We start from the raw sequence: 144,179 nt of genomic DNA, 5'->3' as shown, positions 1-144,179 counted from the left end.
CAGAGTGCCCCTTAAAGGAAAGACACTGGGTGAGGAGGGAAAACTTGCCAGTTAATGAAGCTTATCCAAGGCTCATTTATTTCCAGTTGACTTTGCATGGACTCTTTTGTTTTTCCTCTGACTGCTCTCTTGTGCCAAACTTGGATGAATCCCTTGGACCTACCCTGGCAGGGCTCTGCTAGAATCACTGCTCTGTGCTTCTCAGGAGAACCTCAGGCCCAATTTAGCTAGTGGGAAACAGAAATTAATAACCTCAAAGAAATCTCAGCCTATCTCTGCTGCTACCTTATTTCCAGGATTTTTCAGTCTTTAAGAGGCTATAGGAGAATTAGGTCCAAACCCAAGAGCTGGTAGTAGTTAACACTACTGAACAAAGGACACATAGATTCTGCCCAGCCCGTCAGACATTCCCATGGTCAGTGGAGAACACAAATGGCTTATAATTTTTTTTTCGATGGAAGGGTTTGCCGGGAAACTGATTGAATGTGACTTAGGTTTTATAGGACCACTCTGGCTGTAATTTTTTTAAATAGAGTGTAGAGGGGAAGTAGGGAGAGCAAGTAGGAGGCTATTGCACTAATCTTCCTGAGAGCTCAGATCACAGTAGAGAAGTAAGAAGTGGTTGGATTCTGGATATGTTTTGAAAGTAGAGTCCATAGGATTTCCTGACTGGTTGGATCTATGGTATGAGAGAAAGAGAGAGGTCACAAAGACAGCATGGTTTTGGGGCTGAGCCCCTGGAGAGATGGGGGCTGTCATAGCACCTCATGTGACCTACAGGACTCTCTTGGTATTGAGAAGGTGTATATGGCTGGGAGGCGGGCAGAGGAAGGGTTGCATTAAATTGTTTTATACACAGATATTGCAAATATGTCTTCTTTAAAGCAGACAGACAAATGTGCTTCAATTTTTCCTGGAAACAAGAGAGAAGGTTTTGTCCTCAGAATTCCTAATAATTAAATTCTCCTTTCCCTACTCTTTTTTTTTTTTTTTACTCTGTCCGGGAAAATTCATTTTCTGAATAATTTGCACAGAATAGAATAGCTCAAGTCTAACATATTGTTGAATAAAAATGCAACTTTAACAATGTCCACACACTCACACCCCTTCCTGAGTGAATTCAGACCCTCAACATGCAGGTCTTGTCTGAAAGCATCAGTGATGATTTAAAGCCCACCCAGTGAGAGGGGTGGGTATTCAAAGGACTGAGAGGGCTACTGGGGAGAGAGAGGGGCTGTACTCTACATTCCTTAGCATTTGGGGTGAGGATGAGCCCCATTTTCTCATCCAGAGTCCCCTGGGCTGTCAGACTTCTGCCACTACACAGTGTCAGCCTGTCCACTGACAGCATCTCGCCCAGCCGGAGCCTAACCCGGAGGAAAGGGCCTTGTTGGAGAAGAAAGGGGAAAAGAGTGGAAATGAGGGTCAAGGGTCTCCCAGCTCCCCATTATTAATATTAAACTTTTTTTTTTTATGTTGCGGGTAGGAGTTTATTAATTAATTAATTTATTTCTGCTGTGTTGGGTCTTCGTTTCTGTGCGAAGGCTTTCTCTAGTTGTGACAAGCGGGGGCCCCTCTTCATCGCGGTACGCAGGCCTCTCACTATCGCGGCCTCTCCTGTTGCGGAGCACAGGCTCCAGACGCGCAGGCTCAGCAGTTGTGGCTCACGGGCCCAGTTGCTCCGCGGCATGTGGGATCTTCCCGGACCGGGGCACGAACCCGTGTCCCCTGCATTAGCAGGCAGACTCTCAACCACCGCGCCACCAGGGAAGCCCCCTATTAAACTATTTTGTGTATGTAACATATGACTTGAAAATTCGGGATCACATGGAACAGTAAGATCAAACGGAAACTTTCAACTGGTTGTCTTAGGAATCAGTTTGCCTGGGAGGCTCAGGGCACTGTGGGGAAGAACACATACAGACAAGGGACATGAGACTGGGGGGTGTCCTGGGGTACTGCCCTTGCCAGCAGCGTCCCACCTACATTCTCCACACGATGGCGCTTGTCTGCCCAAAGCTCAGTGGAGGACTTTGGATTTTGTTTGAATAATGGAGGCTGCAGTCCCATCCACTTATCTTCCAGGAGAAAGACTACGAAAAAGGTCATGAAGAACCTAGGGGTAAGACAGGAATAAAGACACAGACCTACTAGACAATGGACTTGAGGATATGGGGAGGGGGAAGGGTAAGCTGGGACAAAGCGAGAGAGAGGCATGGACATATATACACTACCAAACGTAAAATAGATAGCTAGTGGGAAGCAGCCGCATAGCACAGGGAGATCAGCTCGGTGCTTTGTGACCACCTAGAGGGGTGGGATAGGGAGGGTGGGAGGGAGGGAGACGCAAGAGGGAAGAGGTATGGGGATATATGTATAGCTGATTCACTTTGTTATAAAGCAGAAAGTAACACACCATTGTAAAGCAATTATACTCCAATAAAGATGTAAAAAAAAAACCAAAGAAGGAATGTGGATGGGCAGGGCCAGCCTGGTTGCAATTTCCCACCGAGCAGGACTGAGGTCCATCAACTCTGCTTGAAGGTAACTTCCTCATATTTGTGATGTTTGGAACCCTGCGTCTGTGTCTCCTGCCACAATAGGCCGCAAAACCATTCTAACAAAAACAGAAGGAAGACTGTATGTCAGCAGAGCACTTTGTAGCGAACACAAGGTGTTCAGATATGTTTTATGATTTGATTTTCAAACTAGCCTGGACTGGAAATCCATGTCTGTCTCATTCATTGTATCCACAGTGTTTGGAGCAGGGAGTGGCACATAGGCTCTAATGCATATTTGACAAGTAAATGAACACTGTGAGGCCAGAAAAGGAATCATTATCCACATTATATATCTGAGGCCCAGAGACTCACAGTTAATAAATGGCAGAGCCAGGACCAGACCAAGTCTCCCACCCCAAGGTCATTGCTAGTTATTCTGTCCTCTGATGCTTCCAGGTCACTAGCCTCAGGAAGCAAAGAACCCCAAAGCCATGAGTGTGTGGAGCCGCTGTACAGTGGGCAGAAAAGCAGGCAGCAGGGGTTTTCTAGCAAAGAGAAAGATATTCAAAGAAAACTCAGGACCAAGATGTGGACATATAGCTGGCAAAAAGCTCCATCTCCTCCCTGTGCAGCCAAGGTGTGTTCCAGCAGGCAGGCACTGGCTGGAAACATCCGCAGCTCTTCAGCCTCCCCTGGAGCAGAGCTTGAGGATGCAGCCTTTTGCACGGCTGAAGTGCTCACAGGAAACCCAGATCCAAAAGCATTATAGTTATATCTAACGGATCCTTCATGGTCCGCTAGTTAGTTATCAGCCATGGTAAGACTTGGGCTTCATCACTCCTGCTACTTCTTCTCTAGGGGAAATAACAAAGAGTTTAGTCTTACCACAGATTAGAAAGCTAATGTGCATAGCTGACCACTTTGAGTGAATACATGACATTAGGTTCTTAAGGCTGAGAAGAACTCTGAGTGGTCCATAGTCTGGGTCCCTAGACACAAGGTCTGAGAAGCTGCTGAAATAACATATATATTACGAGTGTTCTGGAGGACAGGGTCTATGGCTTCCATCATATCCTCACAAGGGTCTCTGCTCCAAATCTAGCCACTGAGGATCAGAAATTACCTCCTTAGCCCCCCAGCTGCCCAGCTTTGGTCAAAGCCCCAGGGGTAGGGCATAGATACCTTGCAAGACAGCCCATCCATTTCCTGTGATCAATACCTACCCCCAGAGAGTGAGGGGTGGGCAGCTTGTCCCACTAGGACCTGAATAAAACACCTCCCTCCATGTGTCCAGCACTCGGGATCAGAACCAGAGCTGCAGCATAACAATGCTGGGACGGCCTCGGCAGTATATCAGTAGGCATCACAGGGGCTGCTTTTCAAATATGCATATTTAAAGACAACTAATGACTAGTTCCCCCAAAGTGAGGGAAAATTCTTTTTAATAAGAATTGCTGCTCATATGTCTCAGAAGAGCCTCTTATATAGAAGCCAGGTCTGGAGCTGGTGGCGTCCATCAGCCCCAATTCTAATGGACCACCCACGAGGTGAGGTTTCAGCAACGGAGGTAAAGCCCCAAGTTTGTGCAAAAATAGATCCTCTCCTGCCATCTGGTGTCTAACACTATTAATGCACCTTTCACAACATACATCGTATCACGTTCCCATCTCTCATCTTTTCAAGGGTTTCAGAACTGAACTTAGCTTAAGCTCCACCCTTTACTTACATGAAGTCTGGGCTCAGGAATTGTATAAGCATGTGTCACACAGTTTATCAGTGGCAGAGCCCAGATTGAGGCTTAAGCCTTTCCGCTGTCCTTCAGGAGCTCTTTCCCATCCTGTGCAATGTTCCATGTTTAACCTTCCCTATCACTTTGCCCTTTTCCTAGGACAGGAACTTTCCATCTGGAAACAAGGTCCGGGCTGACTGTTCTCCTCCATACTCCCACAGCTCCCCACTCTTCCCTCTGTAACAGCATTCTGCACCCAGATTATCCCCACCAACTTTTCTGTGTCCTTCACTCAACAAGAGGCCCTTGAGAGCAGAGACAGTTCACAGCCCTGGAGCCTAGCGCACGTGAACTGATGAGAGAAGTCGCCCCTCACCCAGGTAAGCAGCACCCTTGCTGCACCTGTCATCACGACCATTGTCTTCCTGTTCTGTGCTACGGAACCCCATGCTCCTGGGGTTCTGAAGAGAATGGACATGGGTCCCCTCGTGCAGAGCTCTGGTGGGTAGGAGGTCCTTCCAGGACAATACTGAGTGAGGAATCTTACAAACAGGTGCCCTAAGGGCAAGAAGAGAACATGGTGAGGCCGTCAAGCTCAGGGTAGTTTCGGAGAATAATGTTCAAGGCAGTTTCTGAGACTTGAAGGTGAATTCAGGAGAACCTTGGTGGAGAGCACTTGGGCAGCAGGAACAGCCAGGCCCAGAGGTGCAAGCAGGCAGGTGTGTTAAGGGTATACCTGGAGGGCAGAGAAATTTGAGAGTTGTGGGGAGAAAAAGCCTAACCCAAGAGCCTCACAAGGGCCAAGTGACAAAGCTCTTTTTATTTATTTATTTATTTATGGCTGTGTTAGGTCTTCGTTTCTGTGCGAGGGCTTTCTCCAGTTGTGGCAAGCAGGGGCCACTCTTCATCGCGTTGCGCGGGCCTCTCACTATTGCGGCCTCTCTTGTCGCGGAGCACAGGCTCCAGACGCGCAGGCTCAGTAGTTGTGGCTCACAGGCCCAGTTGCTCCGCGGCATGTGGGATCCTCCCAGACCAGGGCTCGAACCCGTGTCCCCTGCACTGGCAGGCAGATTCTCAACCACTGTGCCACCAGGGAAGCCCAACAAAGGTCTTTAATGCCAGGATCTGGGAACTTAGTCTAAGTTTCCAGGGACAAGATGCCTGTGTAAAAGATTTTAAGGAGTAGAACAATGAGATAGGGTCTGGGCAGCAGTGGGTTGGATGAATCAGGAAACATTAAAGAGTGTGGCCCAGGGGAAGTCTGTAGAGCTGCTGTTCTCGCACTTCAGTGTGCTTTAGAATTTCTAGGAGAGACAGCTTGATGCAGATTCCTAGGTGCCCTCCAGAGATTCTGATTCAGTAGATCTGGGCTAGGGCCCTGGACTTTGTACTTTCAGCAAGAAGCAAACTCTTTGGGTGCTTCTGATACAAATGGCTTAAGGGTACACTTGAGAAACCACTGGAGGAGAATGAGAGGAGGAGAGAGCAGAGGTCAGAGGTCAACACGTAAGGGATGGGAAGTGAAGGAGATGAGATGCCTCCCAGTGGTCCTTGAGGGAAAACAGTTGGGGGACGGGAAAGGGAAGGGAGAAGCAGCGCCTGAAAAACCAAAGGAAGAGTGCTTTCAGAAGCAGAGACCAGTTTCCCAAAACGAACTCAATGAGACAGTTAAATTAGGTATGAACAGAAAACAGGGTTGGTCAGATTTGGGCAACTTAATCTATGCTCTGCTTTATATATTTTTTTAAGTCATTCATTTGCAAACCTTGATATTTTAACTATAATTGGAGACCAATCTTCGTATTCTATCTCAAATCTGATTACACTGATTGCACCAAGTGAAACTCACAAACCTCCCGTACCACCTGGGAGATCTTTGCAAGACTAAAGAATCCTAAAATTTCACCCCCTCGGAGGTCTTGGGGGAGAGGTGGGGAGCTGTCCATGAATCATCCTCATGATCAGTTAGGTTTGGAAATCTTTGGATGTGTCTGATTCCCATCCTAAGCTACTAAGGAGAGACAGCACGTTTTTCCTTGCACTTCACGATCATTCAGAACTATCAGATTACGCCTTTGGTGAATATGACAAACTACATGCTTGAAAGTATGGCTAATTATGGTCTACTAATAGCATTTACTGGTGTTGCATAATGTTGGAAGACTTGCTTAGATTTATAAACTCCTTTTCTTAAAAAAATTTAGTTTTCAGTATAAATCTAATCACTATATATCCTTTCTAATCTTTTCAAATGACTGTAGTTATGAGTAGTATAACTATGTGCAATGATTCTGTGGATGTTACGAAGAGAGACAGATAAGACAGTAAGAGGTGGTTTGGAACTAAGTCATCACACCCAAAGAACACATCACAAATGAACAAATCATGCGCCATCTTTCTCTTTCAGGTTTAATTTGATCAGTTGTCATGTCTCTTTGAGTTATAATTTCATATTATGAAGTTCGCCCATTGTCAGTGTACAGTTTGATGATTTTTAGCTAATTTATAGGGCTGTGTAACCATCACCCCAGTTTCAGAACACGGCTGTCACTCCACAGAGTTCCCCCAGGCCTGTTAGCAGCCCTACAGCCCACATAAACCTCCGAGCTGCTTTCTGCCTCTAATGTTTTGCCTTTTCTAGAAATTTCATGTAAATGGAAACACAAAGCACTTAGTCTTTCATGTTCGTCTTCTTTCACTTAACATAATGTTCATGAGGGTCGTCCTTGTGGTTAACAAATACACATAGTTCACTCCTTACTTTTAGCTCTTACATTTCAATCTAAATCCGTTTTTAATTCATTTTTGTGTTTCACGTGAAGTAAGGGTGTAAGTGTATACATGTATGTATGTCTGGATGATGGATGGATTTTTGCATATGGATATCCAGTTGTGTCACCACCTAAAAAGGATATCTTTCCTCACTGAATTGCCTTGGCACCTTGGTTGGAAATCACTTGACCATAAATGCGTAGGTTTATTTCTGGACTCTTTCTGCTGTTCCATTAATCTACATGTCTATCCTTGTAGGAGAGGTAAACATTGATTTGTGAAAACTTTGTTTCAGTTTTATATATTTATATATATACATACATACATACATATATATACACACACACACTAGATTACTGTGTAAAATGTATTTCTTACTAAGGATTGTGGTAAAGATATTTTCTTGAAAAATATTTATCTAGGCATTGCCAGATAATATTCACAATAAGATATTTAAAAAAAAGGGGTCCTAGAATAGTCTATCGGGATGCATAAGGATGGTGGAGCATGAGTGCGGCCTCACACTTCACAGAAGGGGAAACTGAGGCCCAGGGGTGGTGGGAAGGAAGTAATTTACCCAAACTTACACCAGAAAGCAACCCAGGTGTCCTTCCTGGAAACCCCCATCTTCCCAATGCACCAGCTGTTCCTCCCTGTTCTTTGGCAACTCCTTAAGCCATTTCCACGCCCCCCTCCACTGAAGTCATGCTGGCAGCAGCTGGCAGAGCCCTCGTGGGCACTCAGCTTGGCAGGAGTCTCCGTCTTTCCTCAGCCTCCCCTAGGAGACTCACTGAAAACAGTCTCCCCAGACACTGCGTTGCCAGCAGGGCTGCCCCAGATGACTGTTCCCTGTGCTCCTGCCCCTCCCTTTCCAGGGACAGTGGAATTGGCTTTTTTTCAGGGACTCTTCTCAGAATGGAAAAAAGAAAGCCGTGCCATCGATGTCAAATGACTCTTACGCAATGGCGGCATCTTGATGAGAATCGTATAAATAACCCCAGAACATATGGATTGTATTTCCCTCGATTTACCCGGGAATGTAATATGGCCATGGCCATGGAGTAAGGCTGCTACCCGGCCCTGGCACTCGGAACACTGGAAAGAGTCGTCTCCCCACCCCAGGGACCTCTTAGCCGGGAACTCTCCTATCCACCTCAAGTTCCAAGGGCACCTGCCCTCAGCAAGGCACAGGCTGTGCTGAGTCACGCTGACAGCATCCCAGACAGACCCTGACGCCCTCCTTCAGAGGAAGATTGTGCTTCTAACCACACAAACTGGGCAGAAGATCTGCTCATTAGTTCATTCACTCATCCATCCATTCAACTAGTATTTATTGAGCACTGTTGTGGGGGACGGGTGGGGGGAGTAGGGAAATCACAGCGAACGGAAATCACAGTCCTGCTCTCATGTCCAGTGAAAAGACTTTCTAGCACTCCAAGTTATCAAAGCTTTTGAATAGGGGCGAGTTCCCAGCAGAGGTTGATAGAGACTCAAGCACCAAATGAAGAATTGGGTGGCTGATTTCCAAGATTCCTCCCAAGGGCAAGGTTTCGTGAGGTTTTAAGTTCTTGGAACACTGCCACTGCTCCCCTGCTGCCCGCGCAGGTATCTTTGGATGACACCTGCAGAAGCTTAGACCCAGAGGTTTTTGTTGGAAGGCCTGGGCAGTCCCTGGAGAAGAAATAGTGGATCCAGGAAAAGCAGATGCCCATCTTTCCTGCTGAGAAAACCCTTTCCATTCTTATTTTTATATCCTGTTTTTTCTGTCTCTTCAGAAGAGATCTGAGAACTTTCTCCTGAGTAAGGAGGATGAACCTGAAGAGTAAAACAAAAACACACAAGCATAAAAGTTCTGAACAAAATATTTCCATTGGGGGAAACTCCATAAAGGATGCACAGGATGCTCTGTATTATTTCTTTTCTTTTTTTTTTTTTAATGCGGTACGCGGGCCTCTCACTGTTGTGGCCTCTCCCGTTGCGCAGCACAGGCTCCGGATGCGCAGGCTCAGCGGCCATGGCTCACGGGCCCAGCCGCTCCGCAGCACGTGGGATCTTCCCAGACCGGGGCACGAACCCGTGTCCCCTGCATTGGCAGGCGGACTCTCAACCACTGCGCCACCAGGGAAGCCCTGTATTATTTCTTGTAACTGAATGTAAATCTACAATTACTTCAAAGTAAAAAGTGTAATTAACTCCCCCAAAACTTTTTGATTACTATACTACACATATGTAAGATGTTACCTTTAGGGGAAAAGCAGTGACAGACTTAAGGATATCTATACTTTTTTCCAACTTTTCTGTAAATCTGAAATTAATTCAAAATAAAAAGTTTGAAAACAAGTTTTAAAATGCAAGAAAATGCTTTTGATTTTCTTGCATTTTAAAGGGTTGGGGACAGAGCACGGGGTTAGGAATTAGTAGACACTGACTTTCTGTGTGACCCTGGGCAAGTCCTTTCTCCTCTCTAGCCCTCAGTTTCCCCATCTGTACAGTGCAAGTGTTCCACAAGACAATAATGTCCTATCCTGTCTATGGTCGTACATTTATGGTCCTGTATTGGTATCACTCTCACCCTATTCTCTTTACCCTTTCCCAGCCCAACCTCTCAGAGTCTCTATCCATAATGCAGGGATAAATAACATTTACTTTTTTAAAAAAATTTAAATTAAAAGTGAAAGGAAACAGTGGATGCCAGGTACCTGCTTAGTAGTAAGCACTCAGTAAGTGTGGGATTCCTACCCCTTGCCCCTTCCTTTCCCACAGAACAGAGCTCAGTCTCTGAGCTCCTCCCCCTTCCCCCATCCACCTCCACAAACCCCTCCCTCTCCATCTCCCACTCCCCCACTCCGTGTACATTCCTCTCTCCAGCTATCTCCCTGTACGCCCCCATCCTCCTCCCGACTCCTTCCTTCTCCCCCTCCCCCTCCCCATCCTCATTCCCCTCCCCCTCCCCACCATCTGTGCCTGGAACTAGCACATAGCCTTTAACCACAACTTGGGGGGCTCTCACTGTGCTTGTCAAGAAGCAGAGCTGAATACTCAGGTCCTCAGCTTCCTTTTGCGTTGTTTCCCTAGAACAGTGGTTTTCACACTTTGGGTGCATCAGAATTACCTGGAGAGCTTCTTAAAACGCAGATTGCTGGGGCCTGCCCCTGGAGTTCCTGTTCAGTAGGCGTGGTGCCAGACTTCAGAGAATGTGGGTCTCCAGCAAGTTCTCAGGTGATACTGCTGCTAGCAGGGGTTCCCTGCAAACCCAGAGGAGAGCTAGAGGCCCCATGTTCCTGAGGAAAAGCAGACTTGCCAGGGAGCTTGGCCCTAGGGCCTGAAGCCAAGGCGGAGAAGGAGATGCAGGCCTGACAGATGGGACGGGGTCTGATAGGAGATCAGGGCAGGGACCGCCCCCGCCCCCCACCCCAGGAGAGGGGTTTCTCCAGCTTTTCCTCTTTTTTCCTCCCTTCCCACCTGAAATGAAGCACTGCCCCCACCCCTGCACCCCTCACTCCCACCCCTGGGAAGTCTCCAGAGCCAGGTGAGGACGGGCCCAAGCTGAAGTGCTGACTGCCAGGGCAAAGGGAGGGAAAGGGAGCGGTGCGGGAACATCTCCAAAGCCCAGGACTCACAAGCTGGGAGGGGAGTGGAATGGAGTCCATTTCAGACAGGTTTGTTGGGGGTGTGTTCCTGGTGGTTGGGGGACTGCGTAAGTAGAAGCTTGCCTGTGGCTGTATTTGTCAAGACGCCTGTGTGCTCTAGTGGAAAGTGAGGTGGGAGATGAAGAAGGAGAAGAATAGTCAACTTTTATTAAGTATTTATGTAAGTGCCAGGGCCTGAGTAAGCACATTCTAGTCTCCAGGAAGTAGGTATTATCCCCATTCTCGCATAGTTACTGTTCCTCACTTATGCAGGTACCCACCCCAACCGACGCCTGTCATGTCACAATCAAACTGTGCTCTCTGCACTGTCATGACCTCTTCAGCTCTGCACCCACTACAAGCGGTGAGACTTTGACCAAGTCAATTTTTCTGAGAACCAGTATCTCTGCCAGTAAAAAAAAAAAGTCAATATTGAGTGCTCCCAAAAGAATTTTGAGGCACAGATAAAACATCGAGGTGAAATGCAGGTAGCTGTGCTGTGTGTATCTCAGCCCCCCACCTAAAGGTTAATAGCAATGACCCTGGCCTCTTGACATTCACAGGATAGCCACTTAGAGGTCTTACATTTGGTTCTGGGCACCACTGGGTTAACATTTCATCCTGTTTAAATAAAACCATTACTCACCAGTGTAACTAATGTTTTATTATTACTAATTCCAAAACCATTACACTGTGGAGCCAGAGTTTAAAAAGAATTTAATTGAAGACCAAAACATGCCCAGTAGCATTGCCTATTTCATAAACAATTTCTGTTCCAAATTCTAACTTGGTACAGCTTTTTTGGTATATTTCATTTTTCAGTGTGTGATATAAAATGTTTTCATTGTATCCCTGTGCAGAATCCTGAAACATTCATAAAAATAAGAACAAAAATAATAATCCTTCTCATTTTTATAGCACCAAATGGTAGGCTGAATGAACACTCATGTCCTCTTGTTACAGATGAGGAAACAGGCCTAGGCAAGTAACATAGGACGCTCAAGTTCTTAATGCTAAATCCATCCATCCAGGTAGCATGGTTGCAGACCCAGTGCTCTTTGTTTTGTCCATGCTACTTCCACAGAACATTTGAGAAAAGCGGATGCCACCCTACCCAGCACTATCAATGCAGCTCTCTTTTCATATGAGTGTGTATAGCCATCCACTGGGAAATGCTCCCTTAGAACCAACACCTATCCCAACCCCCAGCTGCTAATTTTATAGAGCCAATTCTCAGGCTCTGGGAATGACTTTGGGTGGCCTTGACCAACCAGCTGTGTTGTGGAGCTTTGTTGATTGTATTCTCTATAAGCATGTCTCTGAGGAGTTGTATGGTTTCACAGGGCTCCAGGAGTTTCCTGTTAAGACCATTGTCCCAGAAAGAGTCTGGAATCACTTTCAAGTGACTTAATTTTTTTTCTCAGATATATAAGTATGAGACATTTCCTGGAGTGTGTACTTATATGTCCTCTATTTTCTTGATAGACAGCAGAATGTTGTGGTTAACATTAGAGACTCTAGAGAACTGTGAATGTCACTTTGTCACTTGTTGGGTGTACAACATTGGAAAACTTAAATTTTTTTGATCCTCAGTCTCCAAGTCTGTATAATGCAAATAATAATAATGCTTAACTCAGAAGGTTGCTGGCATAAACTAAGTGCTTGATATATGTGAACTGTCATCTTAATTATGCCTTTCTTCACACTCAAAATAATATAGACCCTTCTGCTTCCATGAGAATATTTTTTAAAACAAAGGCAAGGTGAAGACTTTTCCAGATATGTAGGTTTAAAGAATTCATCATCAGCAGACCCACACTAAAAGAAATATTTAAGGAACTCCTTCAGGCAGAAGGAAAATAATACCAAATGGAAATATGAATATATACAAAGAAATGAGAGCACCAGAAATGACAACTACCTGGGTAAATACAGAAGATTTTTTAAATTATTTATATCTATTTTAAAGATAATTATCTGTTTAAATAAAATAATACCAATGTATCAAGGGGCTCAAGACACATGTATAAGGAAAATTAATGACAGCAATCATATAGTGACATGAAGGGGAAAGTGGAAGTACATTATTTAAGGTTCTTATAATACACATTAAGTTGTATAATGTCATTCAAAAGTAGACTGTAATAAGTTAAAACCCCAAGCAACAGTAAAATAACAAAACAAAGAATTATAGCTAATAAGCCAACAAAGTAGATAAAATGAAATAAAAACAAATATACTAATTCTAGTCTAAATTAATCTGAAAGGGGAAAAAAAAAAGAAAGAACAGATGAGACAAATAGGACACAAAGAGCTGTATGATAAACTCAAACAAATGATAATCACATTAAATGTAAATGGTCTAAATTGGACAAAATTGAAAGGCAGAGGTTTTCAGATTAAATAAAGAAGCAAGACCCAACTATACGCTTCATACAAGAAATGCATTTTAAATATAAATATAGAAATAGATTAAAAGGAAAAAGGTAGGAAAAGATATACCATGCTAACACTAATTAAAGGAAAGTTGGAGTGGCTATATTAATGTCAGACAAGTAGATTTCAGAACAAAGAATATTACCAGGGATAAAGAAGATCATAATGGTAAACAAAAGAATTAATTCACAAAGAGGATATAACAATCTTAAGTTTACACATCTAATTACAGAACTCCAAAATATATGAAACAAAACCTGACAGAACTGCAATGAGAAGTATAAAAATTGACAATATAGTTAGAGATTTTAACATTCCTCCCTAAATAGTTGATAGAACAGGCAGAAAGAAAAGCAGTAACTATACTGACCACTTAAATAACATGATCAGCCAACCTGTCATTTAAAGACGACTCCATCCAACCACAGCAGAATATACATGCCTTTCAAGTGCATGTGAAATATTTACCAAGACAGATCATATTTCAGGGCTAAAACCAATCTCAGTAAATTTAAAATGATTCAAGTCATACAGAGTAAGTTCTCTGACCAAAATGGAATTAAATTTGAAATCAATAACAGAATAATTTCTGGAAAATTACCAAAGATTTGGAAACCAAATAGCACATTTTTAAATAACCAGAAGTCAAAAAGTAAAAAGTAAATGTTAAATGAATAAAAACAAAAACACAGCATATAGATATGTGTGGGATGCTGCTGAAGCAGAACTTATGGGGAAATTATAGCACTAAAGATCAAACCAAAATTAAACTCAAAGTAAACAGAAGAAGGAAAATACTAAAGATTTGGGAATAAATCCACAAAATACCCAACACAGATATGTTGGAAAAAAATCAATGAAATCAAGAGCAGCCTCTTTGAGGAGGTAATAAAGTTGACAAACTTCTATATAAACTGGTCAGCACAAAAAGAGAGAAGGTACACATACCAAATTCTGGAATAAAAAAGTGACATTACTAAAGATTTTACAAATACTAGAAGTACAATAAAGGAATACTACAATGAACAATGTTATATCCATAAAGTTGACAACATAGATAAAATGGACAAATTCCTTGAAAAACACAAAAGTTTACTCAAGATGAAACAGATAACTTGTATAGCCTTTTATCTATTAAAGAAATTGAATTTGTAGTTAAAAATCTTCCCACAGAGGAGAGGGAGGGGAGAAACTCAGGCCTACATAACTTCACTGTGTTTTAAGATACACTTAAGAAAGAAATAATACCAATTCTACATAAACTCTTCTAAAAAATTGAAGAGAAGGGAATACTTCTCAGCTCATTCTATGAGGCCAGTGTTTTCCTGATACCAAAATCATATTAAAATGTTATAAGGGAGCTTCCCTGGTGGCGCAGTGGTTGAGAGTCCGCCTGCCGTTGCAGGGGACGCGGGTTCGTGCCCCGGTCCGGGAGGATTCCACATGCTGCGGAGCGGCTGGGCCCGTGAGCCATGGCTGCTGAGCCTGCGCGTCCGGAGCCTGTGCTCCGCAAGGGGAGAGACCGCAGCTGTGAGAGGCCTGCGTACTGCCAAAAAAAAAAAAAAAAAAAAAAAAATGTTATAAGAAAACTTCATACTAGTGTCCCTCAAAACCATATATAAAATAATTATTAACAAAATTTTATCAAATTAAATTCAACAATATACAAAAAGGATAATATATCATGACCAAGTGGAGTTAATGCAAGATTAACTTTCTGGAAAAGTCAAGAAAATAAAATAATGTAATTTACCATATTTTTAATATGGTAAATTTTTAACATTGATATTTTAAATATTAACAAATTAAAAATGAAAAATTATATGATCATGTCAATAAAGGCAGCAAAGGGAATACCCTGGACATCCAGTGGTTAGGACTCCATGCTTCCATTTCCCGGGCCTGGGGCTCTATCCCTGGTCAGCAACTAAGACCCCATGAGCCATGCAGCGTGGCCAAAAAAATTAATAAATAAAGGCAGAAAAAACAATTGATAAAATCCAACAGCTATTCCTGGTACAAATTCTCAGCAAACTAGGAATAGAGTGGAACTTCCTCAGTCTGATAAAGAACAACTACAGAAAACCTACAGTTAACAACTAAATGTTGAAAGACTGAATGCTTTCTCCATAAGATCAAGAATAAAACATTTATGTTCACACTCTCCACTTCTATGCCATATTGTACTTTTGGTTCTAGTCAGTGCAACAAAATAAGCAAAAGAAAAGAAAGGACGAAGTAAAACTGTCTTTATATTCTTTTGATGATATGATCATCTATGCAGAAAATCTGATGAGATCTTTAAAAAAGCTATTAGAACTAAAATATGAATTCAGCAAGGTTGCAGGAGACAAAACCAATTTACAAAATCAATTGTATTTCTATATATTAGCACTAAGCAATCAGAAATCATAATAAAAATGTCAGATACAATGAAATCAAAATTTATGAAAGACCTAGAGATAAATATGACAATAGGTAGACAAGAACTATTTGCTGAAAACAAAAATCATTATTGAGAGAAATTTTTAAAGACATATAAATGAAGAGATATACTGTGTTCATTTAATATGAACACTCAATATTCTTAAGGTGTCAGTTCTCCTCCAAAGTGATGTATAGATTCAACATAATCCCAATCAGAATCATAGCAGGCTTTCTGGTAGAAATTGACAAACTCTTACTAAAACAACTTTGAACAAGAACAATGTTGAAGAGGTAACACTACATATTTCAAATTTTTTCTAAAGCTACTGTAATTAAGACAATGTGGTATTGGCATAAAGATCGACAAATAGATGAATGGAACAGATTGAGAAGCCAGATATAAATCCACGCTTATAAGGACAACTGAGAAAGATGTAAAGGCAAATCAGTGAGGAAAGGATAGTCCTTTTAACAAGTGATGCTGGAACAACTGGATATCTATATGTAAAAAAAATGAACTTCAATTCATATCTTGTGCCATATGTGAAAATCAGCTCCATATGGATCATAGACCTAAATGTAAATCATAGGATCATAGACATAATGTAAATCTAAATCTAAAAATACTAGAAGAAAATACAGGAAAAAGTATTGTGACCTTGGTGTTATGGACTGAACGTTTGTATCTCCCAAAATTCATATGTTGAAGCCCTATCCCCCAATGTGATAGTATTTGGAGGTGGAGACTTTGGGAAGTAATTGAGCTTAGACGAGATCATGAGGGTAGGACCAGTGATTAGATTAGTGTCTTTATAAGAAGAGACACCCTCTCTTTCTCCCATGTGAGGACACAACATAAAGGCAGTCTACAAACCAGGAAAAGGGCTCTCACCAGAAACCAAATCTGCTGGCTCCTTGCTCTTGGACTTCCCAGCCTGCAGAACTGTGAAAAATAAATGTCTGTTGTTTAAACCCCCCAGTATATGGTATTTTATTATGGTGGAAACTTGGGTTAAGAAAAGATTTCTTTGATATAATACCAAAAGCATGATATATAGAAGAAAACATTGATAAATTGTACTTCATCAAAATTAAAAACTTTTCCTCTGCAAAAAACACTAAGATAATGAAAAGACAAGCCATGGACTAGGGGAAAATATTTGCAAATCATGCATCTGATAATGGACTTGTATATATAATGGTCTCATGTATAGATAACTCAATAATTAGAAAAAATTATTTCCCATTAATGGCTTCCCATTAAGCCATCCTGTGGTATAAAAATTGTAGGGAGTGGGAGACTTTTTAAATGTATTATTATGGAAATTTTCGAACATACACAAAATTAAAGAGAATTACATAAAGAAAAGAAATAGAGACTTTTAAGGTAAGATCCTGCCTCTACTCTTGCCTCCCTCTTGACTCCCCTAATTCTCAGTTTCCTTATCTCTAAAGTGGGGCTAACAATACCTCACTTGTGAAGATTGACTGAGATCATGCATGTAACGTCTGGCACATAGCTAGGGCTCAGCAAATGGTCAGTATTATTACTCATTAGGCATAATCCCTCCATCACTGATTCTCACTTCACTTTTTGCCATTACTGTAGCTCTTGTTCTTCCTTCAACCTATTGAAATCCTACTCATCTTTTTAGTCCCATCCTGAAGGCCACTTTCTACATATATGTTTCATGATCCTCCTACCATTACTGTCTAATTATATTAATAATAATTACTAGCAGTTGAGTCTCCACAAAGGGCCAGGAGCTTTGCAGGTGATTTATAACATTACCAAGGATTAATTACCAGTCCTATAAATACCCAGATACATGTATATTTTATACTTTACTCCAGAGAAGATCAACTTTCATTAGATCCTCAAAGGTGTTACTCATTCAAAAGGCTTTAAGAACAACTGTGTCCTTGAAACAATATGTAAAAAAAAGTGCTATCATTTCTCCCATCTTATAGGGAAAACAAAACAAAATAACTCAGGCCCAAAGAGTTGCCATAGCTTACCCAAATACCCTCACTGTCCTGATGGGTGTAAGCGTTGAGTATCGTGATCTCCTGCTCAACTATCAGGGTCTGCTGGCATGTCTCCAAAAGAGTCACCCTTATTCATCGTCAGATATGGGTAAAGGCAGATGGTCCTTAGAGCTCTGTTCCCCTTCCCTCTTCAGCCCCTTCATCGGGGGCCTGAAAATATTTTGAGGCCCACCTTTTAAAACAATTGTCCCAAAGATAGCCAGCTTTCCTGACGTGCTTTTTTGTGAAGTATTTCAGGTTTTAAAATCCTGCTTTTAAAAAGCAATTGTGGTCAGGTTTGTTGTCTTGTGACAACTGAACATTTAAATTAGCACTGTGGTTTGGCCAGACAGAATGTTGATGGCCCACGTGCTTCAAATGCCCCTGGCCTTCAGCCAAGCTGTGCTCTGTACTGGGTGTGGCTGGGAGGTCTTTTCAGCTTTCTTCCAAACTTCTTTAGTTCCATTAAATTTTTCTGAACCTGGGAGTGGCCTGAGAATCAGGGGGCCTGGGTTCATTGGGTATTGTAGCTACTGGTTATCCTCCAATCCCTTGCCAGCTCGTTTCCAGCTCCCATACTGCTTTCAAATATGAATTTGTTTAAAAACGCTATCTGATCATGTCATTCTGTTTAAAAATCTTTTCTGTCTCCCTGTGGCCTAAAAATTCAGCGCTCCTCAACCCTTTCAAGACTCTGGGTGGGATCTGGTCTGGGAGTTGTTGCAAAATTTTGAATTTTTCAAGCTCCCATGTGACTCTGTCATCCATCCAGGGTTGAGAATCCCTGGCCTGTCTAGTAGATTTTCCACATCTAGTCTGGCATGCAAGGCCCCTTACACCCTGACCCCTGCTCACCTTCCACCTCTCTTCCCCATGTCAGTAAATGGCACCAACACCATCTTGAGTCAGAATTCTGGGAGTTATCTTTGCTGTCTTTCTCTCCCTCAATTCCTCACTCTCAATTTATGGCCAGGTTCAGGCTTTTCTTCTTACAAAATATATTTTGTCTTTATCCTCTTGGCTCCATGTTCACTTGCTACCACTCTGATCCATCCAAGCATTCTCTCTCCTAATCTCGGCTTTATTCATAAAATAAATAAATAAATAGAAATTGTATTTTAGTGCTTCATTGCTATAAAAGTAAATGGATTCTTTATTATATATTCATTATTATCTTAGTTTTTAATTCTGATTTTAAAAGAATTAAAATTAAAACATTTTCATGGCCCCAGGCTGTGTGCCCACTGTGCCTAACTACTGCAACAGCCTCCAAACTGGTCTCCCTGCCTCCTATCCTCCAAATCCATTTTCCTCACAATACCCAGAGTCCTCCTTTTTTTTTTTTTAATTTCTCTTCCCAGTCTTATTTTTATTTATTTATTTATTTATTTTGTGTGTGTGTTAGTTTCTGCTTTATAACAAAGTGAATCAGCTATACATATACATATATCCCCATATCTCTTCCCTCTTGTGTCTCCCTCCCTCCCACCCTCCCTATCCTACCCCGCTAGGTGCTCACAAAGCACCGAGCTGATCTCCCTGTGCTATGCAGCTGCTTCCCACTAGCTATTGGTTTTACATTTGGTAGTGTATATATGTCCATGCCACTCTCTCACTTTGTCCCAGCTTACCCTTCCCCCTCCCCATGTCCTCAAGTCTATTCTCTAGTCGGTCTGCGTCTTTATTCCTGTCCTGCCCCTAGGTTCTTCATGACCTTTTTTTTTTCAGATTCCATATATATGTGTTAGCATATGGTATTTGTTTTCCTCTTTCTGACTTACTTCACTCTGCATGACAGACTCTAGGTCCATCCACCTCCCTACAAATAACTCAATTTCATTTCTTTTTATGGCTGAGTAATATTCCATTGTATATATGTGCCACATCTTCTTTATCCATTCATCTGTCGATGGACACTTAGGTTGCTTCCATGTCCTGGCTATTGTAAGTAGAGCTGCAATGAACATTGTGGTACATGACTCTTTTTGAATTATGGTTTTCTCAGGGTATATGCCCAGTAGTGGGATTGCTGGGTCGTATGGCAGTTCCATTTTTAGTTTTTTAAGGAACCTCCATACTGTTCTCCATAGTGGCTGTATCAATTTACATTCCGACCAACAGTGCAAGTGGGTTCCCTTTTCTCCACACCCTCTCCAGCATTTATTGTTTGTAGCTTGTTTGATGATGGCCATTCTGACAGGGGTGAGATGATATCTCATTGTAGTTTTGATTTGCATTCCCCAGAGTCCTCTTTTATCCTTAAAATCCCCTGCCTAAACAGCTCTGACCAGACACTAAAGGTTTTGCTTATTACAAATATGAATAAAGCCTCTCACCACATCCTGCATACAAGTAACTAGTTGTGTTTGGTATATTTCCTTCCATGCTTTTCTCAGTGATATATGGAAAATACATGCAAAATATCTATGGTATGTGCAAAATATGTATTGCTGGTTGAGCCTATTGCTTCTTCATTAAATAAATGGTATTCTAATGCATGTATCATTCTTCAGCCTGCTCTTTTCACTTAATAGTAAATCTTGGAGATAAATCCAGGTTGATGCATAAAGATCTTTCTCATCCCTTCTAACTGGTGCTCTGTGTTTCATAGTATGACCATATTATATTTAGCCATTACTTTACTGATGCCCATTTTTCACCTTGGCAACTTATGCTATGATAAACATGTTTGCAAATGAATGTTTCCCTAGGACAGATACCTTGAGGTAAGATTGTTGGTTTGTAGGATATGCAAATTTTTATTTTATTAATACTCCCAGATTGTACTTCAAGTAGCCAGGCCACTTTATATTCCCACATGCATGGTACAAGTGTGGTTATTTCTCCACAATTTCACCAACACTAACCAGCTCCAACATCATCCAGTAACTCTTTCTGAAAGGCCCTGCGAATGGTAGGCTTTTTAGAGTCTGAAAATGTCTTTTTTTCAGCTTCATTTACATAATCCTTCAGCTAGTATAGAATGATAGGTTTAAAAGTATTTTCCTTTTGTACATGTCGGTATTCTCTATTTCCCTTTTGTTTCCAGGTGGCTGGTGAGAATGTCTGAATGATAATCTAATTTCATTCTTTATCTTTGATAATTTTTAAGATTTTAATTTTTTAATTTTATCCTTAGTACACTGAAATTTTGCTGCAAGGAATCTAAGTCTAATTTTATGTAAGTATCTCACTTGGGCCTTGGTAGATCTTTTCAGTCTGAGAATTCTTGTCTTTTCTCAATTCTTAGAAAACTGAGGCCAATATTTCTTCAAAGATTACTTCCTGTTCCCCCTCTTTATTCCTTTTTTTTTTTTTTTTTTTGCGGTACGCATGCCTCTCACTGCTGTGGCCTCTCCCATTGCAGAGCACAGGCTCCGGACACGCAGGCCCAGCGGCCATGGCTCACGGGCCCAACCGCTCCGCGGCATGTGGGATCTTCCCGGACCGGGGCACGAACCCATGTCCCTTGCATCGGCAGGCGGACTTTCAACCACTGCACCACCAATGAAGCCCTCTTTATTCCATTTTTAATGAAAATTCTATTAGACATAGGTAGGACCTTCTGAATCCATACCCCCTTTATTTTTTTCATACTTCTGATCTCTTTATCTGGGGGAATTCCTCAGCTTGATTTTCCAAATCATTAATTAATTCTTCATTTGTGACCATTCAGCTGTTTATACTTACAATTGCATTTTATTTTTAATTTCAATAAATATATTTTAAAATTATATTTAATAAATGTAAAATTGTTATTTTAATTTCATTAATTATCCAGTTGCTTCTTTTTGCATTTCAACCTGTTCTTGTTTCAAATCTTTCTCCTCTTCTTGTATTATAGATGATATCCCCTCCTTTAGCTTTATGGAAACAGCTTATTTTAAAATCCTGTTCTTATGGTTCTATTAACTCTATTTCCTTCCATGAAATCCTTTTCTTATTGAGTTTATTACCCCTTTTCCATATGCAGGCTTTGAAAAATATTTGTTGATTTTTGTTTGGCAATTTTTCTGTGGTGGTGATTCTCACTTCTTCCCCAGTGACTTCACATACAGCCCTGTCAGCCCCCAGCTTTCCAGCGGGACTGTGAAGACTTCCCACATGGTCAGGATGGGTTCCCACTGTGGGAAACTCACTGCCATAGCTTCTCATCTACCACCTTCCTTTTGCAGACTTTCCTACTTCCTCATCCACAGGAAATACCTTTTCTTGATTCTGAGTGCAGCTGTTCATTTATTAATCTCATTTCTATAACTTTATTATTTCTGTGAACTGGGATATAAAAATGGGGAATTTCCACATGTGTGGAAGTCCAGGTAGTGTAGTCCATCACTGTGGAATCAGCAGCTCTTCACTAGCGAACTTGTACTCATCCTATTCAGCTTAGATACCACTTCACCATGACTTTGCTAACCACTCTGTGTAAATTAAGCCCTTCTATTAGCCTCTCTCATAGAGCTCTGCTCTCTTTCTACATGGCAATCATCACAATTTATAATTATAGACTTAGTTGTGTGTTTACCTGTCTTGATGCCTTTTTAAAAATTTATTTAGACATCTATGTATTCAATAAACATTTACTGAGCCAAAGGTACAAAGGATATTGTTCAGGCCCTCAAATTATTGTGATGAAAGGATGACACAAGTAGACAAAAATTTGCTCTATAATTTGACACATGCAATTTAAAGTATAATTTAAAGTTTAAGTGTAAGGAACAAAGATAGTTTTTACTTCCGTGTTGAGTGATTGGGGAAGATTTTCCAGAGAAGCTGACATTTAAGCAAGATTTCATATGATAGATAAGAGGAAATTGTACAGACAAATGAGGAAGAAAATAGCATTAAAGACCAAGAGAACCAAGTATATCAGTACATACAGACATGAGAGAGCATGATAAAATCTGGAATATGCAACTAGTTTGGTACCAGTTCCAGACATAAAAGTCTGTATGTGTAAGTGTGCTGGTTGTAGGAGAGAATATAGAGGTGAAAGAGCAATCCCATATAAGAGTATTGTGTCAGTCAGAATAGGCTAAATTATCTGTAGTAACAAATAATACTAAAAGCTCAGTGGCTTCACACAGCAGTTCTTTCTCACTTATGCAAAGTCTGCTGTGGGTCCAGGCTGTTCTCCAGGGCAGCTGTCCTCCACATGTTGGCTCAGCACTGCAGGCTACTTCAGTTTCACTGCACCTCATGTCAACATTAAACTTCAGAGTTCAAATGCTATTCTAAGGTATTTTTATTTTATTCTGTAAGCAAAGGAGTGATCTGAAAGGTTTGACAAAGGGAGATAATTAATGAGACTTGTATATTTATAAGATTGGTACTAAGGGCAATGAAACAAATGAGAAGTTGTTGAAATAATCCAGTGAGAACTAATGAATCCCTTCACTAATGCAGGGGCAATGGGGAATTGAAGTTATGCATAATGATGGATTTGAAAGATACTTATATGTAAACAATAGGAGTTATTGATTGATGGCATATGAGGAGAAAAGGAAAATATAAATCAGGGATGACACTCAAATATCTGGCTTGAATTTCTGAGTTGATGGTAGTTCATGGACATCGTTGGTATGAGAGAATGAGCAAGTCAGGAATAGAAAAATAATGACCTCTGCCCAGTGGAACTTTCAGATGGAGGTGAGAATAGACATTTGATTTGAGGGTGAGGAACTATGGGAAGACATTTAGACTAAAGAAATAGATTTGCTAGTGATCAGTATGTAATGGTATTTAAAACTGCAGTGGTGGGATGTATGAGAAATATTCAGGAAGAATGGTTAAAATTGAGCTTCTGGGGCTTCCCTGGTGCCGCAGTGGTTGAGAGTCCACCTGCCGATGCAGGGAACGCGGCTTCGTGCCCCGGTCTGGGAGGATCCCACATGCCGCGGAGCGGCTGGGCCCGTGAGCCATGGCCGCTGGGCCTGCGCGCCTGTAGCCTGTGCTCTGCAATGGGAGAGGCCACAGCAGTGAGAGGCCCGCGTACCGCAAAAAAAAAAAAAAAAAAATTGAGCTTCTGAGCTTCATGGCTCCAGAAGAGCCATCAAGTCCCTGAAATTATATGCCAAAATTCAAGAATATGTGCCTATTTAAATGTTTCTTGGAAGATGGCTCATTCCACAAATGTTTATTAAGGTCCTACTTTGTGCAAGTCAAAGGCATTATTGTTGGCACTGGGAATAGAGCAGTAAACAAAAAATATAAAAATACTTGTCCACTTGGAGATTGTGTTATTCTAATGGGGTAGGGAGCCAGCAACAAACCAAGAAAAACTTAAAATAAATAACATCTTAGCTGATGCTTACTGCCATTAAGACAAGTAAAACAGGATATGGGGAGAGCAAAGCTGGGTGGAAATAGAAGTAATAGAATAGATTGGCCAGGAAGGACCTCACTGAAAAGATGACATTTTTAGAAAGAATGGAAGAAGTGAGGGAGTAAATTACATGGCTTTATTGGGGGTATTCCAGACAGATAATCTACCTTTCATTAGATTCTCAGTGATTCACCAGAAAGATGAGGAATCATTCCTCTGAAGTAAGAAAAGAGTCAAGAAACTGGTGGAGAAAGAAGGATCCACACAGGAGTGCTGGTGATTGGTTGTGGGGTTCAAAAAAGATATAAAGCCAGGAGGATCTGATAGACTGGAAATGGAGTGGTGTCAGAGGACTGGATGTCTTGATGAGGTTGAAGTCTAGGGTTATTGAAGGAGTCAAAGACTTAGAAAGATAAGAGATGGTGGTCAGAGAATGGGGTGTTACAAGTTTAAGATTTCAGAGATGGATGTGGCCCTAAGTAGAGTAGATGGTTACAATGAAATGGAAGAAGTCATCGTTGAAGTGAGGAGAGCAAGCAACGAGGGTCCAGTGTCACTCAGGATGTCAGGAGGAACTGGGAAGGAGAGGTAAGCATGGTGCCACATGCCTAAGTTCCTAATGAAAGGAACAGAGGATGGGACCAAGAGATTGGAAGGTGACAGTAATAGAGCTGAGTAGTGTGTGCCAGAATGATAGAAGAGCAGGCTAGTTTGGAAGGAGGGTGGAAAAGTCATGGTCATTGAAATAACATTAGGGAGTTAGAGAAGTGATAACACTGACGCCCCTGATCTGAATCCTGCCTTTCACATGGTCTAACCTCAGCTGTCCATTTGCTTCTTAAGGCCTAAATAATCCTGTCCTCTGGCTGAATCTGCTTGGGCCATGTAGTCTTAGCATCTGAGGAACGTCTGTGGGAGGGGAGACCTAATATGAGTGAATAGCAACAATAATTGGTATCAAATGGATTTAGGTGAGCAAAGGTAAGGGAGATGTGGATGCTGTATTCACTTCCTAAGGCTGCCACAACAAAATACCACAGACTGGGTTACTCAAGTAGTAGAAATTTATTTTCTCACAGTTCTGGAGGCTAGAAGTCTAGGTGGTTTCTTTTGAGACCCCTCTCCTGGGCTTGCAGATGGCCACCTTCTTACTGCATCCCCACACGGTCTCCCTGCTTTCTGTGTTGTCTGTATCCTAATCTCCTCTTTTTATAATTAGATGAGGCCCATTCTAACAGCCCCATTTTAACTTAATCACCTTTTTAAAGCCTCTATCTTCAAATAGTCATATTTTGAGATAGTGGGAGTTAAGGGTTCAACATATGAATTTGGGGGGTGGGGTGGGTATAATTCAGCCCACAACAGATGGTCTATGTCTCAAGTACTTAAGAACCCCCGGATTCTTCCTTACACATAGCCTAGCTCCTAAGAATGGCAGAACAGAAAAAAAGAAAATGTCCCCAGGCCCACCTACGGCCTCACTTCTTGCTAAGTGAGGAAAATAAACTCTGTTTCAGCTTTAGTCAAGGTTTCTCTTATTACCTACCAAACAGAACCTTAACTGACCCAGTATTTGTTAATTCTCGGCCTGCGGTGCTTGAAATCAGCTTGACACTAAGGTGGTGTGCGCTCACGCTTTGGGAGAACTTCTGTTAGAGAGCCCGTATTAGTTTGCTAGGGCTGCCATAACAAAGTACCACAGACTAGATAGCTTAAACAGCAGAAGTGCATTTTCTGACAGTTTAGGAGACTAGAAGTTCAAGCCCAAGGTGTTGGCAGGTATCTTAAGGAAGTTCAAGATTGAGGTTGGTATTTTGAGGCCTCATCTCCTTGGGTCACAGGTGGCCACCTTCTTGCTGTCTCCTCACATGGTCGTTCCTCTGATTGTCTCTGTCTTAATCTCCTCCTCTTATAAAGATATCAGTCATATTGGACTAGGGCCCACCCTAATAACCTCCTCTTAACTTAATCACCTCTTTAAAGGGCCTGTCTCCAAATAGTCACATTCTGAGGTACCAGGTTTGATATGTGAATTTTGAAGCGGTGCAATTTAGTCCATAAGAGAGCTTAATAATTTATTTTTTGAATGTAAATTATATTTCCCTTCCCTGAAATCTTGCAGTCACATGACAACATGGCTCATGGATGCTCAAAGTCCACAGGCAGGATCAAGGGGCTGCAGATGAAAGAGCCCTGGATTTAGGGTCAGGAGTCCTGGGCTCTAGATGTCCATCATCCTCTTGCTGGCACACTTAGTCTCTCTGAACCTCAGTGTCCTCACCTGTAAACACATGTAAATATTACATGTAATGATGTATATGAAGGTATCTGGCAGATACTAAGACTATATCATCAAATCTAAGATGCCATTAATTATAAGATGCACCATTATAAATACCCAAAATGACAAAATCATCCATGGGAGCTTTTAAAATTACAGATTCAGGAGCCCCACCCAAGATTCACTGAATTTGAATCTTCTGAGATGAAGCTCAGGCACTGTTTTTTTTGCTTGTTTGTTTGTTTTTCCCATATTATTCTGATGATCCATTAGGTTCTGAAGCCAGGGTTTCCAGCATACTGTCAGCCAATGTGTTGAATAACCTAAAATTTAATTCTTAGGTGTAATCTTTGGGGCTATTTATCAGTTCTTAGATACTCTATAGGAAGCCTGGATTTCACACTTTGCCAACAAAAACTCATTGCCCAAATATTTTACATTTTCCAGCGCATTCATGGAATTCCAGAAATTCTGGGCTCAGGGGTTGCATATAATAAATACTTTGGTAGAACATGTAAACCAAGCCCAGTTCTAGTTGTAGGAGTGCTGTAGTGTTTACTCTCTTAGTAGTAGCTTTCTGATCCCTTTCCCTGACTATAAATGAGATGTTGAGCCCACATCTGTCATTCTACACTTCTATGATTCTAACTGACATACTGTTAGTTCCTTATACTCATATGTTAACCTTTTCATCAACATTTTAAAAAACGAGTTGAATCTTCTTAAAAATTATCTTTCTGAATACCTATGATTGAATCCTGAGTAATGTAATGCTATTGTGACCACAGATAAACCAAGTGTCAAGATTAGAAGGTCACTCTGGACTCTTTGACTCTCTTTACAGGTCATTAGCAATTCACCTCCCCACCTCCACTGCAATTTCCTAGTCCTCACTGCCACATTTATATGTGCTCCATGATCTCAACGGACTCCTCTCCCCTGATTTTATAGCGGAGCAAACTGGTGTCACTCCTTCCCCTCCTCCAGCAGAGAAAGTAGGTGGCTTGCCCAAGGTCCCATGAGTTAGCCTATGGGACCTTGTTGAGTCTATTCCTAGACCACTGTCTTTTCCATTCCTCCCACTCCCCGTGATCTATTCATGACACCCCAGGAAGTTTTTATCAAGGGGTCAGGAAGGTATCACCAATGCAGCCTAACACAATGGGAAAATGCCCTGAATCCCACCCAGATCAGTCCTGAGACACACAGTTCTCGTTATCATGCAGATTCCATCTGAGCCTTGGCTAACTCCCAGGGAAGCACATATCAGCTCTGCTGTATATTGGCAGAACTTTGGCTCAGAACATATTTCAAATGCCTCCCATTGAGCACTGGCAGCCTTAAAGAAACATGGCCAGGAAATTATTCCAGGAGGCTCAGTTACTCTGACACTTTGCAAGGAGAAGCTGATGGCTTTACCTCCCAAGCTCTCCCCTCTGTGCCCAGAACAAATGACTGCATTTCCCTGGACGTGCCCTAAATTAGGAGAGGGTCAGCTCAGCTGCAGTGTTGAAGGAGAGAATGTCTTTAGTGGGCAGGGCCCTCTGCATGGCGCAGGATGCTTCGTGCCAAGATCTTTCTCCCTTGGTTTTAAAACCCTTGTATATTCCAAGAGAAATGTAGTCCATGTGTTTCTGATTCATTTGCACTTAAATCATCAAAATGTTGTGTGAGAGTTATTTGATGTTTGAGGAGCCTGTGAGTCTTCTTAATGGGACCTTTAAAGGGATTTTTTTCTATCCTGCCTAACACAGAAATTTTTAGGCCGTTTTGCCAGAACAGTGCCTAGGTTCACACATATTCTCTCATCCCATATACTTGCACTCACATTATCAAACACAGCCTCTTAATAATGCCGAGATTAGCAAAGCTGACCTTTAAAAGTGATAAAATAGAGAAACTGGAGAGAAAATGGAGCCAGGAGAATTTCAGCAAGATGCAAGGCATTGTTCCCCAAAATGTGCCAAAGCAGTGTTATCAGAGGGTGGAGAATGCATGTGTTTGCCGCCTTGGTTAGAATGGGTGGGAGCCCTCTCTTGGGTACACTGAACAGCTAAAAAAAGGACAAGGATAATTTCCTTTAAGTCTCAAAGCAGCCCCCATTTTCCAGATGAGAAAACAGGACCAGAGATGTTAACAATTGGGGCCAAAGTGCACAGCCAGCTTGGATAGAAAGGGAAGATTATAGCCAACTCTGATGCTGAGTCTAATTGCTCTTTTCAAAATGCTCCAAATTGAGTTTCTTTGTGAATGTGGTGTGTATTTGAAATGCCATATGTACTATAATATTCTGGTGAGAGGCAGTGCAATATTGTGGGTAAGAACTCAAATTCTTCCCCTATCACTTTCTAGCTGTGTGATCTTGGGTAACTTACTTAAACTCTCTGAGCAGTTTCCTCATCGGGAAAATGGGGATAATATTACTACCCAGATACACAAAATGTAAAGATGATCGAAAGCAATCAATACATTACTAGAGCAGTACCTGACACACAGTGCTCAGTAAATGTTAACTGTTTGCGTTTGCCGCGGTAGCAGTCAGGAGTAATAAAGGGCTGGATAATCCAGGCAAATTGTGTACCTCTCTATGCTTCAGTTTTCTTATTTGTAAAATGAGTATAATAGTATGATCCTCACAGGTTTGTGGGAGTAATTGAGATGATGTTTGCACCTAGCCATGTGCCTAACACAGAAAAGGTTCTCAGTAAAATCTACTTTTTATACCCAGATGTCTCTCTCCCTATTTAGGACTGGTGGTCATTGTGAAGAAAGGAATTTTCTTCTTATTCAGCTTGGCTTATACCTGATGCTGCTTTTCTCCACAAACTCCGGGGTAGCCACCTTTACAGGCCCAGATCTCTCTACAGCCATGGCATGCAGGGCTTTCTGTCTGTAGTGGGTCCTCCCCAGGCTGTATCAGGCCTCTGAATGCTCTGAGTTGGTAAACAGCACAAGCCTTGCTTTTAAGTGACAGTGACGAAGAACAACTAACCAACTGCAGGACTGACTGCTCCCCTCACATACCGGGCCAGCCGCTCTATTCACAGGAAAGCCTGTAGTTGTTTGCAGACAGACAAGCTTTGGCATTTGGTTCTATTTTCTTGCCTAGTGTAGATGTTAGAATTGCCCTCTTAGTTGATCATCCTGTTTAATTGGTGTCCTTTGCCAGTGTCCTGAACACGAGCAGAAAACTATAGCCATCTGGCAAGGGAGACAGAGAGGTCAGACTTTGTCCCCCTCCACCCTTTACATACACACACACACACACACACACATATACACACACACACATATATCCACACACACATACACACACATATCCACACACATACACACACACACACACACACACGGTGATACAAATACCTATTCGAGCTGCTCAGTTATTCTCTCTCAGGAGCTGGAAGCAGCCGCATGGGATGAAGGAGGGACCTGGAGAAGCAGATCTTTTAAGGAAGAAGACAGATTCTGTTCTGTCAGGTTCCTCTGAGTGTGTGTACGAGCAAGTCAGAGAAGAGAGAGAGGAGAGAGAGAGGAAAAGGCAGAGGGAGAGAGGGGGAGAGGGGATCTGTTGCAGGCAGGGGAAGGCGTGACCTGAATGGAGAATGCCAGCCAATTCCAGAGACACACAGGGACCTCAGAACAAAGATAAGGCATCGCTGACACCACACCGGGGACGAGCTCGCAGACAAGTCAGGCCGGGGGGACCAGGCAGCCAGGAGCACCCAAGGCAGGAAAATGAGGTGAGTGCCAGGACAGGAGTGGGCACAGGGGGTCCTTCCAGGGACCAGGTGCCAAGTAGCCCTGGAAGGTCTGACCTTGTCTCTGGGCCGACTCACCTGCGAGTCCTGTGGCTGGTTCAGGGGGTTCTCATCACTCCCTGGGGCTCTGAGAAGGGAGACGGGCTGGGGCCTTCCCTGGGACTCCGGAGACATGCAACATGAAACGGGAGGCTGTGTGCAAATGCCCCTGACGCCGCTGGAACTCAGATTTCTCCCTCTGCCAGCGTAGGGTGCTGTCTGCTGGCCAATGTGACTTTTCTTCTGTTGCCCACAAGGCTGAGTTTTTGTTTTCCTCCTTTGTAAAGAGCATTGCTTTATCTCTTCCAACACTTTGTGAGTTAGATATGTGTTTGTGTGTTTATTTGTTCTGACCGGAAAAGAAACCAGATTCCCATAGCTCAGCTCTGTGGCTTCTTAAACCTTCAGAAGTTTGCTAGTTTAAAACCTCAATTTAGAAAACTAAAAACCTGTCCCCGTTTTACATTCCACTATAAATTTCTGCGTTTCTTACTGAAATCAGAGGCCGCCAGTGGCATGAATCAGGCTATGAATTGCACCAAATGGCTCTTAAAGAAATATTACAAATTGAAAAAAAAAAAAAGTCTTTGGAGTTTTGAAACTAGGACTTTAAATTCTAATTGTTTCCAAGCTCTTCAATATTTCCCATTCCTCAGCCTATACTTAGAGTTACTTGATGCTTGTTACCAGACATTTCTTGTAAGTTTTTCCTTCCAAGTGTCAAAATCCGACCACCATAATTACTTTTACTACTTATAAGTGTTAATACTGTTAAAAATACAAAAAAGAAAAAAATACACTCTGCAGATGTGTTGTCTCTAAACATCTTTTCCTGTTAATTTTCTTCTCAATTGGAAAAGGGTTCTATTTGTTTCTCTTCTGCAAAGTCACCTAGCAACTTTTCAGGGTCTGGGGCCAATGAGGGGCTTCGGGCTATGTTAACTCTTTGAACTCAGATTACCTGTGGTTTAGAGAGATAATCAGGTCTTTAAGGTTAATCCAATCATTCTGTTCTTTCTAAATCCATTGTAATGTTAAACCTGCTATCTAACTTCATTTTCCTTTCTCCTAAAAGAGAGGAGATTTATGCCCATCTACATGGAATGACAATTTGATTGATCTGTCCACTATTCAAATCTCACCCTACCACCCAGTGCCCCAGCCATACCAAACTGCAAGGCCAATGATCAGTTCTGTATCTTTGTGTTTGCTGATCCCTTAAGCCAGAATAACTCTCCCTCTTACTTCCCCTATTTCTAGAGGACCCGATTGTTCAAGCTGGCTCATACATCACCTCCTCTTCCCTGCCCAGTATCCCCAGAGTCAGCATCTTCTCCTTTGTGATATCTCTGTCCTTGGGAGCTACCTTTCTTAATATCTCTTTGTTGAAATGTCCACCTCCTCTTCCAAGACTGAGTGTTCCTTAAGGAATAGGATCTATGGCATATTCATCTTTGTATGCCTAGGACCTAGCATAATGTCTGTTTCCTATTAGGCATGCAATAAATATTAGCTGAATTGAATTCAGTTGTTCAATAGCAAAACTACTACTGGAAAAGTGCTCCACTAGAAGTCTATAAAAGGTTTTCCCTCACATAGACACAACACTTCAGAGTTTGCAAAGCCCTTTCATAGGCACGGTCTCATCTGGTCTTCAGATTTTGGATGAGGTAGGATTTATGGAGAAGTGAGGATAAAAGAGTTTAGCAACTTGCCCAAAGCCACACTGATGATCTTGAAAAAGCCCAGACCCAAATTTGGATCTTTAGGCTCCAAGTTCAGGATGTTTTTCTACTATATTTTGCCAGATTCTCAACCAAGTATATTATTCTACACCAGCAGCTCTCAATCCTAGCTGCACATTAGAACCATCTATGGTGCTTTAAAAAAATGTAAGGGCTTCCCTGGTGGTGCAGTGGTTGAGAGTCCGCCTGCCGATGCAGGGGACACGGGTTCGTGCCCCGGTCCGGGAAGATCCCACATGCCGCGGAGCGGCTGGGCCCGTGAGCCATGGCCACTGAGCCTGCGCGTCCGGAGCCTGTGCTCCGCAACGGGAGAGGCCACAACGGTGAGAGGCCTGCATACCGCAAAAAAAAAAAAAAAAAAAAAGTCAGTGATCAGGCCTCACTCCAGACCAATTAAACTAAAATCTGCTGGGGAGGGGCTTTGGTATTAGTATATTTTTTTTAATTTTCACATAAAGCTACGGGTTTTTTAAATTATTTTTCACAGGATTAATTGCTTTGGCCAGATGCCTGGGCATGATATGGGCATGGACCCAGCATCCTCTGTGAGCTTTTGTTATTGCCTTTTTCTGTTGAAGCTAATTCACCATATGGTATTGGGCATGACATGTCACCTCTTGGGGTATCCTTTTCGTCATCTGTCAAGTAAGGGTGTTGTCAAAGGGATCTATATAGTCCATTTCAACTCTTCTACCCCAAAACAGTCTTGGTGTAGTGTAGGTTGAAGTGAGGAGTGAATGGAAAGGATAGAAAGTGCTACTCATTCCACAACCATGGATATACGCCAGCATTTTTTAAGGCACTCCTGAGAGCTTGCTCCTACAGTAGAGCTTAGGAAATCCTGTCGTTATATATTACTTTTGACATTTCAAGCAAATGTAATTAAACTTTTTGATTAGTTGGAGAATAGATAGCAGGTGTCAGAATTTGTACAGCCGGTGCCTGGTGGATAAGAAGCCAAAAACATTCAGAGAGTGTGATGGGAAATGAAAGCTGTCACTTACATTCTTTAATTTTCAGCCCTGAAAGCAAGCAAGCAAGCATATGCTCAGGCTTATTATGTGAAAAGAGAGATTTGTTTCATATGTTTGAAACTGTTTTGAGATGCAAACAAAATAGAACAGAAAGCTTCACAGGCCTTCCTCCCACGATGACCAGTTGCCTACTACATATGGTCCTAGGCCTCTGAGGATAGATGGAGCCGTTAGCCTGGGCCAGCCCTTGACAGAAGCAGCATTAGGAAGCTCAGAGTCTCCTCCATGTGGTCTGGAAAAAGCAGATATGGAGAAAGTTGACCTTTCAGCCTTACATAATCTGGGTGTCGCTATTGCAGGGAAGTCCAGTTGGGGATCCAAAGCTCATTCCTAACCCCTGCTTTTCGGGAAGCAGCATGATGGAGTAATCATAACTAATGTTTGCCTAGGGCTGGACATTTAACAAAATACTTATTTTCCAGTCTTCCTTTATTCTGATAGCAGCCCCGGGGGATGTCATTATTATCACCAATTAAAGAATGAAGAAACTGAGAGGGAGACCTTACGTGACTTCCCCAAGATGGGTCAGATAAATAAAGTCAAAGCTTGGACTTGAATCCAGCTCTTCCAACCTAAGACCAGTGCTCTCCCCTCCCCAGGCGGAACTGAACCAGAACTCCTAGCCCAGGTACCATCGGTATATTTCCTCACTTGAAAGTGGGGCTGCCTGAGCCCTGCAAGCCAGAGTTTCTAGACTCAAGCTTTCCTACTAGTTCACGGGAGAGCTTGGACCTGTGCCTCCCCTTCTCTCTCCTCCACAGATTGGTTTATAAAAATATTGACCCTGGCAATTGGATTAAAACATTTTGTTTCCTTAGTTGCATCTCACATGTTGCTATTGCAGGGGCCTTGGAAAAAATTTAAATAACTCTATTTTTTTTAATTGAAAAAATAGCACAAGGCCCTTCTAGACACATCTGAACATTTTATATACACAAAAGTAAAATTAAAAACACTCATATTACCACTTCAGAGATAACTACTGTTAATATCCTACTGACACCCTTGTAGGCCATTTTGCACTTAAGTATTTACCTTTTATGTAAATATTCTATAAGACAGCTAGATAATCTCATTATAGTTATCTCCTTGTGTTTACACACTCAAAAATTCATATGTGTGCATATATAAACATATGTGCATCTGTTTACTGAGCAGGGTGGGGCAGCTTGGGGAGAAACAACTTCTTGATTAGCCAAATTGTATCTTAATCTTAAGATTCTGGTATAATTTCCCAGAAGTTACTTTTTAGGCTATATAAGACTCTGGCCCCACTTTCATGCTTTTGTTCATTCATTCGTTCATTCATTCATCATCTCTTGTATACCAGGCTTTACATTAGGTCCTTCACATACATCATCTCCAATGTTCATGTGAGCTCTGTAAATTAGAGATTATAATCTTCATTTTACATTTGAGGAAACCTGAGCTCAGAGACTAATTATCCAAGGTTTCATAGCCAGTAAGTAAGAGAACTGGGATTTGAACCCAAATACACCTAACTTCAGGGACTGTGCCTAAAGCAGTGCTCTAATTGGAAGCATGTACAGGGAGCTGGAATCTGGAGTGAAGGATACTCTGTGGTATCTTGGGAAGCTTTGAGCTGCATGGTGGAGGATAAATAAGACAACCAGGTGAAGAATGAGCAGGGCATGTGCAATGGGACCAAGGCCTGGATGGGCATGGCACGCTCCCAGAATGATCTGCCTCAGCATGGCTGCTATGAGATGACGTTGGACAGGTAAATCAGCACTAGATCAAAAAGGGCTTATCAGCCATCCCAGTAGCAGATGCTTTGCCCTGCAGGCACAGTGGAGCAGTGTGGACACATCTGTGTTTTAGAAAATCAAATTTGGCGGAAGATTGCTGAATGGTATGAAGTGGTGGCCAGGGAGATCAGTTAGGATGCAATAGCAACAGTCCGGATAAGAACATGTAAATTAATTGACTGGAGAGAAGCAGAGGGGTTCCCCAAACATAGGAAGCAGAACATATAGTATTTTTTTTACATCTTTATTGGAGTATAATTGCTTAACAATGGTGTGTTAGTTTCTGCTTTATAACAAAATGAATCAGTTATACATATAGAACATATAGTATTTAATGGAGAAGTTGATGAGCCAGGATTGGGATGTTTGAGTTCAAGGTCCTTGAGTCTCACAGAGGGAGCAATCTAGTAGATGCCTTGGTTGTGTTGTATACTGACCATTAGGTTTTTGACAAGCCTTTGACACAGATGGACATTCTGCCTCATTATTGCATCAGCCACTTTGGGTGTATTCTGCAAGTTTTGTTGAATTTCCTGTGCCCCTTATGCAACTCTTTTCACAGTCTATCATCTCTCATTCCTGCAGCTGGAAATAAACTGTATGTTTGTTTTTTTGTTTGTTTGTTTTTGTTTTTGCGGTACGCGGGCCTCTCACTGCTGCGGCCCCCCCTGTTGCGGAGCCCAGGCTCCAGACACGCAGGCCCAGCGGCCATGGCTCATGGGCCCAGCCGCTCCGCGGCATGTGGGATCTTCCCGGACCGGGGCACAAACCCGTGTCCCCTGCATTAGCAGGCGGACTCGCAACCACTGCGCCACCAGGGAAGCCCTAAACTATGTTTTTGATCCTTTTATAAAAACACTTGCCAAAAGGAAAAACCTTGTTTTGCTCATTCCTTCTTAATTCAAAATTTTGCATTTCTTGATTGATTTTGTTAAATTTGTTTTAGGTACTACAGATCCCATCATTGAGTATAAGTCTTATCTCAATATTACCATGTTACTATTACTTACTTTTTAGAAAATTGAATCAAGAGTTTATGATCCTTAAATAAAGCTAAGCTAAAGAAATGATATCAGCTTTTACCTAACTATGAAATTTATATTTTCAACCAAAAAATGATACGCCTCAGAGTCCCAAATGTGGTATTTTCTGGGAAAGTTTAATACTATTATCAAATCTTTAAAAAGAGCACAACTGGAAGCAACCTTTAAAATCAAGTTACCACTCTCCAGTATTATAGGCTGGGTAAGCAAAACCCATAAGGACAAAGTAATTACAGCAGGTCAGTGGCAGAGACATGCTGGGAACTTGGTCTCCTGGCTGTTGATTTAGCTAAATGGCAAGGACCAGTGTCTGTGAATGTAAGTGAATCCATTCATGTCTTTCAGGTGGCTCCTTCTCTCTCATGCTCTGTGCTTCTCCTTGTTGAAGGCTTTGGCCCACATAGTGGAGCTTAACAATATGTTTGGCCAGATTCAGTCGCCTGGCTATCCAGACTCTTATCCAAGTGATTCAGAGGTGACGTGGAATATCACTGTCCCAGAGGGATTTCGGATCAAGCTTTACTTCATGCACTTCAACTTGGAATCCTCTTACCTTTGTGAATACGACTATGTGAAGGTGAGACCCCAAATGTTCCCTAACTGGGCCAGCTTCTCTACAGGAGAATCTGCTGGGAGTTAGAGGAGCTTAGATGAATTAGATGCTGTGTTTACCACCCAGGCTGGCAGTCCAGTGAGGGAGACATACAATGTTATAACATTATGAAGGAGGGTTGGGGGTGGCATGCTGGGTGCAGGCTGAGTAGGAAGACCTAGAAAAGACCTTGAGGGAAACTGAAACTGGCAAAGTGTGACTCAGCCAAACACAACCTTGCCTTTTCCTTTCTGATCTCAAAGTCTTTAACGTTTCCACTAACCTCTGCTTCAATGTCACCTTTAACTCAAGAATCAGAAAAGGGCAGAGACCCCAGAGTCAGCATTAATCAGAGTAAGCTAGCATTATATCCAAAGCTGAGGCATTAGAAAGCATTGCCCTGTTCCCTAGGTAATGATCAAGTGTTTGAGAAGTGTAGAGTATGCCACAGCGGAGAGTAGGAGGTGAAGTTGGAAGGTTGGATTGGGGTGAGGTTCTGAAGGGCCTTGAATATGATGCTGAAGAGTTTGGATTTTATCAACAAAGAGTATGGGCAACAGTGGGGGGTCACTACACAGATGGATGTAAAAAACAAATGGAAGAGGAGCAGAAAATGATTACAACATCAAAACAACATTTCCCAGAATTTAAGGAGAGCCCACAAACAATGCTATGGGTGGGAAGCTGTTCTCTTTTAAAAGTGGAGCTAAGAAAGATTAAAGTACTTCTGAGAGATGACACTTATTAAAGTTGTATCTGGTTCAAAAAGATGTGGAGACCTAAGAACCTACTTTATAACCTCTCTCTGGCTTCCTGGAAGAAGTTCTCATCAAACCACTCAAGAGTAGGCTTTCTATATTTTTGGTATTAGTATAGTCTCACTTTTCCACAGCCTGTAATTCAACAAGAGTTAACCTTGTATTTACCAGAATGTTTGATCAACAGCAAAGAAGTGAGTTGACAAGGTGATTTACACTTAAAATCTCATTCAACCTTTAAAACAATCCTATGAGACAGGTACTACTATCCCATTTACAGGCAAAGAAACAACCCCAAGAAAGTGAAGCAACTCACCCAACGTTGTACAGCTAGTAAGTGATGGAGCAGGGTTCCAAACACGTCTTGTGACTTTCAATACCATGTTCTTTTGGCTCCACCAAACTGCTCACAAGCTGTACTCCACTGAGCCCTAGGATACTGCAGGGCCTGAAACGAACAGTGGGATGGGTGGGGCAGAGGCCTGGTAAGTGGGGCTGTGAACCCCTACCCTGATTAACTCATTTTAAATGGTGGGTGTTGCTAATTATATATGTTGGGTATGCATCAAGTATCCCACTTAAAGCACATTTTCTGTGACTGAAAACTTTCTAAAATTGGTGCTCCATGACAGTTTTTCAATTTTAGCACTATTGACATTTAGAGCCAGACAATTATTTGCTGAAGAAAGCTGTTTTGAGAATTATAGGATTTTTAGCAGCATCCCTGGCTTCTACTCATTAGATGCCAATAGCACTCCCACTCCAGTTGTGACAACCAAAAATGTCTCCAGCAGTTATCAATATCCCCAGGGGAGTAAAATCTCTCCATTTGAGAACCATTGCTCTCTCTATGTGATGCTGCCCATCTTTGAATGTCCTGTGCTAGAAACTGTGAGAATTTAAGGACACAAAAATCTAGTCCCTTAAAAAGAGAGATGAGCCTAGAAAAATAGCAATTGCACAAGATGAAAAAGAGTAATGACAATAAAAGATTGACAAAAAGAATGAGAAAAGGTAAAACTGGTTGCTCTAAGAGATGATGTGGCTTGGTAATCTAGACTGACATACAGTTTCTATAAATTCATTAAAAATGGAGCCAACTTCTCAGACTCGCAAGGATCAAGCAGAGAGTATTCACCAAGATCCTAAGTGTTCATCATCCTAAATTGAAATTTCTAACAAACAGGTTAGTTATGTCTTCTAGGACATAATCTAGCCTCTGGCAGAACCAAACTCCAGGATCCCAGATGCATTTTGGGTAGGGGACATTAGGTTAGCAGAATCCCCCAGCCAATTCCCCTAGCTAATGCTCGCTGTACAACCATGGTATTCTCAAATATCTAAGTTGGAGAGAGAACTTAGCAGAAGGAAAATGACCAAACACTGGCTTAATAGAAGAGTAAATTCCATAGATTTAGACAAGTCTAGATGTGAACTTCCTAACTGCTTTTTTCTCTACTTTCAAATATGTCAACTATCTAGAAATTTTGCCAGCGGAAACACTTGCCTTTATTAGTAGCTGGGGCCTCTAGACCACGGAAATTAGAACTTTTTTCTTTAGCTGTGACAATGACTTATTTTCATTATTCCTCCCTGCCTCCACCCTAAGAATTCACTCTCAATTCATATTCAATCATTTCTCACAAGTTTTTCTCTTATTTATATGGATGCCAGGTTTGACCTTGTTAGGACTCCTTTATCAAGATGATAAACACACAATAGAGGATTTAACTCATTCCTTTGCCCCCAAATAAATTGAGTCTCCTGGCAAGGCAGATTAAAGAGTTGACATCAGCTACACTTTGTAGTGGAAAAAAATGATACTTTTCAAGGGCAACAATAGACTGTGAAGACCTCTCCTGACCCTGAATCAAGGACACTGAAATTTCTACCCAAAGTTTGGCCTTTCTGGTTGGAGAATATTTTGGAAATTGATTGATGGTTTCTATCTAGGGTGGTGAGATACCTTCCTGATAGCCCAAGGAGATGGGACTAGGCCCTCTGGAAGGGCAGCATCATCCTGGTTTCTTGACTGGGATTCAGGAAATGCCTGTTCTAGTCCCAGATCTGCCACTAACTCCCAAATGATCTGGAGTAGAAAAGACAATCGTTTAGCACTCTCTCTGCTCCAAAATTAGACTTGTGACCTCTGAGCATAGCAAAGAAACAGTCTGTGTGAGGCAACACAGAGACTGAGCTGCCTACCTCAAGTGCCCGACAGTCCTTGCTTCTCTGATTCCAACACATTTTTCCAGTTCCTTTAGAAGAAGAGATTAACATATTGGACAGAGAGGTATTACTTTGCTTGGGCTTGCACAGCTCACTTCCTTCCAGAATGCCATCCCAGCACTAGCATTGGCCTCCCTGCAGAGGTTCTAGCAGCCATGGGGCCTGAGCAGGCCTTCCTTCACAGGACGCTGCACCCTGGTCAGCTGATGACTAGTGCTCACGTGGAGACAGGCCCTGTGTCCTTGCCCACACGTGCCCGGCAGAGTTCCCCTCCTGGACTCAAAAATTCACAGGATGTCAGGCCACAGGGGCCCTCTGGAGACCCACCTAATCCCATGCCATTGTTGTTATTGTTGTTTTTCAAATATTTTCTCCCTAGTGGACATTTTCTTCTTACAAATCTTCTAGTAGTCCTGATATAGGAAACAGAAGTGAGGCTGCTAGGGTTGAAGGTGGCTCAGAAGCTCACTCTGCTCACTCAGCCTTCTTGGTCCCCCTGAAGGTCACACCTTGCAGGAATTACAGCTTGAATACTCCTTAAGTTCCCAATACAGGGACAAGACTAGTACCCTCGCCTGTGAACCCTAAAACCCAGAAGCCTTCAACATATAGTCGAAACCCGTTGACTTTTTCTAATTGTGTTCTCTCCCTAACCCTCCACCCCCAGAATATGTGGCTTTCCTGGCTATGAATGAGAAGGAGGCTCTTCCCTTTTCATCTGAATGAAGCATGAGCATGCCAGCCATGTCACCCTTGGATAAGTCAATACCCCTCTACAAAATTCTGTCTTTTCATCTGTTCCATGAGGAGTAGAATGAGATGATCCCTAAGGTCCCTTAAATTCCAGAATTTTAATCTTCATTCTCCTTGCCAGAGCTTTCCAGATGACCCCCCCAAACCCTCATTATCCTAGTTAGTATAATGCCAGAAAACGGTAATAATATGTTACAGCGGCCACTTCTTGAAGTTCCGTGGCCATAAGCACTCCATTAAGAGACTATAGTCTGCTGGAGTTGCCTTAGTGACATGTCATTTGAAGAAAACTTGTAAATATATCATGCAGTGCTGTCCTTTTCCAAGGAACTTGGAATATCACTCATTTCCGTCTGATGGGATAATATCCCCTGTTTTGAGCCTCTTTCACTCTGTGACTGAATTCCCCTGGCAGGCCTGGGAGTGGGTTTAAAGGACCGTCCAGTTTACAGGAATCCTTTCAGCCCAGCCCCAGTCCACAGACTGCCCTTCCCACCCTGGCCCATCAGGGTGATGATGACGGAATTGCTGACACTGCACATCAGCAGCTTGAAGAAGCCCAGGACCCCAAGGCTGTGGTCTGGATGCTCTCATTTTATGAAAATTCCTCTCCAGCCTGACTTCCCGCAGTCTTTGGTCTTCAAGGCACATGCACGTCTGCACGACAGGATTTGCTTCCTTGGAATGTGGCTGCAATGTGTGGATTCCTACAGTGCACAGATGAGACATACGAATCACAGCTGGTTAATGCTGTAGGCGAGGGGCAGAGCACAGACACTGGCCAGGAAGCTGGAGGCCTAGATTCTTGTGGCCATTCTCTACTAACTAAGTAACCCTGAGCAAGTGATTGCTTTTAGAGTGGACTCTTTCCTCCTGTCTCAAATACAGGGAGTTGAACCAGATGTTCTCTAAGGTCCACCTAGCCCTGATATTCTATGTATCTAAGACCTCAGGAATCATGATTCAACTTCATGATCATCATGCTGAAGCCCTAGAAAGGGCAATTCATTGGCCAAGGTCACACGGGGACCAGAATTTATATCTCAAAACTCTCAGTCTTTTCTTTTCTTCTTTTAAAACTATTAAGTGACAGTGGAGTCCCCCATCTTATGGATGCTTAGGTTTTTAAGTGTAATGTAAGGCAAATATTGTCTATAGTCAAACTTACTCTCTTAAATATAGTAGAACACTGTCTTTTAGAATGTCCAGAGGAGACTTTTTTCCCAGAAATGCAACAAATTATATAGTTTCTTTAGTTGAGCATCAGATGAAGTAGTTTGACTTGTGCTGAGAAATGAGCCCTGGAGCTATAGTGACTGAAAAAGGTACTCAGAAACCAGAACCACCAAGGGAACAGCAGATTCACATATCTTATTTTCAAGTTCACTTCATGGTATCTGTTCATTGGAAAACGAGATAATAAAAACCTGCATTTGGCTTTTTTTCTCTTTCTCTCTTTCCCCTTCTTTTATTGAGTGCATATAGCTCAACTGGCATCTGTTAAATGCTCATATGACATAACACCACTTTTCTCCTCTTAACTCTATATTCTTGATACATTCAACATTTCTTCCATTCTCTCCACTTTAGCCCTTTAGTCCCAGTTCTTATTCCTCTCACGTAGTTTATTGCAATACCATCCTAAATGTCTACCAGCTGTGGGTCTCTCCCCAACCAGTCCACCCTCTACATGTGTCCAGAGAGATCTTCTTAAACATTGCTTTGATTGTGCAACTCTCAAAACCTTTCAATGGTTCTCCTCTGTCTATGGAATGAAGTCCAAGAATTTTATTGAAAATCTACCATAAGTTGGACACTGCACCAAAGACAGGCCCCATGAAGATGAGTAAGACAGTACCTGCCCTCCAAGAACTCATGATTTCATAGTGTGTCATAAGACAAGTACATAATTAATAAGCTAAAACTGGGCAGAGTAACACAAGAGTATGGGGCAGTATATAAGTTGTAGAGTGATCATTTCTGGGTGTTCAAGAAAAGCTTTGGAAATAGTTAATGTCTGGGATAAGTCTTGAAGGGTAAAGAGGAATTTAACAGTGTAATTCCCTAAACTTCTTGATCTCCCTAAGCATCGGTTTTGTGATTGGTACCAAAAAAAAAGACTCAATGATACAGTACCTTCCTTGCAGTTTATGCAAGGGTTTAAATGAAATGATGGCTATGAGTGGAATCAGTACTGCAAAAGGCAGCCATGTTCAATGGTTTGGAGTTCAGGCTCTAGAGCCACTCAGACCTAGAGTCAGGTCCTGCCTCCACTATTTATTGTAAAATAGGGATAACAGTAATGCCCATCTCTTGGGCTTATTGTGAATGTCAAGTGAGGTAAATGCTATATTGACATATGTCCAACACCTATGTAATTAGTTCAGTAAGCATTATTAGAGTGGTAATGATGGCAAGGGTGTGAGCACTAAAGTGCCTGCTGGTATCACCAGATGCTCAATGAGTGTCAGTTTTCTCATCTGCTCTGACTTTACCACTAATTGGCTGCCTATGACCTTGCACATATCACTCAGTTTTTCAGGCAATTTATGGAAAAGTACTCTGAAAGGACTAATCAAATGCAAGAGGTTGTTGTTTATTTCTCCTGTGTATTCATTTGTCGTAACACAAGTTTGTGGCACTTTCTGATCTATTGCCTCCTTTGATTCTCATGGACTAGGGAGAGCCGGGACTACTACACCTAATTTACAGGAAAGGACACTGAGCATCAAGAGCTTAAGTGCATTTGTTGTCCAGGACTTTAGAGCAAAGCCAGGTTTCAATCCTTGTTCTTCTTACTCCTAAGTCATGATTGTGTTTCTCCATTTGGCCCTTCTCAGAACAAGTTTTATCCTGGTAGGGATTTCAGGATTTTGATATGCTTCCTGGCTATAAGAGAAATTTAGTAAAATCTTGTAAAACTGAAGGGACTTGAGGGTCCCTGTGTTGTCTAGATTTTGTTAAAGAACTTTCTCTTTTATTCTGACTTTGAGAGAAAAAAAATATTTATAAAAATGGAGTCTGAGCTATGAAGGCTGGGAAAGTGCTCAATTTATCTGTTTGTGGTACACAAGTCTAATGGTGAACTCAAGGACATTGCACTAGACTGTCAGCCCCAGGAGTTCAGGGCCTGTGTCTGTGTTTATTTCTAGTAGTGAACACAGCCCCGGGGGCAGAACAGGAAAAAGCAAAAATCTCCTGGTGGTAAGCATAAAGGAAAGGGCTCTGGTCTAGAGATCAACCACTGACTCCTGTTGAGACATTGGGCAAGTCACCTGTCTGCTCTGGGCCTCAGTTTCTCCATCTGCCCAATGAGGAAATTGGACTGGCTGGCCTCTCTAAGCCCTTCCAGCCCTGATGCTCCCTTCCCAGGCCTCGTTGGGTCAGTCTGCATCCTGCTGTGTAATTGACAGATAAGTCCCTCCCATGGCCCTGCTCCAAGACTGACTCCTCTGAACCCCGACTCCTAATTTCTGTGCAGTGCTCTGTGTTTACTCTGAACATGCCCTCGACCTTCAACTACTGCCGAAGCTCTGTTCATTCTCTGGGAGTAGACAGGAAGCCTTGCCCCTGAAGGAAAAGAGGAATGGGTAAATGTTTCTCATGAATTTCAATTGTATTCCCTAGTGGAATTCTTCACTCCAGAGATACCAGGTTTCCGAATCCATTCTAGCTGATTCAGAAGAATCAGGAAGTGAAAATGAGCTTCAGAAAAAGCGTGACAAAAGCTTATTTTATGAAGGAAGTACGAACAGCACAGGCTCTTGGGTGATGGAAAACAGAAGGAAGGTTCCCAGCGCTGGGGCAGAGAATGTGGGCAAGTGTGGGTGAGTGTGAGGTGGGAGTGCTCTGGGGAATAGGTGCCCCGGTGTGCAAGTCTGTGTGCTTATGTGTACACAGGCCGCTCTCAGACACACCTTGGTAAAAAGCAGGGCTTGAATTTGCTTTGATGTGCTCATAGAAGAAAAAGTAGGGAAGGGGAGGTATTCATTTATTCAACAAATATTCATTGAATGCCTACCATTTACTAGAGCTTGGGGTATAGCGGTAATCAAGACAGAAATGCCCGCCAGCGGGGTGCTTACATGACACTGGGGGGAACAGACAATAAACACTAAACACAATCCACAGGTTAATTATATAATGAGTAGTAAGGTGATAGGCAAAGAAGTGAAACAGAGCGGGGTAAAGAGGGTCCACATGAGGTGGGGTGCGTGTTACCACTGAAATATGTTGATCAAGGTGGTCCTTGTTGAAAGGGTGACATTTGAGCAAAGACTTGAAGAAGCTGAGAAAGTCAGCCATGTGGCTTTCTGGGGAAAAGCATCCCAACCAGAAAGACCAGCCAAGACCTTAGTGGGAAAGTGCCTGGTGTGTTTGAAGAAGAGCAAGGATGGCAGTGTGGCTGGAGCAGGAGGGACAGGAATGGGAGATGAAGACAGAGGTACAGCTGGGAGCCCCATCACCAGGAGGCCTGGGAAATAGGGTCCCTGCTAAATGCGCACAGGCAATGGCAGACTTTACAAGCTGCTTTCCCACCCATGTGTCATTTGACCTCCTGACTCTTAGAGGATAGAATTAAGGTCCACCTAGTATGTTTGTGAAAACTGAGGCTGAACCCAGTGGTGCACTTATCAATGATCAACAACCTGGTCTAGACTGGGGAGTGGTTTGGGAGGGCAGAGGAGAGATACCTCGGTAGCTTTCTATTCACCACTCAGATATTCTAGACATTAGTAAACTCAAGTGCTGAGATAATAGTAAAATGATAGAATAGTTAGGAGATGATGAGTTTTTATATAATTTATTTCTTTTAATATAATTTATTGTAAATTTATGAAGCAGTTTTTCACGATGGCTATGTTTAACAACAGCATTGCAAAAATCCCTGAAAAGTTGACAACTGGCCCCTGTAAGTTGGTCAGAGCCAGCTCCAGGGCACCAGTGCCTGGGGAGGTTAAAGTGACACATGTGAGTGGCAGGGCGGTGACCAGAAGCCAGGCCTTTTGGTCCCTATTCTAGCTCTCTTGAAAATTTTCCAAGATTTGAGGATGTGCATTCGGGCTGGGGATGGCAGGGTCCTGGGCAGTGGCGGAGGGACATACCGGCTTGCACATTCCTGGAAAGTGCCTGGAGACGCTGGCCCGTGGCGGGTCCCTTCTCTCCGCTCAGCACTTACTTAATCACTGCTTTCACCCCAGTGCTGACTGTGACCGACCTGGAGCCAGGCTGCCTCTGCAGGAGAAGAACAAAACAAGGCTTTGTTTTTGCCTGTCCCCAGGCTATTTTCCTGTCCTGAACCTTTTGGGGCTCAGCTTCCCGGTCCCAGAGGGTATTTGCATGTGAATGGGCCTGGCTCTGAAGTCACAGAAGGGGTGGATGGGGAGTCTAAGCCATTCACAGGCCAATGAGAGTAAAGTCCTTCCTGGCCCCCCTTCCCAACCATGATTCCCAGACGCTCCCACCCACACCCGCCAGCCCTGCCGCACTGAGATGCCAGGCGCCTCCAGTTTCCCACCTGCGGGATGCTTGCTTCCCGAGCTCGCGGCCACCCCTCCCCAGCCAGCTCTTTCTTCTCCCCGTGCTCTGCTGCCTAGAGACCATCTACTTTTCTGCCCAGAGCCCTCCTAGTGACTGGGCAATCCTCCTGGTAGCAGAGGGATTCAGGGACTCTAACACCTGCCAGCTGGGTCTCAAGGTCCTCACACTGTTAATGGCATCTAGCATTTGCATGTACACGATACATACCTTCCTAGGGGCTTACCCAGCTCTGTTAGGAGGTTTTTACTCCGACTAACAAATGTATAAGAACACTTTGCTGAGACTATCAGTATATCTGGGCCCTCATGGTAGCTCTGCCATTATCTGGCCATGTGACTTTCAACCAGTTACTTCACTTCTCTGAGCCTCAGTTTCCCCATCTAAGAGAGGAAAATGATAGGTAGCCTTTAATGTCCTTTCTATCTCTGACCTTCTATGGTCTTGTAATTCCAGTTACTGAACAAGGCTGGAAGTCAGAACATCTGGATTTTTATCTCAGGTCAGCTACTCCTAGGCTATGTGACCTTGGAAATTCATGTCACCTCTCTGGTCGGGGAATCACAATGTCTACCTGAAGTGCAATCATTACAAGACAGCCATCAGAAACAAAACAAAGAAGGTGAAAACACCTTGTCAACTGGAAATTCCACGTGGGGGGGAGTGGGAATTATTACTATTACTACCACTACTACTACAATTATTATTGTTATTATTATTATTATTATCATCATTATTATTTTATGGCCAAACGACTTGATCCAGGACTGAAGCAACAACCTGCAGCCCCTCACAAATGTGGCCAACTTGAGTCTTAACCCCACCAGCTGTGCTATTTTTATTTACATGGCTTTCAAGAGCTTCTGAAATGCAGTACACACACACACACACACACACACACACACGTCTCCTTTTTTTTCTAGACCCAGGTTCTTGTCTGGCATCTGGCACCTTTACTTTGCTCCTTCTCATGATCTTTAACTGCAGTTTGGGAACCTGGATAAAGTAGCAATTTGAGCTGTTAACCCCTGGCCCAGTCCCTGGAGGGTGACAGACTTGTGGTGAAGGCGACCACAGGAGCACAGAGCACTGACTTGTGAGTCAGGGGTCCTGGGCCCAGGGCTGTCACTGAATCACTGGCCTAAATTCACACACCTAGAGAAATCCTTTGAAACACAGGAAAGTAAAGGGATTCCTGGACTTGCTATTATTCTCTTGTGGATGGAAGCTTTCAGAGATCCCTTAAATTACTCTGGTCCTCTCTTATAAAATTAGGATAATATCTTTTCCATATCACCCACTTCCCAGGACTGATAGGAGGTTTGTAACTTTCAGAGAGCCAAAGGGACCTAAGATGCTACCTGCCAAATGAGGAGGCCAGGTTGCAAGGTCTCCCTAGGTTCCCTGCCTGCCCCATCAGCCTGGGATCTGGGGGGACGCATAAAAAGAGATGTCTGTGCTGATGACCCCAGTGAGATTAGGAATGAAAGAGTGGAACCAGGAAACGAGAGTATCCAGGGACGGTTTCAGTCTCTTAATTCTTCAAGTATGTGAAATTACCATGCCCCACTTAGCTGGGAGTCCAGAAGGGTGTCAACCTCAGTTGGTTGAATCTCAGTGGTCCTGTTTTTCTCACTGATTTACTGATTGCTGACTATATTTCAGGTAACTTTCTAAATATTTTACATATATTAACTCATGTCATGTTCACAAAGTCCTATGATTTATAAATACTATTATTTTCACTATTTTACAAATGAGAAAAACCTATATACAGAGTGTATTCAATTCCTAGGGCTGCCGTAACAGATTGCCATTAACCTGGTGGTTTATAACAGCAGTTTCTTCTGTCACAGTTCTGGAGGCCAGAAGTCTGAAATCAAAGTGTTGGTGGGGCCATGCTTCCTCTGAAGGCTCTAGGGAAGGATCCTTCCTTGCCTCTTCTAGCTGCCTGGTGGTTGTTGCCAGTCCTTGGCATTCCTGGATATGGCCGCATATCTCCAATCTCTGCCTCTGTCTTCACACTTCCCTCTGTGTAGGTCCCTGTGTCCAAGTTTCCCATTTCTTATAAGGACACCAGTCATTTGGTTAGGGTCCACCCTAATCCAGTATGATGTCACCTTAATATAATTTCATAGGCAAAGAACTATTTCCATATAAAGTCAAGTTCAAGAGTTAGGACTTGAACATATCTTTTAGGGAATACAATTTAACCTAAAACACAGAGAATTTAAATAATTTTCCTAACATCTATTAATTGGTGAAGACTCATGTGCAACTTATATAAAGATGAGGTCCCACATGATCCAGTCTCAGTAAGGGGTTACATCCAAAAAAACAGAAAACTTACACAATTGAAAGCAACTCACAATTTGACTCACTCTCTTGAGAACCAAAAAAGGGCAGAGATGTTCTTATCACAAACATTCTTAAATGTTCAATCCTCCATGCCCCCTCTCTCCCTCTCCTCTTCTTTCCCCTAAAGTCTTCAGGAATTTCACACCAAGGATCTCTTCTATGTCCCCTCATACCTCCACTTACACCCCATCCTCTGGGTCCCTCTTGGACTTGACAATCACAAAAACTGTTCCCTGACATGAGACCCTCCCTGCCATGTACTGCCATATGTGAATTTTAGTTGTTCCAAGTTTCTTGATTGTTTTCTCAGAATTTTATTTTTCACCGTATTGTTTGTGTGGAATTAAAGCAAAAATTTTCACCTCTTTTTCAGCTTTGTTGGGACCCAAGGGCTAGAAAAAAATGAGAGAAGGAAGTGAGAGAGTGATGAGGGGTCTCCATACATGACCATGAGGAAGGGAAGACTCAGGTGGTTATAAGAGATGGAGAGACTGGAAACCAACCCTGTACTTCCAGGCTGGTTCAGCTGCCCGACCTGTGTGCTCCCTTTGTTGGTTGACCTGAACCAACTGATGTTATGCCATTGGGTAGAAGCTAGAGGGAAGTAGCTGTGGGCCCAAATTTCTTTTTAAAATACTTTTAAAATATAAAAACAGGAAAAAGAAAAATTACCTATCATTTCACTAGCCATTGTTGTTTGCTCTAATTCCTTCCACTTTTTATTTTCAATGTATACTTTCAAATTAGTCATAATTACATTGAATATACAATTTGTCCTGCTTTTTCACTTAGTATAACCTACTAAGAATGTTTCCAGATCACTGAAAATTCTCCATTAATGCAATAATTAATAGCTGCTTAACTAAGCTAATGCTAATGCAACAGTTCCCCTAGAATTAGGTATTTACATTGTTTCCAGTTTTCTATTATTATATATAACTGCTAGAAACATCATTGTTCATAAGTTTTTACCACAATTGGAATATCTTCCCCTAAATTATATTACTAGTTATGGGGCCAGGGAAGAACTTTCTAAGCCAAAGATAATCCAAAATGGCCTCATCTATCGTGGAAGGTAGTGAGTTTTTCATCTCTGCAACTGATCGTGAAAAGGTGGTATGAATTTTTCAAGGGTGTGGTAGAAAAATAAGAGGTTAAATGAGGTAACTTTCAAGGCCCTAAGACCCCATGAGACTGTAATTCTCAAAATTTCAGTTCACAAAGGTCAGTGTCTCTCTTTGTCCCAGATTACTTTCTTACTCCCTATAACATGTCTAGTGCTATGTAACAAACCACTCCAAAATTTAGTAGCCAAAACAATATCCATTTTATTTGCTCATGATTCTGTGGTCAGAAGTTTAGGCTAGACTTGGCAGGATGGTCCTTTTGCTGGATTTGCCTGAGGTCACTTCTGTGGCTCCAGGCTGTATCAGTCAGAGTTCAGTCAGAAAAGCAGAGCCTCTGTGAGTATAGTGAGATAAAAGCTATTTATGGGCATTAGAACTCATATAATTATAGGAGAGGCTAGGAAAGTAAAGATCCCAGCTTCTCCTAGACAGAGAGTTGGAGGACCAAAGACAGTTCACTTATCCATTTTCGTGAAGCCCTGGCATGAGTGGAAATATTGGCATCTTCAGAGAAATCTGAGAATTCAAGCCTATTGAAGAAGCCAAAGTTGGGCCATGAAGGGGGAGCTCATGGAGAGAAGTCTATGAGAAGCTGTTGGCTCTGAGCAGCTACTATGCCTGTGGGGACACCTGCAAGCCTCTGGTGGGCCTGGGCCACTCTTAGTCATCAGAGCCAGAAGCAGGAAAGAAGAGCTGGATGCAGAGAGGAGGAGAGTGAAGACAATTAGAACCTATTGGCACATCTACATCTGTCCATCTCTGTATCTGATCATAAACCAACCTCCAGAGAGTAAGGACTATTGCCTTCCAAACTCACACAAGTTCCTCTTTTGGCCAACAGTAACCTGGAACTATAGAGAGGAGGAGATTCTGGGGAACATGTTTCCGAGGTTAACTAAATTGACAGCAGGACAATTCAGCACACTCCCTGAATGCCTAAATTAAATCTGAAAAGCTCTTCAAGGGCCCAGAGAAGATGTCAGTGGGGCTCCAGGATGAAGCTTGGGAACATCGACAAGCAAAGCTCTCAGGCATTTGGGCTTATAAGACGGCCTCTTTTTCTTTTTTTTTAATTGAGGTATAGTTGATGCATGATATCATATAAGTTACAGGTGTACAACACAGTGATTCACAATTTTTAAAGGTTAAAATCCATTTTATAGTTATTGTAAAATATTGGCTATATTCCCTGTGCTGTACATATATCCTTGTAGCTTATTTATTTATACATAATAGTTTGTACCTCTTAATCCCCTACTCCTATGTTGCCCCCCCCACTGGTAACCACTAGTTTGTTCTCTGTATCTGTGAGTCTGTTTCTTTTTTGTTATATTCACTAGTTCATATCATTTTTTAGATTCCACATATAAGTGATATCATACAGTAGAGGACAGCAATTTTTGTTTGCCTCCTGTCTTAATGGAGCATGAGCATTATTGACTAGGGAATCAGGATGCGGCATTGTGAACCTGAAGCCACCACTCACTAGATAATGACCTTGCTTGATTCGTTTAAATCATCTGGGCTTCAAGTTTCTCATTGGATGGCTGTCAGTGTATTTGTTAAGCTCTGGTGAGATAACCTTATGGACATGTGGAAAGCAGCCATAGCTGTCCTCCCACAGAAATTTGACCAAGTTTTCTGCTGCTCTGCCTTAGCTTTGCCTAGGAGGTTTGTGCTGTTTCTACTAAGGTAGAAAATTCATAGAAAACAGGCTCTGGCTTCTTTTCCTTAGATCTCTCTCCCCTCTTCCCTGTCCTCAATAGAACCCCTTTCCTACATCAATAGAACCCCTTTCCTACATCAGTAGAACCCCTTTTCTACATCAATAGAACCCCTTTCCTAGGTGGTGGTGGGAAGGGAGGGGCAGTTGAGACTCCTAATGCCCCCGGGACTTCGCTATTCCCTCTGCCTGGATGTCCTCCCCTCTGCCCCGCAAACCCTCCACCTACTATTTCTACCTGCCTAAATTCTACTCACCTTTCAGTCCCCAGATCAAAGGACATTCTCTTCTTCTTAAGTGTTCTCTGATTCCTCTCAGCTGGATGCAATATTTTCCCGTCTTATAAGCCCAGAGGCTTCCTAGCTTTCATTGCAATAACTACAATCTGGTGATTCCCTAACACATACACATTTGAGTACTTATTCTCCTACTAAATTTTACATTCCCAGAGGCAGGGGACTTCCTTATTAAGCACGTGCAACAAATAAGTAATTTTTGACATCCTTCACATTATAATGCAGACAGAACTTGCTATATAAATATTTGCTGAGTTGAGTTGAAAGAAAGCAAATTGAGGACATGCATCCATGTGTTGGTGCCCTAAATCACAATAATCTGAAAGGACATGGCTGCCCATAATAAGAAGTAGAAAAATGAAGAGTCTGTGATCCCCAGCCAGATGGTTCTCTATTATTACGAATTTTGTGTTTTCATTTGATAAGGTATTTCCCTCCATCATGTTAATACGATGACCCTAGAAATGGGATAGTCTGAACAGAAGCCAGAGCTCAATCATCAATCTGTACTCAGAAGTCAATGGTTTTTGTAGAATTTTACAATCATAGCAAGGGCTGAAGATATTAAGTAGGGCCAGTGACCCCTCTATTTAGGTTATGGCCAGAGCTGTCACTGAGCCACATCCTCTCTGGGAGACAGTCCATGCACCCAAGATAAAGTTTCAAGAGGCCCTTGAGCCAGAAAAGTTGTTTGGCAAAGTGCCTATGTCTTTTGCCTTGCACTGTCTGGGTTGGTGGGTTTCTTTCTCCAGGGTCAAAACAGTTCCAAAAACAAAACAAGTATCAGGGAATCATGATTATCTCTCTACTCTTGAGCAAGTCACTGCCCCTCTTTGGCCCTCAGTTTCCTCTAGAAGGATGGGGATTGAAACAGCTCTTAAGGGTCCCTCCTTCCATGCTCTGATATTCCAGGATTCTATTTGGAGCTGCAGGCTGAATTCCCAGGGCCCTGGGGCCTTTTCTTCCCTGCTTCTAAAGGTATATCTGGCTCAGATTTCCCCATGGGTCTCAGCTGGGGCATGCTTACCTATCCTCTGGAATAGTGAGGTCCTGCAGGTGATGATCATTTACCTGCCATCATAAACGGTCCTTAAGCCTGGAAGTTACAAGGAAGGAGGTTGTTTATCACAGACTTTCATTAGGTCTCTCCCTAATCCAAATTATCTCTGGCTGATTTCACTTGAAAGTGTCCATGCTACAGGTACTAAAGAACCCCAGAGACTTTGGGAATACCGAATTAGGAAGGGGGCTGCTGTGCCTGGAAGTGTTAATGCTCAAGGCATGACTCTTCATTAGTAATTGATTCTGTATCACATGGTTATAGACCACAAACAAGTTCAAGTTCATCAAGTTCTTCAGCAGGACGCAATCTCTGTGTTGAAATTCCTGCTCACCATCCTCTAGTTGGTTTATTTAATGTATGGATATGTTGACTTGTTAGAATACTAGTATGTCAGGACTGGAAGAGAGTGTAGAGCTCAGCAAGTTGAAACCCCTAGTTTACCAGGTGGATAATGGAGAGCTACAGGAGTCATCCACATAACAGTTTATGGTGGAGTCAGGAATAAGGCTCAGGACCTCTAAATGCCAGGTCCATACACACTCCAAAGCAGAGGTCACCAAGATAGTGCATTCCAGCTCATGCAGTTACTCATAGAAGAAGCCTTCTCCCAGGCCCTCACTCTAAATCTATTTTGTCTTATTTTTATTAAGTTCTAATGATAGCAGCTTAACTGGTTTCTATTTTACAACATATTTCAGCTAATAAACTGATTTTAAAACAGTGAATAAAACATTACATAAAGAAGACATAAGAATTGCAGAGGCATAATAGTCTGGGGAACTTCAAAGCAGGGCAAGCAACATTACATAACTCAATATCCCTAAGATAGTTGATGTTCATAACAATGTCCCTGGATCACCAAGAAGGATTAGCATGTTTTACCTGAGAAAGCAGGGATTTGAATAAAGCACTTTAAAAAGCATTACACCCCACTACCCCGGAAAAAATTTTTTAGTCATAGCTAGGTAAAAACTTCAGCTACCTGGAAAACTCAGATCATCAAAACAGCAAAACAGCTGTGATGTTCAAGGAAGTGACATTTCAGCTGTGTGCAGATAGGCACATTCTATAGCAATAAGGCTGGTGTGAGTTGGGCTAGTATCTGCAGAGAAGAGGAAAAAATAGCAAAGCTATGATCTCATCTTCTGTTTACACTTCAGTTCCCAAAGTTAGTGATTAATTGTCCGTGTGTTTTGTTGCCAAGGCAAATTGTTTTTCTTTAAAACTCCCACTTATTTTAAATAAATAAATCATTAGTTTCAAAACAGAAGTGTCAAATGTTAAGATACTTCTGACATACTAAGCTAATGAACAAAACAATGAATTCATTAGAAGCTACTAGAGATAGGCAGCCTTTGAGAACTTTCCTTTAATGACTTTGAAAGGCAGCAGAAATCATTCTTGGTCAGAGATTTTTCTCATGCATCTTGGTTAAAATACCAATCTAGAGGTTGCAAACAGAAACACTACCTTAAAAGGATCGCGGTAGGTGTAAATGATAGAGTGGTAGGTAGGCCAAGTATTGGTAGTCAAATAAATATACCAACCAGCTACAACACTGTGCTTCCCAAACCAAACACACAAATTCTGCTTTAGGCAATCAGTTTAGAATCTCTCCTTGGGTCTCTGAATTTACCCAGGGCCTCAGACTCTTGCAAAGTAGAGAATTCTTTAGCAAATAGGCAATATTTGCATCTGAGTCTTAACACAAATGCACCTATTTCTGGGTGACTCCAGTAGTTTCTGTATTATTAAGACTACCTATTAAATACAGTTCTGATTACGTCTTCCTTTACTCACAGAATTGAGTCACTTGTTATTATGTCATTCAAGGTCAACTGTAATCTAGTTTCAACTTATTCCTCCAAATATATCTCCTCCTACAATCCCCACAGACTCCCTGGCATCTCATTGTTCTCAGAATAGGTCTTGCACTTTTAGTTCTTAATGACAAATATTTATTGGGTAACTGCTATGTTCTAGGTCCTGCACCATGCACTGAAGATGCATCTATAAAGAAAAGAATCTGAAAAAGAATAGATGCATATATATGTATAACTGAATCACTTTGTTGTACACCTGAAAATAACACATTATTAAGCGACTATACTTCAATAAAAATAATAAATAAAAAGCATAGGCAATTTTTTTAAAACTTCCACTTCTGATACAGATATTGTATCATTTTATAAATAAAACTCAGATATATCAATAAGTAATTAAGTAATCAATTAGGTAATTAATTAATTAAAGTCTCACTCTCTTGCAGCATACATTCTAACGGGGATCCTTCACCTCCTTCTGAGTGCATCCTCAATGAGACACTTGTCACACTGTGTGATAGCTCTGTCTCTGTCTGTTTTCCTCCCCCTGAACACTGCCTCCCCGTGACAGCTCTGTGTCTTACTCATCTCCCATCATCCCCACCCAACGCTTTGCTCGGTGGCAGGCACACACTGAATGTTCAATGAATGACTTATATTGTGTATAAACTTTCTTTTCCTGGAAATGTAAGTTCCTGTTGTGTATAGAATCTATCTGTGAGATTATCTAGCTCTTCTTATTTATTTATTCTATTATCCAATGTTAAAATTTATGTATTTTAACATTGAGCAATTTTTAACAAATAAGCCATTTTGTTGTCAACAGGGATGACAAATGCCAAGCTACTTCTGATGGACCTAAACAAAATGAGTGAAACAGTGGCTGGACGGCCACATTGACTTAACCTGTAATGTGTCTTTCCTCAAATCCCAGAATCCCTAAACCCCTTTCTCTGGCTTTCCCAGGCTGCCTGTTCTACTTGTGGGCAGCCCCTCCATCTTTTCTCCTGGAGACCAGCAGAGAAGCTAACTTGGGAAGCTGCTCATCTTGTTCCCTTTCTTTTTGACCCTAAAGGTAGAAACTGAAGACCAGGTGCTGGCAACCTTCTGTGGCAGGGAGACCACAGACACAGAACAGACCCCTGGCCAGGAAGTGGTCCTGTCCCCTGGCTCCTTCATGTCTATCACTTTCCGTTCAGATTTCTCCAACGAGGAGCGATTCACAGGCTTTGAGGCCCACTACATGGCTGTGGGTAAGTTAGAGAAGTGGGTGGCTCATCCCTGGGTCTCCCTTTCTCTCTCAAGATTAAAAGTGCCTTGTGCTCTCTTCTTTAAAATGAACACCTTATACTCACCACATAGATTCTACCAGTAATGTCTTACTGCATTTACTCTATCACCTATCTATCCATCTATCTATCCTCTATCCATTAATTCATCTTTTTTGATGCATTTCAAAATAAACTGCAGACATCAGTACTCTTCTTCCTAAATAACATGCATATTGTTTATCTAATCTATTCACATTTTTTCTTTTAATGTAAAATTTACATTCAATGAAATGCACAAATCTTAAGTACATTTAAATTTTCAAAAATTTATATTTGTGTGTAACACAAACCCCTAAAAAGATGTTGAGCTTTATCATTAACCCAAAAAGTTCCCTTGTACTCCTTCCCAATTGCAACCCACTCCCACCTCCTTTAGAGGCCACAACTGTCCTGATTTTTTTTCCACCATAGATTAGCTTTGCCACTTCTAAAACTACATATAAATGAACACATACAGAATATATTTTGTGAGGTGAGGATTCTTTTACTCAGCATAAAGTTTTTGATATTCATTCATGTTGTTGCAATGCATCAGTAATTGTTTCTTTTCCTAGCAGAGTAATTTTCCATTGTATGAATATACTGCAATCTATTTATCCATTCTTCTATTGGTGGACACCTGGGTTCTATCCATTTTTTGGCTCTCAATAAAATTTCTATGAACCTTTTTGTACAAGCCATTTTGCAAACATGTTTTCACTTCTGCTGGGTATATATCTAGGAGCAGAATTGCTGAGTCATAGGGTAGGTGTATGTTTAGTTCTATAAGAAATTGTCAAACTTTTTCCAAAGTGTTTGCACCATTTTGTATCTCTCCACCAATGTATGAGAGTTCTGGCTGCTCCTTATCCTCACCAACATTTGATGTTATCAATTAAAAAATGTTTAACCATTCCATGGGGTATGTAGTGGTACTTCATTATGGTTTTAATTTGCATTTCCCTGGTGCCTAGTGATGCTGAGCATCTTTTCATGTACTTCGTGGCCATTCCTGTATCTTTTGGGAAGAAATATATGTTCCAATTTTTAAACTGGGTTGAGAACATACATCTTTGTATCCTTCTATTTCCAATGCCTAGGATATAGGGCTTGACCCCCATAGGGACTTAGAAAGAGAGAAGCAGCATGGAGGAGAGGTTAAGAGCCCGGATTCTAGAGCCAGCCCACCTTGATTTGAATGCTGACTCCACCACTTAACTCTTGGTGTGACTCGGAGTAAGTTCTTTAATGGCTCTAAGTCTCAGCTTCATCATCTATAGAAAGGGGATCATAATGGTCCTGCTTGCTATTATCACAACTGTCAGAGAACAGTGGCACCACCAGGAGTCAGGTTGCCTGGGTTTGAACCAGGCTCTCTGTGATCTTGGGTAAGTCTCCTCATTTGTAAATGGAGATAGTGGCTACTTACGGGCCTTTGGTGAGGCTTAAATGAGGGACTGCAGGAACCTCCCAACACAGTGAGTGGCCCATACTGAGTGCTCCGTAAATGCTGGCTGTTGTCTTCACCATCACACATGAACTGGTTGACTGAGAGGCTCTACCTGCCCCGCAGATGTGGACGAGTGCATGGAGCGAGAGGACGAGGAGCTGTCCTGTGACCACTACTGCCATAACTACATCGGCGGCTACTACTGCTCCTGCCGCTTCGGCTACATCCTCCACACAGACAACAGGACCTGCCGAGGTGGGGCCCAGCGATGATTCTCTGCATCACCATTATGTGCCATATTTTCCGATAAGATTAGGGGAGGCTCAGAGGAAGGACAGATATGAAGTAGGGATGATTTAAAATGAAATCAGAGAGCTGTGCCTCAGATACCACAGGGATAAAGATGCTGAAATGCCCACCAGCCTGGATGTCGGGTTCAGGTTCTCAGAGGACCGCATTTCAGAAGCCCTAGCCTCTAGTCCATCTTTCTTCCTGGGCAGCAGGAATTTCTGCTCCTTAGTCCCTATTTCCTCTTCTACTGTAAGTAACTGGCCAAGTCAAGGGAAAACCCAGGTTTCCCAGTCCTGAACCATGAACTAGGCTTCACCCACCAGGTCCTTTTTTCCTGCTCTTTCATGGCCCCTCAAGTTCCTCTGTGATAGAGAGAACCTCAGTGAAAGGGAAAGAAGGGAAGAGAGAGGCAAAGACAGAGGTGGCAAGAAAGTGTCCCATTCCTTCGAGCTCCCTTTGCTTTCACCTCTCATCAGTGTGCCTTCTCTGCCACAGTCTCCAGGCTGAGGCAGGGGTGGGGAAATAGGAGGACTCGGCCACTTTCCATGAGGACCTCCTGGCTGGCAGGTAATAGCCACATAGGAAAATGGTAAAATGTAGTAAGTGCTGTAAAAGAAGTGTGGACATGGTACCATCAGACCTGAGTCTGCACAGAGAAGTGAGCAAGCACTTCTCAGAGATGGTGCCCTTGATGAAGGAGAAAGAACAAGGAAAGGAGGGCACTCCAGGCAGAGAGAACAGCTTCTGCAAACATTCAGAAGCATGACAGAATTTGGAATGTTTGGGGAATTGCCAGTAGATTAATATGACTTCAGGGTAAGGATCTGTGTTTAAGGAGGGATCATTGGAGGAGGAAAAGGCTGGAAACAAGAATGTTTTTCCTTTCTCCTTCAAAAACTTCTACTTATTCCATATAAAACCCTATAGGACCCATCAGTACAAAGCAGGCACATAACAGGAGTTTTCTTAAAGAGGGTTGTATTTTCCATGGTTTTCATTCAGTAAGTATTTATTGAGTATCTACTATGTGCTGAGTACAGAGGGGCTAAGAATGAGCAATGTTTCCCAATCCTGTTTTTCATTTTCACTTCTGCCCCCAGGAGCCTTTTTAAACATTCTCTTCCTAATTGCCTCACCCATGAAATTTTAATACCACAGACATACTGTATATATGCTTATGCACTGTATGTCTATCTGTGTATTATGCATAAAAAGAGTAACAACTCCCCCTCCCAAAGAACCAATTTTGGCCCCCTTAGGGCGATATTCTCCCCATGAAAGTGGTTGGTGTAGAAAATGAAAGCTTCGGGATTCAGAAACCACTCTAAACCTTGTTCTGCAGCTCATAGCTGTGGGACTTCAGGTTAGTCACGCCCCCTTTCTGGCCACAGTTTTCTCATTTACAAATAAGTAGGATAAACAAAGGCTTAGGGAAAATTGTCATGCCAGATCCAGGATGGGTCAGCCCAAGGACAATGGTTCAGTGGCAAACAACAGGGCCTTGGCAGGGCTCAGCCATGGCCAGGATCCAGGACCCTGGGTGCTGGGTTGCAGCTGTGGTGAGGAACAGAGCAGAATCCCTGAGCTCAGGGAACTTACAGTCTGGTGGAGACAGGAAAATCCACTGACAAATATATTTCATACTGGCAAGCAGTGGTCAGCAGCATGAAGAGAAACAAAAGCAAGACCAGGGCCAGAGAGTGAGGGTACGTGTGAAGGTCCTGTGTTATACGAGGGATCAAGGAAGGCTTTGAGCAGAGACCCCAGGGAGTCCTGAGCTGAGGGGAGAGCAGGACAAAAGAAGACCAGATTTTCTACCAGACCACTCCATCTCAGACCCCTCCAGCCCCCCACGAAGACCAGAGAATTTGACAAGAAAGCTTATCACACTCACTGCCTTTGAGTATTGACTCTGCAAATTACTGGGTGTGTGACGTTGGTTAAATCACTTCCGCCCACTGAACTTCAGTTTCCCTATCTGTAAAATGGGGATAATGACTCCTTCCCCACTTGCCTCTCAGGACCACTGAGAAAATTGTACAGTAGCAGATAAGAAAGGGGTTGCTGTGGCCATGGGTGTGGTGTGCCACTTTGCTCCGGTGTGTTTCCCACAGTGGAGTGCAGTGACAACCTCTTCACGCAGAGGACTGGCGTGATCACCAGCCCCGACTTCCCCAGCCCTTACCCTAAGAGCTCCGAATGCGTCTACACCATTGAGCTGGAGGAGGGTTTCATGATCAGCCTGCAGTTTGAGGACATCTTCGACATTGAGGACCATCCTGACGTGTCCTGCCCCTATGACTACATCAAGGTAAGAAGACAGTGGGCATAAGCCCTGGGAATGCTGGAAAATCTTGGATGAATTGGGAAAATTGACATTCTTGGCCCTCCCTTCTTCCAGGAGAGGGGGCCAAGCAGGTTTCTTCCTAAAAATAATTATTTAAAATAACATCTACCAGCTTAATTGGATCCAGTCTAGGGATCTTCCCTGTTCCCAAACTAGCCCTTTGCCCACCTGCAAAATCCCTTCTGCCAGGTAACATAGCATCATCATGAAGTAGCACCAGGGTGAAGGTCATGGGGACCATCTTAGAACTCTGTCTACCACACATCATATCCTGGGAGCTATGCTATTAGCCTTATCCAGGCACGTAACCTCTTGGGGGTTCACTTTTCCCCCTTGCCACAGTAAGGCTGACAAGATGAAGATGTACCCAGGATTATAGAATTCATCAAATGAGGGTTAAAGAGTGCTGGTCCTCAGAGGTGAAAGGAGAAAGAGTTAAAGGCATAGGCAGGACTGGGCCTGGGAGCTGGGAAATCCGGACCAGCCCAGAGTGCGTCTTCCCTTCTCTCCATCCCCACTGCCTCCATCTGAGTGCAAACCCTGCTCTCTTCCGGTCAACTGCAAAGCTACCTGGCGGGTTTGCTGGCTTCCACTGTTGCTCTACACGGTCTGCTCTCTCATAGAATCCAAGGTAAATTCTATGAAAGCCAGCTTACATCAAGATTGTATTTGGAGTGAACATAAATTCCTCAACACAATATGGCCCTTGCCTGCCTTTCCAACCTCAAGCCGGGGCATTCCCTCTGTTCCAGCCCCACTGGCTTCCTTCCTGTTCTTTTATTTATTTTTTTATTTTTAATTTTTTTTAACATTTTTATTGGGGTATAATTGCTTTACAATGGTGTGTTAGTTTCTGCTGTATAACAAAGTGAATCAGCTATACGTACACATATATCCCCATACCTCCTCCCTCTTGCGTCTCCCTCCCACCCTCCCTATCCCACCCCCATAGGTGGTCACAAAGCACTGAGCTGATCTCCCTGTGCTATGCGGCTACTTCCTACTAGCTATCTGTTTTACATTTGGTAGTGTATATTTGTCCATGCCACTCTCTCACTTCGTCCCAGCTTACCCTTCCCCCTCCCCGGGTCCTCAAGTCCATTCTCTATTCTGTGTCTTTATTCCTGTCCTGCCCCTAGGTTCTTCAGAACCATTTTTTTTTTTAAGATTCCATATATATGTGTTAGCATACAGTTTTTCTCTTTCTGACTTACTTCACTCTGTATGACAGACTCTTGGTCCATCCGCCTCACTACAAATAACTCAATTTCGTTTCTTTTATGGCTGAGTAATACTCCATTGTATATATGTGCCACATCTTCTTTATCCATTCATCTGTCAGTGGACACTTAGTTTGCTTCCATGTCCTGGCTATTGTAAATACAGCTGCAATGAACATTGTGGTACATAACTCTTTTTGAATTATGGTTTTATCTGGGTATATGCCCAGTAGTGGGATTGCTGGGTCATATGGTAGTTCTATATTTAGTTTTTTAGGGAACCTCCATACTGTTCTCCATAGTGGCTGTATCAATTTACATTCCCACAAACAGTGCAGGAGGGTTCCCTTTTCTCCACACCCTCTCCAGCATTTATTGTTTGTATAGATTGCCAACAAACACGTGAAAGGATGCTCAACATCACTAATCATTAGGGAAATGCAAATCCTTCCTGTTCTTGATACTTGCCAGGCTCTTTCCCACCTTTGGCCTCAACCTTCATATAAGTTGTTTTCGCTGCCTGGAAAGTATTCTTCCCTCCTCTTCCAATGAGAAGCTCCTTCTCATCCTACATGTTTCAAATCCAATGTCACCTCCTCAAAGAGGCCTTCCCTGACTTCCTATTTAAAGTTATTATCTATTATATTAATGATGAATTATACAAACTACATAGATTTTACCACATAAATAGTAAACATATAGCATATATTTATATTATATATGTACATCATCCTGATTATTTTTACAATGCTTACCACAGCCTGTAATTATTTTGTTTATTATCCATTAGTCTGCCCGACTAGGCTGCAGGGTCTTTGAGAGCAGAGGCCTTTTCTGTCCTGTGCACCTGGACAGGGCTCTGCCCCTTTCTGAGCCGTAATGTATTCATCTATGAGCAGAGGATTATCAGCCTGCCTTGTCCACTTCCAGGGTCATTGTAAATTGTAAATGGGAGAGTGGAGATGGAACCCTTTGGTGAATGGTAATGCCCACTAAAAATGTGAGTGAACACCATGGGCTCACATCGAAGCTTCCAGAAAACCCCGGGTGCAGTGTAGAGACAATCCCTGCAGCAGCCACTGCCACTCAGGTGTGACCCTGCTTCTTCTCTGTCTTGCCCCTCACAGATTAAAACCGGTCCAAAAGTTCTGGGGCCCTTCTGTGGAGAGAAAGCCCCAGAACCCATCAATACCCAGAGCCACAGCGTCCAGATCCTTTTCCGCAGTGACAACTCAGGCGAGAACCGGGGCTGGAGGATGTTGTACAGGGCAACAGGTAACACGGCCTCTCCCCTCCTGGGTCACACTTGGCTCCCATGCTCAGCCCTCACGGGGCAGTGGCCAGGTGGTGAGGGGGAGCAGGCCTGGGGCCCCTCCCGGGATGTGGCAGAACTCCCAGCTCTGCCAGTGAGCAGCTTCGGACCGAGGCAAATTCTCTTTGCTGACTCAGTTTCCCATCTGTAAAATGGGCGCAAGGGCAGCAATGATGGTGGGTTTGGACTAGATGTAGATTTCAAAACTGGCTGCACTTCAGAATCACATGAGGAGATTAAAAAAAAAAAACTGTTTCCTGAACTTCACCCCTTCACGCTGTAATACGTTGGGCGTGGGGAGGACCCCTCCAGTGCCAGCCCTCCTCACGTCTGGGGCAGGAATTTGGGTGCGAGTCTGTAGCTCAAAATGTTTCACCATGGCCGTTTGCCTCTATGTGTCCCCCAGACTGACAAAGCCCACAGGCCTCATTCCCCAGTACCTCAAGGCACCCAGTCCTGGTCCATACTCTGCTGGAGGTGTTTGATCCAATGGGCCTGCAGTAACTCGAGAAAGAAGGGGGTAGACATCAGTGACAAGACCACAGCTGTGTGTGACTAATCCAGTTCAGAGACTATCCTGGCCTTGCCTGCATCATCACATTTAGTGCCTGCTTGTGGGGAGAGGCAGGAAGAGGATATTAACAAAGGAGAGTTTGTCCAGGAAAGAGGAGTCCTATCCAATTTAGCCTTTTGAAGAGAGGGCTCAGGGGCATATAATCACAGTCTCTCTAACACTTTGAAGAATGGTCTTGGGAAGAAAGAGTGAGGTCATCGTGCGTGGCCCAAAAGAGCAAACTATGCCCACTGAGTAAAAATTACAAGGGTATAAATTTCAGTTGAATATGAAAATTCTGTTCCTTTAATCAGAGGAGTCTAGTATGAAAGATACAGATTGGGAGGTATCGAGCTCCCTGTCCCTGTAGGAATGCAAATAGAAGTCTGAGGTCTACTATAGAAGATGTAAAGGGAACATTAAACAAGAGTTGCACTCAGTGACATTTAATATCTTTTCCAACTCTGAGTTTTGATGAAATCATCTGGCCAACCACTTCATTTTACAAATGAGGAAATAGAGGTCCATGTTGGAAAGTGACCTGCTCAAGTTTCCAAAGTAAGCCTTCTTCAGGGCCTGGTAGGTTCAGGCCCCCATAGCCTGGGAATATGGTTTTTGTGTGGCTTTTCCACCTTCATCAGGCCTTGCATTCTAGGGAATGGCCTCTCGTGACCAGACTTTTCTTTGTTTTCTCACCTTCTCCTTTCATTGTTCCCCACCAGGGAATGAGTGCCCCAAGCTGCAGCCTCCTGTCCATGGGAATATCGAGCCCTTGCAAGCCAACTACTTTTTCAAAGACCAGGCGCTCATCAGCTGTGACACAGGCTACAAAGTGCTGAAGGTACAGGGTCCTGCCGGGGGAGGGAGGTCATCCAGGCCAGAGAAATTCTCCAGAGCCTCCCAGGGCAGATGGGCTTCTAGAGCTTGTCCTGGTCCCACCACAGTATTTCCTACCTTCTCCATAAACCTCCAAAATGCATCAGAGATTCCAGTCTTCTAAAAATTCAAAGTGTGTGTCCCAGACTCTCATTTCTAAAAGTGACACAAAAGTCAGAGCAAATTAAATCCATTCAGCCCGATAACCAGTACAAACAACATTAACAAAGTTTGTCAGGCTTCTGGGGGGAACCTGGGATAGAAGTAGAGGTTTTAAAGGTGGCAGGTGGACATTGCTTGCTCTCTGAAACAGTCGTTCTACTAGGAACCCCATGGTTAACTTAAAAACAACAGCAACAACAACAACAAAAAAAAATCACCTCTCAACCCCACCTGAGATCAATTCAAGCAGAATCTCTTGGAGGGGGGGCCCAGTGACTGTTCTCTGTTTAGTTGCCCAGGTGAGTCTGATGTGAGCCAAGCTAGTGGACTGCTGCTCTCAGGGGAAGGATAATCCAAGCGAGGACCCCACGACATCAGCACATCACTTGTTAGAAATGCAAAGCTGTGGTCCCCAGGCCAGACCCACTGATTCAGAAGGGCCCAGTGACCTGTGCAGAAGCCCTCAGGGGCTCAGGGATGCTGCTGCTCACTCAGGTTTGAGAGCCGCTGCTCTGAAGGAGTCACAGGTCCAAGTTTCCCTTCAGAGATAGCCTCCCGGACCCCTTCTTGCACACAGTCCTGGCCTGTCTCCAGAGTAGGAGTTGGGGGATACAAATTCAGCATCTGTCTTCCCCTTAGCTTCAAGCCCTTGGAGGCGCACGGTTGGGAAAGCTCAGGGGAGGGCAGCCACCTTTGCTGTTCGAGCTCCTTTCACTGGGAAAAACCACAGACCCCACCATTCCTCCTTCCCATACCTCTTTCATGTTTCTTCCCAGGATAATGTGGAGATGGACACGTTCCAGATGGAGTGTCTGAAGGATGGGACATGGAGTAACAAGATTCCCACCTGTAAAAGTAAGAAAACACAATCGGTTGATTCTAAGGCTCATGAGCTCCCCAGCACTGGTGGGACCCGAGCAGAGCCCACACAAGGGGGAAAACCTGGCAGGTACCTCTGAGCGGGTTAGGGCAGGAATTCCACAGACACATCGGGGTTGGACCAAAGTTTATTAATGTTTCTTTCAGCAATAAGATGTTAGAATTCCAAAAGGACCTTGTGGGTCCCAGTTTGTTTTCTAAATACTAATTTTACCTCTGCCTGCAGGCAGGTTGCCAAATTTGCTAAAGGAATAGCTTGTTTCCAGGTTCGAAACTAGCTCTGGCAATTGCTAATTCAGGAAACTATTTTGGCACTGGTGCCCAGAGCCCAGTGACCTTGCCAGTCTTTACGTGGCCATCAGCTATATCCACTGTCTCCTGGGACAGCTCATGAGCTGGGGCTGTGCAGGAAGGGCTGTGTGGTCAACACAGTGGACCTACGTGAAGCAGTGGGTCCAGTTCTGCACTGGTTCTTGGGACCCAGAGTTCTTGCCTTGGTTCTGCTCCTAAGCCATGCTGTGACCAGGGACAAGATCCTTCACCTCAGCTGTAAAGATTTTGGATGAGCTTTAATATTCTACAATATATCCCACTGGTTCGGAAATAATGTAATCCATATAAATCACCTAGTGAGCTTGTAAAAATACAAATCACCAGCCACCACGCCCTCTGCCCCTAACCAGGTGATTTCAATGCAAGACTTGTGAGGACCACAATTTTAGAAAACTTATCTGTGGCAACAGTGATGAGAGGAGGCCTGGCGACAGAAAGGGAAGAGAAAAGAGGGAGGGAGGGAAGGAGGATATATTTTCGAATGGAGAGGTGAGGAGTTGAGAATTAGGGTGGGTCCTGCCCAGCCCCATTTCATGACCTCATATAAACTTTAGAGTGTTGTCCTCTTCCCTTCTACTAAATGGCTCGGGTCCAGTAAGCAGGCAGATCCACTCCCACTGCCCCCAAGGGGACACTGTCAGGGTGGGGCTCCCTTGAGGCAAATCCCAGGCATAATTTTGGAGCAGAAAGTGCTTGTTTTCAATTTTCTTTTCTATATGATGATGAGGCTGGAGTCAGCCCAGTGTGGGAAATGGGTGCACTTTATGGCTGCAACAAAAAGTCTCAACAGACATTTACTGGATGCCTGTACAGAGGTCCACAGGGAATTCAGATGGAAAAGACAAGGCCCAGGCGTCGAAGAACTAAATGCCAACAGACACATCTGCCACCTCCTGCTACACGTGGCTCGTGTGTGGTGCTGTGACTAAGTTCTGTGTGAAGCACTTTGCAGAACAGGACAAGGAGGCTGTCTGAAGGACGAGGCAGAGGATGAGGGGTAGAGAGGACAGGGTGCTGCTTTGGAGACAGGAATTTCTAGATTCAAATCCAGACTCTACCAGTTAAATATGCATGAACACTTGACTGAGACTCATTTGGCTGAGTTTCCTGCATTCTTGATTGTTCTGTGGACTGAGTTAATGTATGTATCATACCCATGGAGCACCAGGAGTAAGTAAAAGCTCAGTAGAAGCTTGTTTCTTTCCCCTACCCAACCCCATCATAGGAAGAGGTTTGGTTTCTCTCATTCATACTCTTGGAAAGTAGGAAACGTTGGTAATAATTTTTTGTCCCTGATGAAACACACACTTTTCATTGTCACGGAAGTATTGATAGAGTAAGGCACTAATGTATCTGCTGGTGCTCTTTTATGTGACGTATGCTAGTATACAAAGGTATGCTGTCATTTTGTACTAAAGAAAAGAGGAATTTTTCCTCCCTAATATGACCTGGTTCTCCCAGCATAGCCTGAATCAGGACTATTAGACTCCCCACTCAGACACACCCGGCCTCTCTGCTTGTTCACTGAGTAGGTATTTATTGAGTACTTTTGTCCCAGGCATGTGCTGGGTCCTAGGGGAGATGCAAAAAAGACAAAAAGACTGAGAAGTTGTGAGTCCCCAGGGACTGTGGGGAAAGCGGTTGGGAACAGACAGAAGTGTGTGTGTGCAGTGAAGAAACTTGCACCAAAACAGGAAGTGGGAATTATGGGCTGTGGTTCTGGCCCTGTGTCCACCTTGCTGGGTGACCCCAAACAAGTCCTGCTCCACTCTGATGCCATCTGCCAAATGAGAGTTTGGACCAGATGAATGCAAAGCTTGCTGCACAGGCAGAACGTTATCCTTGCCATGAGCCAGGATTTATGACTGTACAAATTCTCAGAATGGTATGCATTCCACAATCCCAAGCTGTCCTTCACGCTGGCTGTACCTACACTATGCATTCTTAATCGATTCTGGTGGAGTGATTTCTGTATTTCCTGCAGAAACTGTTTCTGCTTTGCTTGCTAATTTTTCTTTCTCTTCTTTTTCTCTCTCCCTCCTTCTCTCTGCTTCCTTTCTCTTTACCTCCTGACCCCTCTTTGATCTTCATCATGGTGGCAGAAACGGAAATGGATGTGGAGAGCGAACCTGAGTCAGAGCAAGTGGCAGAGTGAATGGCGGGACCCCACACAGTGCAGACATCCAGGAATGGACCACTCACAAGACCCCTGGGTCCCAGAGCTCCTCCATCCCTCCCCATCCTGCCAACACTCCATTTCCCATTTCAGCGCGGATTAGAATGGATGCTGAACAAGGCAACACAGGCCTAAGCAGTTGAAACCGCGGCATATATAACAACTCTCCTTTTGAGGGTTCACCCATCATACAAACATTATGCTGAAAAGATAATGAAAAGATAATGGAGGATTTTTTTTTTAGCACTTCTATGTGGACTATACTCTTCTCAAAGGAAAAATGGCTTTCATTCTAGAGACATTCACATGGTCTTAGGTGGACCAGGTCAAAGTGGGCCCTGATTTCCACTCCACACTTCAAGTTTAAATGGGCCAGAATGCCTGTGACTTTATGATTTTAATATTTGTCCCCATTGCTACTTTCTTAATAACCATGAGTAGGTGAAACTAACAGTAACTCATATAGCATGGATTTTTAGGAAACCTAGACCTATTCTCATGCCCAAGAGTTTCTCTTCCACCTATACCTAACACAGGGCTGAAATTCCATCATCAGAAGATCTTTCCTCTGGGGTTTACAAATTTTGCATTTCTGAAAATTCCCTAATTAAAGTTTTTCAAAAGATAGGTATCATGCTTGAAAGCAGCAGTCCTCAGCTCTGGTGCCATGGGACATCAATGGGTCATAAATAATGCTAAAGGGCTGTGGAGGGTGGAAATCTCTGCTTCAGCCTGAACAAAATCTGGGTAGACATATCAGAGCACCCCTGCATTACATGGTGACTGCTCAGTCTATTTGCTGATTGAATGGCCTCTTGATGAAGGCAGAATCCTGCAAAGTCGGACAATGAATGGTCCGGAGACTGCAGCACCATCCTAGGTCAAGGGTACCCTTGAGAGAGGAGATGGGGCAATCACTAAAGTTAAGCATCAGTTGAATCAATATTTTTAAGACCACAAAGTATAACAGGTCTTGTACTCAATGTGAGTGAGGGGATCGTAATTTAGACAGAAGATATGATATAAATCCAAATAATTGCAATACCAGGCAACTTAAGATACATGCCTCAGAGAGCAGTGAATAAAGGGCCATGCAAGGAGAAATGAGGAAGCAGCCCTATCCAATTAGAAGAATGAGAAAAGCCTTTCAAGAAGCAGCGATGTTCGATCAAGGCCTGGAGGGCAGCCAGAGCATGAACCACGGGGTTTCCTGTGTAGCGAAAGCAACAGCACAGTGAGGGGTGTGTGACGCTGGAATGCAAGGGCACCGCAGGAGAGACGAAGAAGAAAGTGGGGTGGGACAGGTCAGGGGCATCCCTGGGACCTGAGGGCCAGGTGAGCTGATTGTGTGTGGTTCCCTAGGAAGCCCCAAGACTGTGTCAACGTATCCTCAGGGTGGCAGGTCAAGAAAGACATGTCTGAAGGAAAGTAAATGGCAGGAAGAGTGACAGTGGAGACAGGGTGTGGGTGGCACAACCCAACCCAGAGACTGATGAGAATGGGAGGCCAAAGGAAAGGGGAAGGAAAGAGCGTTTTGATCCCAGAGTGTGGAAGTGGCCAGACACACTTTAGAGAAGATGATGAGACCCTTTCCCAAGCAAAGAAGATGGACTAACTGAGGAAGCAGGGTCTGGATCTAGCATCTTGGATTGTGGCAGGCAGAACTCAAAGGGTCTTCCGAAAGAAAAGCTGTCTCTAGGTCCCAGAGACGCATGGCTCTTTGCCTGCCAGTGTAGACTTGGGGAAAAGGTTCACCTCTTCCCCACTCACTATACCCAAGCTGAAATGACCCTCTATTTTCCACTATCTGTCACCCCCTGTGTCTGGTTGTAAAACCAGCTTCATCAGTGGGCAAAGTTACTTCTCTGGAGTGAAGTAGAAGCAGGCCCTCCGTCCAGACAATCTCTCTGCACCAGTGCTGGCTGCATACAGGCTCTCAATGGCCTGACCACCTAGCCATGTCTACGACTGACCCTGGAATCCTCCACCCAGAACTAGGTATTAGGTCTTGAGGATAATTTGGGCAAAATAAATTGCTAGACCGAAGTTAAGGGACTCAGAGTAATACAAAGATCCAGGCACTAATCAATGGTATTTCCTAAAACAGGAAGAAAAATCTGCTTAGAGACTCTGCAGGAAAATTCTTTTAAAATTGTTTATAGCTTTAGATAGTAAATATTATTGCCTCTTGTTATCATAGTGCTGACCCTTACATGCTTTCTCCTCAGAGCAGAAGGGTGTCTCTACCTTTGGGAGAGCAAAACAAATGGGAGCGATTTGTCCAGGGGGATTGGAGGCCAGGAAACAACGCTAACCAGTTCTCTTGGCGTTTGCCTTCCTTGTAGATAGGAGGTACCTACCTGCTTTTACTCCCATGCTTCATCCCTCTCCTCCACCCTGAAGGGTCTTAGAATCATCTGTATTTTCAGTTAGATAACTCTCTGTTCAATCAAAAATATAAATTTGGAGTCCTAAAGTTAAAAATCACAATTTCTGAATAGCGTCTCAGGGATAAACTGCCCCTATCTCTGTTTCCCGAGGTGACCAGGTAAAATTCAGGAGGAGGGAAACTCTGGCTTTAGAATGTGATCCTCTGAAATTATCAGAAGATGGACAGCTAATGTCCACCATTACCCAGCTAATATTGATTACAGGCCGTTTTCACTAGAAAACAGATCCTAGGAACCGTGAGTCTGGTTTACTTAAAGAAACACTGAGTTTAAGGTCATGTCTAGTTCTCTGACTGTAACTCACTATGTGACCTTAGACCAGTCAAGTCTCCCCACTGGGCTCATCTGTAATCAAGATGATGTTCTAGGTTGCCTGACTTCAGGTTCCTTTCCACCTGCGAAGTTCTGAGTCCTCTGGGATTCTTCAATTCTGGCAGAGGCTGTTTGAACTAAGATTAGGATTTCCTTAGAAATGAACACCATCTTCTAACAAAGGCCCCTGAAGAGACATTGACAAATTGCATCCTCAGCTCCTGACCTGGCTCCTGGCAGGCTCGTACTGGCACCTCCCCTAAGACTTGGCTGGACTGGCAAGCTCTCCTAAGGTCACCTCTGAGGAGCAGCCATCTTTGGTCTTGCCCTACAGCCAGCCCCAACGTCCAGCCACCAACAACCAGAGAAAATGAGTAGGTGAAGACTATAAGTTGGGCCCTCCTGACCCCCTTTCTGCCTTCTGTGCCTGCAGAGAGCCAGCAGGGTGGGGCTGTGTACTCATGCAGGAGCTGGGTTTCTTTTTGTTTGTATTTTTTTATGCCAAGCTCCAAAGTGAGCACAGTAATTGCTCTTACTCAGCATGTGGTTGGGTCTGGAAGAACTGAAGGTTCTTTGGTTCATGTGAGCCAGAATTTTCTCCCTGAGACATGGGCTTCATGCTTGGACAGAAGAGGATAAGAGGATTGCACAATAGAACTGGAAGTCAAGGAAAGGGCCCTGGTGGGGAGAAGACTGGGATCTGCTTGAATCTCAGCAGACCTGCCCCTGCCCTGGAATTGACACCAGGCCAGGTGAGTTGACCACACAGTGGTCATAGAGGGGAGATGCCCCAAATGCAGGGCCACCATGTGCATAGACTATAATGTTGCTCTGGAGTTGTGTGCAGTGTACAAGCTGCACATCATATGAGACATGCACCAGATGGCCCCAAGAAGAAGAGGAAGGGGTAATTGAGGGGTCTCACTCTCTTCTCTCTCAGTTGTGGACTGTGGAGCCCCGGCAGAGCTGGAAAACGGTCTGGTCACATTTTCCACCAGAAACAACCTTACCACATACAAATCTGAGATCAGATACTCCTGCCAGCAGCCCTACTACAAGATGCTGCACAGTATCACAGGTGAGCCTTCTATGCTAAACCAGCGCACTCCGTCCTCACATGCTCTGGGTCTCAGGGTTAGGCTGGGGGCTGAATCAGCCAGTCTGTTGACCACGGTTTGGGAGGAATTGGGAAGAGAAACCCTTGGAGACATGCCTCACCTCTCCCTGCCTCAGGCCTGCACCCCGAGTTAAGCTGCATGACATCCCCATACCCACACAGACATGCAGCCTCTGGCAGAGAAGGAACCCTCAAGGAGATGTGAAGGCCAGTCAGTTCTGCTTCCACCACAGACTAGCACTAAGAAAATTCTCCTAATTTCTCAAAGCCTCCAAGTCCTCCTTCTAGAAAGGGAATAGTGATAGCACTCACAGAGCTAGCGTAATCCTCATGAGATGGTGGGCACAAGTGTGGTTTATGAAAGAGTTTGTTAAGTGGAGAAGTGGGGGCAGGGGAAGGGCGCCACAGAGAGCTGGGTGACTAATGATGAGAGGTGCCTTCCAGGGGCTGGGCGGGTCCCCGACAGGCAGGAGTCAGATTGCTCAGAGCCTTGGACACCATACTGAAGAGCATCCTGTTTATTTTTGAGGCCAGTGGGGAGCTATTGTGATTTTGGGCAGAAATGAAACGATTCCCAGTTTAGAAAGATGCTTCAAGTTGCAGACAAGACTGGCTCAGAGAGAATGGCATCAGAAAGACTCTTTGGAAGACTTGCAATGATCCACAACAGAGGAGTTAAAAACCCGGATCTATTTTCCATGTGCTATAAATCACCTATGTTCTCCTTCTTCTTCAACCTTTTCTCCCTCTCCCAGATGTATATACGTGTTCTGCCCAAGGAGTCTGGATGAATGAAGTCCTGGGGAGAAGCCAGCCCACCTGCCTGCCAGGTACCTCACCCTCAAGTTCTCTGCCTCAAGGTCTCCCATGCCAGGCCCTCGGGCCGCAGGTGCTCTGGCTGTTAATGGAGTAAGGGGTGGGGGGGGTCATGATGCTTCGACTGATTTTTAAGAGATAATGTCAGAAGGTCAAAGGTCAGAAAAGCCTAGCCTCACAGCTTCTCAAACCAACCAGCCTCTATGTTCAACCTGTTCTGTCACACCAGGAGCCTTCTTGCCTCTTCTCTCTGCAGTTCTGCACCCTTCCCACCAGGTTTTTCATCCCACACGGTTGGTGTTTGCACTGGCTGTGCACCAGGAAAAGTGAGAAAGTAGACACCTCGTCCTCAAGCACTCACTGTGTTTCAGAGGAGGTGGAGATCAGACAAATACCAAATGACCATAGGACAGAGCAACAAGTTCTTCCAAAGAGCAATGCGTTCAAGTCTTAGTGACTGCTACCTCCCCCAAGCCTGTCTACTGACCCCACTTTAAAATGAACAAAGGACGTTGTGGTAATAGGAAAGGTCCCTGGCCATCACAGCTGCTACGAGTTCCCAGAGAAGGAGGAAATTCCTGCATGTAGTTGTCTGTGAGTAAAGGGATGGGGACTGGTTAGGAAGACTTCACTTAGCAGGGCTTTAAGTCTAAGAAAGAACGCAAAGAATTCGTGAGGAGCTGAAACGGGAAAGGCCAACCTATCCACACTCTGCTGATCCCCATCATCTCAGTTAGGCTTAACCAGGAGCACACCCAAGGGCCATGGCTGCAGAAGCCTCAGAGAAGATGGGGAATGGTGGAGCTGTGGCAAACTGGAGGCCAAACCCCCATTTTGCTAAAATAGTAGGTGGGCCAAAGAAGACGGCACTGCAGTGGATTCCATCCCAGGCAGCCATGTTGCGGTGTCTAGAAGGGGAGGAGGCACTGAGCTGGGAGTCATGGGCCCGGGTCTTGGTCCCGCTGTTGTCTTTTCCTAATTGCAAGCTTTGGTAGGTAACCTCACCTCTCTGGGGCTAGGGTTTCGTACCTCAGAAGTGAAGGAGCAGTACCAGGTGATCCCTGACATTCTATGACTCTTCATGGTCATCGTCCTCTAGATTCATACAAAGCATCTTGGATACAATGAGTCATGAAATTCTTTTAACACCTGGTATCGAGCAGAACATCGTGTATCATTGAACCAGGCCAGGGAATTCTAAATTCTCCACCCCTAAAACACCAAGATTGAACCCAAAGGCAAGCCAGAATGGAGAAAGCCATTTCATCTGGCATCATAATATCCCACCTTTCCAAGGAAACTGTTAAGAAAATATTATTTGCCCCTTATTTTACACATGAGAAAACTAAGGATCAGGGAGGTGTAATGATTCATCCAGGGTTACCTACAAAAAGTTAGAGGCAGAACTGGAAGATGGACTCAAGACTTTTGATGTCAACACCAGCAATGCTGAGCCATTCTTGACTCTGCCATCCTCATGAACCCGGAATTCTCGAATATCACATTTCTGTTTTTAGGACCCTCCCTCAGTACCTGCAGTCTTCTAGAGCCCAAATCTGACTTCAACACAGCTGAAGCTCTAGTATTTCAAGGTGAATCCTTTGCCTCAGGAAAGACTGGATGGAGAACGGTAGCAGCCTAAAAGAATGGCCCCATTTCAATGAGCACTCTCAAAGGCTGGCTGCATCATTCAACCTCTTGAAAGGACAAGAGCATATCAAGAAGAAAAACAGACTTTAGTGGGAAAAAATGAAGCCAGAGTCCAAAGAAACAGGCTCCATTTCTGGCTCTGCCACTAATAACTTTGAGTATGTCACTTGCCTTCTTTGAACCTCAAGTTTTCCATCTTTAAGTTAGCTGTTCTCCAAGCTTCCCCCGCTCAGACACTCTGTGACCTGGAGTATGCCACTGGCACCTTCATGGGAAAAAGGCACCATTCAGTGCTGGCTTTGCTGTGACCATGGACTGAGCCACAGACGTGTCCCTCACCAGATGAGGGCCTATGAGCACTCAGTGAGCTGTTTTGCAGGGCCAGTCACAGACCTGCCTGGAGAAGTCACTTTGTAGGCTGCTGCTTATAATTGGGAGTCTGGCCTTCAGCTCTGAAAAGCCTGCCACAGACAATTAGTAAAAACTACCTCACGTCTGGCCTGGGGTGAACAGCAGGGTGCCTCGGGGTCACGTAAGAAGCATTTGGCATCCAGAAGACGAGCATCTGAAAAGCATTAGGTTGCTGGAAGCCTGACCTCTCAGAGTTGCCAAGAAAACTCAAATGCTCCTTGGTCTTTAAAGGACTGCTGAAAGTATTGCAGGCCAAGAGGTGTAGCCTGGCAATTTGCAACCAAGAGGAGGTCCACGCTCATACCAGGCGTAGCCCCCAGGCCTAAGCACCCTGCTTGGAGGGGCCCTTGTGAGCTTGTTCTTAGGCAGCGGGGGGCTGGCTCTGAAGACCCTCTGCTCATGGGCCAAAGGCGTTTGGCTACAGGAGGCTGGTGGTGCATGTGCATGCTCGGGGTACAACTCGGTAGAACGAAGTTTGATCAGACCTTTCTTCTTTCCCTGAAGGTACTATGGGGTTCCCAGGTGCAATGATGGGTAGAGCAGAGCCTATGCATCATTGCTTGTAGATTATGCCACCTTTCCCTAACCTTGGATGCCCTGGGCATCCCTTCACATCATGTGTCCTTTAGTCCAGAAAAGAAAAGGTTCTTTATATGTAACGAGGCACTGTGGGATACAAGGACAAGACATTCATCTTAGAATCTAGTTAAGCCTCTGCTACTCAACTTAATAGCAATGTGATCTTGGGCTAGTCATTTAACCTCTGGAGAGTTCTACTCACCTATAAAATGGGGGTGGCCAGGGCAAACGAAATAAAAATCAAAGGAATTTGGAATTTAAAGGAGCCTTGGAGATCATCTTGACCAACTGCCTCATTTAGCAGATCAAAAATTGAAATCCAGAGAAGGAAATTTCCTTACCCAGAGTCACACAGGACAGAGGAGAGAAAAGCCAGTTCAAGGCCCCAGGTGTCTCAGTTCCCAGTCCAGTGTTTGCTGTGACCTGCTAGACAGTATTTTAATTTCCTTCCATCTCTCAAAGCCATTGACCTGTGGTTTTCAGAAGTTTTCTAAGTACCTACAGCATGGACCACATCTGGGTTCTGAGATGCCTTTCTAGGGAAGAAAGGGGTAAAGTGACCACTGCTAGAGATAGTCCTGGCTAAAGATGATCCAGGCCACAAGTGATCTTGGCTGGAATGGTTCAGGATGGTGAAGGCCCACATATAAAAAGGTCTGGTCCATAGACAGCCCTGGCTACAGAAGGGTCCAACTACAGATGGGCCAGACTAGAAAGACTTAGGCCAAAGATGAGCCCACTCAGAGCTTTCCCAGGCTAGCATGGCTCTGTGATGTAGAGTAGGGGCCGTGGTGGCATAATCTACAGTGGGTGAGACGTGCACTTCTTTCAGAGGGTCTCTCCACCTGGCTGACCTGACGTGTCTCTGTCCCTTGTCCCCGCTCCCTCCTTCTCCTTGCAGCGTGTGGCCAGCCCTCCCGCTCCCTGCCAAACCTGGTCAAGCGGATCATCGGGGGCCGGAATGCTGAGCCCGGCCTCTTCCCATGGCAGGCCCTGATCGTGGTGGAGGACACCTCAAGGGTGCCCAATGACAAGTGGTTTGGGAGTGGGGCCCTGCTCTCTGAGTCCTGGATCCTCACGGCAGCCCACGTGCTGCGCTCCCAGCGCAGAGACAACACGGTGACACCGGTCTCCAAGGAGCACGTCACCGTCTACCTGGGCCTGCATGACGTGCGGGACAAATCGGGGGCTGTCAACAGCTCGGCCGCCCGAGTGGTGCTCCACCCAGACTTCGACATCCAGAACTACAACCACGACATCGCTCTGGTGCAGCTGCGGGAGCCCGTGCCCCTAGGGCCTCACATCATGCCCATCTGCCTGCCGCGGCCCGAGCCCGAAGGCCCGGCACCCCACATGTTAGGGCTGGTAGCTGGTTGGGGCATCTCCAATCCTAACGTGACGGTGGATGAGATCATCAGCAGTGGCACGCGGACCTTGTCAGACGTCCTGCAGTACGTCAAGTTACCCGTGGTGCCGCACGCCGAGTGCAAGACTAGCTACGAGTCCCGGTCAGGCAACTACAGCGTCACAGAGAACATGTTCTGTGCCGGCTACTACGAGGGTGGCAAGGACACGTGCCTGGGGGACAGCGGCGGCGCCTTTGTCATCCTCGACGACTCGAGCCAGCGCTGGGTGGCCCAAGGCCTGGTGTCCTGGGGGGGCCCCGAAGAATGTGGCAGCAAGCAGGTGTATGGGGTCTACACCAAGGTCTCCAACTATGTGGACTGGGTGTGGGAGCAGATAGGCTCCCCACGGGGCCTGGGGGAGCTCCAGGTGGAGCGGTGAGCTGCCTGCCGTCCTCGGGGCGCCTGCCCTGGCCAGCCCCAGCGAGGCTGCACCACACACTCCCAAAGACGGCACACTCCATGTTACTCACGTGACCAGTGGGATGGACCACGCTGTTCCCCCCCTCCCAAGACAGCCCCTGGGACCCTGAGAGGCAGCAGTGTGGTCCAGGGAAAAGGCCCTACACAGGAGGCCTGGGTCGTTGGCCCTGGGCGAGTCCCCTCCCCTCTCCAGGCCTCCTCCCCACAGTACAGTGAGGGAGCTAGACTGGGGCCAGTACCCCCCACTCCTCTCCCGAGTGCTCACCCCAGGGGCCTCGTTCACTCCTAGTGGCCCTGGTCTCACTCTTGGCGTAACTGAGCTTGGACCTGACTGTTAGAAAATGTTTCCTTGCCTTGAGCTAAGTCCGTGTATTCTCCCAGCTTTGCCCTCTGGGTACATTCTGGCAGAAAACTCCTCAGGTCTGGGGGGACAGGGATGACACCCCAAGGCCCCTCTCTCCAAGTGTAATGCCTTGTAGTGCTTTTGTCCCTGGGTTTTCTCTCCCAAAACTTCTTGCAGTCCAAGCCTTATCCTTCTGTTCCCTGTTAAAGGAATTTCAAAGGACAAAGAGAAAGCTGGGAAGCTCTGTGGTGACTGGGGGGAGGAGAAGAGCAGTGGGAGGCTCCCCAAGCCCGTTAAATTCCCACCAACCACTCAGAGCACATCATTTGGACCCACACGTCACTCCCGAATACCAGCTGACCACATGGGTGTCCACACCTGGCACTCCAGACGAGCACGAAGCAACCTTCCAGCCTTGAAATGTGTCATCTGAAAAGGCTACCTGAGCCTCAGCCTCAGGTGTGGAGACTCAACTGGATTGTTCGGAGAAAGAGAAGGCTCACACCATGCTCCGCTGTGCCTCTGGACAGGGAAACAGAAGAAGGAGGGCTCAGGACATAGGAGTGACCCAATCCCACCAGACTGCCCAGCGTGTCTGTGATCTGAACTCTACAGAGAACACACCCAGCATGGATGTTGAGAGGGATCCAGTCCTCCAGTTTCCAGGAGCCAGAGCCAAGAGAAGCAAGGACCTGCCTGTGGAAGACAGTGAGAAGAGAGGGAGAGCCCAGAGTCCTGGGTTCTAGCCCCAGCTCTGCCCCCAACTGGCTGTGTAACCTTTGACAAATCACTTTCCCTCTCTGGGCCTCAGTTTCCCCATCTGTAAAAGGAAGGCATCAGATCCCCCTCAGGGTCCTTCCAGCTCCAGCGTTCGGTGGTTCCAATGCCAGCAGCCTCTCCCTGGCCCTCACAGGACTGATCATCCTCCTTCTCCCCAGGCTCGCTCTCCTGGGGACTCTCCATCAGAGAAAGAAGAAGCCCTGAGAGGGATTCCAAGAGAGCAATTGGGAAGCGTCCACTTTTCCAGTCGGGTCCTGGAAGCACACTCCTATGTGTGTGAACAGTGCATGTAGAGGATACTATATTTTGTTTATTTTATATCACAAGCTTCACTCCTCTGTAAGTTTCCTCTGCACTCCGTTTCTCCCATCAGGGGACTAAAGTGGAAATAAACCCTCTGTGGATAACCAACAGCCTTTGTTTTGGGGTTTGGTTATTGTTGATGTTCGTTTGTTTTGACTTTTTGAAGAAAACCTGGCCCCTCATGAAGCCTAAGTCTCTCCCATTGCAGAAAAAGTATAATTTTTGTCACCTGGACATCATCCAAGAAAGGGTGATGAGGAATGGAGTCAGTTATGTGTCCTCTCGAAGGCTGCCCGTTCCATCATGGAAGTGCCTGCCATTTAATTCCTTGAGTTCAAAGAGCTCGAATGAGCACGCAAGGCAAGACCGTGTGCACCTAGGTCTCACACAGGCAAAGGGGATTAACGTCATTAGAGGAGTGGAGATTGCCGTATAATGGGAAATTAAGGAGGGGGAGGTTCATACAGCTGAAGATGATCTGGATAAATTTGCAGAGAGGTTACAAAGAACGCACTGAGAGATGGGAGGGAAGGGGAGAGGGGACAAAGATCAAGCAGGAAAGTGTGCCCTGAGTAGAGTGGGGGCAGAGGGGATGAGGGGAAGGTGGACAGAGTCTCGAAGGTCATTCTATGTTATTCTATGTGCTCTGTCCTGTAACCAGTGATTCTCTAGTTTGGGGTATATCAGAATCACTTGGGGGGCTTGTTAGGAATTCAGATTCCTGGGTCTCACCCATGGGAAATTCTGAATCAGCAGGTTAGAACGTGAGCAACATGCTGTGAAAAGTGGAGGGGTCGGGGAAGGACCAAGCTAGAGAGAGCAGTTGGGAAATTACAACAACCATTCTGGAGAGAGGTGGTGAAAACCGCCCCCCCGCCCCGGACCTAGGGTGTGACACTGCAGATGTGGGCGTGAGGGAGTTTGAAAACATCTAAGTAGTGTATTGGGCAGGGCTCGGTGTAGAGGCATCGTGTGAATAGTGCAGACACAGAGGTGTGGAGTAACACAAGCTAATCTGTTAGTGAGGGCTCCCCGTACAATGTGCTCCTAGTTTGCCTTTGTTTGGGGTTTGTATCATCATGAAACTGTCATACTTTTTACACTATTGAGAGCGAAAAGAACCTTACATTATGCCTTATACTTTATATGTAGCTGCTTTCAAAGATTATCATGTCTTGTATTCTATTACATTTCGGAGTTTTACTTTCCTCTAGATATTTGGACTTTATGTTGTGACATATTGAGACACAGGTGTCATGAGGTTGCATGGAGAGCACATTGTGACATTACTCTCTGCTTCTTCTGGTGACTTTTTTTTACCAGTTTAGTGGCTGATTAAATACGGGTGTTGAAGAAGAGGGAGGCAGCGAGGATGCAGTCCGTGCAGACATTAACAGACACCTGGAATAACAAAAGGGGAGACAAATGGGTGGTGAAAGGTGGAGACCAGGACTTGGGTTTTCTGTGCTTGAGGAGTTTATGTGCCATCCAGCTGGAGACGTAAGGATCAGTTCAGAGGAAAGGGCAGATTAGAGACACTGATCTGAAATTCATCAGGGTCTAAATGGTATGATGGCATGGGAGGAGATGGCATTATCTACTGGAAGAGAAAAGAAAAGGGGGCTGAGGACTCCAAAAGGGAAACACGAGCATGGACGGCATGGAGAGAAGAAGAGAAACCCCAAGAAAGAGACAAGAAAGAGGAATCAGAAACACAGGAAGACAGGAGCTTCAGAAGCCAAGGAGGGAAAGTGTCAAGAAGGATAAAGTGATCGACAGTGCAAATGACCCAGGACAGTCCAGAGGACGCATCCAGGCTGGACTTTCCTGGGTGCTGGGACCCGGTCTCTACTGTCAACTCTGAGAGGGGATCCAGGGAGCAGGCCCGCGCTCATGTTGAAGTCCTTAGCCCTCCCTCCCTCTTACTTTATCCTCCTCCTCCTCTTCCTCCTCCACCACCTCTTTCTTCTTCTTTTTTCCCTCTTCTCTCTCTCTCTCTTTCCCCCTCCCTCCCACACCCTCCCCCCTTCTCTTTCTCTCTTCAGGCTTCTCCTAGGTTTTTATCTCTTTCCTGAGATAGCACACTGCCCTTACATCCTCCCTTCTCTTGGTTTATATGCTCAGTTCTCTAGGTTTTGCTTCCTTGAAACCTACAAACCTCCAGCAGCCACAAGGCGAGGAGATTTCCTAAAGATGAAGAATATGTGAGATAAAATTTCAGAAATAGTGTCCTCCTATACATGTAAATATCATCATTGAAGTTCCAGTTATGGGCCCAGAGTCATTCTATCTCCATCTATGATTACAGATCTATTAAATATTCAAATGGCCACTTTATGTCCAAATTTGTGTGGAGCATGGCACTTTCTTCTTTTGAATCCACCTCCAAAGGACAGGGAAGGATGTGGACACTGGGTGTCATCTCCTCTTTCCAGAAGCTTGACTATGGAAGAGAGGAGAGGGAGAGACTGTGGAATGAATGAGAATCAGGGAAAATGGAAATTTGATTTTTAGGATGAGAGGTCTTGATCATGTTTTGGAGGCATAGACAAAGGAGAGATGCAAGACAGAGGAGAGGGGTGCGAATCCTCAAAGCCAGGTCCCCAAAAGTTTGGAAGTGAGGAGATCCAAAGCCCAGAATTCGTTCTGAAGAGAAGAAAGTTTACACAGGGAGCAGATGGAGAGGAGGATGTTGTTTGGCTTGGTTTGGTTTGGTTTTTCCATTAGTAGCAAGTTTTTCTACAAACTTTCCATGAAGTGATCTTTGGCAAATCTGGGCTTTAGCCAGCAGCTTAGCAATCCCAGCAGAGAAGGACCTTCTAGCAAGATTCCCAAGGCAGGCTTTCATTGGCCTGGCCAGGGTTACATTCCCATCTCTGAGCAATCGCTGTGACCAGAGTATAAGAGGCTTTCATTAGTCAGGTCTGGGTCACATTCCTACCCGTAGAGCCAGGGGTAAGGTCATTGCAACTCAGGCTATATGGACAAGAAATGGGGGAAGAGTGGGCCCCAGAGGAAAATTGGGGTGCTGTTACTGAAAGGAACAATGGATGCTGGGAAATCAAAAAGAGCAGATGTTCCTAACAGAGGGTGATGTGTGCTAATAGCTCTGGCAAAGGGCAAGATGGGGCCCAGAGTGTGATCTGTCCTCCCTCCCTTGGCTGCAGTGTGTGGGATCCCCAAGTTCTCCCGGAATCTGATGGCCAGGATCTTCAGTGGACGCCCAGCCCAGAAGGGCACCACCCCATGGATTGCCATGCTGTCACACCTGAGTGGGCAGCCCTTCTGCGGGGGCTCCCTTTTAGGTAAGGTGAAGGTGGAAGGGGTGGGGGACCCAGGATTAGAGGTTAGGGTAGAAGGAAAGGGACATGACCCTCTTTCTGGAGACTGACAAGATTTCTTCACTGAGAATCTTCCACAGTAGTAGCGGGACCCAGAAGTACAAAGTGGCAGAAAGAAACCTTAGCTGGAGCCAGGAGATGTGTGTTCTGTTCTAGCGGGCTCCTTCAGCCAACAACACTTCCCGAGCCCTGGTCATTCTCTGGCACTGAGAAGGGTGTGGGAGTCAGACCCTTAAACATGGATTACAACACAAGGCACTTACATGCGGCTCAAAGTGAGGGTGTGTCAGCGCCGTGGGACCAGGGACAACCAGGAAACCCACCCTAGAGGAGTCAGAGAAGGGAGATTTACAAAGCCTTGAATGCCATGCTTGGGAATTTAGATCTTTTCTTGAATGCTGCTCCAGGTTTATAAGCATATTCTGGAAAGTTCTCTCCTGAGACAGCATGGATTGAAAGAAGGGTGAATCTGGAAGCCAAGAGTCCAGTGAAGCAGCTATAGTTCAATAGTGGGGAGGGAAGTCATTAGCCTCAGAAAAAGGACAGGGGATGAGGAATAGAAACGAGGCCGATTCAAAGCCATTGAGAAATAGGATTGTCAGAATTTTGTAATGGACTGAATGTGATTGGCAGTGAGAGGAAGGGCAGGCAAGAAATGATTGATGGCTCTTCCTGCCAGTTTAGTCCAAATGATCTAAGGTCCATCCCAGCTCTGACATCATAATAAAAAATTAATAGCAATCTAGAGTCCCTCTGACCCTATCACAGAGGAAGAAGGCATGGATGGGTCCACTTCTGCCTGGGCAACTCTGGGGCTCCCGGTCTCGCCTCGTGCCGACGCACCCTCCTCCTCCAGGGTACACTCAGGTGAGGACAGCTCCCTGACCGGGATCCCCGAGGGGAGGCGCAGGCTCTGGTGAGACTGCAGTCTGGACAACCCAAAATGTGTGAAATGGTAACCCAGCAGAGAGTTTGGTCCTTATATTCCCACAGACACAAAGATGAGTGGCCTCACCCTATGGAGCCTCCCAAAGGGGCACAGAGAGTGAGCACAGGTTAAAGGGGAGCCCAGTGGGGAGCAGGCACGGGAGAGGACCAAGAATGAGAAGGGGCAGAGAGACACAGAGAGGGCTTAGAAGGACAAGGACAAAGATAGAGAAAGAGACAGAGAGAGGGCATATGAGAGAACTAGAGAGGGAAGTGAAGAGAAGTTAAGGGGAAAATGAAACAAATACAACCGGAAGAAGAGAAACTGGTGGGGCATGAGACGAGACAGAGAGACAGAGAGAGAATTGTGAAAGGCATAGAAAAGCAGGGAGGACCCAGAAAAGAACGCATCAGAAGAGAAGCAGACAGAGGGGAGGAGCCGGCAGGGAGAGCAGAAGGGAGCAAAGACATTTCTGGTTTTTTTAGAATGTAAGTAAATAGATGGATTACTGCCCACGGTTTTAAGAGTTAGATTAGTTTTCTGAAGCCTTGAGTGTTTAAGTTCAATGATGTTCAGAACTCCCTTGTGTCTACTGCGTGTTTATTCCCACTTCTCTACCCTCAGCCAAGCCACAAGATCTGGCTTACTCAGCCCTCCCCACAGCTCTCTTTGTCTAGAATCTCTCTCCTCCTCTGTTGTCTAGTTTTGTAGAGGGAGGGAAAGACAGGAGAGGGCAGAGGAAGCAGGGAAGGAGCTGAGGGACAGACAGAAAGTTCCCACTCAGTGCCCACACTAAAGCCTGGGTTCTGGCTCAGGGACTCAGTATTAGCAGAGCTGCGAGGCAAAGCCATGTCTTTGGACTCACCACTGCATACCCTAGGTTCATCTAAATGTCCCAGAGCCCCGTTCCAAGGCAGGCTCCCTAATCTGGGTACCTCATCCCACTTTACCTACCTGGAAAATTAGTCAACAGCCCCTGGCTGTGGACAGGGATCAAAAATGCCACCAGGGAAAAGAGGGTGGCCTGTGTGGAGCTCTATCCAGAAGCCAGTAGCCAAGGAACATAGCTGCTCCTGAGAGGGCCAAGTGGAGCCTGGGACCTGCTCCAGAAAGGGACTCTGCCCTGGACTCTGTACTTGGCCCTGATACCCCACCCCAAAGCCCTGGTGCCTTTCTTTCTGCTTCGCTCAACCCAGCATGTCTCTGGACTCAGCTATTTATGGGTTTGTCATCTGTTCCACCTTAAGGATGAACCGAAGCCTGACCCCATATTGAGCAAAGGGCAGGAACATGCCCATCAAGGGAAAAAGACAGCCAGATGCAAGAGATGTGCTCAGCTGACCATCAGGAGACCCAGGGTCCGGCCCTGGCCCTACCACCAACCTGCAGAGTTGCCCTAGACATCCTCGCTCTCCTCCAGGCCTCAGAATCCATGTCTATAAAATGAGAGGTTTGGATCAGAGCAGTGGTTCTCAGCCCTGATGGCAGTAGAATCATCTGGGGCACTTTTAAAGCGTATTTGTACCTGTGCCTCACTCCCATGACATAGATGGCCTGGCTTCAGGACCAGGTATTATTTTTGGGGATTTGCTTGTTTGTTTTTAATTCCCCAGGTTATTCTAAATGTGCACCCAAAGTTGAGAAGAACCACGTACAACAGTGCTTTCCAAACTTTAATATGCATAGAAATTACCTGGAGATCTTATTAAAACCCTCAGATTTTACTACTGAATGCAGATTCTGATTCAGTAGATGTATGGTGGGGCCTCAGAGTCTGCATTTCCAAGAAGCTCCCAGCGGGGGCTGAGGCAACTGTTCCAGGGACCACGCCTTGAGCAGCAAGGCCGGAGGGGCAGCCAGTGAGCAAGAAGTTTCTTGTGGACACCTTGGGCTGTCCGGAGCTCGTCAACCCCATAGATTTAAAGGAGACCTGAAATCATCTTTAAAACATTCAATTTTGGCCTAGGTTGGATAAGGCAGATGAAATCACAGATTCAACTCCCCATTTTCAGATTAGGATCATATGAGTTTCTGCCTTGGGGCTGTGAAATGCAAGGGAGAGGGGTGCCATGGAGAGGAGGGGTCTGAAAGCCCTCAGCTTGAGGCTGTGGGAAGCAGGATGGGGCCGTGAGGACAGTGTGTGTGTACAATTCTGTTCTCAGGCTCCAAATGGATTGTGACCGCGGCTCACTGCCTTCACCAATTGCTGGATTCAGAGGACGCAACCCTACATGGCTTGGACTTGCTCAGCCCCTCTACCTTCAAAATCATCATGGGTGAGTGCAGAGCAAGGTGATTCCTACAACCAGCTGTGGTTCTGAGGATGGGATGTGTCCACTTACTCACTCAGTCATCAGGGAAGGTGCCTGGGATGAAGGATGAGTCAGGACTGGAGGCCAGGGACTTGCATCTAAGCCCAAGCCTGTGATTCTCAGGTGGTGGGACCATGAGCAGGTCATTGAAGGTGAAGCCTTAGTTTTATAATAAAGAGCCTCATCTGGATAATTTCCAAAAATGCTTCAGGCTTCTGTGAATCCGTGGTTTCAAGTGGATCATACACAAACAATCCAAGCTTCCCCTCTCCTTTGTAAAATCAAGACCACCGGCTGATTCAGTTTAGTTCACCGTATATTTATGTCCTGACACTATGCCAGGATATAACTACACAAGTTCCCGCCCACAGGGACTTAGAGTCTAATAAAGGAATAGAATATAAGCACAGAGACCTTGAACATAAAGTAGGAAGCAGTAAGTTCTTTAGGAGAGGAACAGAAAAAAGGCATGGGAGATCGTAGGGAAGAGATTTCTAATTGAAGAATCTAACTCAAGACTCTGAGAGGTTTCATGGAGGGAGGCAACACATGACCCAGGCAAGGAAAGCTTGGACATATGGCAATGGGCACTGGAATGAGTATTATAAGGCAATGGGATCAGGTCATGAAGAAAGACAGAGGTCAGAGCCATGAGAATATGTGGAGAAGGGCGGGTAGGATGGGATGCCTTGAAAAAGGTAGATGAAGGGCAGTATAAGGGTTAAGGCTGGAAACATGGGCTGAATGGGACAGGGGCTGACAGGGAACAAGGTGTGACCTTATCCTCTAAGCTTGCATTGCCCTCATGCCTCACATGCCTTCTTCTTGCCCAGGTAAGCATTGGAGGTACCGGTCAGATGAGAATGAACAGAGTCTCGACGTCAAACAAATCTTCCTCCATCCCCTGTATAACCCCAACACATTTGAGAATGACATAGCTCTGGTGGAGCTGTCGAAGAGCCCGGTGCTGAGTGACTTCGTGATGCCCATCTGTCTGCCCCAGGGGCCATCGCAGGAAGGTACCACCCCCACCTGTGATTCCACCTCTGCAGAGCACCTGGTGCCTCCATAGAGCCTTCCTCTCCAGCATTGGTCGGGCTCTGGTGCCAACTGAGCCGGCTGACCATGTCTGTGTGATTCCTCAGCTGCCTCCCCTAAAACAGCTGAGTCAAAACTGGTTCCAAGGTAAACAGGCAGGCTTGATCAGTACTGAAAGCACTATATCAGTCAGGGTCCAGATAGGAAAACAGAAACCAGACCAGTTATTATATCAGAGAGAATTTAATATAGGGTACTGGAGGACTGGAGAAGTAAAGGAAGATGCTGAGATAATAGAGATGGCACTTGCAGGAAGAAACCACCACTCCTGGGGCTGGAGGAACAAAGAGAAGAAGTTGGAGATATAGAACCTAGAAGCTTGACAGGGGCCTGTGAAGCAGGAACTCAGATGCTGCAAAAGAGGCCCTGTGCTGATGGTGCTAGGGAGAACAGCTGAAACCAACCGCCATTGCTAGGGTGAGGAACCATTGCTAGGGTGATGCCAACAGGAATGGCAAGCCTTCCTGGAAGTGCCCCCTATTTTCAGGAACACCCCTGACAAAGCAGATCTGCCATTTCAGAGTCTCATTCGCAGCATCACAAAGTAGAGCATAGAAGGGTACGTTTGGCGCTGAGAGACAATAGCTTAATCACCAGCACAGACTCAAATCCCCATGCTGCCATTTCCTAGTTGGGTGACTTTGAGGAAGTTGCCAAACCTCAGGCCCCTTCCCTCTACACTGGGGATAATATCCCATGGGTGTTTGTGATGTTTAAATGAAATAATAATCAAACATATCCAACATAGAGTGAGAGTCCAACCCAGGGCAGCTGGCTTTTGTTTCATCCTGTTCTAAATTCAGTGGTGCCATGTCACAGATAACCTCCTTTAGTTCAAAGTTATTTTTTAAAATGGCTGAATGGAATCTGAGAAGTATTCAGGGGAAGTAAGCCAACAGGAAAGGCACAGGTATGGCTCTGATTCATCAGATGCCATGCGCCTACCAAGTGCCACTTGATTTACATTAATTAATTTATGTATTACTTATAAAAGCCTTGTGAGGTGGTATTGTAGTCCCATTTTCCAGGTGAGAAAACAGGCTCAGCAAGGTACAGTGACTTACCCAAGATTCAGCTTGTAAGAAGTAGATCTGGGGATAGAATTCAGATCTTCCAACTTAAAGCCCAATGTTGTTTTCAGTATCCAGGCTCTTTTACAAATGAAGAGATAAGTGTTCTATCAGTGCTCAACCCATTTCCACACTGCCTCGAGATCTGCCAACTTCATAGACTTCTAGAATATCAGAGCTGGGAGGGGTTTTAGAGAATACTAAGTCCAGCCTCTTCATTTTATGGATGGAGAAACTGAGACTCAGAAGGGGAGGGAACATAGCATATTGTGGGCTAAGCTGGACTTTGTATTTATTCAGTTATTGATTGAGCATCTACTATGTGTCAACTCTGCTGTAGGCGTGGAGATAGCGCTGAATAAGATATATGAGATTACTGCTCTCGTGGAGTCTAGGTTCCAAGCTAGTTGGGAGTGGGAGAGAACAGGCAACTAAACAAATAAACCAGCTAATGTCTCATAGAGACAAATGCCTAGTCCTCTGTCGTGGGTAACCTTCAACCCAGCAGTCTTCTTCCCCACCATGCTGCCATTCTCTGAGGGTGCAAACTCAGCCCTTCCTCCATGGGCAGAGGATGATGGGGCTGCAAGATGTCACCCTCTGAAAACCCCACAGACAGCCTCTCTGCTCTCACTGTGTCTTCTCTCCTCCAGGGGCCATGGTCATCGTCAGTGGCTGGGGGAAGCAGTTCTTGCAAAGGTTCCCGGAGACCCTGATGGAGGTGAAGTTCAATTTATACCCTTCAGAGGGTGACACCTCTGCCCTACATTGGATCTTTCTGCATCATAGTGCCCCTTAGTGGGTTAGAGGCTTTGGCAGGGGCTGGGTGAGAGACGTACCAGGGGCCCAAACTCACCTTCAAAGTAAAATGAGACTGAATCCCAACTAGTTTGATCTGTTTGTTCTACATGTCATAGGGCTCTAGTCTCTAAACATTGCTTAATGTTTCTGTAGCTTATTAAAGTCTCAATTTATGGAAATTCTTCCAGAAAACAGCCGGCTTGGACTCCCCAAAAGGTGATCCATCTATATACATCATGAAGATTCACATAACAGAGTAACCAAGAATGGGCCAAGGAATGGGCCTTGAGAGCTGCAGTCCTTGCAGCAGTGAAGTTGACTGTTGCATTTAGAAGTTTACATTCTTGTCATATCAGAAAAGAACACTGAACCAGGAGTAAGGAGCCATGGCTCCAAGTCCTGGCTCTTAGTAACCTGCTGCGAGATCTTAAACGAGTCATCTTGCCTCTCTGGACCGCAGTGTAGTATCTCAAGCTGCAAAGTCAGGGGCAACACTAGATGTCCTCCAGGAGCTGCCTGGCTCAGACATTACCAGGTTCTACGACTGCCACAGCTAGTCTCTAAACCCTTCAACATGCGTTATTTTAGCGTACTTTAAAATTCTGGATTGGCAACAACAATTTAGCCCCTCAATCATGAACTCTAGAGTGTTTATTTGGTGCCTCCCGTGTACCAGACATTGTATTAATTGCTAGGTATGCTGGGAGGTAAGAGGACAGATCTGGCCCCTGGCCTCCTTGGGCTTACAGTCAAGTGGGATAGACAGAAAGCAGTTATCAATGTAATCAATGGAATGAGGAAGAGGTGCAAGATGCTCCAGAATGTACAGCAGGGGCTCTGACCTTGTCTTAGGGGTACAGAGGGCTTCCCAGAGGGAGTGACACTTAAATGATGCATGAGCGATGGATAGAGGTCAGTCAGGCACTCAACGGTTTGCTGAGGACATGTGCTCACGACCACCCTGCCTGACTTCCTCTCCCCACATCTCTCGGAAGGCCATGGCCCCAAAGAGACCTGAATGCCTCTGGTCCCCTCGAGCAAGGGCCAACAGGAGTTGTGCTTTTGGGGGGAGTGTGACCCATTCAGTTCTTGGTTTGGCTGAATGAAACTCATGTTTCCTCTTTTTATTCTAGACAACCATTCCAACGTTTACCCCCAAGCTGAATCAAGGGCAATAATAATCACAATACCTTACTTTATGTGTCAATGTACCACCTCAATTCAAAATAACATTTCCTGAGTACTGACCATGTTCCAAGCTATGTGAGATAGAAATGGACAACATACAGACCGAGTGTCTGGAAGCTCACACTGTGGTGGGGGAGAACGTAAGTGAATGCTTGCTGCTAGGTGAGCCTCACTAACCCTACACCACCTACTATTTATGCAGTGTTTGTAGTTTACAGAATATCTGCTCATTCATCTCCTCTTTGCACAACAACTCTATGCGATTAGTATGTCAAATATTGTGACTCCCATTATTCAAATAAGGAAACAGAGTCTCAGAGATCTGAGAAAACAGTGATGAAGGCTACGTGCCCCAGGTCCCACAACCAATAATGGTAAGAGTGAGGAAAAGAAGACTGCCCATAGGTTTTGCATACACTGCCATATTTGAGATAATGTATGTGCTAGGCAAGTATTATTATCTCCATTTTACAGATGAGAAAACTGAGGCCCAGAAAGGGCAAATGACCTGCACAAGGTCACACAGCAAGTTCATGACTAAGACTGTACCAGAACATGGATCTCCTGATTCTGCATTCGGTGTTCCTTCACCTGTACCATAGTTAGTTTCTGAGGCCAGGTCTAAGGCAGACCCAGGCTCATCCAGGAAGGGGATGGGGATGAGTCAGCTCTAGGAGTGTCAGAGCAGCAGGGCTCCTCAGCCAGGGGTGGGGACCAACAGTGGCCTTGTGTTCCAGATCGAAATCCCAGTTGTTGACCACCGCATCTGCCAGGAGGCCTATACCCCACTGAAGAAGAAAGTGACCAGAGACATGATCTGTGCTGGAGAGAAGGAAGGTAAGTCAAGAGGCCGGCGTACAACAGGGCACCACCAGCCAGGGAGGGGAGCCGAGCCTGGCAGTGGAAGGACTGGAGACCTTGGAGCTGGCAGGTTGAGCAGCAGCGGACAGGGAGGAGGGAGGCAGGGGAGAGGGAGGACGGTCATGAGAGGAAAGATTCCACTGAAGAAGCTGCATCGGAGAGAAGGGGGCTAAGTAAGGAATTTCCGTAATTCCCTTCTCCAAGCCCAGCTTTTCCCTTATGAAATGAGAGGGTCCTAACCTGCACTTTCTAAAATCGCTGAGGTCTGAGGAGGTCTGACCTACAACAGCTGAGTCCAGGTCTGGGTCCAATGGTCTACTGCGCCCCCTGGTGACCGATCCTCTGAACTACAAGGCAGTTGTGGAGAGAAGGAGGCTTCTCTGGATTTGAGGCTAGGGAAGGAGACACTTTAACCTGCCTCACTTCTTCCTCCAGGCGGGAAGGATGCCTGTGCGGGTGACTCTGGAGGGCCCATGGTGACCTTGGATATAGAGAGAGGCCAATGGTACCTAGTGGGCACGGTGTCCTGGGGTGTGGACTGCGGAAAGAAGGACCGTTACGGAGTGTATTCCTACACCTTCCACAACAAGGACTGGATACAGAGGGTCACCGGGATGAGGAATTGAATTCGGTTCCTCACCTTCTTCCTCACCTGTCCATGGTCAGTCAGCAGCAGAGGATAGTTATCTGATGCAAGATGCCCCTTGCCCTACACGCACCTCATTCGGCCCATCTATTACTGGCCAATAAAGGGGGCATCTCAGCCCCCTTCTCACTCTCTTTAAAGAAGCAGGGTAGCAGGGTGGACAGAATCCAGGTTGTATCACCTACTAGCTTTGTAACACTGGGCAGGTGACTTCACCTCTTTGAGCCTCAGTTTCTTTGTCCATATTATGGAAATGGCATACCTTACCTACCTCATAAAAGTCTGATGAGGATCAAATTTAGTTAATATGCATATAGCACGTAGCACAGTGCAGGCATAAACTAAGTGCTCAATAAATATGACTTAGCAGAAGGCCGGTGTGTCTACCAGGCACACTACATTCTCTTACAAATCCTGGCTGGGCCTTAGGGCTGACCAGTGTGCACCGCTCCCCTCAACCTTGACCATCTCCTTCACCTGCCCCCGAATGCTCCATGCTTCTTTGCTATCATGCATTTCCCATCCCCGATCCCCACCCCTCCCCATAAAAAGGTAAAAGAGACGATGTTCTTAGTCTATGGCATATCCCATAGTGATGCACTTATGACCGTGAGCTGGATACCAAACTGTGAGAGTGCCTGAGAGAAGCAGGTACTCTCACCGGGTGGGGAGACTGGGAATGGTGAATTAGGAAGTCAGACACCAGGTTCTAGAACCAACTCTGCCCGCAGCTCCCTGTGACTCTATGCAACTCCCTTCCCCTCATCCCAAAGAACCCTCCCAGCTCTGACAATCTAGGATCCAATGAAGCCATTTCTCCCTGAAGAGATGAGTTAAAGCCAAAATAACAGAAAGGCAAAAATTGCCTTAGGTTCAATAGAGCTTTATTGCAGACCGAACACTGCTGCTACTGCAACACCCACCCCTGCGCACCACACCCTAGTTCCCAAGGACATAGCCCTGGCGAAGCGCTAGCCAAGGGGCCTTTCCTTACTCCTAAGCAGAGCCTCTGCTCTAGGCACCGGCCTCCTTTTCTTCCTGGGAGCCTGAGTTGCACAAGGTAGGCCCTGGGAGGTTAGACTCAGGCCCCTGCACTCTCCCTCCCTGTGTCCACAGCTGACCCCAAGCCACCATTCCCCTGGTTCCTCACCCCTGTTCCTCACCCTGAACACCCCAGCCCTGCAGGGTCATAAGTGCTTCCCAAGCAGAATGCCTCTCCTCTCCAAGAGCCACCTCCTCTCTCAGGAAGCTTCCAGGGACCTCCTCCCCTCCAGAGCTCTGAGATTTAAGCCCTTCAAGGGATCAGAAGCCCCAAGTCCCTGGCTTCTGTTCTGTCAAAATTGGTCTTCATGGGAGATTTCATTTCTCGACCTGCACTGAAGCTGCTGGAGTCGTTCAGGGTCTCTTGCTGAAAGAAGATGATACTGAGGAATGAGAACTTATGGACACGAAGCCCTAAGCTCACCACTCAGGGATGGCAATTCACAGCCTGCTTTTGATTCTCTGAGCAAGTCATTCTACCTCTCTGTGACCTGCTGCTTATTCTGTAAATGGAAGATGGCAATCATACTCAATCTCACCAGATATTTGTCAAGCAAACTGGAGCTCTATTTTAGACACCAGAGAAGAATTGCAATGCAAAGTTTTGGAACTACCCTAAGGCATTCCAAACACCATGCCTTCCAATTTCACAGCACTGCCTGGATGCCCCCACGTGCCAGATTATGCTGACTGCTATGCGGACCACCAAGATGAGGGGAACATGATTCATACCTTCCAGGAGCTCCTACAGGAAGAGCTGACACATACACAAGTGTCTATGATGAACAGAATGAACCCCACCAAGTGCTATGTGTCAGAATAGCACAGAGGTGAAAGAAAGGCCATTCTAGTATGGAGACGTTGGAGGAGGGGGCATCAGGAAGACATCCCAGAGGAGATGGTGTTGGAGTTGAGCCTTGAAGAGGGTGGGCATTTCCACAGGTAAGACAGAGGGAGGCCTTCCAGGTAGAAGGACAACAAGAGTCCATGTCCTCTCAGGTTTTCCTCAGATTACACTCTCTTCCCTCACATAAAGGACATGTCCAGGGCTTCCCTTGTGGCGCAGTGGTTGAGAGTCCGCCTGCCGATGCAGGGGACACGGGTTCGTGCCCGGTCTGGGAAGATCCCACATGCCACGGAGCGGCTAGGCCCGTGAGCCATGGCTGCTGGGCCTGTGCGTCCGGAGCCTGTGCTCCGCAACAGGAGAGGCCACAGCAGTGAGAGGCCTGCGTACCACAAAAAAAAAAAAAAAAAAAAAAAAAAGGACATGTCCAGCAGACCAGTGCTCTGACTCCAGGATCAGAGCCCACATCTAAAAGAAACTTTCTCCTTAAAATCAGACAACTCTGAGACTTGAAGCAGCCTCGGAATTTGTGTACAAATACTGACTTCTGGCTGGACCCAGTTTATCCTGGTTATTCCCCCAATTGCAATTTCATCCTGATTCTAAGAGCTGTCTAGATGTGCTGCTGGACTTGGGCTTACCCTTGATCTACAAACATTTACTAGATGTACCAGCTCCCGCACTGATGCTAAGGTCCAAGGAAACCAAATGTCTCACAGAGTCATAGAAGCAGAGGGTTGGAGTATCTGTTAGGACCATATTGTCTAACTCTATGACCTCGTTCTTGAACATATCTAAAGATGGGAAACTCACTACCTCCAAATATAGCCAATTTCAACCTCAAAACGTGCTCTTAGAAAGGTCTCTTCTGTACAACCAGAATCCACCTCCCAGAATATACTTAGCATATCTAAAGCTATGATTCCGTACCATGAATGTTGTTATCAGCAATAATGATCATGGCCGATTTCATTAGAAACAGAAGCTGTTGCTCTACATGTGTAGCTGTAACTACACATTATTTCCAATAAACATCTGTATTGAGTCAAAGCATCCTGTTTGGCTTGTATGTTTTTCACGTACTGATAGTTCTGGTGAGTGGTGTTTTCGTTTATCAACATTTCTCTGTATCCAATTAGGATCCCTGAACCATGAAGAGAGAGAGAGAGATTGATGGGAAGATCAAATTATCAATACAAAAGCAGTTCTTAGGCTTTTCAGGTCAGTTCTGATTAAATACCTTGTTCTATTGTTCCTATAAGTTATCAAAATATCCCAGGATGCCAATCTTTCAATATCCAAATTGTATTTCTTGATTGTCACCCACACCTAGAATAGAAAAAACATTTTTTTTTCGGATCATGTGTTCAATTGTTTGGTTCAGAAAATATGGCACCAGGTCTATGAGTGGCCTGTTCTGAATTGGAGTTTGTACTTTCCTTCTGCCATGAGTTAACCTTATTCCCAGGTGGCAGGAATCAAAGAATCAGCAACACTAAGAAGTCCTTCAAGTAAAGGTAGGCAACAATCATGGAAGGAAAATCTATACCCCTCATGCAGCAGAGACAGTGGCCAATCTGGGTCTAGTATGGGACATGAAATCAAGAGACTTGGGTTCTAATGCAAGCATATGTTGACTTCTTGATCCACTTAATTTCTCCATCTATAAACTGGCAGAAAAATCTTTGCCCTACCCCTGTCTGAGGGTTGTTGAATCAGATGAATTAGCATGTAGGAAAGAACTTTGGAAACTAAATTAGCTCAAAATAAAAAGGTCTATGGGAAATAATCACTAAAACACTTTTGAATATTCACCATACGATTGAGACCACACTAAGCTCTTACACAATTCTCTAATTTAGTCCTCATAATAACCTATGACAAAAGTACTGTTATTATCCCCATTTTACAGCTGAGTAAACTGAAGCACGGTGAGGTTAAAAATGTGGCTCTACCTAGACACAACAACACCCCAGTAGCAATGAGCACACGTACTGTCCAGATTTTTGTTTCTAATACTATTCTCCAATAAAAGAAATAAGGGCTCCTTGAAGACATGGCTGATTCAGGACCAGGGCAGGAAATATACAAGATGATACAAAAGTATCTGGTACCAGAAATTAAGTAAGTCACACAATGATGGGGGTGTGTGACACAGGAACCAACAGGAAGAGCTCCAGTGGTAAAAGCTGGTATAATTTGAGCAGCAAAATATCATTGGATTATAACTCAAAGTATAAAATAAATACCCGTAAATATATACTTATATGAATAAATAACTGAGTAAAAAAATAGAGGAGAATAAAAAATAATTTATGTACATACTTTGACATAAAGGAGGTGGAACATAACTCCCCATCCCTTAAGTGTGGGCTGCATATAGTGACCTCTTTCTAAAGAGTACAGTACGGAAATGGGGTGAGGGGAGAGCCACTTTATAGAGGAGAAACCTGACAAAACGTTGCCTCAGCCACATGAGCACGGTTAATATCAACAGAGGTGAGTCACACTGATAGCTTGTGACCTGGATATGCTGTGATGAAAATGTTGCTGTACCTCTGTGTTCTACCTCCCCAGATCTCATAAGCCCACTCTAATCCCGAGAAACATATCAGAAAACTCCCAATTGTGGGATATTTTACACAATACTTGACCAATACTCCTCAGAACTTTGGAGATCATCAAAAACAAAGAAAGTCTGAGAAACTGTCTCAGCCAAGAGGAACCTGTAATAGGTTGAACTGTATCCCTCAAAAGATATGCTGAGGTCCTAACCCTCAGTACCTCCAAACAGGACCTTATTTGGAAATAGGGGCCTTGCAGAGGTAACTAGTTAAAACAAGGTCATACTGGAGTAGGTGACGACTGGTGTCCTTAAGAGAAGATGAGACACAGAGAAACAGACACATGAGGGCAGAACACATTGTGACGATGGGGGCTGAGATTGAAATCCCACAGAGGCAAGCCAAGGAATGCCAAGGAATGCTAGTTTCAGCAAACTAGCAGAAGCTAGGAACAGACAAGGAAGGATTATCCCCTACAGGTTGCAGAGAGAGCATAGCCCTGTCAACTGTGAGACAATACATTTCTGCTGTTTTAAGCCACCCAGTTTGAGGTGCTTTGTTATGGCAGCCCTTTATGGAAACTAATACAGAGCCTAAGAAGACATCTTTAGATGACATCCTGGGACAGAAAAAGGACATTAGGTAAAAACTAAGGAAATCTGAATAGTTAAGAATAATATATCAATACTGGTTTATTAATTGTGACAAATGCACCATACTAACATGGGATATTAATAACAGGGGAAACTGGTGAAGCATATATGGGAACTTTATCATCTTCACAACTCTTCTAAAAATCTAAAAGTATTCTAAAATTAAAAGTTTGTATTTAAAACAATGTGACCTAAGATCTTGCAGCTAGGAGATTAGGGGCACTGGGATTTGAAACCAGTTCTGATGGACTCTGGAGCCCAGGCTCTCGCTCCACTGGTTCTATACCAGTGGTTCTTGAACTAGGCAGCACACAGGAAACTCCCGGTTTAAAATTTTTTAACCATCTTAAAGAAATACTGATGTCTGGTTCACACCCTCCAGAGACTCATATATAATCAGTCTGGAGTAAGGCTGAACCCTGGGGGCTTGGGAGTGGTAGTTAAAATTCCCCCAGGTGATTCTAATGTGCACCCAGTTTGAGATGCAAGTTTCCAGGCTGTCCTGCTCATGTGTGACCCCTGAAGAATGCTGGGAGCCTTTATTTCCCAAGCTTGAGTTTTTTGACCCAGGTCATGTTTCTGTGAGAGGCGGAGGAGAGGCAGACACCCTGCTGCTCTAGCCCTAGATCCAGGAGTTTTCTGTGATTCCGCAGCAACACTGTCGCTAAGATATTTCTGCGTTAGTGTCTTCCTGGCAAGAACAGTGCTCTTTTACTTTGCAGTGGTAAACTGAAGAAGGGGAAAGCATCCCAGGCATGGGCAATAGCACGTGAGAAAGCAGGGGTTATGATAGGGTGTTTGGGGGCAACTGAGTGACTTGGTGTCCCTGGAGAGCCAGAGAAATTGAGAGAAAAAAGAACAGCATCAGAAAGTACTGACCTGGGATGCTTAGCATGGTTTTGGGAATGGGGAGACATTTGAGGGTTTTAGACCAAGGAGAGACGTGGTGAGCTTTACCTTGAAAGGTAAATCAGGCTTTAGTGCAGAGAGTAAACTGTGGGAGAAGAGCCTAAAGGTAGGGAGACTCAATATGGCTTCCCAACAACAAGTGAGGCACCCTCTGGTCCTGAACAAGGGCAGGCCCGAGGAGAGGGAGGATAAGAATCGGCTTCCAGGGGCTCTGAGAACCTAGGGCTGGGCCTAGAAGAGCCACTTTGAAGAGATTCAAACCTCTGTTCACATTTGAGGGTGAATTAGTAGAGAGTAGAGGGGGAAAAGGGAAGGGACCAAAACCTGAAGGCAGTAACTGTTTTCAGATCCCTGGACTTTCTGGCACCGGTGCTCTCTCCAGAAAGGAAGCCAGGGCATTCTCTGAACTTGAGGGAAAGAGACAAACAGGGCCTTTGTGACCACCTCCTGTGTCTGGTATGTGTTGGCCTTTTTTCAAGAAGATAAGGAAAATGTCTTTTGTATGCAAAAACACAGGCTCAATTCCCAGCAGTGAGCTTCTGATCACAGGAAAAAGAGCCAGGACCCTGCTAATATTTAGGCAAAGGCTACTAGGGAGACCTCTCTGAGAAGTGGGGTGTTAGGACAAGACAGTGTTAAGACAGGGGAAGATGTGTCGAGCCTGGATGTTGCCCAGGGCTGAGCGTGCAGTGCAGGATGATGAACAGATTAGTGTGGGTGGGAACATATCTTACCCTCCAACATCTTCCAGTCCCAGGGGAAGTCTCTGCAAAGTAACATGCCAACAGGCCAGCACCAAACAGAGCAAGCCCCGGGGATCCAAAGGGTACAGCGTAGATGCAGTCCAAGCCCAAGGTCTTAGATGATGCTGGCCTATTTTAAAAGTGAGGACTCTCACCTCCCATTCAGCTGTTTATCCTGTGACATTATTCCATCTTGCCCATCTCCTGGGACTATCCAGCTTATTTAATCCACTCCCACTAAACCCTCCCATGTGGCCCAGACTTGCCAACAGGATCCCAGACAACAGAATCCTTCCTTTAAACAATTCCAACAACAGCTCCCTTTGCTCTGAGTTTGCCTGTCCAAGGCCCAAATCCATATTGGCGGTCTAGGCCTCCCATTAAGTCTTTTTATTTCAGTGTATTTCATCATTATGAAATACTTTAAACATACAAAACAAAACAAAACAAACAAGATACAAATCCACGTCCTGCTCAGACCTGATGAAACAACAAGGGACGCAGGGGACATGGACAGGATTCTAATTCAAGAAGTAAGTTGGTGCCATGAGACAGAAGGTGCTATGAATGCATGGAAAGAGTTCTGAAACCTGACCCTGAAGACGTGGGCTCCAGCCCCAGCTCTGCTGCCTAATGGTTCTGAATGCTCAAGTGGGTCATGCTCTCTGTGCTCAGTTTCCACAGTCCCCCTCCAGTTTCTCCTTCTTTCCAACCTCTATACATGGATAACCCCAGGGCTCAGTCCTGGGCCTCCTGTCTGTACTCTCTACCCTCAGTCCCTGAGTAATCTCATCTAATCTTATAACATTTAACATCATTGAAATGCTAATGACTTCACTTGCATCTCCAGCTTGGTCCCCTCCTCTGAACCACAGGTATGAATATTCAACTGCCTTGGCATTTCTTGTGTTCAGTGTCTAACAGGATGCCCAAAAAGCATCTCAGACTTCACATGTCCACAACCAAGCTCCTGTTATGGCCCCCATGTCTGTTCCTTACACAGCCAACCCCATCTCAGAAAGTGGTAACTCCACTCTTCCAGTTGACCTGACCAAAAATCTTGGGGCATGTTTGATTCATCTTTCTCGCACACCACACATCTGAGTCATCAACAAACCCCCTCAGCTCTACTTTAAAATACAGCCAGATTCAATCCCAGTTGCTACCATCCTGGTACAGGTCTCCACCCAGGAACAGGCACTATCCCCTCTTTGCTGGATTGTTGCAGGAGCCTCCTAGCTAATCTTTCCTCTTTCATTCTTGTCCCTCTGTGGACATTCTCAACACAATGACACTAAATTGGATTACATCACCCCACTGCTCAAACCCTCCAATGGCTTCTTGTCTCATTTAAATCAACAACCAATGTCCTGATGACCTATGGCTTATATGCTCTGACCCCCGTCCTCACTTAGTAATGACTACTAAGCCTGAACTGCATTCCAGCCACATTGGCCTCCTCATGGTTCAACATTCCAGGCTGCTCCTACCTCAAGGCTTTTGCACATGCCCTTTGCCTTACTCAGTTCCTTCATCTTTTTTCAAATGTCACCTTCTTAGTGAGACCTTCCCTAGCTACCTAATCTAAAATTGTAACTCCATCCCCTGCCCCTCCTGTCCCCCTTGCCTACTTTATTCTTCTCCTTAGTACTTAACACTATCTAGTATACCACACAGCTTACTTATATTGTTTGCTGTCTAGTTTTTCTACTATCCATAAGGTCAGTGATTTAGTCACTTTGCTCTCCACTATATCTCTAGCACCTAGAACAATGCCTGGCACATAATATGTACTCAATAAACATTTGTTGAGTGAATAAATCTTGAAAATAGGGAATATCTTATTATGTCCTCAAAATAATACTCTAAGCCTATTAAGATGGAAGTGAAGAATTATTGGGCTTAGAAGTGAAGGGATAAGACACAGACTGATATTCCAACACTACCACCCAAGTCCTTGTATAAGGTGACACCTCTCAAGGTAACTGCCTTTCAAAATGTGAATACCTTTAGAGAGAGGTTGAGTCAGAGTAAGATGCATAAATCAATTTGCTCCAGAAAGGAAAGGAAAGGAAAGGAAGATGCTATGGACATTCAGATAAGAAGGTCCAACCCCAAGCTGACCTAGGCAGACTGAAATCTTGGTGTAACAACTAGATGGCCTATTAGAGGGGTCAGGGTCAGGGCACTATCCCAAATGCCCGAGGACAAAATAAGACTTAGCAGCTTTATCGCAATGGGCTTGCCTCCAGGACCCAGGTGTCGTGAAAACCACCACTAAACCTAAGCAAAAACGGGAACATCGTTGTCATTGGACACGTAGATTCGGGGAAGTCTACCACTACTGGCCATCTGATCTACCAGTGTGGTGGGATCGACAAGAGAACCATTGAAAAGTTCGAGAAGGAGGCTGCCAAGATAGGAAAGGGCTCCTTCAAGTATGCCTGGGTCTTGGACAAACTGAAAGATGAACGCGAGCGTGGTATCACCATTGATATCTCCCTATGGAAATTTGAGACCAGCAAGTACTATGTGACCATCACTGATGCCCCAGGACACAGAGGCTTCATCAAAAACATGATTACAGGCACATCCCAGGCTGATTGTGCTGTGCTGATTGTTGCTGCTGGTGCTGGTGAATTTGAAGCCGGTATTTCCTAGAATGGGCAGACCTGTGAGCATGCCCTTCTGGTCTACACTCTGGGTGTGAAACAACTAATTGTTGGAGTTAACAAAATGGATTCCACTGAGCCACCCTACAGCCAGAAGAGATACGAGGAAATTGTTAAGGAAGCCAGCGCCTCCATTAAGAAAATTGGCTACAACCCCGACACAGTAGCATTTGTGCCAATTTCTGGCTGGAATGGTGACAACATGCTGGAGCCAAGTGCTAACATGCTGTGGTTCGAGGGATGGAAAGTCACCTGAAAAGATGGCAGTGCCAGTGGAACCACACTGCTTGAAGCTCTGGATTGCATCCTGCCACCAACTCGCCCAGCTGACAAGCCCTAGAGTTTGCCCCTCCAGGACATCTACAATATTGGTGGTATTGGCACTGTCCCTGTGGGTTGAGTGGAGACTGGTATTCTCAAACCTGGCATGGTGGTCACCTTTGCCCCAGTCAATGTGATAACTGAAGTGAAGTCTGTTGAAATGCACCATGAAGCTTTGAGTGAAGCCCTTCCTGGGGACAATGTGGGCTTCCATGTCAAGAATGTGTCTGTCAAAGATGTTCACTGTGGCAATGTGGCTGGTGACAGCAAAAATGACCCGCTGACGGAAGCAGCTGGCTTCACAGCTCAGGTGATTATCTTGAACCATCCAGGCCAAAGCATTGCTGGATATGCACCTGTGCTGGATTGTCACACAGCTCACATTGCCTGCAAGTTTGCTGAGCTGAAGGAGAAGATTGATCGTCGTTCTGGGAAAGAGCTGGAACTCTTGAAATCTGGTGATGCTGCCATTGTTGATACGGTTCCTGGCAAACCCATGTGTGTTGAGAGCTTCTCTGACTATCCTCCTCTGGGCCATTTTGCTGTTCGTGACATGAGACAGATGGCTTCTGTGGGTGTCATCAAAGCAGTGGACAAAAGGCAGCTGGAGCTGGCAAGGTCACCAAGTCTGCCCAGAAAGCTCAGAAGGCTAAATGAATATTATCCCCAATACCTGCCACCCCAGTCTTAATCAGTGGTAGAAGAATGGTCTCAGGACAGTTTGTCTCAATTGGCCATTTAAGTTTAACAGCAAAAGACTGGTTAATGATAACAATGCATGGTAAAACCTTCAGAAAGAAAGGAGAATGTTTTGTGGACCATTTCTTTTGTGTGTGGCCGTTTTAAGGTATCACTTTTTAAAATCAGTACTTTTTAATGGAAACAACTCGACCAAAAATCTGTCACAGAATTTGAGACCCATTTAAAAAGTTTAATGAGAAAAAAAAAAAAAAGTCTAAGCAGCAGTTTTTGAGCAACGTCAGAGCTAGCAGGGAGCCTTCAGTTCACCTTACCTCTTTGCTTTACAAATGAAGAAACTGAGACCCAGGGGAGGGCAAAGACCAGATCATCCAAGGTCAGCAACCTACGTGCCTGGATATTGGCTAAGCCAGGGCTGAAACCCAGGTTTCCAGCCCTCAGGCCAATGAGATTTCTATACCACAACCACCAACCCACCAGCCCTCACAAGGCCCTGTCACAAAAGAGCCATATAGCAGGCAGATTTCACTTCCCTGATGCATGTGGCAGTACCCACGCAATGCCGAAAATGATCTCAAAGGAAATTTCTTAGCTGGGAGTCCTGCAGAGAACCAGAATGGGACTTGGAAAAGAACTAAATTCCTTCTGGGGTATTTCAGCCAATGGGAATGGAGCCCAGAAATCACTGATGTTTTCTGTTTGGGGAGATTTTTTAAATAGCTATCTTTGAAGAATGAAGAGTGGCTACCATGCTGCTGGGAAAATGAAGTCATTGCTTTGCAAGATATACGAGGAGAAGAAAAGAAACGATGCTACATATATTAAAATAAACTAGTTCTAACTCTTGGACTGGGAAGTTAACCCTTGCCTTCCATGTTTTTTCCTAAAGTATCTACCAACAGAACTGAAATCACAAAGAGAAAGCCCTCCAGGACTCAAAGGGGAGGCTGCCAATTGAAAGGAAAAGGAGAAGAAAGAAGAAGATGAGCATTCAATCTCATCAGAAAGAAGAGAATGAACATGGGCTTTGTATCTGGAATGTCGCAGATAGTGTATTATTTATTCCTTACAATAGCCCTCCGTGGCAGATCGATTATTCCCATTTCAACGAGGAGGAAAACTGGGGCTCAAGGAGCTTAACTAATTTGCCTAAGACCATACAGCTAGTAAGTAGCAGAACTAGGACTCAAGTCTTTCTTAACCCCAGATTTCATGATCTTGCCTTACCCCATGCTGTGCAATGCAGCTCAACTTTCGTACTTTCTCTAGTACTTCAGTTTCTTCTCCATAAAATAAGGGCACTCAATCAAGACATCTCTAATCTGTCTCACAGCAAGTCATCCTTAGTTGGTGATCTTCTGGGTTTGCAGGACTCCTGAGCCCCAAGAAGAGTTCTCCCATTGGGCTGTTCCTCCATCCTGCTGAGTTTGAAGGAAGTGATCAAGGCAGCACTTCTTGCTGACCCTACGCTAAGGATTGCAGCCTCTGGAACACCAATTCAAGTGCCTGTAGGTCTCCTCCTGACTTGAACATCAAAACCAATGCACAGAAGCACCAGTGGGAGAGGCTTGGGATCCTGGAATGTCCCTGAGGAGTTTATTTATAAAACCTAGGGTACATCTAACAAGGTCATCATGTGGCATGTAGCCACGTGTGCAAAGAAAGAACTGCCCTAGAGAAGTCTTTGCCAAGACAAGGGCTAAGCTGTGGATAAGCCTAGCAAGTATAAAGGACAATAAGGGAGATAGAGGGGGTGTTTGTAGATTGTAGACATCTTCCTACAGAGCAGGAAGAAGCTTAATGCTTTAGGAAAGAGTTCTGGAGTAAACCCAGTCGAGGGTTGGACCCTTGCTCTACCAATACCTGCAGTGGGGACTGGAGTAAGTCACTTCCAAGCCGTGATCACACTCTAGCAGGGAGTATAGCTATAGACAAGTAATTACAACCAAGCTTGATAAGCATCTGGCAAGGGTGGCAGAGCTCAAAATTGGAGATTCTCAGAGCAGGATAAAGCCATGCAGCAGGTGGTCAGGCAGGAGCAGGGAGGTTTGAGGGAGGGTCAAGTCCCCAGGGAGTGAGTGGGGAAGCTGTGCCCAAGTCCTAGAGCATCCAAGGCAGGTCATCAAGGAAGATCTCTGGGCTCATTATTATAAGCTTGGGTGCGGAAGGAAGCCTATTCCTCAGTTAGGAGGCATTACACCAGGCAGCTCAGGTGGATCACCTGGGGGTCTTATTCTAATTTCAGATGCTCAGACCCCACACCCAGAAATTCTGAATCTGCTGGTCTGAGGTGGTGGCTAGGCACTGACATTTCTTTAAAGGCTTCCCAGGATTTCTGAAGTCCAAGGCTGAGAATATCTGCAGTAAGCAGAGATCTCTGAGAGACACGGCCTACCCCTTAGTGCTCGCTGGATCCCAGCACCCAAATCAGGCCTTGCCAGAGAGAAGGCACTCAGGATATGCCTCCTGGATAAAGGAATGAATACTTGTGTATGTGAAGCAAAGGAAGTCACCAGGCAGTTACTAGAATCAGAGCAAGGGCAAGAGTAAGACTAACCTTATGCTGAGTCCCCTGGATGGCTGACCAAGGGCTGCCTGAATCCCTCCTGACTATGTACACGGTTGGCCCAGACCTTGAAGCTGGAGCTAGATCAAGCTTTATATAGGGACCCCAGAAAGGGGAGAGAGAGGATGGGAGGGGTGTCCAACAGCCCATTACAGATCAGGGACACTGGTGAATCCCAAGCACACAGTAATGACTACTAAGCCTGATTGAAGAAATCCCATCTTTATTAAAGTATCCTGTCTTTATATAAGTGGCCCTCCTCCCTCCACCACTACAGACGGTGGGTGGTGACTTCCCATTAGAAAGGGGGGCAGTGGGGGAAGGAGAAGGAGTCAAGTTATTAACAAAGGTGAGGTGGACGAGGACCCTCAAAAGTACAGGGTGGTGCCCCACTTCCTGCTTTCTGCCTCCCCTCCCCAAATCACACTCTGTACCCCTACCATCAGAAAGTCTCCTCTCCTCCCTTTCTACACCATATGGCATCCCATTTGAAGGCGATTAGGATTCTCCCACATATCTATGCACTCCTCTAGGACAAAACACTTCCCATCTTTCATGCTCCCTCTCTTACTAATGGCCCCCCATCCCTGTGGTTCTAGGTGGACAGCTGATCTTTGGTGAGCGGGCCCATGCCTAGTCCATATGGGAAAGCCTCTCAACGAGGGTTTCAACAAATAGCCCAAGAAGCCAGGCCCCTCTTCCTGTATTCTGACCATCAGAACCACTGAGAATCAGTCCGACTTGGTCCCTGAACTCTGAAGACTCTTCACTATAATGGAGAGTCATTATATTTGTTTCCTAGGGATTTTGTGCTTTGCTTCTAACATTCTACCTTCTGAACCTCTCCTAAATTCTCTGATGGTTCATGTGCAGTGGGTGGGAAGCCTAGCTCTATGGGACTCCACCCCAAGCACCATCTGGGCACCAGACAGGCCCCAGAATCCACCCTGAGTGGAGGGAAGCCAGAAACTGGGAGTGTGGAAAACAGAAGCAAGGGACCCTGCGTACCCAGGAACAAAGGGGCAGCCTAGTGCCTCCACCTCTCTCCCTTCAGGAGGAACCTCTGCTCTGTGCATGGAGACGGAGCTATGGACGAGACTCATACACCAGGCAGAGGCTAATGTAAGGCTGCATCTCCGGATGCGGGCAATAATGAGGGGTAGGGCTGGGGTTAATGAGAAAGCAAGGAGGAGCTCATTGCTGTGGAAAGGCCCCTTGAGATCACACCTAGCCCTGTAATTTTCAAACTTTTTAAATGCAGTTGGACCTTTTTCATACAAAACTCTTAAATAATCTCCATTTAACATGGAGCTGCTCTAGAGGAGGAGGTAGGAGTTGGGGATGGGTGGTTTGACCATGATGGGAAATGCACTCACTCACCCCTTCCAAATCCAGAAGCCCCGAGGCACATATGCAGAACGTTGGGGTCCTGGGCCTCACTTTGAAAAGCCAGTGATCTAGCCCAAACCCTTACTTTTATAGATAGAAAAGCAGGGTGATTTGTCCTGGGTCCCCACTGAGTCAGTGGTGGCACTGGCACTAGAACTTATCCCCACTCCCAACTCAGGTCTCTCTTCACCCCCTCCCACCAGTTGGCTGGCCTCTCAGGCCTTGGGCCCCTAGCATCCACCTGGGCCCAACAAGGGAATCTTAGACGGAGCTGTGGAAGGAGAACTGCAGGTAGATGATCAGCAGCAGGACCGTGGCCCAAAACAAGCACCAGGGGATGGAGCAGAAATTGCAGCCAGAATCCGCCTCGGCCTGCGGCTTGGTGGGGCTGGGAGCCCGGGAGAAGGTGTAGGTTGTCGCCTCCTCCTCCAGCAGCTTCTCGCTGGGCTTCCAGTGCACGATGCCCTCCTGGCAGGCCTCGCAGAACTCTCCGCGGTGCCGCCGGTTGTCTTGGCGGCTGGCCACATGGATGCGGTACTGGCCGCCGCGCTCCCCGTAGCACTGCTCGCGCAGGCTGCTGATGAGGTTGTCCACCAGGCTCTCGATGTTCTCCTCCAGCATGCTCGACTCGTCCAGCCGCGCCGTGCCGCACTCGTAGCACAGCTGCTTGAAGACGCGCATGCGCACCGAGCCCGCCCGCTGGGCGCGGTCCAGGTACATGTGGAAGAGGATGACCACGTGGGGCGACTGCCAGGTGTGCCAGCACCAGGAGCAGTGGAACCTGCGGAGACGAGGAGAGGCAGGAGGAGAGGACGGAGTGGAGGCGGTGGAAACAGATCCAGGAAGGAGGTAAGGGGCAGTAGGCAGAGCCTGGAGGTAGAGGTGTTGTGTTTACGGCCCCCTGCGTTTCATGAGCTTTCCCCAGGTGGCTTCCCAGCCCGCCCCCTTGTGTGCTCTGCTAGGAGCAGAGTAGGCGCCTCAGGAGGCAGCTGGCATTCAGCAGCGCTCTGCCATCACTGGGCCCCCCTCTGTGCTCTGCAGAAGCCTCAGTGCCCTCCATTTCAACGCCCTCAGGCCTTGCCTTTGGGCCTTTGGCTCTGGGCACCTTTCCTCATCTGTAAAATGTGCACGTTGCACTAAGAGTCCTTCCTGCTCAAATATCCTTTGAGTCTGATAGCAGGGATGGCCCACGCCACAGAGAAAACGCAAGCTCCATCCACACACTCTTTTTTTTTTTTTTTTTTTGCGGTACGCGGGCCTCTCCCTGCTGTGGCCTCTCCCGTTGCGGAGCACAGGTTCTGGACGCGCAGGCTCAGCGGCCATGGCTCACGGGCCAGCCGCTCCGTGGCATGTGGGATCCTCCCAGACTGGGGCACGAACCTGTGTCCCCTGCATTGGCAGGCAGACTCTTTAACGACTGCGCCACCAGGGATGCCCTATCCATACACTCTTACCTGTCAGCACTGACTATGAACTGGCTAGACCCCAATCCAGAGAAAATGACACCATTATCAATTCTCAGCCTCTGGGCCGGTGCCAGGGTTAATGTATCTGAAGGCCTGGAAGTGGAGGCAGTTCACGCCCAGAGTGAGCTAACTGGGGCCAGCTGGGGTTCTCAGGTCATCAGCCAGGTCGGGAGGATGCAGAAGCCCTCCCCCCTCAGCCCCACAAGCCTTCCAGGTCTTTGAGAAGCTGCTGGGCCCTGACAGCGAGTGTCCAGTCCTTTGCATCCCTGCCATCAGCTGGTTAAGGGGCTCCACATTTCCATTCTCATCTCTTCTCGTTTACTCACACTCTTTGAGGACTGTTTCCCCTCTCCCAAACTAGACTACAAAACTTGGAATGGAAAATATCAAAACTGGAGGGACCTTAGAAATCACCTAATTAACGCTTTGTTTTACTCTGAGGCAAAGAGAGTAAAAAGCTGTATACACAGTGAGTTAGAGGCAGAGCCAGTATCCAACACCTAACAGGTACCCAGTAGATGTTTCTTGAATTGCATAAATTGAACTAGGGAAGGAAGGAAAGCCTTGCTTCTGACCCCCAGGCTGCACTACTCAGCCTCCGAATCTTACGTCCCCTAGGTAAGTCTTTACATAATCCACCCATGGACAAGAGTGCTGGAAAGTCATCTCAGACATTACTGTGCCTATGAATCACCTAGGGACCTTGCTGAAATGCAGATTCCGATTCAGCAGGTCTAGAGTGGGGCCCAAGCTTCTGCATCTTTAACAAGTTCCAGGTGATGCTACTGATGCTGGTCCATGAACCAAGAGGCAAGGATCTATGCTACCCCTCCTTCCACAAGTGGGGAAAGTGAGGTCCAAGAAGGAAACTGAATTTCTCAAAGGTCATAAAGAGTAGAGCTAGTTTCCAGCACACCTCAGGTGTTCAATATTTTATATTAGGTTAAGCTGAATTAAATAGATGGAAACTGAACTGTTCCAGGACCAGAACATAGGTCTCTTGACCCACAAGCCCCCCCTTCTCTTGGCTTTCAATTGTGTTAAGAGGTTATTAAAATATAAAAGTATGTAAAATACCAGCATTTGGAACGAATAAATATATTCCACCTCTTTTTCCAGAAGGGGAGACTATGACTCAGAGAGGGAAAGTTACCAGGTGCTCAGCGGAAGAGCTGGAATCAAACTTAGGTGTCCCAACTCCCAGTAGCTACTCTTTCTCTGCCTCCCAGTCTGCACTGGGCCAACAGCAAGACTGACCCCTAGCACCTGGGTTCCCCATGTTTCTGTCTTTTCTTGGAAGGTGTCCCAGGGGCTGCCTGTAGGGCCCCTACTTCCTGGGCTACTCACCTGCCTGAGGCATGCAACTCCAGGTACTGCTTCCAGCCTGGGGCTAGCACATTGTGCTTGAGGTTGGGATCGATGATGAGGTCCCAGCTGTCAGCCGGCTTTGCCTCCTCCATCTTCTCGTAGAAGATTTTCTTCCATTCACCTGTGGTCACACTTTTACACATGGTCTCGTCAGTGGCGAGGGAGGGCGAACTCCACTTGAGTGAGAACACGGGAAGTGAGGGCAGGTGCAAGGCAGGGCAGCGCAGTCTCCACGGTCTAAAAATCCTCATCAGGTAAGCTGTGACAAAGCGAAAGAGAGGCATGGACATATATACACTACCAAACGTAAGGTAGATAGATAGTGGGAAGCAGCCGCAGAGCACAGGGAGATCAGCTCGGTGCTTTGTGACCGCCTGGAGGGGTGGGATGGGAAGGGTGGGAGGGAGGGAGATGCATGAGGGAAGGGATGTGGGAACAGATGTATATGTATGACTGATTCACTTTGTTATAAAGCAGAAACTAATTAAAAAAAAAAAAAGAGAAATCTAGAAACAATAAATGCTGGAGAGGGTGTGGAGAAAAGGGAACACTCTTGCACTGCTGGTGGGAATGTGAATTGGTACAGCCACTATGGAGAACGGTATGGAGGTTCCTTAAAAAACTACAAATAGAACTACCATATGACCCAGCAATCCCACTACTGGGCATATACCCTGAGAAAACCATAATTCAAAAAGAGACATGTACCAAAATGTTCATTGCAGCTCTATTCACAATAGCCCGGAGCTGGAAACAACCTAAGTGTCCATCATCGGATGAATGGATAAAGAAGATGTGGCACATATATACAATGGAATATTACTCAGCCATAAAAAGAAACGAAACTGAGCTATTTGTAATGAGGTGGATAGACCTAGAGTCTGTCATACAGAGTGAAGTTAGTCAGAAAGAGAAAGACAAATACCGTATGCTAACACATATATACGGAATTTAAAAAAAAAATGTCATGAAGAACCTAGGGGCAAAACGGGAATGAAGACGCAGACCTACTTGAGAATGGACTTGAGGATATGGGGAGGGGGAAGGGTGGGCTGTGACAAGGCGAAAGAGAGGCATGGACGTGTATACACTACCAAACGTCAGGTAGATAGATAGTGGGAAGCAGCCGCAGAGCACAGGGAGATCAGCTCGGTGCTTTGTGACCGCCTGGAGGGGTGGGATGGGGAGGGTGGGAGGGAGGGAGATGCATGAGGGAAGGGATGTGGGAACAGATGTATATGTATGACTGATTCACTTTGTTATAAAGCAGAAACTAATTAAAAAAATAAATAAATAAACTTAAAAAAAAATGGAAAAAAAAAAAAAAAAAAAAAAATCCTCATCAGTAGGACCGGGAGAAAGCAGGACCCAGCTCCCTCCTTTGTCCACAGTGGAGCCTGTTTCCACGGCAACCAGGCAGGGAGCCAAGAGACAGAGGTTGGGAAGGAGGGAGTCTCTGAAGGGGTGTTTCAGGGCCCCCAAACTGAGGCTGCAGAGGCAGGGTTTGGGATCTAAGTGACCCTAGACAGGGTGGGGGGCCTGAAAGGAGGCTGAGCTTCAGACCGTCTCACTCTGGCCTGCCAAGGGCATGCATGAGGACCTGGGAACTGGCTCAGCTTTACCTTGCTGCCCCTGGAGGTCTCATCAGCCTCTGGCTGCTATGGTAACCATGATGCCTTAGGGAGCCAAAGGGAAATAAGGGGTGGGAAGATGTACACCTGTTAATAGATGCAGCAATAATAATAAACCCTCTTCCTGCACCCTCACCCATCTTGTGACCAGCACTTTGCCATATACGAAAACTACTGGAGGTCTCTTGACCCACAATTGTTATTGCCACTGTACAGATCAGGAGACTGGGACTCACCTAGCTTATAAATGGCAGAGCTTGTAGGCAAATCCAAGCTATTGAGCCCCTACCAATTCATTAATTCATTTGTGTCAAACATACCCATGTGCCAGGCTCTATATATGCCAGATGGTTGTAACTGGGTGTGTAACCAGAATGCAATAGGATCCATGCTGTGACAGCCATGTATAAGAGCAGCCACCTGTGCACAAAGGTGGGAGCTATTGCATCAGCCTGGAAGGAATAGAAAAGATAATTTTCAACTTGATTATAAAAGAGGAACATAATATCCGTAGGAGAAACAACCTTTACTATTGGTGCCTCTTTGGCTATTTTTTAATAAATTATTTTTCCTTTATAAAAGTCATACAGGTTTATTATAGAAAACTTGGAAAATATAGATAAAATAAGGCAAAAGTAAGACTCTTCCTAATACCCATGCTCAAGATAGTCACTGTTAATATTATGATGTACACACCCTGCCAGCTATTTTCTGTACATGTATGTGTGTATATATATGTGTGTGTGTGCATGTATGTGTATATATACACACATATTCTACATAGTACACTGTGATCTTTTTTTTAAATAACAATATATCACAAATATTTTTCTAGATCATTTTCTAGGTCTAGGTCATTAATATTATTCCAGCTTGGAGGCTGCCTATATGCTGTTATATGGTCGGGCATAATTTACTTAGGCAACCTTCTATTTGGGAGCATTAATTTTTTTCAATCTCTCACAGTTACACTCTTGCTTCCTATTTGAGTAAAACTTATTGCTGAAGCTCATGGACCTGCATTTCAGGCATCAGAGATGATGCTTTCTGCAGTTGGAAAACACACTCTTGACTCTGCTCTCTGCAGAAGCTTGGTGTGGCTAGCAGAATCCGAGCAGGCTCTTCAAACAGTATTAATTTGTAGACAGCCTACAGATTCTGAAGTTTAGGGATGAAAAAGAAGGGCCTAAATCTCCCATCTGATTCTGGAGACTATCTTCCAAGTTCTCCTCCTGCCTCTGCATGAATGCTTGATGCCTTAGCATCCTTTATTTTAGCCTCAGTTTATTCAGATTGGCAATGGGATAAAAAAGAGGCAGTGCCTCTAGTGATTAAAAGCAGGAGCTCTGGAATTACTTGCATGGGTTCTTTGTTTTTTTTTGGAATGCTCTTATATCCTCATAGGTAGCTATTCTAATATATTTAATATGTATCATTTTAAAATGTATGTTGATGTTTTATGTGAATATGCTTTTAATTTGCACAGTAAAGCAATCACTATATAGCACTTACTATGTATCAGGCATTTTTCTAAGTGCTTTATACATGTTAATTGATTTCATCTTAATAATAATCTCTATACATAGGTAATAGCAGCAGCAGCTCCATTTTGCAAATACGTAAGCTAAAGCAGAGAGATTAGATAACTTGCCCAAGATTCAACAGCTAATAATTAATGGAACTGGGATTTGAACCTAAGTGATTGTTTCCAAAGCCCCAGCTTAATCACTACACTGCTCAGCATAGAACGTCAAAACAAAACATTTGCTAAATAAATGTGTCTTTCTACCTTCTCATCACTGGATATGGTCATTCCAGACTCAGAGAATTGAAATTCATATCCTTTCAGCAAATAGTTCAGTAGGCCACCCTGAGGCCATAGCCCCTGGATAGAGAAGTGAGTGTATTTAACCCACCAGGTTCCCTGTTATCACTGCGGATGCCTCCTTTTCTGCTGAGCTTCATGGAGCAAGTGTCCACAGACCCCTGATACCCAGTGTAAAGATTTTAGAGCTGAAAGAGAAATTCAGCTTGAAATCTTACCAAAGGAAATACAGTGCAGAAAGCCATCTCTAGGAGCACCATTCCTGTGAAGCTGTAATCATTTGATGACAGGCACCCAGGTTCAGCGGAGAGAACACTGAACTGGAAGGCAGGATATGTCAATATATATCCCAGCCCTGCTACTGGCTGGCTTTGTGACCATGGACAAGTCACTTCTCTTGGCCTCAGTTTGTTCATGTGTTTGTTCATGTGTTCGATGAAGAATTAGACTAGCTGGCAAGGCTGAGGTCCCCTCTGGCTGTAGCCATGTATGAATTCAAAGAGCTTTATACTTAGAAACCTGAATCCTTGGAGGGCAGGAGGTCGGATGGAGGCCACTGGATGGAAGAGGGATGCTTCTAATGAGGCATTGCAGGTAGTGCCTGGAGTCAGGGTCTGTCTCCTTGGGGGCTGCTACATAGTTGAAGATCTCCGTGGAGGTGTCACTCCACTAGCTTTGTACTGGACACAGTAAGGACAGAAAATAAATCAGAGCCACTGAACATTAACACTAGAAGGGATTTTAAAGTTCATTAAACTTTTTATCCTTCAAGTCAGTATTCTTGCTTCTGAATTAAGGCAATCTATACTCAGAGAAGTAAACTGACTTAACCAGTCTCAGAGGTGTGATGGGAGCTGTCTCACATTGCATCCACAGGCCAAGGAGAGAATGGAAACTGAGGGCATTTCCAGAAAGTATGTAAAGCTGATAGAAGCTTTTAGAACTTGCCCTGGAGCCAAAGTGTATTACCCAACACCAGGAACAAATTCTCTAAAAATATTTTGCAGTCGTTGCTACAATAAACATTATGATGAAAAACAAGAACACAGAAGGTAAGAATCACCAGAGGTGAGTGTGTGTGGGTGTGCACGCACGTGTGCACACATGTGTGTGCATAACCAGCTGATGCAATTCCCATTGGCACAAATTAAGTTTAATTTAGAACCTGAGCTTACTATGCAGAGAACAATGTAATACATCTTTCTGTATAGCAGAATGTTTTCTCTAATAAAATCATATTTCTATCAAGGCAAATAACCCTGTGGTATTGCAACTTGCTCTCTATCAAATGAACTCTGATGTCATGATATCCACAATTTAGAGATTGCCAATCTGTTATTGACAGGATTCTTAGATTCTTTAATCAATAGAAATTGATAAGAGGCCAAATGAGAAATTCAGGCAGGGCTTTACTGGGACTTGTGTTGCAGCAGGAGGGAGTGAAAACAAGTAACGGGTTCCCTTGCTCACTCCCTGAGGGGGGCAGCGAGCTAGTCCCTTATATGGGGCAAGGGTAGGGGTGGGTCCAGTGGTCGGGCCAGAGGGGGGGGCTTAGGTGATCTGCCCACCCCTTTGGTGGTGTTGAGTGCAGGGGGCATGCGCAGTGCCCTGCTTTTGCTCTGGACTCCTCAGAAGTGGCAGTTGGGTTTTTAGTCTTTTTGTATCTTGTTGTTCATAATTTGCCCCAACTGTGCATGTGCGCAGTTATTTTTAGTCCCTTATAGTTTCTTCATATTTTGTTGCTTGAGGAGACATTTGTCCAGGTGCAAGCACTGCAGCAAAGGGTCACAGGTCCCAGCTTGTCTCAAATCTAGACATCTTTAAAGCCAATGGCCTCACCTTGGCTAGTTTCTTAAAGTTTGTGACCACAATTTAAATCCATAAAATGGTTTAAAACTAAATCTCCAAATAGAAAATAGAGTGGTAGGGGAAAAAAGAGAGAAAAGAAAGAAAACCATGTCTCTAATTTGTTATTTGGGTCAATAAGAAATATTTTATAAAGTTTATTATTCTATTATTGCTTATCAAAATGTTATAAAAAAATAAACATTGTCACTGTTGAAACAATGCACTAGTGACAAGTGATTCTCAACCAGGGACAATTCCATATCCCTAAAGGGCATGTGGTAAGGAAGGGTATGTTTGGGAGTTGGATCAATGCCTAGAAGTATCTGCTGGCACACAGTGCCTGGAGACCTAGGATCTAAATGTACCTGACAGTTCCACAACAAAGAATTTTCCTTCCCAGAAAGAACTACCTTTGCTGAACCCAAACAGTAAGCCCCTCCATGATCTGTTGATTTACTGGTATAAAGAGCCCAGGTAGTAGTCTCAACTTCCAATTTAATGAAACCATTGTTTTCTTCCTTGGTGGAAGCATTCCTCCCTTGGGAGCCAAGACTTCTAAACCAGCAGAGTCCAAAGTTGTCAGGGATAGGAAGCAAAGAATAAAACAAACAAAAAAGTAAAATCACTACCATCAGAGGGAATTTTGAGGGAGCTTTTCCACCTCTGAATTCTTGGAGCTGAGCATCAAACCTTGGTTGCTAATTCAGAGTATACACCACATCCTGGAGAATAATACCCCGGCCCTGCAAGGTGCTGTCACCTAGATGGCTCCATAACTGAGCCTTCCAAAGGCCTCCCCACTGTTCACTGGGGCCAGCTGCTTCAGAGTGATGGGAGATACAGTAAAACAAATGAACTCCATGAGTATGAACCCATTGCCAGATTTCATTTGCTTTAAAATCAGTGCCTGGTCAGAAGCAATGCTATACAGAATATCACAGTGGCAAATAAGTTATTCTCTAAGTTCACTGCTGAGTGTCCAAATGACAATAGCAGAGATCAACAGTGACCCCTTGAATGGGACATGACTCCATGGGGAACCCGCCAACAGCCTGGTAGCAGTTTGATTTTATCAGACCATTTCCATCAAGGAAATGGAAGTGGGCAGAACTTTGTTGTCACTGGAATAGAAAATTATTATGGATCTAGGTTTCCCTTCCTTCTTCACAATGCTCTGTCATTTGTGGACTTTCAAAACGCCTTATTCACTATTATGGTATTCCTCGGCTGCTTAGGCTGCCTCACTGCATGGTGTATGGTTTCCAAGAAGGAGCATTCCAAGAGGAAGGAAATGGAAGCCGTCAGTCCACTTAGGGCTGGGTCAGAAATCCTGGAACATCACTCCCATCATGTTCTATTGGTCAAAGCAATCACAGGGCCAGAGTTAAGGAGCTGGAAAAGAAACTCCACCTATTTTTTTAAATTGAAGTATAGTTGATTTACAATGTTGTGTTATTTTAGGTGTACAGCAAAGTGATTCAGTTATATATATATATCTAATATATATGTGTGTATATATATATATATATACACATATATATATACATATATATATTATATATATATATGCACATTCTTTTTCAGATTATTTTCCATTGTAGGTTTTTACAAGATATTAAATATAGTTCCCTGTGCTATACAGTAGGTTTTTGTTGTTTATCTGTTTTATATATAGTAGTGTGTATCTGTCAATCCCAAGCTCCTAAATTATCCCTCCCCTACCCCTGCTCTTCCCTTTGGTAACCATAAATTTGTTTTCTATTCTGTGAGTCTGTTTCTGTTTTGTAAATAATGTCATTTGTATCATGTTTTTAGATTCCACATATAAGTGATATCATATGATATTTGTCTTTCTCTGATTTACTTCACTTAGTATGATAATCTCTAGGTCCATCCATGTTGCTTCAAATAATGCCAATAATGCTGGCATTATTTCATTCTCTTTTATGGCTGAGTAATACTCCATTGTGTGTGTGTATATATATATATATATATGTATACCACATCTTCTTTATCCATTCCTCTGTCGATGGATACTTAGGTTGCTTCCATTTCTTGGCTATTCTAAATAGTGCTGCTATGAACATTGGGGTGCATGTATCTTTTCAAATTAGAGTTTTCATTTTTTCCAGATATATGCCCAGAAGTGGGATTGCTGGATCATATGGCAACTCTATTCTTAGTTTTCTAAGGAACCTCCATACTGTTCTCCATAGTGGCTGCACCAATTTACATTCCCACCAACAATGTAGGAGGGTTCCCTTTTCTCCATAACCTCTCCAGCATTTATTATTTGTAGACTTTTTGATGATGGCCATTCTGACCAGTGTGAGGTAATAACTCATTGTAGTTTTGATTTTCATTCCTCTAATAATTAACGATGTTGAGCATCTTTTCATGTGCCTGTTGGCCATCTGTATATCTTCTTTGGAGAAATGTCTATTTAGGTCTTCTGCCCATTTTTTGATTGGGTTGCTTGTTTTTTTGATACTGAGCTGTATGAGCTATATGTATATTTTGAAAATTAAGCCTTTGTTGGTCATACTGTTTGCAAGTATTTTCTCCCATTCTGTGGTTGTCTTTTCGTTTTGTTTATGGTTTTCTTTTCTGTGCAAAAGCTTATAATAAACTCCACCTCTTGATGGGGAAGTGGCATATACCTACAGGGAGGACAGGAATTGGTAGTGGCCACCTTTGCAGACTATCCACCGAAGTGCCCAATCGTTTGTTCTTATCCTCCAAAGCTTAGTGTCTTGAAAAAGCTATGTCAAATTCTATGATGCAAGTAGAAGTTGACATTATTTTGCAAAAAAGGAAGCTAAAGATCAGAGAAGCAAAGCAAATAGTAAACTAAATCCAGCAAGCCCAACCCCTAAACATAACCGGAAAGGGACAGTAGGGCTGCTCACCTTGAAACCCAGTAAAGGAAACCATCGCAAATACTCAGCCCACTACTACCACCCACCCCTGCCTGCCCTATCACGATGTATAGGAATCCTTTCCTCTCCTTCCCCTCCTGCCCTCACTACCACCACTGAGCTTCTCTTCTAAGCTATTGCTCAATTTTGTGAGTCCTATGTGCCACTATCCTCCAGGGCACTATCAGAGGACAGGATACAACTTTCTTTTACTTTTCCATGAAGTTACCCATCAGTCAACTGAAAATCCATCTAAGATGCATGTCTAGAACTTTCCCTTCTCTCTCTGATCTCCCTTCCGATGAGATCAGGCACTTTCAGTGTGGTATGGCCATAGAATCTGATCTCCCTTCTGTCTTCTCCTCTTCTGCTTTCTCTTCAGGGCCCTGATTCAGCCTTTAGCGTGAAGCATCTACAAGCAAATAAATGTTCCTCCTACTAATAGTGACTACTTACCATTGCATAACTTTGATTCACTAGCAAGGTTTCTGTCCCTTCATTCTCTTATATCAAAGATCCTCTACTCAGCAAGGTAAAGGAAGAAGGAATGGAGGAGAAAGAAAATTCCATCATACCACATACTATACTCCCTCCAAACATGACCTTTCCAAGAAAAGCCATGAAAAGAGAAAATATGGTTCTCTCTTTTGGAAGCGATGGGAAACTGCTCTGGACAGCAAATGTGTATTTCACAGCAGCCACAGAATAATCCTGGATCACAATTACATTCAATTACTTTGGCTCAGCCTCTACCACATGACCTGAAAAGACAGAAGTGTGTATAGAACAGAGTCAAGGAGTGGAAGAGGTCTGTGAGTTTATCTAGTCCAACCCTGATCAGATGTACCAGTTACTCTGATTTATCACATGTGAGGCTTTACACAGACATAAGATGATCAGTTTTTAATTTAGTGTGAAGGCAACTCTTCGCCCACAGTGAGGAGACCATTCACCGTCTGTCTTCAGACAGACCCAGTGATCCAGGATTAGGGTTACTACTGAAGTCCAAGTAATCACAGAAGCCCATTGACTGTCACGCAGTCACCCACCCTGACATGAACACCCCCAGTGCCTTGGAGCACACTGTCTCCAGAGGCAGCAGATCTAGCTAAGCTCTGGCTGTTGGAAAGCTCTTCTTGGCTGTATGCCAACCTCTCACTCCCCGAAACCTCAATTCGCTATCCCTTGCAATGTGGAGCGCTTAACAAAGTCCTAGCCCACGGTAAGCAGTCGATAAATTAACTACTTTTAGAGAGGGGGAAAATGTGTTATAGTTTTTCTGCTGGAAGACTCTATTTAAATAATTTGTAAAACTCTATATTATCAGAGCACCACTGCTATTTTTTATTCATTAAACTTGAAAGCTTTGGTTAAGAATACCTTATATTGGAGCTGAAACACAACTTTAGGGGAAAGAGTATTATTTATTCTCTTCTCTGATATAATTTTCTGTAATGGCAAAAGCAAAACAGTTCCTATTTTTTCATCGGTGTATCACAGAAACTTTCAAGCACATATATAAGTGAACAGCAACAACAAAAAATGGAACTCCACGTTCCCATCACCCAGCTTCAACAACCAGCAGGCTTCTGCCATTCTAAAACATTTTCTTTAACATAATATTTGAGATTTCCTTCAAAATATTATGGGTGGTGGTATAGATGAAACATGATTAACCACGAGTTGATCATTTTTGACTCTGTGGGTACATGTGCATTTATTATACCATTCTTTCTACTTTCTTACGTCGAACCTTTCCATAATAGAAAGTAAATAAGCATTTTTTCTTTTGCTCATCGTCCTCTTCTAATTTTTTGCTTTGAAACCATGAACCCATGCTTCTTGTAACTTGTAACTGCAGACATCTAGTTTAAGCCTTTGTGGTCTGAATCTTTCCATACATCTTCCTATCACTATAATGACAACCTAATATGTACAAAAATAGTCAAAACATGTTCCTCTTGTAGCCTCAGATGCACTCACCAACTAATGTCTATGTTTGAAATACATGGTGTATACATAACATGCAGGTAATTAGCAGTTCTGTTATCCAGAGGCCTAGCTTCTCAGGCCAAAAGACTTTTCTGTTAAAGGAGTTGAACAGTCTTGGTGAACCATAAAAGTTAAAGTTCCCTTCATTCAACATCCATCCATTGAGTAACTCTTATATGCTAGATGCTCTAGCATGTAGGTAATGTAACATGGCTGTGGGCCACAAAGACAAATTATTCTTTACTCTCTCAGACCAGTGTTCAGATGAATTTTATAGTGTTGATCAAAATAAAAGACCACAGGGATCCCCAACATCTAGAATACTGCTCAACATGTAGTAGATGTTCAATGTCTGTTGAGTGAGTGATCTATGAGTGCATTGCTGGATATCAGGTTATAATCCCAGCCACTTAACAATGACTTAATTATTGAGAGAAGACTATCGACCTCAGTGGAAAAAATAGGAAGGATTTACTCTCCCATATTCATCTTTCTAGGTCCTCAGTTTTTGATTGGCTTTGGTTTGGAGGTTAATTTGGAAGTTTATATGTAACTTTTGGTTGCAGTATTTGATTTAGGTGAATGGAATTGGAGAGTTATGTGCAGCCTGCAAACAGGACAAAGGAACAGTGAAAAACCCAGGTGCATCCTTCACAGCCAGTCACATTGGTTAAGTCCACTGTCTTACCAAAAACTGCTCTCACTTTCTCTTAGAAGCCAGCATTAATCTTTCAAGGGTCTAAGTTAATTCCTTTGTAGATCTGATTCAGCAGCAGAAGAGTAAAGGGGTCCTCACCTCAGCCACTTGGGAGCTGAGAAACTTCAGACTCCAGATTCTCTCTTCAGTGTCCCAGAGGAGTTATTTTCTTCCCTGGGACCAAAATCTAGGCCCAGACTGACTCCTTGAAAAGAGTGTGACTCCCGTATGAATGAGAGAGAGAAAAGTTCCAGGGAGTGAGAGCCCTTTGCCTGAGATGGGAACAAGCTATAATTTTCTTGGGGTTGGGTGGCAGGATGTTTAGTACCAGACACAGATAGGAAGAGAAGTAGGAAAGGGAAGCCTGAGGCAATGGACCGGGACTGGGAGACTGGCCCACAGGCAGGTGTGAGGCCAGCCTTCCTGCCAGCTGTCTGGGGCACCAGCTCCAGAAGCTGCATTTCTCCTTTGTGAGCTTCCAGGAGCCAAGACCTGCTCTAGGAGCCCTGACAAGCCCCACCAGAAGGAAGATGGCTTTCACACCAGACAGAAGACCAAAGAGCCTGAAACCCCTTTTCTGAGTACCCATAGGGAACAGGTCCAGAAGACTCAAACAGATGAACAACTCAGCCCAGAACTAGCCAGGTCTACACCAGAGTAAGCTCATGGGTCATAGTGACTTGGGCATCGCCCAGGCCACTTGTGCCTGACTAGTCTTAAGACTTTGGCATCCATAGCCTTTTCAATTTAAGTAACACCTTTACTATATATTTTCTTTGGACTCTTTGCCATTGTTTGACTGAATTGTGCTTTAAACATCTGTGACCCATGCTTCTGGAAGCAACTGGCATCTGGTCTGACTATGTGGTGCCACCTACCCCTGCACTTATGTAAGGCCTGTCTTAGGTGTAAATATGATACTCAGTACATGTCTACATATATAAACTCTCAGAAACTACAAGAGAGAGGGAGAATTAGCAAGAACTGTGGAATGAATGAGAGCAAGGAAAAATAAGGGGTCTGTATTCTGTCACTGACTTGCTGTGTGACCCAGAGAAGCTGGTCTCCTGGTCCTACATTTCTGTGACCTTAAAACTGGTAGAACTATACCACATGTCTGTAAGTTTCTTCTTTGTGCTAACAGTTTATGGGCCCACAATTATGAAGCACCTATAGCTTTGGCAAAGGCAGGATTTCCCTCTTCATACCACCCCCGCCCCCACCAGATACTCAGAAACGTATATAAGGAGCTACTTTCTATTTTCCCAATGAATAGGTATGGCTGTGCCAAAATTTTTCTTTATGAAATATTTTCTGAGGAAATAAGGACTGATGGTTATTTAGAAAACCGCTCAAATTTTTAAATAACCAAAGTTATGAAATAAGCACCCCATCATCCAGACAGCTCAAGGTTATATCTTTACCTGAACTGGTATATCTTCCAGGTTTTTTTCTGATTCCAAGCAAATTCAGCAGAGTCTACAAAAGAAGGATGTACAAGTATGGAAATCATCCCCCACCTCACACTTGAGGGCCACATCCCGGGGTAATTACTCAGCATGACATTCAAGTTCACCCATGACCTGCTCTCTATCTAACTCACCAGACACATCTCCCACCACATTATCCCTGCTCAACCCACCTGGCCGATGCCTCTCTTCCCAGAACGGGACCTGAAATCCCCCCTCCTCTTTTGTTCTTGCTGTTTCTTCTGTCTGAAATGCCTTGTTCTCATAGAGCACCATCTTACCCAGCCTGGTATGCTTGCTCCCCTATACTGTGGCAGGGGTGGGAGTTCCTATGTTCTCCGTCTCAGCCCACATTTTCCCTACTGCAACATTTATAAGGATTGCTAGCATTTACCGAGCACTTACTGTATGCCAAGCAGGCACCCTGCTAAGGGTTTACATTTTACTCTCATATCAGCCCTATAAAGTAAGCTCTTGTTTTTCTGCCTTTCTGCCTTTCATGGATGACTCAAATAAGCCTTGAAATGGTTCAACATCTTGTCCCGAGTCACTTGGCCAGCAGGTGGTGAAGAGGAGGTTTGAAGTCTGATGGCAGCGCCATCACAGCCTCTTAACCACTGTGCTGGGTAATGGCAGGATGATCTGTCTTCCCCAAGAAAAGAGGAGTTCTCTGACAACAAGTTCCTCCTCTGACTTACTCACTGACATGTAAAGTACAGCATCTAAGAAAGCTGGTGTTGAATGAATGAGTTAAAAAGCCTGCACTGGGAAGATTCCCCACTGTTCCCTGTGAGAATATGCTCGCTGTCTTCTAAGCCACTGCAAAGCCTTTCTGGAGCCTCTGTTACACTTGCCATGTTGTTTTGAGTGTGAGCGAGCTGTGACTGTGACAGCAATTCTAATAGTTCGCAAGCCCCTTAAGGGCATGGCTGTGTCTGCCAGAACCACATGGGCTCAGTGCTCTTGTCTGGGAATCCAGGCTGACTCGCAAGAGGCGAGAAGGGATCTGCTGGGCCCCAAGAAATATGTCTACACTTCGTGCCCTCAAGGACCTCCACTCTGATAGGAAAACTAGGACACACATTCTTGGTCCCCCTCTAACCTCACAAGAGAAGCAAAGAAACGCTTTGCAAACTTACTCTCCACGTGCTGAGTAACCCATCACTTAGAGACTGTCAAGGGCTTGATTATCTCATTCCTGCCTGAGGTAAGAAGCAGTGATGTGTCCCTTGGGTAACATTATTTGTAGACATTTTATAGATTACTGAGCTAAGTAACTCACCAAGTGGAGGGGATATTTGCTAACACATCAGAGTCTATCACTGTTGTTCTGGGCTCTGACTACTGACTGTCTCTGCATCACATGGGCTGGGCAATGATGCCACAGGTTCTGACATCCCAGTCTCACAGGAGATGAAGATCAGTTTCTGGAGTCAGGCTGTCTGCATTCAAATCTCAGCATCACCTCTTCCTAGCCATGTGACAATTGGCTAAATGACTTGATCTCCCTAGTCTCAATTTTCTATCTATAAAATGAACAGAATAATAGTGCCCACTTTATAAACTTGTGAGGAATAAATGAGGTAATATGTTCACAGTGCTTGGAATAGTATTTGGTACATAGTAAATGTTGAATAAATGTTAGCCATTATTATATCACCTCTGCGCTGGAATGGGCTTTAAAGTTCATCTAGGTCAACTGCCAATTCCAAAGAATCTTCTCTCTAATCTTGTTTCTATCTTCTTCTTGAATACCTCATCCTATAGTCAACTCACTACTTCATAACCTGCCTAATTTTGAAAAAGCACTGTCTTCCATTAAACTCTTTCTTTCAATGAGCTGAACCATCTGTTTTCCTGTTTCATCCATATAGTGATCTTAGGTTTGCCTTCTGAACCCACATTGATACCCACTCCCCCGCCACTTCATGGCACCCTTCAGATATTTAAAGGCAGCAACAGTTATCATTCTTGGAGCTTTCCCAACCCTCACTTCAAGACTCAAGCCTCAGAAAATGGCTCTGTAAATAAACTTCTATTAAATACAAGATGCTAAAAGTCTTTGGGGAACACCTCCACACCTGTAGCTTCCTGAAATCTTCGAGGTGTTAATATATGAAAACATCTCCAGGTCAAGGTCCCTTGGGCTTCTCTTCCATTCCATTCTGTCCACTCTATGCTTTATCCAAAGTAAATGTCTTTAAAGGACACTTACTTTGAGAAATTAGATCTTCTTTATTCACAATCATCTGGGGCTTGAAGACCTGCAAAGACTTAAAGTGCTTCCAGATAACTCCCTGCCTACATTCTTGCTACCTACCCCTCATCTCTACCTATCAAAATCTGGCCTATTTCTCAGGCCCAGTTCAATGCTGCCTCCCCCAGGGAACCTTCCCACATCATCCCCCAAAGATGATATCTCCTTTTCTTGGTCTTTTTCTTACTCCTTTGTTATTTTGGTCATTATCTCTTTGTACCTTGAATGAAGACCAAACCCACGTCTGATTACCCTCTGTCTCATTCATCACTGTGGCTGCAGAAGAAAGAGTGTATTGGATGGGTGAAGATAAAACAGCCATATTATATCTGTCCCCAGGATATCACACCAGCTCTCCACCCAAATTCCCAACTCTCTTCCGATGCTCCCATCCCTCAACTAGGAATACTGGAAATGCTGATGGCTCACTGGGAATTGCCCTTCACAGTAGGCTCCCAAAGGCCAATGACTAGCTGATTCATGGATCCAAAGACCTGTCCCTCCCCCCGGCCTGATTTGAGACAACTCCAAAGGGCTATCTCACTTCCAGAGCCCACCATAGGGTAGACTGAGGCTCAGTTGCAACCATATCACATGTTCCTTTCTTGTCTATCCAATTCTGCCTTCCTCACCTCCCTACAGGTGTAACTCCCGAGAGCACTTCCCAATAAACTCTGCACGCAACTCTCTGTCTCTGAGCTTGTTTCCAGGAAACTCAATCCAAGGCACGCTTGGACTCTACATAGGGCATCACCACTGCCACACACCTGATGCACCTTGGCTTCCTTAACAAGCCTCAACAAGTGAACATAGAGTTAAGGGAATCTGATGTAAGACATGAACTTAAGCTCTGCAAAGGAGGGAGCCACAGGAAGAGAGATTTCCCCCATCCCAGGTGGCTCAGGGACTGAGAGGACCTGGAAGTTCAGATCCCAACACGCCTCCCATGACACAGGATGGAGAATGAGGGGAAGATTTAAAGATGCCCACCATGTCGTCCTTAGCAAGGGCTATGGAAACTCAAAAGGATAACCAGAAAATAGGGAAAATGAGATGCAGAGGGAAGAAGAAAGGGAGAGAGGGCATGTGGAGGGGGGTAAAGAGAAGAGAAAGAGTATGGAACAGTGAAAGACTGGGAGAAACAAGGGAACCACAGGAGGAAAGAAACAGTTGGAGGAAAAAGAAGGAAAGCAGATTGTTCTAAAGCATGCTTTTGCTTCCTATAGTAACTTCTCTTAAATTTGTACTTCCTTTGCAGCTGTAGAGTATTACTATGCTTTTTTGTGGCTTAATTGTATTTATAGATTCCATTTGGATTGTGTTTTTATTTTTATTTGGCTTGATTTGGGGTTTGTTCATTTGTTTGCCTATTTGCTCAAATTTGAAAGAAGATCCATGAAGGCTCAACGTTTTCCAGCAAACAGGTGACATGGATGCCCTCTTTCCATGCCTGCCTGGGTTCCCCTCATTCAGGTCACACCCTGGAGGGAGGTGATTGTCCTATAGTCAGGCATCAGGAGTGACTCATTCAGACTAAGAAGGAATCTTTCAATTCTTCCACTGCCCATTTGTCTGACTGTGAAGGGGAGATAACTTTGGACCACCTTAATGGTCATTCATTAAACAGCGCTACAACCGAAAGAAGCACAATCCAAAAAGGCAATGGAAAATAATTTATATTTTTATTGACATTTCTCACAGAGGTGCCAGATGAGGAATTACATTGTATAACACAAAGCAACATGTCCTAAACTTTCTTTTCACCCATCCATTTCCCATTTACCATAGCATATCCCTCTAAAATCTTTTTCTTTTTCTTTCTCCGAAGCAACATAGAAGCCTGTCCCTTACTGTCTGTCTTGAGTGCCTCCTTCAACAAAACTTGGTAACTTACCCTCCTCCTCCTGCCTAGATCTGTTGAGTTCCTTCCCAACTGGCCCTATGCCCAATTTTTTTTCCAATTCTCCCCATCTATTACTTCTCTTGGCACAAGAAAGACATGTGTGGGGAGGGAGGGACAGGGCAGTGCTGTCTCAGGAAACAAAGCCCCGGAGTGTGCTGTCCCCAAGGCTCTGCTTCTACATCTGGTTGATTTTATATTTTGTGCCAGGAAGAAACTAACACAGACACTTCCTCTGTTTCCCTCCCACCCAGGGAATTGCTGTCCAATAGATGTTATGACTTAGAGATGAAGGGTTGTTATGGCCTGGAGAGAGGAACTGCGGGAGGGGAGTGCCAAATCTGCTTTCCAGCATCATCATGGCTAGTTCTGCTGTACTGTTTCACAGGTCAAAGTGAAAAGTTGGTCATTTTAAGCCCCTCCACATCTCACCTAGTGGTAAATTTCCAAGACACTAGCAAATAGTCCATCACCATCCTCAATTCCCAGTGCTTTTGCAGTTGTGTCCTTTGTGGTTTTTTGTACATCTTGGTGGGAAATATGGAGATGGCATATCAAGGAGGTTAGACTGGTGCTGTCTTAGCCATGTTCTAAAATGGACAGTTGGTGGGTAACATGAAGCGTGGATTGACATAAAGAGAAACCGCAGAGTGGCTGTTTGAAGGCCATGGTCATAGTCCACCCCAGGAGGAGTTGGCAGGAAGCACAGTGGTTAAGAGCATGTATTTTGTAGTCAAAGAGACAAGGCTGAAATCAAGGCTCCGCCACTTACTACGAGTGTAACTTTGGAAAAGTTTATATCCTCTAAAGCCTGTTTCCTCACTCGGCTGATTTGGGGTGGGAGGTGGGGACAGGATAATGGTCCCTACCTCACAGAGTGCTTGGGAACATGAATTAGATAAATACATGGAAATTTTACATTCACTTTTAAAACGTTGAGCTGAAACTAGCAGTAGTCAGAAAAAGGGAGAGTTACCTTCAGGGCAAATGCCAATATCAGTGCAATAATCCAGAGCTAAACTTTGAGCAAAAGTAAAGCAGAATGAACCCAGGTTCCCAGATGAAGCTTGGGACAAGGGAAGAGGCTAAAGCAATCGCAGATCTGTGACTTCCCCAGCCTGCTGCAAATAGTACTTTAAAAACTAAACTTTCTTTTTGCTACCCCCATCTTTCCACCACATTGCCCATCTCCAGCCTCTATAGCCTCAGTTTTCTTATGTCCCATCCCTCTACTTTTCTCCCTAGGTCATTTCTTTCTGCCATAAAATCCTTCTTGACCCATCCTCACAAAAGTGTAGAAACCCTACTGGCAATGCCAAGTTTAGAGTGCAAGGGATGGGGAAATCTGGGGGAGTAGGGAAAGGTTGACCTGGTAGTTATGGTGTTGGCTTTGGTGGACTGGGGGGGAGAGGGAAGTATATGGATAATTCCTGGTTAATATCAATTTTCACGACAGAAAATTATGCCTATAAATGATAGACATACATGCAATCATAAATTTATTTATTGCCTCAAAAACTATTATTATAATAATGAAAATAAAAATTAATTTATGCCCCCAAGTTCTTGAAAAAATGTTTAAAATAGCATTCAAAGGTGCACAAAATATTACAATATTTTCTATATTTTAAAACAGCCAAAAATATATAACAGAATAATATATGCATTTCCCTTCAACCCAGCAATCCGAAGTTTAGAAATCTAGGCCTAAAATATAATGGCAAAAATAGAAAATGGTATACACAAAAAGTTATTCATTGCAACATTATTTTTAGTAGCCAAATATTGAAAAGAACCTAAATGCTTACTGGTAGGGTGCTAGATGAATAAATATGGAACATCCACCCAGTGGAGAACTATGGAGCTAAACAAAGGAATGAGGATTGTCTCTATAGACTGTTATAATCTCCAGGATATACTCTTTGGTCTAAAAATGAGAGATAAATATTTGCATATATTAAAAATAAATGGAATAATAAACAAATAACTGAAGAAATTTCTTGCCTATCAGGGAAAAAGGGAACAGGGTGAATCAGTCACAAAAAGAAAGACAACCAGGTGTTATGTGCCTCTTGATATAATGCTAGAGGAATTGTACTACACTAATCATGAAATATTCATGTCAAAAATTAAATTTGAATCTGATCAGGCCTCGAGATAGTGTAGAGGAATGTAAGGTATGGGGGAATATCTCAAACATTACTACGAAGATGCTATCAGCAAAGTCCAAAATGTGGGAAATCTTACAAGACACATGATTTTTTTTTCCCAAATAAATAAATGGCAAAGGAAAAGTGAGGAAGTGGTAACTATTATAAATTAAAAGAGAATTGAGATGTACAACCAAATGTGATATGTGGTCCTTCTTTGGATACTGATTGAATTAAATAGACTATTAAACATATTTGACATAACATGAGAAATTTGATTATAGATTGAATCCAAAATTTTTAGAGATGCATACTGAAGTATTTAAGCTTGAAATGACAAGGTACTTGGGTCTTGCTTCAAAATTCTCCAGGCATGAACCGATAATGCAAATGTGGCAAAATCTTGATAACTTTAGTCTGGGGGATGGACATATGGAAGCTTACTATACTATTCTCTCTACTCTTAAGTGTGTTTGGAAATTTCATACTAAAACATTTTTAAATCAGTAAAAATAAAACAGGGGGTAAAAGAGAGTAAACTGTAAGAAGGATCCAGGACTGGAGTTGGCGCACAAATGAATTCCATGTACTCCTACACACGTGTGACAGGTGTGGCCACAAATCTGACTCAATGTTTGTAGCCAACAATGTAAAAAGGAAATAGGAAGAGTGGGAAGGTTCTCAGTGTCTACACAGCAAAAACAAACCAGATATTCTGGTAGAGCACCATTCTCACTGCTGAGTCCTAAGCAAAACCTCTCCTATGGGTCTTCATTAGAGAGCCACTGAGAAGTGCCATGAAAAGCGCCATCCTCAACACATTCAAAACAAACCCAGGAAGGCTTCCCTGGGGCTGTGACTGACCTCCCCGGCCATGCTTCCATTCACAATCGAGCTCTCTTAGTTCTGTTAGACTGTGACTCTCAGAAACAGCTAGAGCTCAGGCCAGAGGAACAGTGTAGGCATATCACCAACGCTTGCACTCTGTTTTCTCTGAAATGTTCTGGACCGAGGATGGCTCTCTGATCTTTCCCTTTGGGAAGTCTCTGCTGAGCTGGGAGTTGGCCCTTTGTAATACTCTCTGAATGAAAAAATGAGGACCAAGTTATTAAGAAGCCTCCTCAAGGGCTCACAAGCTCTGAGCTATTGATTTCTCAGTGGTTTCCAAACTAAGCCCCGTTTTACGTTGAACATGATCTATACCCAGAGTAATGTGTCCAACCATATTTTCTGTCTTTAAAAATACAATTAAGATTCTGTCTCTTAAGAGATACTACAGAATTCAAATCTAAGTGGACAAATTTTCACCAAGCTTAGATAGTATATTTGAAATAGCCTGATCTAAATTAGAGGCTGTGTGGTATATATAAAAGTTACAAAGTTTCCTGAGTGATAAAGGGAAGAAACAGTCATCCTTCAGGGTGGCTGAAGCAGAAGTATAATAAAAAGTCATGATGAACACTAATCTGGAGAAGTACACCATGCATACAAAGACTCGACTCAGAGAAAACATTAGTGTCACTAAGAAGTATGACAGTAATTTGGAAGCAAAGGTATACTTACTTAAGGATGATTGATGATATTTCCAAGAAATGCTGGACAGGTCAGCCAGATCCAAACTCTTCACTTCCTGAATATGACCTCTAAATCCACACCATGCCTTTGACTGTGCTCTTCCCTTCCCCCAATTTTTCCTTAGGTGAGGTAACTGGCATCCTGGCATTTTTCCTTAAGTGAGGAAACTGGCACCAAGCAACTAACCAAGGTCACAGAGCTACTACAAGGCAGAACTAAGATTCAGACCGTAGATCACCTGACTCTGAGCACAGCACTCTTTACACAAAACCAAGACAATTCTGGAAGGAGAGGGCTTGAGGGAGAATGAAGACAGGAGGGTGAGAAATGCTGTACAAGGTAAAAGAGGCTGAAGAGAGAGTCAAAGGGCATCCAATATTTTGCCAAGTCCCAAGGTATGAAAAAGCCTCAGCTGCATTCCCCATGAGTCCGGATCAGAGATGCTTCCTGAGGGAGTAGGAAAGACAGTTGGAGAGAAGAGTAACACAAGCCTACTCCAACTCCCTAAGTTGGACCTAGTGATGTTGCCTCCCTTGTCCACTTTTTCCCTTATCAGTTCCGGAGTCCACCTGTCATTGGCCGTTGAGAGGTTGGAGCTTTGATATATCTGCCCGCATAGAATCAACCCAGAGCTTTCCTATCCTCTATAGTGGACTGGGGGCTCTGGAGGGTGGAAACAGGAGCGAGAAGCCTGGGTAGACTCTATTTGCCCTGTCTGCTTTCCAAAGACTACAGCCAGGCCCTTTCTGATGTCAGCCAGGCTTTCTGAGAACTTCCCTCCCCCTCCAAACACTGAGGACTCCCTCTTTCATGGTTTCCAGACATGGCTCCTCTGCTCTTCAGTTGCTCAGCAACTTTCAATCTGTGTCCTGTAGCTGGCTCCTATTATCCACCAACTGGACATTCAGCCCTGCCTCTGCTTCTAGAATCAATCTTTTGCTCTTTTGGAGGCAGGGCAAGGTTGGCGGGGGGGAGATTTATAGAGGCTTCTACATTATTTCAAGTAATAGAAATTCTATTACTCAATATAGTATAAGCAATTAAAGGAATTTACTTAAAAGTCAATCTTTTAGGTACCTTCAACCAGGGGTAGGTTGAGTTTCAAGAAGGCTTGACCAAGTGGCTCAACAGAATCATTGAAATCCATTTTATTTTGCTTTTTCCCTTTCATCTTTCTGTTCTCTCTTTTGGGGCAGGAACTTAAACTAAGTCTGGCTGCCCTGGTAGTTGCAAGATGCCTGCCAGCATGAACCAGACAATATATGTTTCTTTTTTCACATCCAGTGGAAGAAAAAAAGCTTCTTTCCCCCCTCTTAGAATAGTGGTCCTGCCCCCCACTTTGATTAGACCAACTAAAGCAATCACCTACATGGTCCAATCACTGTGCAAAGGGGCTGAAATTACACCACTGGGAATTTCAGTGGTGTAAACTTTTGTTTGGCCCAATCATGATCCAGCTCTGGAGCTATGGGAGATAAGAGATGTCAATCCTGCTCAAACAGCATGACTGCTACTGAAGAGGGAATGGAGGGATGCTTAGAAAGAACCTGACAATGTACACAACAGTCTTCACAACTGGCTGGGCCACAGTCAAGTCCTTCTCTTTTATCTCCAATCTTTGCTCCATGGCCACAAAACCTCTCCTTTTGACATACCCCAAGAGATATCTGTTGGGCCTTTATATCATCTGGATGCAGGACCAAAATTCTCCAGGCTACAGATTTCCTTCCAGGGCTGAGGTTTGTAGTTCAGTGGTGGGGGGCAGTAGGAGGTTTGCTATGCCTTCCTCTCCCCTTGTGTTCCAAAGTTACTCGCTCCCTCCTTAGGGAAGTGTTACAGACATTTCAATAACTACATGGGTCAGCTAAGATATTATTACTTCCCTTATTCCAAAAAAATATTAAAGCAGCTTTTAAAAATAAATAATGCAACAATTAAGCAGTAAAAAATTACATTAAGTAGGTGAGAAAATGTGGTCAAAGAAAAATGTCAAAAAAGTATCAGGGTGGTGGTGGTGGTATGAATTGGGAGATTGGGATTGACATATATACACTAATATGTATAAAATGCATAAATAATAAGAACCTGCTGTATAAAAAAATAAAATAGAATCCAAAAATTAAAAAAAAAATGATGTTACAAAGTTACAAATCAGACTACTGCTAGATTCCAACAGTAAGAAATAGGATGTTAAAATACTTTGATCAATAAAGGCACAGTAAAATTTCTCTTGTCAATGTTGAGATTAAGGATATAGCTATACACCCCTATTTTTCCAGATAGTCACAATGTAGTTCCTTTTAAGTTGAGAAAAAGTGTTATGGAATTAAGAAAGCAGAAAAATAAAGTTGTGGAGAACAAAGTCAAAAAAAAGAAAAATTAAGAATGAAAAAATAAGATGAAACAAATCTATAAGGTTATTAATTTTGTGTTTTAATGGAGATTGTATGCAGAATCACAGCCATTAATTGGTACACCTTCCTGAGCCAAGTCATCACCTGAGCAGATGATGTCACATATCTGGTTAGTACTCTGTCTTCTAGTGAAGCATAATCTAGGGTGACTTTGTGTTTCCACTTAACTTTTAAGCCACTTAGATGCAAAAGAGAAGATTTCTTTAAAACCTTTCAGTGGTTTTCCTGCCAACAAACCATGGAGACTTTTTTTTAAACTTTTTTTTTTCTTTGCCTACCTATAGTGTAGCAGATATAAATTCAAAAGACACAGACACCTTCTGAAATATTCATTAATCTTTAGTAAGCTCAGCTTCTTATAAGCATGGATTGCATTTCTTAAAAACATCTTGAATGTCATCATTCAAAATCTCTACATCTCCCCTTTCTGGGCTTAAGTCAATTCTTCTCAACCAAGCTTCCAGCCCATCACCCCTACTAAGGTCATCCTTGCCAAAGTCACCAATGACTTCCCTCTCGGAAAAACCAGGTGTCAATTCTCAATTCTCGTTTTTCTTGACCTCTCAATAGCATTTTGGGGGGTGGGGGAGAGCAACGTATTACTTTCCTTTTTAAACTACTTTTAAAAATTGGCTTTTGGGATACTAAACTCTCTTGCTTTCCCTTCTTCCTCACTGCCTGTTCCTGCTCAGTTTCCTTTGCTGGCCTCACCTCTCTTCCAGCTGTCTAAATGTTGAGTGCCCCAGAGTTTAGTCCTCAGTGCTCTTTTCTTCTACTCTCACTCCTTATGTAATCTCATTCAGTCCCATTTATTCCAATGGTGACTCCCACATGTATACTTCTGGCCCTAATCTCAATCCAAGACTTATGTACCACCTGTCTACTGGACATGTCCCCTTGGATGTGTAGTAGGCATCTCAAAGTTAATGCACCCCAGTAGAACTTTAGATGTGTCTCTCCCCATGACCACTGTGATCTCCACCCCTCCACTACCAGCTGAGCCCAAACTGGGAGTCATCCTGAACTCCTGTTGCCCTCGTTCCCCACATCCAGTTAATCAGCATGTCCTGGGGGGTCTGTGTTCAAAATACACCCTAAATATGACCACTTCTCACAATATCCACCATTTCACCCAGTCCAAAGCTATCCCATTTCTGGCCAGGATTTTTGTAATAGTTTTGTTTTTTTACCACGCTGTTTCCACTTTTATCCCCTTAGAATCAATTTTCTGCCCAGCAGCCAGAGTGATAATTTCAAAACGTAAATTAAATCATATCACTCCCTGCTTAAACTCTCCAATGGATTTCCATCACTCTCAGAGTAAAATCCAATTTTCTTACCACTGCACCTACAATGTCCTACCTATCTCTCCACCTCATCTCCTGCTAATCTCAACCTCCCTCCTCTGCTTTCATCAAACTGACCTTCTCACTATTCTGCAAGCATAACTAGTTCTTTCCCTCCTCAACGCGTTTGCCTTTACAGTTCCCTTTACTTACACTCCAGAGTTATGCTCTGGACCCGCACATGGCTTGCTCTGTTACATCACTCACATTTCTGCATGTCACCTTCTCTGAGTGACTTTCCAAGAATCAGCCCGTTACCCTCTATTTCTTTACCATTAATTTGTTTTCTTTTTAATACTTATCACTAACTGGTGATAAAATAACTATTTCATAGTTATGTGCCTATTTGTTTACTGTTTTTTTGTATTCTAGAGCCTAGATCAATGTCTGGCACTTAGTAAACATGAGGTAAATAAAAGAATAAAATACCTATTGAAATGAATTTCCCCAGCCTGCTTTCAGAGTAAGACTTGGTATCTGAGTTAATAACACTGTAAAAGATATCTTTTTGAAAAACATTCTTTTAGACACCTGAGCACCTCCCAACTATATTTGGCAAATCTATTTATGCCAAATTCTTTTCAGTCTTGGTGACTCAAACCTCAATAGAGTCAGCACTGAGCTTGGTGCTGGTGGTAATAAAAGCCTCTCCCTCAGTGGATCTCTTTGCAGCTTAAATGTGTGGTCTCCTAAGCCCCCAGGTGTAATTTGAGCAAGCTGGCCTGGTGAAACTCTTTATGGTTTTTGGAGCTCTTTGCTTGTAAGGAGTAAGAAAGGATATATACAATGTTGTTGTTATAGTTGTTGAAAGACACCAGAGGGCAGCAATTCCAGCTCTTATTTTTAAAGGCAAAACAAGTATCCTGATAACTACAATTTGATGTCAGATAGTTAGATAAATTTCAGTATGTCCATCCAATGAGTAATAGGCAGCAATGAAAATGAATGAACTATAGCTACAAGCAGCAACACTGATAACTCTTACAAACCTAATGTGAAAGAAGCAAGACATGAAAGAATATATATGGTATGATTCCATGTGCATAACATTCAAAAATATGCAAAACTAAAGCTACATTGTTTAGAAGGCATACATAGGTGGTCAAACTATAAAGAAAAGCAAGGAAATGATAGTGACAAAAGTGAGGCTTGTGAAGACTGAGGTGCTCATGGTCAGGATGGTACATACTGGAGGCTATGAATCCTAGAATTAATCTATTTTTCACCTTTGCAGAAGTTACATAGGTGCCCAATTTATAATTACTTGCTAAACTTTACATTAATGGTTTGTGCCCTTCTTTGTACATATGTTTACATTGCACATTAAGGGTTTTTTCCAGCAAAAGGAAAAAGGAAAGAAAGAGGTTAAGAATGTGAGCAAGAAGAGGAAACACGGAGACAGGTAGAAAGAAACAGAGATTAAGAAATAAAGTAGCAAAGAAAAGCTTGAAGTTATAGAAGAAGAGAGACACTGAGAGAGGGGATAAAAAGAGAGAAAGAGAAAAAGAACCAGGAAAGTCCAGAAAGAAAATTTTAAAGGAAGTAGTGTGAGGGAGAGTTAGTAACAAAGGTCAGTAGGAGAGGGGGAAAAAAAAAGGAGGGAGAAAAGATGAAGGGAAAAACAGAAAGAGGTGAAGAGGGTTGAAGACAGAGAGAGTGTAAAAGAGGAAAACACAGAGTTCCTGGGAAGAAATATCAAATAGCGAATCCAGAAGAACAAGGGGAATTGCCCTTGGCCAGGTGAGGGGGTGGGCAGTCAGCCCTGAGACCTCAGGGAGGCTCAGTCTTATAGTGGGCTGCAACTAGAATATGATGGTGGAAAAGAAAGATACCAAGAGACATTCGATGTCAGGAGAGAATTTTTTACCTGTAGATCTGTGGACAGACAGGGCTGTAAAAGGCAGGGCTGGGGCCAAAGCAGGGATGATGATCCTCAACAACCATCAGAGGGATGGACTCAAGACTTCACAACTGCCCATCTTATTAGAGACGTTTATGTAAACCCTATTCTCTCTCTCTTTGCCAGCTTTCAGATTTAGTCTAACTTCCATTCCTCTCCTCCTCCACCATCCCTGCACCCCTGGTTACTTGGCAAGAATCCTGGGCTTCAGTGAACCTGCCAGACATACTGCTAATGCTCTAGAGACATCCATGGTCTCCATGTTGGAGAAATAGGTAGGACAGTCTAGGGCACAATCTACCCTGTTACTCAGAGAAAGATGTTCACTCAAAATTATGCCATAAAAGCAACCTAAGTGTCCATCGAGAGATGAATGGATAAAGAAGATGTGACACGTATATACAATGGAATATTACTCAGCCATAAAAAGAAATGAAATTGAGTTATTTGTAGTGAGGTGGATGGATCTAGAGTCTGTCATACAGAGTGAAGTCAGTCAGAAAGAGAAAAACAAATACCGTGAGCTAACACATATATATGGAATCTAAAAAAAAAAAAAAAAAAAAAAGGTCATGAAGAACCTAGGGGCAGGACAGGAATGGAGACGCAGACCTACTAGAGAATGGACTTGAGGACATGGGGAGGGGGAAGGATAAGCTGGGACAGGGTGGGAGAGTGGCATGGACATATATACACTACCAAATGTAGAATAGATGGCTAGTGGGAAGCAGCCGCATAGCAGAGGGAGATCAGCTTGGTGCTTTGTGACCACCTAGAGGGGTGGGATGGAGGTGGGGGGGAGGGAGACACAAGAGGGAAAAGATATGGGGATATATGTATATATATAGCTGATTCACTTTTTTGTAAAGCAGAAACTAACACACCATTGTAAAGCAATTATACTCCAATAAAAATGTTAAAAAAAAATTATGCCATAAGCAGGTCAGTTGATCAGTTAAGCAGAAACTTCAGTTACTCTTGTTAAAAAAAAATTCAACTGAGTAAACTTGGAGATCTAAAATGGCCTTATTACATGACTCAGCATCTCATCTGGCAAGTGGAGAGATACTCTGAGGAGTTATACAAAATGAAAGACTGTTTATAGAAATGAAGGTGGGACAAGGAACTATCAGCAAGAGAAAAATGAAAGTTCATTGGAAGGAAGGAAGAGTTCAGGGTAATGATGGCTCCTCATTGGCTGAGCTCTGGTGTTTTCCATTGGCTGGGCTTGTTGCTAGGTGAGAAGAAAATCTTCCTCCCTCCTGCCAGGGTAGTAAAGTAATGTCACTTCCTGCTGAAGATGTAACTTCCTGTTGGGGTCTGTAATTGAGGACAAGTGGTAGGGCATGAGCGCTCCCTCTCCAGGTCTTCCTGACTCCAATTTTAGTTAAGGTCTTCATTATTAATTTTCACACCCTCCTCAGCACCTTATCACTACTCACTTTCTCAGCCACAAAGGTTGCTATGGTTTGGAAAAATTCCAAGTGTTGTCAGGAGTTGGAGTCTAAAAAACGCCATTTTTACTTCTTCTCTAACTCTGCCTCTTTCTCCTGGCCAAACTGTGCCTTCCCCACATAGGATATTTATCTAAAGGCACAACTCTGGGGATCTGAATCCCAACTTTGATTTGTTTTGAGAGACCTTTCTCCTAGAGGAATCTAATAATTAGTCTAGTTAAAATTCAAACTTTGGCCCGAGTCATGCATGGGCAGATTGGCCAAGGAATGACCGCATAGGTGCTCCCAGAGGAATACAGCCCCTGTGCTCTCTAGTGCCATCCAGATCTTTGTGTGAGGGGGACATGCTTCCCTGAGCAGGGAGTAGGGCTTCTGTTGGAATTAGAACTGTGAGAAACAAACCCATCCTCCATCCCCTGGGGCTGACACACACGGGCTGGGATCTGCCAAGGTATCCTTGCCAAGATGCTTTCTGGAGTCCATACTCTTAGTACCCCTTCCACCCAAACTTCATAAAAACAGAGTAAAGAATATAAATATTGAGTAACCATCTGCAACAGCCCTGGACCACAAGGAACAGTATCATCAGTGAACCAGAAACTTGAAGACATTTTTTCAGGGAATGATGCAGAAAAGGTGAGATTGAGAAACGTCTTGCCCAACTAGTTGTATATGAAAAGAGGGCCTGAGAGAAAAGTGGGTAAGAGCCCTGCCAGAATCTTCAAAAATCCACCAAATGGAGCAGGAGAGCTAGGGGTAAGGGCAGGTCCTGGCAGGGTTTGGTGGGGAGGGGTTGGTTGGAATCCAGCAAAGGAGAAAGGAAAGATGTGATGAAGGGAAGTTGTGGTAAACAGTGGAGGTAATCACTGTAAACATAGTTATGAAACAATGTAAAGGTATAAAATAATTCTTGAGAGATAAGATACTCAATGCAAAAATGTAATAATCTGTATAACTTAATGATACTAGATGAGTTTTGTTGAGTAGCTATGTGCAGACTCTTCACATGTATTATCTCATTTAATCCTGATATAATACCAATGTACTAGATCCCATAGTTATATCCACTTAAAGGATGAAGAAACCTAGGCTCAAAGAGAACTTGACCAAAACCACACAGCACCAAAATGTTACCCAGGTTGGTCTGACTCTGAAGCCTAGACTTTTAATAATTACAGTATGTTTCCTCTTACGTGATTCCAACAAAAACCAAGGGGTTCATGGGATGAGCAGAGAATTAGGTGTTAGGAAACTTGTATTTTCAGAACTACTGTACACACCATGTGATATTATTCTCAGTTTTCCCACACAAAAATGAAAGTGTAATGTGATTAGAGCACTTCTTTAAAATCCATCCCAGCTCAAGTAGTTTGTGAAGTTGACCCCCAGTAGACTCTTTCAGGAATGATATTTCCAGGGTTTATTGTTTTGTTGTTTTTTGAAAGCTTTGCACTTGATGGATGATGGTGAACAGGTGCTATCAGGTTCTAACCACATTTAATTCTCACTTAGTATTTTCCAGGGTCAGGGTGCAAGTACAGTTGAAAAAGTGCCCTTGAAAATTGTTGCCCCCTCCCATCCAACAATTCCAGATAAACCTCCACCCTCTCCTGTGGCATCTCCCTGGCATCTCAGTTAAAGGGAAGATGCAGAGGGATGTGATGCAAATCAAGTAACAAAGCCCTTGGAAGGTGTCCACTCCAGGACTCACATGGTCCTTGGAGTGTTGCAGATCAGCCCCACCATTCACATGCCAGCCCCAGGGCTGTGTGTTCAAGGCTAGGAGGCAGCTGGAAGCTCAGAGGGCTTATGGACAAGCCACGACCTCACCAGCAAGGAAAGCTGCAAGCACCTACAGATTCCTTACTTCAAGTCATAAGCCCAGAGAACCCCCTTGTACTTCACCCCTACCTCATTCTGTCCACCTATTCCATTTCAGAGATCTAAATTTTTTCTATTCACTAAGACATTTTAAATCCAGTGCCTAGGGTCTACAGATCAGCTTTAAAGTAATCGTCAAAAGAATTCCATTGCTCCTCTCCAGCTCCTCCTGTTAAAGCAACTCCATTTTTTAGAGCCTAATTCAAATGCCACCTTTTCCAAAACTTTTCCTGATTCTCCCAGTCACAATTTCTCTCTCCTCTGACCCCAAGGGTCACTTTATGGTTTTCTGAAGTACCATAGTCACTTAATGATTCTTTTTATCTTGTGGGTTATATATAGTTACAATGCCAACAATGAACTAAGTTTCAGGAAAACAAAGATCTTGTTTTACTCACCTTTATATACCCACCACCTAACACATGCCCTGGCACATAGCATGCTTATAATGTGTTCAAATGAAGTGAACAAAGACAGAGAAGGGAAGATACAGAATTCTTAGAAGCAAAGAAGATAGACATAAAGAAAGATAAATGCAAGCAAGAGAGAGACAAAGAAGCAAAGAAATAAGTTAAAAAAGACAAAAAATATAGTGGAAGTGGATCAAGGTAGAGGAAGGAGAAAGAAGGAGCAAAGAACTTCACCTTGGTGACACCCAGGCAGCTCAGGTGAACAGCTTCTGCTCAGCAGTGAGACCTGTATTCCATAGACCTCACAGGATGTAAGCTGCTAGCCTGACGCTCCTGGATGAGATGTGAGCTGTAATGAGTGACGGAGCAGGAGGAGGATCACAGGGATGTGCTGAGGGTTGAAGAGCTCACAGCCCTCTGTCACCTTTGAGGATTTAATGAAAACCCTCTTGAGCCCAGCCTGACTTTTTCAAGCGTCATCTAATTTCAGCACCTTATTCCCAAGCAATAAACACTGGTTGTCACAACCACACCACTATACTGCTGGGGCACTAGCGATCTCAGCCCATGGCTACCTTCAGCAGACTGAAATTTTAAAAGTTAGTGAGAGGTCAGTATTTATCACATTAGATAAAGAAATTTGCCTCAAGGTACAGTAGAAGTAGGTAGGATGGATAAATGAATGCATCAACCAACCAATTCCCTTACACCCTTCCTGCTGCACACCTGACCATTATTTCCTCCAAAGGGATCTCTCGGGAGTCCACTGCATTGATGAACTAAAAATGGGGGTTTGATATCAAAATCTATCTGGATAAATGGTGAATTGGCTAAACTAACTCATTAAAAGCAGTGAGCATGGAAAATGGAGGAAAAGTTTGGACAGAATGACTTTCTTACCCAGTAATATCAGATGAAGAGGGACCATTCTGAGTATAACTCACTGCTGAGTGGTTTGTCATATGTTCTGGGGGATGGAGATGAAGTGGAAGGTGGAATGAAAATAAAAGCATTGGTTCACTAATCATTGTGTTGAACACTGAGGCACAGCATCATGGTTGCAGTGCCCATTGACCAAATATAAAACACAAAGAAGAAGGGTGTTCTCCCCCACGGAATGCCATGGAGCTTTGGCACATGATAGCACCACTGCATCATGATCACCAATCCCAGTGGAAGCTGTGGTACCCAGGAGAGTATCAGCAATGCCCAGTGGGACAAGGTGGTACCTGATGGGAGGTGGTGGTTCCTGAGAAAAGATAGTAGTGTCCAAAAGAAAGCAAGTAGCAAAAGGGTCCAGCAATGAGGATGGTATGCAGCTGAAAAGTGACAATGCAGAATTGTGAACAGCAGAATTCAGTGAAATGAACAGAACGAGTTTCAGCAGAGCCTGTGGTTGGCAGATAGAGCAATGCCCCGCAGTAGAGTGCCAGGACAGAAGCAGGAAAACCACAGCTGCCCTGATAACTCCCAAAGATGATTGTTGGGGAAGTGGTTCCTTTATTAAACTGATACTGCAGTCCCCCAAACTGTCGGGGGAGGAAGAATCTCCTCTTTGGGAAACACCGTTGAACCTAACAGTCTCTGGTTCTCATTCTCTGAGATCCATCCTCTGTATTAGTCAGGAACTAGCAGCCAACCTGCAACCATGAGAAAAAGGTCAAAAGCATTAGATGGTTGCTTATACTGACATTTCTGACTTATGTGAGGAAAATTAACTCCATTTTATTTAAGCCAGTGTTGGACAAGTTTATATTACAATTATACTATTTCCATCCTTAAAAATAAGGTCACTATCAGGATTTGCCCCAAACTTACATTTAATCAAATTAGACTTCTGGTTAGAAATGGCAGCAACCTAAATGCTTGCCTTTATTTCCACTCCCTTCCCACACCACATAAAGACAAGATTAAAGAATTTTTTAATTCAAATTTATTAGGACAGACAGAATGGAAAGTGAGACTACAGCCATCAGAAGAATTTAAAACAATTTTGGAAAATAGAATTGGTTATATGAGTATTTTAAAAAAGTAAATCATTAGTAGTGAGAAAACTGGAAGTGAAGTGCCTGCAGGTAAAAGCAGAATGCATCACTCACCTGAGGCATCAGCATCACCTGGAAGCTTGCTAGTACTGCAGATACACTGGCCCACCACAGACCTAGTGAATAACAATCTCTGGGAGGGGTTGTCCAGATATCTGTGGCTCAACCACCTCTTCAGGTGATTTTTATACATGCTAAGTTTGAAAAGCACTGCAATAAATAAGGTGTCAAAACCAAGAATTTGGGGAATTATAAGCCTCTGGTATCTCTGAGGACAAGGGTTCTGTGTGAGGCTAAACCTCAAAAGAATTGGCTGAAAGCTTGTTTGAAGAGTAGTTAGAATCCCAGATTTCTTCTTTCACTTCAAGCAGCCAGATAACCATACAAACAAGAAGTTTACTTTCAGAAAATGATGAAGTGGGTAGACTGAGGCAGAAGGACCAGAAATGGCTAAGAGTAAAAATGAGTCAACCACTCAAAACAGGAAGATTAGAGAAAAACCTGCTTGTTAAAGTGCCTTCTTTTCTCTCTTGGCCTCCAAAATGTTGAAAATCAAGTGTGTTGTTATCTCCCTCTCCAGGCAGGACTTGGGAGGACTCCTCTGTAGGTAGACTGAGTAGCCTACAAATACTGACATGATGGGGTAATCCACCCCCCACAAAAAAAGGCTGCTTCTCTTGCTATCCAGCTACCCTACAGTGAGGTCCAACAGCCTACAAGCCCCACCAATACACTTTCAATCAGCATTTAGTGCCTCTCTTAAATTGAAAAGGCAGCCAAAGGTCACAAGACATTTGAAGAAAGAATATAATGTGAAAGCCACAAAAGTAGACCAAAGGAAAACAAGTGGAACTGAAGAAAGAAAGACAATGCAAGAAGCAGAGAAAAATGACTCAAAACTATCATCAATGCCCTCTGGAAAAAAAAAAAGAGATATTGCATACATGAAACAAGAACAGAAAACTCTAAAAAGAGTGCTCAAATCAAAAATCGTTCTTAGAAAATTTAAGAGCCTTTAGGAGAAATTAAAATTGTAAGAAAAGAATTAGAAGGTAAAGTTGATTAGATTTCTAAGAAATCAGAACAGCAACAACAAAAAAGAGAAGGGAACATAGGAGAGAAGAAATAAAGAAATTAGAGGATCAATCCAAGAGATTCAACTTTTTGAGAAACCTCCATACTACTTTTCATAGCAGCTACACCATTTTGCATTCCCACCAACAGTGTAAAAGGGTTCCAATTTCTCTACATCCTCATCAACACATGAGTTTTTTCACTAATAGCCATCCTGACAGGTATGAGATGATATCACATTGTCATTTTGATTTGCATTTCCCTGATGACTAATCATGTTGAGCATTTTTAAGTATATCTGTTGGCCAGTTGTATGTCTTCTTTGGCAAAATATATATTCAAGTCATTAGCCCATTTTTTAATTGGGTTATTAGTTTTTATGCTAATTGAGTTGTAGGAATTCCTTATATATTTTGAAGATCAAACCCTTAACTACTATGTGATCCACCAATCCTACTTCTGGGTATTTATCCTCAAGAATTGAAATTAGAATCTCAATCTCTTTCATGTTCATTGCTACACTATTCACAATAGCCAAGTTGAAGAAACAACCCAAATGTCCATTGATGAATGGATAAAGAAAATGTGGGATATACATACAAGGGAATACCATTCAGCCTTAAAAAAAGAAGTGAATTCTGCAATGTGTGACAACATGGAAGAACCTTGAGAAAATTATGCTAATGGAAATAAGCCAGTCATGGAAATGGTGCATGATTCCACTTATTTGAGGTATCTAAAATAATCAAATTCATAAAGTCAAAGAGTAGAATGGTGGTTGCCAGGGGCTAAGAGGAGGGAGAAATGGGTAGTTACTAATCAGCGGGCATAAAGTTTCAGTTAAGCAAGATGAATAAGCTCTAGAGATTGCTGTACAACATTGCACCTGTAGTCAACAACAATGAATTATATTCTTAACAATTTGTTAAGAGGGTAGCTCTCATGTTAAGTGTCCTGACCACAGTAAAATAATTTTTTTAATCTAGGATTCAACATTTGAATAGTAAAATTTCCAGAAAAAGAAAATTACAGAAAGAAATAATTTTCCAAAACTGAAAAACACAGATTTCTTGATTTAAGGGAACCAACAGGGGTGTGGCACATTAACTACAAAAGGAACCACAATAAGACATTATTATGAAATTTCAGAATAGTAGTAATAAAGAAAATATCCTAAAATTTTCCAGAGATGGGGAAAAGAGGTTACATACACAAGTTCAAGAATCAGTTAGTCATTGGATTTTTCCACAATCCTAGAAGCTAGCAAATTGAGTAAGGCCTCCAACATTCTGAGATAATATTATTTCCAACCTAGAAGTTTATACCCAACCAATTTTTTAATTAAAATGAGGGAAGAATAGATATTTTCAGACATAGGATGTCTCAAAATATTCTTTTTCTCTCATGGATTCATTCTCAGCAAGCTATCAGAAGAAGTGTTACAACAACAACAAAAAAAAAGAGAGAGGAAGATTTGAGCATACAGGAAACAGAGGATCTGACTCATCAGAAAAAGGAAGGGAATTTTCAGTGTGATGATTTGGGGAAATCTGTTACCCTAAAAAGCAACCAAGGAAGCATTCCAAAGAGGAGCAATCCCTTCATGACAAGCAGATTGTAAGGCTTTGCTTCCAATGTCACAATCTAAAGTACCCTTGTGTGGTTTCCTTTCAGGTGTTTCCAGGAGGTAGGAAACATTGAAGTCCACTATTGAGAGAAGATACGAGGTACCTCAAGTTCATTTCTGGGGGCAGGGTATTTTCAGGTGGCTCACAAATAAGATGGGAACTAGGGAGACAACAAAGATTGAGATAACATGTATCACACAGGGAACAGGGAACCTTAAAAAATCATCCTTTATGTAAGCTATGAACTAGGACCAGTTCTCTGGCTAAAAAAGGCTTATTGATAAGACAAAGATCAGGGAAGATTCACCATATAGATATTCAAAAGGAAATAGGCAGTAAGATAAATATCCACCATTGGAAATTTCTCACTGGCCACATTTCCCTTACATACTCCTGTCTCTAATGCATCCAAAAAATCTCCAGCAAGTTATCATGGCTGGAAGTTGGAAACTGCAAATGACTAGACTTCAGCAAAGTAAGAATTTAGTTTGAGGACTTCTGGTTTGATGATGGGGCATAAGGTTTCCATTTTTTCCTTTCCTTGGAAATCAACCTAAAGCAACCAGTAGGATGAGAAGCAGAAATGCAAACTCTTCCTTCAAAGAAACTAGGAGGTTGCTAAAACCTCTAGTCACAAAACTAGAGGAAACAGGATGGGTTAGGGAGAACATTGGAATTCTATGAGGAGTATATGAGAAAGAGGAGAAGAGGATGCCCACAGCTACAGATCTCAGAAAGAGATCATAAAGTACATAAAGTACACTTTTTAAGGACAGGTGCATACTCTGAGTTGCAAAATGTAATTTTTTTTGTAACTGAAGGGATATAGTGTACAGACAATGTCAGGTTCCCTGGACCTGGTTTTGATGTAAAAAGTGTAGAAGGCAAGGTTGAATTACACTGGCAAGACATAATTTCAGGTATCAGTCTACCTATGTGGTTGGGGGAGAAGACAGACTTGCAAAGTGAAAACCCCTGTAGCTGCCTTTTTCTGTTATTGGGAAGAACTAAAGGCTGTAAAAACTCATTAAACCCCCTTAAGATCCAGAATCAAAAGAAAACTTCTGCTCACTTAAAATGTAGGCCTGGACCCACCAGCATATGAATCTCCTGGAAATAAATATCTGATGCAGAAAAAACACCTCTGTCAAAAATGAGGTCACCAAAAGGAACTGCAAAGATCTATACAAAGATCCTATTAAAAACAAGTGAGGAAGGGACTTCCCTGTTGGCGCAGTGGTAAAGAATCTGCCTGCCAATGCAAGGGACACGGGTTTGATCCCTGGTCCGGAAAGATCCCACATGCCATGGAGCAACTAAGCCCATGCACCACAACTACTGAGCCTGCACTCTAGAGCCCGCAAGCTACAACCACTGAGCCCACGTGTCACAACTACTGAAGCCCGCGCACCTAGAGCCCGTGCTCCACAACAAGAGAAGCCACCGCAATGAGAAGCCCGCGCATCACAACGAAGACCCAATGCAGCCAAAAACAAATTAATAGATAAATAAATAAATAAATTTATTTTAAAAAGAAAGAAAACAAGTGAGGAAAAGAAAAAACAAACAGGATGTGAAAGACATCAGGGAAAAAAGTTGCTTTGGACAATTTGAAAACTGTGACTATTTCACCATGAAATTTTAAAAAATAAAAGAAGATTTGACTGCAAAATTGCAAGGACACAAAATGTCGCAGGAAAAGGTAACACAGAGACATACTATAAACCAATGCTACTGAACTTCAAAGACAAAAAATTCTTTGGGGAACTATGCAAAAATACTAAATCATTTTCAAAAGAGAAATATAAGGCTGATCTCAGATTTCCAAAGAGCAAATTTTCCACAACAGAAAATAGTGGAGCAATGCTTATAATCCTCAAGAGAAATTGTAACCAAAGAATATATTTAAAACACTCAAAACATCACTCAAGTGCAAAGGCAAAAAATAAACATTTTGAACATTTGATGAACCCTTCTTGTAGAAAATACTAGACGATGAACTTCCGTCAGCCAACAGATAAATGAGAAAGACAACAATAAGACTGGCATTGGAACTGATCCACTTTACTGTAGGACAAAGATTAAAGCAAATGCAGGGATTATGGTAACAACGTAAAATGTAAATGTAATAATCCTGACTATATGGTAACAACATATATAACAGATTTGAGAAAAGATTTGGGAGAATAAATAGGTACTAATATTTGCTGAATTCACTCATACTTTATAGCAAGGGGTCAAAAGATATCACTGGAAGCTGATAAATCAAGTAAAAATAATGGAAGTTTATTTAACAATACAAAGGTAACTGCTAAGAAAAATGGCAACTAAAATTGAATGGAGGGGTAAAAGGGAAGCAAAAGGAAAATACTAATTTGTGATTGCTCACAGTGTGGAGTTAGATTCTGTCTAGACAGACATAGGATGAAAGGTTTTAAGTTACAGTTATAACAATAACCTTTAGATCAAAAAGAAATAATTTTCAAAGTATTAGAATAAACACACACATTCAAAAAAATTACAAAACACATTGTATGGTAGAAATTAAAATAATAAAACACAAAATTAAATAATATGACAGAACTAAGCTAAAACATTTGTTCTGTGAAAGACTAAGAGGTTGAAAAGACAGCTACAGAATGAGAGAAAAAATATTTGCAAAACACGTATCTGACAAAGAGCTACTATTTAGAATATATTTTTAAAACTCTCAAAATGCAACAGTAAAATAAGGACAGGTTGGTAAAAGGGAACCAACTTTCAGTTATAAGATGAATAAGGTCTGAGGATCTGATGTATAACATGGTGTCTATAGTTGATAACACCGTGTTGTATCATTGAAATTTGCTCAGAGAATAGAACTTAAATATTACCACCCCCCTCCCCCCAAAAAAGGTAAATATGTGATAGATGTGTTAATTAATTCAATGAGAGGAAAACTTTCACAATGTATATGTATATTAAACCATTTTGTTGTACACCTTAAATATCTTACAGTTTCATACCT

The 144,179-nt window shown here is 43.9% G+C and overlaps 2 protein-coding genes and 1 pseudogene across 9 annotated transcripts; 2 read left to right on the top strand and 1 right to left on the bottom strand.

The window, feature by feature from the left end:
- Window positions 1–29,739: 29,739 nt before the first annotated feature.
- Window positions 29,740–92,595, top strand: MASP1 (MBL associated serine protease 1; the record flags this gene model as incomplete). 7 transcript variants are annotated; one of them, XM_081234588.1, is made up of 16 exons in its annotated part: window positions 29,740–29,871; window positions 35,865–36,096; window positions 54,855–55,032; window positions 56,663–56,794; window positions 58,945–59,141; window positions 61,525–61,672; window positions 62,985–63,103; window positions 64,077–64,155; window positions 70,391–70,528; window positions 71,323–71,397; window positions 80,443–80,580; window positions 83,707–83,820; window positions 84,690–84,875; window positions 86,678–86,745; window positions 88,751–88,850; window positions 92,545–92,595. In XM_081234588.1, 16 exons carry the CDS (start codon window positions 29,867–29,869, stop codon window positions 92,577–92,579), a joined length of 1,944 nt encoding a protein of 647 aa, XP_081090714.1. In that variant the 3' UTR covers window positions 92,580–92,595. The 7 variants fall into 7 exon arrangements, with proteins under 7 accessions (XP_081090714.1, XP_081090713.1, XP_081090715.1 ...); XM_081234587.1 differs by lacking the exon at window positions 92,545–92,595 and adding an exon at window positions 89,310–92,441; XM_081234589.1 differs by lacking the exons at window positions 88,751–88,850; window positions 92,545–92,595 and adding an exon at window positions 87,959–88,149.
- A 1,223-nt stretch (window positions 92,596–93,818) lies between these two features.
- On the top strand, window positions 93,819–100,055 carry LOC308617956 (elongation factor 1-alpha 1-like; annotated as a pseudogene). The gene is made up of 2 exons: window positions 93,819–93,823; window positions 98,563–100,055. The product of its transcript is annotated as an elongation factor 1-alpha 1-like (transcript).
- Window positions 100,056–104,182: 4,127 nt separating this feature from the next.
- On the bottom strand, window positions 104,183–107,006 carry RTP1 (receptor transporter protein 1; the record flags this gene model as incomplete). The annotated part of the gene is made up of 2 exons (XM_081235403.1): window positions 104,183–104,702; window positions 106,735–107,006. The coding sequence occupies 2 exons, from the start codon at window positions 107,004–107,006 to the stop codon at window positions 104,183–104,185; spliced, it is 792 nt and encodes a 263-aa protein (XP_081091529.1).
- Window positions 107,007–144,179: the final 37,173 nt, after the last annotated feature.

This window comes from Mesoplodon bidens, assembly GCF_964165515.1.
Source record: "Mesoplodon bidens genome assembly, chromosome: 5".
NCBI classification, from domain to species: Eukaryota; Metazoa; Chordata; class Mammalia; order Artiodactyla; family Ziphiidae; genus Mesoplodon; species Mesoplodon bidens.
Note: the sequence above shows the minus strand (reverse complement) of the source record. Positions and strands in the feature narration are given on the sequence as shown.